Source organism: Rhinolophus sinicus, linkage group LG16, assembly GCF_036562045.2.
Source record: "Rhinolophus sinicus isolate RSC01 linkage group LG16, ASM3656204v1, whole genome shotgun sequence".
NCBI classification, from domain to species: domain Eukaryota; kingdom Metazoa; phylum Chordata; class Mammalia; order Chiroptera; family Rhinolophidae; genus Rhinolophus; species Rhinolophus sinicus.
In genome coordinates, this window is record NC_133765.1 from 18,722,008 (window position 1) to 18,866,186 (window position 144,179).

Below are 144,179 nucleotides of genomic sequence, written 5' to 3' on the forward strand. Positions count from 1 at the left end.
CTGAATTCTAGACAACGGGGGTGTTGGCTAAAGGATGCCCCTCTCACTACAAAGGGACCACTGAGAGCTCGTCTTTCAGCTGCACAGCATAAAACTGACAGAATTTTACCAGATCATCTGTTACAACTCCAAAACTGGGGACTGCTTTCTATTCAGTATTTCAGGAACTCAGTGGCCCCCAGACTCTATACACATTTTTCTTAATGCTCTCATCACCAGTACTGAAGATCCATGTGAGGCCTGAAGCTGCTGTGTCCACTCAGCTGCAATTTCTGTCGTTCTTGTTTCTGACATGGTTGCAATCTGCTGTCCGCTGTCCTCACCTGTCTTTCTGGAGAGATCCTGTGCTGTGGAAAAGGAGGTCCTGCCTGTGTGGACATCCAGGCACAACGTGTGTCATGGGGAATGGCTCAGTCTACAGCCCGGATGGGATCAGAGGAGGGGGCTTTCTCAGAGCCACAGACCCATAGAAAGGTCTCAGACCCACACGTACTGGTGACACATGTGACAGCATTTACAGGGAAGTCAGGGGCTTGTCAGGGTCCCAGAAGGCAGTTTAATCTCACTTCCTCATGGGCACCCAGCACGGTATGTACGTTGATCTTTCTGTCATCTATGTGACAGTTATAATTACCTCAACCTCAGGTTGGAGCCTAGAGATGGTCATGGGACCATGTTTCCTGACTTATATACAGGGAATCATCTGGAAAGACAGAGGAACTGGTCCTTCCAAGAGTTAATATTTGGGGACAACACTACTAAGAGTGGGGACCCAAACACATTATAAAACTCAATGTTGCAGCTGTACCCAGAGCAGGACGTGTGACCTGTTCCAGACGCACCTACAACAAGGATGACTGGGTCAACAATGACGGGGTCCAAGACCCTGAAATGAGCGACATAGTCACAGAGATGGAGTCAGGGTCCCTGCCCACAACCGAGGGTTAGGATCAAGGAGAAAGAAAAGCCCATGTGTCCTCCTAGTGACCCTCCCCTCACCCAAGAACCAAATCACCTGTGCAGTGAGTGAGGCTGGGGAGAACGAGAGGGGCCTGAACGTGGAGGAGACTCCCCAGAGCTCTCTCCCTGTCTGCCTGCTGAGAGATGTGTCCAAATCTCTCTTCTCACTTCCCTCACTCTGATGGGAGCAGGAGCCTTCAGCCAAATTATTCCCCAATCCTGACTGTCTTGTCCCTGCCTGTCTAGGAACCAGGATTCCAATCCCACTGCCTTGGAGTTTTTTGTTCGGAGGGTGTGGAGCTGGTGAATGTCTGATGTGGGCTCATCTGGGACCCTGGGAGGAAGGAGCTGCTGGGCCCCAGGGAGCATTGAGCACAGGGCACCAGCTATGTTGCCAGGTGCTGAGGTCACATCTGTGGTCTCACAAGAGGCTGAGACACGTGCCCACAGCGCCCTCTGCTGGCCATGCTGCCCTTAGCGCCATGTCTGAAATTCAGTGTCATCATCCTGCCTGAGGGAGGAGCAAGCCCTACCTAAGCATTACCCTTTCCACTGCCCCCTCCTCACAAAGGGAAGAGTCCCTCATTCAGGGCCCCCTACTCACCTGCACTGTCCTTACTCACCCCTCAGTTCCACAGTGTGACCTCCTCAGAGGGTGGCCTCACTGATGCTCCTTCAGGTGTTCACACAGTGGAGGTGGGAACCCTGAGAACTGGTCCCTGAGGACAACGTGTCCTGCTTTCAGCTCAGCAAAGCACAAAGGCCCTGAGACCTGCTATACCTCATAGGGAAGGGGCAGGACCTTCACCTCACTCTGACCCCCCTTCCAATGAAGTATGTCCAAGCACTGGACCCGCCTCCATTATCCCTCTTCCATCAACCTCTGGGGAGGGATGCAGTGGGTCCATCAACAAGAAACCCAGGAGGGACGTATTGAGAAGAGGTTGTCCTTTATTATCAAAAAGACAGATCAGCTGCTCGGGAACCCATCCTCTCACCACAACTGTCCCAGGATGATTCTGGATCTGGAGCCCTGGGACCTAAGGGGAAGGGTCTCCATGAAGAGGGCAGGAGTGTCAGGATGGAGCTGAGACCCTGGTTGGGGGATAAACTGAAGAGGAAGGGACAGAAATCAGTCTTTCAGGAGAAAACAAAAGTAAGATCCGAGTGACTGAGCCATTGCTGAGTGACAACTGAAGAGAGGTTTCCAGACCATCCTCTGGCCCTTTGTGGTACATTTACACAGATGATGACAATGGATCACACATTACAGTGATAAATCTCTTTCATGAGCTGTTTCAAAGATGGGCCATGTTTGCGGTCTGGGAGACTTGCCAGAAATCTGTAGATCCTCAGATAACACTTCAAGAAAAACATTCAGCAAAGTGTCTGCTCCCTCCCTCTCTCTCCATATCTATTTATTTGTCTGCCTTCTATCTATTCATTTCAGATGTGAGGAGAAATTTAGAGTGAATCAGCTATGATGGACATTTGTACTGTAACTCTTAATAACTCTTAAACCATGTCCTGTTTTAAACTTTCAACTCTCTCATTTTTGTCCTCAATGTTTCACTCTTCCATGAATTTGGTATAAGGCCACTTCTATTTTAAATGGTGTTTTTCATGAACAGAGCACAAGGAAGTGTGTGACTGGGTGTTAGTTTAACAATGAGAAGACACATTTACACTTCATTTGGTTATCTGAAATAACGCACATAGAAAAGTTATAGATATAGATGTATTTATATTGATATATAAAAAATGCCCTGGGAACCACACTCAGCATCTCAGCATCAAGCCGCCCTAGCTTTGACCTGTGCTGTGAGCATCTGTGCTTTATCTCCATCAATTCTGTGCATCCGATAGCAAGGTGTATTCAAAGGCAATTGCTTCTTTGCTTTACATCATCAACTTAGGGTCTGTTCCCTAGGGACGCTCGAAGTTCAGAGAGTGGGGACACCTGTATATGTAGATGAGGAGAGGACTTCTTAAAAACGAAAAACAACAAAAGAACAAGACAAACAAATGAGAAACAAAAACTCGTAGATACAGACAATAGTTTAGTGGTTACCAGAGGGTAAGGGGGTGGGGGGGTGGGAGATGAGGGTAAAGGGGATCAAATATATGGTGATGGAAGGAGAACTGACTCTGGGTGGTGAACACACAATGGGATTTATAGATAATATAATACAGAATTATACACCCGAAATCTATGTAATTTCACTAACAATTGTCACCCCAATAAATTTAAAAAAATGGTTTCTTAAAACTGAAATTGTGTTCATGCTCTTTATTTTAATACATCCACTACAGAATGCATTTGACTTTATTGGTCCATGAAACATTCGTTGGTTCAGAAATAGCAGGAATGTGTGATGATGGTACTTCAAGTCAATAATGAAAGTTCAGTTTTTCTCAATGTGTCTACTTTGGTTCCTTCACCTTGACATTCTCACTATTAATTTTATTAAAGGTAGGTTGTTTCACCTTATAGATTCTGTATTCAAAGACCTAAACTGATAATGTGTAGATCTGACATTCAGTGCTTGAAACAAATCATTGGCTCTGAAAAGCAGCAGCTAGAACTCAGAGTGTGGATTATGCAGTCACACTGATTGTGCTGTAATGCTCTGTCACAATGGCTCTGTGCTGATAAGAATCTTGTCTCTGGTGTGAACTGCCACTCTCTGTGCTGAGACTAAAAGCACACTGTAGATTTGTGACTGAAATGGGAAACAAACTTTTCACCAATAGAGGTAAGTTCATGTAGGCCCACTGAATACTGTCCTTCAAATGGGCTAGCTAATATTTCTCAAACTACGTTCTCATCATGTTCATTTTCTTCTTAGCATTTGTCATGTAGATTAGAGATATATCATTTCGTGTTATAGTCAGCTTTCCTCCTGTCCCCCATAAATATCCACTGGGAAAATATGGAATGTACATTCAGTGCCATTTTTACTTGTCAAAACATATTAAAATTATTAATTTCAGAAATCTGAAGTAAATCCAGAATTGTGGAGACATGTAGGGAGGCCTTTCACACAATGAAGGGAACCTAGCATTGCTTTGAATGTATCTTCTCTCTCTTTCATCCTGATATATTTATTGAACTCAGCATATTTCTGAGGCCTGTTGCTTTCACTTATATAGCAAACTTTCATAATCTTATCGTTAGAATATGTGTCTAAGTGTCAGTTTGTGAAGTGAAACACATAACCTGTACACCTTCCGAATTGTCAAAAAATTTCATTTTACAGAGCCATCCTTTTTCTGTTATCACACAACCCATTCACATTGCCAGAGGCGAGAATGGTGAAAACGTAGTGCCTTTTTTTTTTTTTTTCTTAAGTACCATATGAATAGCCAGTCTTAAAACATTCAATGATAGATGGATAAATAGGCTAATGAACTGATGGGGACAGAAAGAAACTCAAGTACATTGACAGTTACATATAGAGAAAAATAGGTAGTGTACACAGGTGAGGAGAGAAATAAAAATGAATAGAGAACTATCTACTTTTTCATATAGAGTTGTAGCTTTAGAAAAGATAGGGTCTCAATTAATGATGTTTTAGTGTAATGCACGAGGGATTCAGTTCTGAACTTCATCTAGATCTCTTTTCACGACTAGGCACCTGTCTCATTTTTGAGGCGATTATATTTATGAGGAAGAAATAATGTGACATGATATTGATTCACCAGTCTGAGAACACAAGACTTCTCAATAGATAATTCTCCCTCTCCAGAAAGCTAGTGTTCATCTTATGTGCACACCTAGCTGTTGACCATGAGTTAGGCAACTGGGTCTTACTGGAGAACAACCCTACATTTATCTGAGGAGTGGCCTGTGAGTTTGGACTCAGGAAGGCCACAACAGCATTTGGACACCTTTATCTGATCCCTTAAAACTGGGTTGAGGGTCAGTAAGGTGCCGGTGTACGAGCAAAGCAGATGTATGTCATAGACAGAACAATGGACTGGGAATTTGGCATCTTGGTTGGAGTGCATGTCTGAGGTTTTCTAAGTTGTGAGATCAAAGTCCATACATATCACCAATAACTAACTTTCCTTAGTGTTTACAACACATATTCTACGGCCACTGTATACTTCGATGCTTACAAAAGGACATATGTCTTGTTTTGATTACTATCTACATTTCCTGGGAGTAGAAATAGAGGCACAGAGAAGACTATGCCCAAGCTCTTAAGTAGAACAGCTGAGATAGTCCCCAGGCGTGAGGTCACAAAGCCGATGCTCTGGAGAATTGACCCACCCTTATCTGTCAGCCATGGCCTCCTTAGTCTCCAGGGAAGGGGTTTCCAGCGTCCACATATATGCCTGGGATCACTTGAGTCGTAAGAAATCCTAAACACTGTCCACATTAGAGGGCAGCCTCAGTGGCCATATAGCCCAGGAACGTATCAGTGCACAACATCGCACATTTTGTCATAGACACTGGTAAGAAAAGCACATAGGAAGCTCAAGTGCTTTGGGCCGATTCACAAATCCTAAGGTTTGGTGACCGTCGCTTGGGACAAATGAACAAATTCAGTCAGTTCTCTGTCACCCCTTAGCATGTATTCCCAATCTGATAAAGATGGGGTAGATTCTTTAGTGGTCTTATATGGCATTCTAAGTATGCTCCCTGGACATAGTGAAGTCCCATGAGGTACACACCCAAGGGACAATGACAAAAAAGAACTCAAGGCACCACTTAATTCCTAGCTTCATGTGTCACCACTTTGCCACACTCTGTACAGATGGGCTCAGAAGAAGAGCCTCAGGGCTCGGCAGAGACGGGCTCATCATGTCCTATCACTCTGTGGGTATCTGCTTTAAACATAGACACCACCCCAAAAATTAATACCAATGCATGGAAGGAAAAGGAAGACTAAGGAAAATTACCTAATGATTTATACTGCTTTTTTTATAAAGGTACGAATATTTTCTACAAGGGATGAATTTTATAGCAAAGGATTAATGAATTAGCACAGTGAAATGATATGCATGATATTGAATCTATTTCCCTAGTAAAAGTTTGCACGTACTAAGAGTTCACCTAAGGACTGAAGAGGTCAAATAGATCCCAAATATTGTGGTGACATTTGTGGATGAAATTGGTCATATTTCTGTCAGATTTCACATAGTGTGTCTGTTATGATTTTCTACTTAGCATTGCTATTTTTCGTAGATTGCTCTTGTAAGATCTCTGTTGAAAGGGGGAAAATATACCACATATCAGTGAAATCACATGGTTCTCTGCTTTTTCTGTCTGACTTATTTCGCTCAGCATTACACTCTCAAGATCCATCCATGTTGTCACAAATGTTCCTATATCATCTTTTCTTACCGCCAAATAGTATTCCATTGTGTATATGTACCACAACTTCTTTATCCATTCATCTATCGAAGGACATTTTGGTTGTTTCCATGTCTTGGCCACAAAAACAACAAAAGAACAAGACAAACAAATGAGAAACAGAAACTCATAGACACAGACAATAGTTTAGTGGTCACCAGAGGGTAAGGGGGGCGGGGGGTGGGAGATGAGGGTAAGGGGGATCAAATATATGGTGATGGAAGGAGAACTGACTCTGGGTGGTGAACACACAATGGGATTTATAGATGATGTAATACAGAATTGTAGACCTGAAATCTATGTAATTTTGCTAACAATTGTCACCCCAATAAATTTAAAAAATAAATTTAAAAAAAAGAAAAGAAAGGGGGAAAATACTTGGATACCTAATACGATATTAAGAGATTGTGATAGGTCTATGATTATAAAATAATGAAGGCTTTGGTGGAGACCTGAACGACCTAATTATTGAAGAATGTTTGGGGTGCTGTGAAGGGTGTTAGTGTTTCTGACAATAGGGAAGTAACTCTGCCCCCGAATAATATTGGGACACCTTTAAAGCAGGACTAGTGTTCTCTCTAAGTCACATGGGGGACTCTGAGACATGGATCTCCCAGCAAAGGATGTGGTTTGTCTCTGCAGGATTGTGGTCTCTCTGAGAGCAGGCTGGGCTTCACAGAAAGATGTAGGTTTCTGACAGAGATAATCCACCAGTTTCCCACATAGCAAATCCTAAATCACAGACACCCCAGCAAGTTCAGCAGGGCAAGCATATGGAAATAAACTCAGAGTGACTAGTGATCAGGAAAATGCACATTGAACTACATCTCACTCCAAGACCCACCAGAACCGTCACATTTTCAGGGCGGTCCATACACAGGGCAGGTGAGGATGTGGAGGAATGGGAAACACACATGCTGCTGTGGGAATGGACGTTGCTTCGGACACTTTGCTAATCAGCTCTCCACTGTGCATCACAGCTCTCTGTACCTAGGTCCCCGCAATCCCACTCCTGCCACATAGGTCCAAGTCACACGAATGGAATGAGACAGGATGTTGATGTCCTCCTGGAAGCCTGTATAGAATCACTCCTGGCATCATCACCCTGAGTAACCAGCACGGGAAACGCCCAAGTGTGTGTAAATATAGAGGGAGTGAACTTACTGTCATACACTAACAATGAGATAACCTGACACCGCTATGCAACTAACAGTCTTAGGTTCACAAAGTCACACAGGGAACATTTACATGAGATTCAGTATTCGTATCCACTGAAACACAAGAGTTTACTCTGGATATTTGCATGTATGTGACATGGAGATATGGAGAACAGAGATATCTTCAACGTGGTGGTCACGGTCAGAACAGTGGGTCCTTACTGGGGCTCTGGACTGGGAAGTAGGAAAGGAGAGGCTGCCAGGCTGCTGCAGACAGTCTGGGAATTGATGTGGATGTTGGCAACGCATGTGTTTATGTTTATAAGGAGCCCCCAAGCTGTGCACTTTAAAAAGAATAAAGTGACCGTTACAAAGAATAATCAAAACACAAGAAATGCCCCAAATAATACATTATTTCACAAAGGAAATGTTGGGCTGAGTCGCCCTCCTCTCATTGCTATTACACATTTAAAATGGAAATGAGACCCCTTGTGCATACACGTCCAGATAACAGACAGAAAGTGAGCACACCCTGAATTGCCCATCACATCAAGAGAGTCTTGATACCAGCCAAGCAATGGTTATTTAAAACAGTGATAACATGGGCCAAACTCTACTGAGCCTAGATGCACAATCTGAAACCAAACACCAGCAATCAGGATCCAGGCCCTTTAGGGGAGGATGTGGGGTTTCATGGTGGGGTTTCCATAGTGTTCACGCAGAGAGGACCACTGGCTGGTTGAGTGTTTCCTGGAAGAAGGTCATAACAGATGCTCCCATCTGGCTAGTGGGATGGACGTTTGTGGAGAGGTGTGGAGGCCTTGTGGGGGATTCCTCAGGGGGGGACTTGGGGTAGCAGTCATTGTTTGTAGCTATTGAGAGGTCCTTCCAAGTGGAGATGGGACTCTGTCCCCTGACCCTCCAGAGTTCATAAAATATGTAGTATCCGTAGAACAGAAATTCAACTTTGATGAGGGTGGCATTAGCAGGCAGGTGCACACATGCAGATGGCATTCAGCCACTGCCCACTCACTGCCAGGCCTCCCTCCAGGCAGAGCAGTTATTGGCTCAGATCACTATTCAGGGTGACAGGAGAGGTGGCAGCTTTAATTCATTTAACTCCCAAAGCATCAGCCCGGAGGGTTACTCTCTCAGTTGTTTTATATTACTTGCTTATTCTGTCAGTTACATGATAGCAGGTTGTGTCAGTTACAGGGGAATTGGTTCTTGCACAACCATCATGTGACAGTAGGTTTTGAATATTTTGGCTCTGAAGCACCTGAAAAATGAGATCTGTGGTCATTTGGTGTTGTCCCCTCATTTTCATAAATACCAGCAGGCAGGTGAGTTTGCAGAGATACTGGGTAAGAGAAGTCATCATGTTTACTCCCCAAGGACCCTCACAGAGGCTTCTGCGGTAGGAGATGCTTTCATCTAAGGCATCTCCTTTAGGGCATCAACGGTGTCCTCCTATAACCTTGGGGGAGGAGAATTTGAGGAAGAGAGTGAGGCGACATGCTCTATAGGTCACAGTAGTTCAGAAATCTCTGTCCGCAGAAGAAAAAAAAATATTTTCTTTTTTTATGAAAATTTACAATTTTGTTTTATTTATTTATTTATTTATTTATTTATTTATTTATTTATTTATTTATTTTTAAGGAGCAAGTAGATCACAGTGGCCCATGTGGAGATCGAACTGGCAATCTTAGTGTTATTACCACCACACTCTAACCAACTGAGCTAACTAGTTACCCCCAAAACATAAAAAATGAAAACATCTTCTATCACGGATAAACCTCAAAACAATGTTATGACCCTGGGAAGTCACTAAACCTGCCCAAAGGTCAATACATTCAACATAATGATGGGCGACAGCCCCTGCTCCGCCCACCCCACGGGACTGATGTGGGATCACAGGAGGTGGTACCAGGTCATCTCCATGGGCTGCGTGTAGCGCATCACACTCGTGTGAGGGAGGAAGGAAAGTGTCCATCCTCCACAGCCCTGGAGCATCCCAGCACGTCTCTGTGTTCACCCATCACCAAGTCTCCAGCTTGTTCTTCCAGATATTATGTAATTAAACACTTATAGATCACAGATAAAGCACTACTCCTCCATGGCATTTATTATATCTGATCATTTTAGCCTCAGAACAAAACATAATAAATTGGCTTTATTAAAATTTGAATGCCAATGTAGAGAACTGAGGACAAGGGCCAACATGACTTCCCCACTTTCTTGTGTCTTCTGTGTGGAATTTGAACCCAGGTAGTCAGACCCCAGCATCCGTGGGCTCACTCACTGTGCTCTGCTGCCTTTATAGAGTCCCATCTAAATAAAGGTATTTATCACATAATCAATCTGATAGGGGTTTTAAGTGCACGCTCAACTCTGAGGTCTTTGTGAAGCCCAACTGTGACTCAGCGGGCACTTTTAAGAAACCAGTGAGTAACGAGATCAAAACATTGAATTGAGAATAAATAATTCCTAGTTTTCTCCTGGTCTGTTACCAGCAAGATGCAAATCGTTCTCTCTGTTGTGAATGCATTTCTCACGATCTTTCTTGATGGGTTTTCATATAGTAACACCACTAGGCCATGAGAAGAAGGGTCGCTGGAGGGGAGCCTTCAGCAGGAAAAACAGGGTCCATCCGGAAGATGACCCCGCTGAAGGTAATGTGGACATTCTCTCATTCATTTGATTCAAGTTTAATAACTGTAGCTTGTTCAGTGTCCCACACGTAAGAGAAAAGTATAAAGCCCATTTGTGTCATCCCCTCCTGCTGTGCTCCTTTGCCATCTTTTATCCTCCCAGTAGGATGGCTCATCCGTACCTGTGAACCCTCCACCCTCAGACACTCTAGCCCCTTGTCCACATCGAGCAAAGCTTCCTGAAAAATCCAGGGTCACAACAAGCAATGTACTGACAGTTGTTCTGTGTCTTCCTAGTTCCACCTGAGACCCCGTTGGAGGAACCTACTCAAGTCATAAGACCTGTTGGTCAAGTAAGACCCCCTTTATTTACGTTATAGAGAAATGTTGCTTTTATGGTTTCTTTCTTTACAATCAAGTGAGATATGAGAATCTGACATTGTACAATATGCATGACATACACAGTGCCCTTGAGGCTGTGGGTTAATGTTGTTTGGAAGTCTTTCACCAGTTGGTACCTGACAGAAGAGGACGTTTTGAAATGACAGCATCTGGGGTGTAAAGTACAGCATAGGGAATATACTCGATAATGTTGTAAAACTATGTATGGTGTCAGTTGGGGGCTAGACTTACCTGGGCAATCATTTCATAAAGTATATTAATATCTAATAATTGTGTCGTACACCTGAAACTAATATAATATTCTATGTCAACTGTAGTTGAAGTTTTTAAACACATTGTTTTTAAGTATAAAGTTTGGCTAATGGGCAAGGAGTATGGGGGATATAACCCAGGACCTTCAGTTCTGTGTTAGGATTTCCATTGGTTATTTCATTCACATGAGCAGAGTGTAAGCTCATGAGCTTCATTTGAACCAACCCACTTGTCACATGACAAGCAGAGGCTCAGAAATGATAAGATTTGGATAATGGCACAAATATATGCATACACAGTGTCAGTTTGGAATGATGAGAAGTTCTGGAGATGAATGGTGGTGACGCTCACACAAGCATTTGAATATCCTTAGTTCCACTGAAGTGTACACTCCCAAGGAGTTAAAATGAAACTCCACACCCAGTCAACATCGTCTGTTTGGGGACATAGAGTTTCAGTTGTGCAGGATGAAAAAGTTCTGGAGATCTGCTTTCACAACATGAATGTACTTCGTAACACTGAGGTACAACTGAAAACAGTAATGATAGCAAATTCCATATATGTGTTTTGTTGTTTTTTTCATAGCTTTTTAAAATCTGCCTATTATTATAATTATTAGTTTCAGGTGTACAAAACAATGTAATAGTTAGACATTTCAACCACTCACAAAGTGATAACCCTCCTCCCCTAATCTAGTACCCCTCTGACATCGCACACAGCCATTACATTTCCACTGTCTGTTCCTAATGCTGTACTCCACTTCCTGTGAGTAATGGGCAGTGACCGCCAGTGGGTACTGGGTTTACTTTGGGGGTGATGAAAAGTTCTCTACTGGATTGTGGTGATGGTTGAGCAACTCTGTGAATATGCTAAACACCATTAAATCATGCACTTTAAATGGGTAAATTTTAACATATGTAAGTGATATATGAAGAAAGTTGTTCATTTTTCTTTTTGTTTTTGTTGTTGTTTTTCCCAAGAAACAAATGAAAAGATATGACAGCACCCATTATAAACTGGGTGGTGGGGTGTTCACTCAGGACCGGTTTCCATCCTTGGATTAAGAAATTGGTAATTGACAACCCAATGTACCCGAGAGGCACATACTCCTGGGAAACCTGTCTATCGACAGATGTCCTTTGCCCTCGCTTTTGGGGTCATTGACCTTCGCTCAGCTCCTATTCCCCATCTGTTATCTTAAATTCATCAAGCGAAAAACAAGCCTGTGTGAAATTTCACAGCTTGATCTGACCCTCATAATTTTTGTTGTCTAAAATTACAGATTCCACCAAGCACTAGGGATAGTGATATATATTTTGGAATGACTTCTTTGCTGGATTAAAGAACGAGAAAATGTGTTGGCTTTCGATTGTAGAGCCACCCTTATTCTGGGTCCTGACACGCGCATGGCAGTGTGGTGACAGAAAACGTTCTGCCTCATGTAGACCTATGGCCAGTGAGTCTTAGGAAAGGACTATGAATCTAGAGGCAAGAGCAGGGTAATCTCCTGAGAGCCATCACGACCTCACTGGTTTTGGGAGGAGTGGGTGGGCGCCTCTCTCCCTAACTTTCTTCCTGATGTGCATGTTTGTACAGAGTGGATTTTGGAGCACATTAGTGTTAGTGATGATGAAATCTGAGATGGCAGGTGGAAGATTCCAGGTATGACCAATGCATACTAATGCAAGCAACCTGGAATAAAATATATGATTGAAGACTGATTTCCTTATGAGACCAATCATTATATATTAATAGAAATAGTGTGACATTTATTTCTAATTGATATATTATGTATATTACACAGATAGGTAATAAACTGCTTCCATTCAATGACCTTTGTAATGGGATGTTCGATCACAAAAATAAAATGTTGCAGTTTATTAAGACAAGCATTTGATTTATTGGCATTTTATTAACTGAGATGCATGACCCATGGCATGGGTTCATCTAAGGCCAACAAGACTGATTTTGTTTGAGAACATCAAAAAATGGCCTTGGGAATGAGTAAAATAATTAAACTACAATAGAGATGCTAATTTTTAAACTATTTAAATCATTTTGTTTTCCTCACAGGTCATTTCTCATCCTCACGTGGGAGAGAATTCTGAAAATTGTGGAGAGAATTCTGAAAATTATGTAGAGAATTCTGAAAATTGTGGAGAGAATTCTGAAAATTTTGGAGAGAATTCTGAAAATTGTGGAGAGAATTCTGAAAATTATGGAGAGAATTCTGAAAATTGTGGAGAGAATTCTGAAAATTTTGGAGAGAATTCTGAAAATTGTGGCAAGAATTCTGAAAGTTGTGTAGAGAATTCTGAAAAATGTCCAAACTTCCTTTACATGGCAATTGCTTGTGGCTGCAGTTTCGAGGGCTATGGTTGCTTCGCTGTGGGCCGTTTTAGGACTAAGGGGGAATGAACAGGTAAATGGAAATGGGAAAATATTGTCCTGGCTAAGTGAGAAATAGGAATGTTTATCTCACTAGGGTAGCAAATGCTTCTTTTTCCCCCCATACAACAACAGATCCATCTCAGTTTTCATTACGGTCAGCCATAGTTTTGATTCCATTTAAAGTGTATAAATATGGAGTGCCCCCTCATATGACCCTCATATTTTCATAAAATATTACGTTTGCACCTGGCACAATGCTGAGAAATACAGATTTTGGAGTCAGACTACCAAGGTCCGATTCCATCTCTGCCACTTAATAGCATCATAGCCATAAGCTTATTACTTGCCTGACAATAAAATGAGAACAATACGGGTATCTACCTTATGGGTCCATGGTAAGGACTAAATCAGATAAAAGAAGTGAAATACTTTGAAGATGGTCTAGTACACTAGTAAGTATTCAAAGTATGCTCATTGCTACGGTGATATATGCATATCACAATGATTATAGTGGGCCACATGTATTTAATCCTTAATTGCTCCTAGGTGGTAGCCTGTTGTGATGATTTCCGATGAGGAATATGTGTGGTGAGTTTATTATCTCTGTTCCTTTTGCATGTTACTTACTATTAGTAAAGAGGTAATTAGGATTCAGACTTTTCCCCCACTCAAAGCCCATTCTTGATGTCTACACAATATTGTTTTATTTAAACAGACTCTCTTGATGAGGAAACACAGGGTACAAGATTCCACTTCCACCAATTTCTCAGAAAAATAAGTGTTTGAACATTTTCTCAGAAGCTTAATGAAATACTCAAAATTATGTCATATGAGATCTGTCTGTTGTGTACCGGAAATAACAGTCCGTTTATCCCACATGGTTAGGTAGCATGTTTAGAAATCTACATATCAAATAAAATTCGTGGAAAACTTCAACCATCGTGAAAGTAGATAGAAGAGTCCTAAATGGAGAATCAGTAGTGAAATGCTATTTCAGCACCATGGAGAGAAAGCCTTACCCCGCCCCTCACCCCCACCCCTTTCTTGAATAGACAGGTATTTGCAACTCTCCCCGCTTTGGTAATGCTGACCTCAAGGTTAGGCATTTGTTTTTGTCTTTATCAACAATGCAGGAAGAATGATAATGAAGTCTTAGTGGAGTGAATTTTTCATCCCTTCTGAAACTCTGCTTTCATTTTCTCTTTTGCAGGGGGCCTTCTGTGATCTAACACTGGGCTGTGGTTGGCTTTATGCACATGATCTCAGAGTTCATCTGTGAGATAGGAAGTTGCCTGGCTACCAGTGCCTGTCCTGAGATCGTCTGTGGAGGGCACTATCTGCGCTTGACACATTCCATTTTGGTGTCTCTCCTGGCTGTCCTGGGAAGTTCCCTGGCCACTAAACCCTTTCCTGTTTTACATGTGAGTAGTGAGTATGGGTGTTTTGTTTTGTTTTGTTCTGTTTTGTTTTGTTTTGAAATAAGGATTCTTTCCCTGATGATATATAACTAGTGTGCAAATCCAGGGATAATTGGTTTCTTGCACAACTAGAGCTACAAGAAACCAAAGTATTTCAAGTGAACAACAATTGGCACCTACTATGTGCAAAGTGCCCATGAATTAAGAGATATGGAATTAGGAAATGGGCTTCCTACTCAGATAACCCGGCAATGCATTTTGGAGGTAAATCTACACCTTCTTTATGTGACAGCAGGAAGAGAATGATTACTTTTTCCAAAGATGCTGAGGAAGGCGTCCCAAGAGAGCTACCATCAGGCTTGGAACTCGTTCGGGGCCAGTAGGATTTCATCTACCGCATGAATACTGGCACAGAGACAGTAACAGAGAGACACTTTTAACAATGATGTGATGTGTATGCCTTTCAGGTTGGCAAAATGTTTCACATGGTTGTATTCACGGCTGATGAGAATGTAAGGAAATGAGCACGCTCCAAAGCTGTTGGTTGGCGTGTTAAAGACATCACAGCCAATGAGTCAAATATTCCACTTCTACGTGCCTACCATGTAAAAGTACTTCTACAAGTTAGAAAATATACATTTACAGATTTATAGAAATATATACTATATTAATACATTTATATAGAAGTATATATATACTATAAGAAAAATATGTGTCTATAAATATATTTTATATATTTATATAAATATATAGAGATAGAACTATAATTTGTGCATATATATGTATAGTTTATTTCTATATTGTCTTCTAATAAAACAATGAGATAAACAAAAATTTCCATCACTAGAGAAATCAAGAAATAGATATTAGTACATTGAGTATTACATAGTTGTGGGAAAATATGAGTGAATTGTATTCTTAGCCTTGAAAAATGCTCATGAAACATTTATGGGGAAAATAGCCAGCAGAATAATGTAGTATGCTTAATATCACTTTTGGAAAATAAAATAAAATACATGTAGACATATTATAATATTCTCTAAGCAAAGATCAAAGTCTCAAAATACATACACCTGAATCTTTCCAGTTTAGCTACATCTGGGGAAAGCACTCTAGCAGATTAGCTAATACTAATTGGTTTTTTCAGAATTAAATACAGTTTATTCACTACTATTTTGGATTCACCAGAACATATATAGCTTTATAGGTTTTCTTATATTCCACTTGCCGCTGAACATTTGAAGCAAGGCTTATGCACATATTTCTTGGAAGAGCTAGCAGAAGATTATGTGTGGATGGAGAGACTGAAGAGGAGCGTGGTTCAAATTACTTTTACCCAAATGCATGTCACTAGAATTCATAGCTATTAATACTGCATATTAGGTGTTGAATGAAGTAAAACTACAACATAATATGATATGATTCTCAAAAAATGAATTTACATATATTAAACTCTTATACCTACAGATACCCACATTTGTTTTCCTTTTCCAATTTTACATGAAAAAAAAACAATCTGTAAAGTACAAGTGAGACAAATTACCTAATTTGTGTTAATGTGTCATTAATACACTGTGAAATATAAACTTTCAAAATGGAGTGTAAGTAAATTATTTTAGAGAAAGTCGTGAATAGGTTTATGGACCTATCGCAGCAGTGCAATAAAGAGAAGTACCAGGATGATTGGACACCTCTTCTTAGATGTAGGAGAAAGGCTCTGGGTGAAATGTGCCTGGACAACGGACTTACACACTGGGTGATGTGGTGATTTCATTTCCTGAGATCTATGTCCCTGGGACAATTGACTTCCTTGCTGTTTTCTGGAGAGTGAGATCAGCTCCCTCTCTTGGCTCTAATGCTCCAGCTGGGTCACATCTTTAGGCAGAGCCCTGCCACACAGGTCAGCGCCAGGGGAGATACACAGGGGAGATATCAGGTATGACGCACCTGTGGGTGCGTGTTTTTAGCAAAGGTGACCGATTCTTGGTACAAACAGTCTACACTGATTATCAAGGTTGAGTCTCAAAGAGGCGGACAAATGCTTTTGTTTCCTATAAACGTGCCACTAGTGTTTGTGCCCAGTGATTGCATGTTAAGCTTGTTTTGCTCTGATCACTGAACCCTTTGCCTGAATCCCTCCTCAGAGAAAGTGGCCTGTGTCGTACGTTATGAAGGAGTGTCCACTATGGCGTGGAGTCGGCCATACTATGCCTACACCATGATGGAGGTGGAACTGATACCTGACGGTAAGAAAACTTTGATGCTGACACAGCCTTGGAGGCCTGTCTTTAGATGGTCCATGAGAAAGGGTAATGGCATAAACACCCTTACCAGTGCTCACACCTCTTCTGGACCCAGGACTACGCGGTCTAAAGCTGTTGCTCATGTTGGCCTCTCTCATGTGTTCGCTGACCTCCATCTTCAACAGCACCAGCACCTCATCACCATGGCACCTGTGCTCCGAGGTCTGTAAGCGGCATCACTGAGGAGAGAGCGCTCCTTATAGCTGGTGGGGAAAGTATCCTGGCTTCTACCTGGAACTCCTCTAGACATATGCGGGTGAAGTTGTGACGCAGAGCCCCTTTTCAGTTGGATACAATGATAGTTGACAATTTTATCTGAGATGACTATACACCAGAAATTTTGCTTTCATTATTCCTCTGTGTAAATAAAGTGTTGATGATTTTTAAAGGCAATCAAATGACACTATATGTATATGTAAACTCACAGCATTAAGTCTAATTTTTTTTTCATTGTTAGCTCTTCAGGAAGATCATCTTGCCTTAAACTTGCTTTCAATATTTTCAGGAAATTTCCATTTGAAAGGAATCCCTCTCCCAACTCTGCCTCATCTAGGGACCTCCTCACCTATAAAACAGTGATTGATTTATTTATTTATTTTTAGTCACAATTTCTCTTTACAGATTTCAAGCTTCAGAATATAAAATACTTTTTAATAGGAATGGGAAGGAGGGTAATGGAAATCCCTGTTTTAATAATTTTTAATGAATCTAATGAATAATTTTGCTTATGTTTAAAATGAAGACACTGGTTACTTAATACTGGAATAACAAAATATTCATGTTTTAGGCAGATCATTGAGATGCAATTCTTATACCACAACATTCTCTAATAAACAGTGTATTTTATTCACTGTTTTCTAATATAGTCATAGAGTTTTACCTCATTATCACAATTTAATTTTAGATGTCCACATTATTTATTGGTGTGCATATATTTAATGTTAATAAATTAAACAAGGAACACATGTCTCCTTTGTTGTTTTCAAAATTAAAATAATGTTTTGGTCTATAAAATTAAATATAGTAGCCACTGACAACACACTTCTTTCACCCACATGCACTAACGTCTTAAAGCAATAATATATATACAAATATATAGTGTTCAAAAGCCTACATCTATGTCAAACAACTGATACTTTTTTAATAACATGATGCCACCTTGCTTTGTGTGATGCTCCATGACAGCTCTTCCAGATAAAACACAATGAGTGATCTTTCATGTTCCAGAGACTGTTTTAGGTCCTGGAGAAACAGAAGGCCAGGTGCACTGCCTGGGAGCATTGAGACAATTGCCATGGCAACTCCCAATTTGTCTGTTTCTCCCTGCACAGAAGACAAACTCAGGTCTGGGCTGATGGAGAGCTTCACTGGAGGAGTGACACAGGCCCATGAGGGGGACTTACTGCTCCTGTTGTTCCACAGTTCACCGCACATCCTGGGTTGTTGGAGAGCTCCAGTGGGGTCTGAGAGGAGAGGAGGAAACAGTCAGTGTCTGTGGGCTCAGGAAAACCCACTCACAGGAGTCCCCTCGGTCCTGAGTGGTGTCAGCTCTAAGAGCGTTTCATCCATGGACACACTTCACCCCCTTCCCTGGAGCAGGCTCAGCATTTCCCAGAAACTGTGGAGTGTCCCCCACCCTGTTCTGTCCCATAAAGAGGGTTGTTGGCCCCAGGCCCCAAATTTCCCCTTTGAATAACCCCCACCCCGATTTTATACCAGAAATCACTGTGCGGGCCCCTGTCTGGGAGCTGGTGGTGCCAGGACCCCTTCACACCCAGGCCTGCTGCTCCTTCCGGGGCAAGAGGAGCTGACATTACTACCAGATGAGGGGACAACTGAGTCAGTACAGATCGTGCACAGTACCCTGGAAGGGGACATGTGACACGTCACTGCTGCAGAGCCCCACACTGACAGACACAGTGACCCTGTGTGTTGTCAGTAACTGGCATTTTCCACTTCTGATCCCTCCTTCTGACAATGAGGGATCTGTACTGTCACCTCTGCTTACACCCACCCACACTCCTTCTCAAAGGAAAACATGTATAAAAAAGTAATAACAGAAATAATAGTACTGCTTACATAACGTATCTAATCAGTGCTGAAATGTGTACTCAGTGTTTTCACGTAAGAAAGTATTTCACCACTTGTTCAAATTTTGTTTTCTATTACTTCTTGAATTTTGTCTCATTTTCATGCAGATAATATCAAAGTTTACAATTTGTTTATACTGGGAGCAGAATAACATACATTTTGAAGTGCTTTTAAAGTTATATTCTAATTTTACTAATTGTGAACTTGATAATTTTGTATTCATTCTAAAGAATATTCATGTCAAACTCCAGTCTTGTAGATGAATAATGGTAGTTTCCATAATTTAAAAATTAAATTGATTTTTCATTTAAAATATTTTCTTTTTTTTTTCACTTTTATTATTGATTTTACATAAATCCCAGGTTATAATATTTCGTAGTAGCTGTGACAGCAGCCATCATGCATGGTCCAGGATAAAAACGGTAACAATTCTAAAATTTCACATTTAGGAACAATGCTGCTCTCTAGTTATAGACACACAATCATAAAGACATCACAGGAGTATCCTTTATTTCCTCATTTTTACATTTATTTTTATAAAACCAGGAAACAAGATGGTATGTAATTGGCAGCTTCTTAACCATTTCTGCAAATGCCATGTGTTTTTCTATTTAAATCTTTTCTAATGAGAAACAGCCAAACAAGACAGTTTTTCAACAGATTCACCTGTTCCGCCCTCAGGACTGAGCCCCGCTTTTATGCCTCTGCTTCATCATAAAGATTTGCTTTCACTTATTCTCAAGTTTGATTCCCAATGCTTACTGTCGAGACTTCACCTTCCATTTCCAGAGTATTCCAGGGAACTGACAGACCTAAGGCAGGTGCCTTACCTGAGGGATAAAATGATGAGGACATTGGTCCTCTTTTTGCTCCCATGAACTGTCACAGACGTCCCCTGCTCTGAATAAAGAACCAGGCGTTACAATCCTGACGTGGCAGTGAGATCAGGGACACAGACAGCCCTAAGGACATGGGTCCACAGGCATCAAGGTCCCTCCTTTCCCATCAGCACAGTGACTCTCAGGGCAGCCTCCATGTTTCCTGTTCCTGCAGGAAGGTCACACTTTACAAGGGGGCCTGGTGTCTGAGGACAGGGAGCTGACAGGCAACTCGTTTGCCCAGAGCTGAGGGTCATGCCCAGGAGACCCTGAGGGAGGTGACCGCTCATGGATCCAGGAGGACAGGAAGAGGGCCACCAGGCAGGGCTTGGGTACAGACCAGGAAAGGTAGTCATAGCTGTTTGTTCCTCCCAAAGAGCTGAGATCAACTTACATGGATCCCTGTGGTCAGATTCTGGTAGGTCCTTAACTCCTGGGCTGGGCACTTTGGCATCCGCTTCCTGTTGACCCTCTGTTAATTACCATAAAGGAGTCTGTTTCCTGAGGAGAAAGTTTCTGCCTGTGGAGAGGTGACCAGCCGAGAACATGAAATTATAAGTATTTCAGCCGTTCTCACAGCCCCAGAATCTTGGGAAGTCTTCAGAGGGGATCCATTTTGTGAGAAGGGTCTTCAGATTGTCTTCCCAGGAATTCTAGATACAGGTTCCATTTCTAAGCCCTGGAAATAGAGTGACGGCGAGAGTCCCTGAAATCACGTGCTGCTCTCTTCAATATAGAGACTTTAGGGTCCTCATTCTCCTCCACCTGGGGACAGGTCACTGGGGCCTTCACTGGGATGAGGTGACAATCATAAACATGTCACCCCAGATGCACATTTCAGGTACAGCACAGGCTCAGCGCCCAGTGACACCCAGCCCAGGCCTGCTGCACCCACACTCTGCCCGTCAGCCCTCAGGGCAGCGTCACCCCACCTAGTCTGTGCCTCTTCCGGGGCTAACGCTGCTGTCCCTGCTTCACCTTGATTGGGTTCCTGTGACTTCACATCTACTTCCTTCCCCTCCCCTCCCCCAGGTACAAGCAGGTCTCGAGGAACTAGAGAAGGATCCTTCATAGGCTATTGTTTCATTTAGGTGTTTCCTTCCAGCTTCCATTTCTTTGCTGAAATTGCCCTCCAAATCTTTCATTGCAAGGACATTTTACCCAAATACATTGCAGTGAGTTTGTCACTCAGTCTGGGAAAAATCATTATCTTAACCTCACTGGGTTTTTCAACCCACAAACTAGTTTTATCCATGTAAGTTTCATTTAATTCCCTCATAATGTTTTGTACATTTTAGTGTACAAGTCTTTCATTTTTCTCAGATTTATACTGAAATATTTCATGCTGATGTTCTTAAAAAGATATAGCTTTTTTATATGGTGTATTTTTGTTTGTTGTTTGTTTGTTTGCTGTTTTTTTGGGGTCACAGCTCACAGTGGAGCATGTGTGGATCGAACTGGCAATCTTGGTGTTATTAGCACCACGTCCTAACCAACTGAGCTAACCAGTCACCCCATAAACGATGTTGTTTCTATTTTTTACATTTGGATACTTCATTGCTGGTATATAGAATACACTTCATTTCAGCATGTTGGTTTGTATCACAGAATTCAGATTGCAACGCTCAGACCTGAAGCTTATCTGACTCACTCCTCCACCCTGAGATGAACAGGGCCTGAATCAACCTGATTTGACCTCGTCAAATGTCGACATTGGGAGATTTTTTTCATCTCTGACCAGGGAAGATCGTCTGTGAAAACATCAGCAAAGTGAGACTATGTGAGCAATAAATCAATCTAACAGTTGAACTGCAGAGAAGGATGTGACATGGTAACAAGTACCGGCCCAGGAAAAGCAGGTTCTGGATGAAGATCTGACCACACAAGTCACAGCTGAGCCTGACTTGGTCAGACTCACCAGCAGGGTGACTGCACCAGGCCTGGAGGGCGGAGAGGAGGTTTCTGTCTCACTTCCTTGTGGGTCTGGAACACTGTGTCAGTCTTAGAGTTGTCATCCCATATTTTACAGTAATAGTCAGCCTCGTCCTCAGGCTGCAGCCCAGCGATGAGCAGAAGCCCTGCATTGGCCGAGGTGTCTTTGGATCCAGAGAAGCGGCTGGGGACCCCGGAGCCCTGGTGTTTCTCTGAGTCTGAGTAGTAGTACAGGAGAAACCTGGGAGGGCTCCCTGGCTTCTGCTGGTACCAGTATATGGTATAGCTGCCAACATTGAAGCCACTGCTCAGGGTGCAGGTGAGTCTGGCTGATGCTCCCGGAGATGCAGAGAGGGAGGGCGGCTGAGTCAGCACAGGCTGGGAGAGGGAACCTGCAAACACAGACATAATGGGAGATGGGGCAGGGACCAGGGTAAAGTTTCATGCACAAGAAGAGACAAAACAAGGGTAGTGACTCCCCTATGCATGTCCCCACCTGTGCAGTGAGAGAGGAGCACGAGGAGGACAGGAGTCCAGGCCATGGTGCACACAGCCCTGAGCCCACAGTGGGGCTGGGCTGCCCCAGGCCTCCTTTTCTTCTCCACCCTCTGCCAGAGGAGGGGCTGTCCATGCAAATGTGTGTCCATCCACTGACTGCCCAGCCCCTCCCTGAGCCCTTGGTGCTGGAGCTCAGCTCACAGCCCACACTGAGGAGGATGGAGGTTGGTATCACCCATGGGAGAGCCCTGGGGGGAAGCACCTGCTGAGACCACAGGAAGGTCTGTGCTCAGGGGACTCTGCCACGAGAGAGAGGACACAGCTGCTGAGTCCTCATCAGGGAGCTCAGGGCCCAGCCCCCAGGCCCAGGCTTGTGAGTGAATGGTCCTCACTGAGCAACTGTGTAGTGGCCACAGGACAGTTCCCACAGCGCCCCCTGCTGGTCACAGGGCACACACCTCTCCATGGCCCAAAGACAGGGAGCCCAGCTGGTTTCTGCAGCTCACTAGGTCACTGTGTATCCACACATCCATGGTCTGATTTCTAAAAATAAACCCACCGTATACCTGAGCAATTCCACTTTGGGGCATTTAAGTAAAGAAAGGAAAATACCAACTGAAAAAGATATACATAGCCACAGATTTATGACAACATTATTTACTATAGCAAAGATACTGAAACAACCTAAGTGGTCATCAGTGGTTGAATGGATAAAGAAGGTGTCATATATATATACACATATACATAATTCAGCCATAGAAAAATGAATAGATTTTGAGGTCAATCTGTTAAGTGAAATAAGTCAGACAGAGGAAGGCAAATAATGTGTGATCTCACTTATAAGTGGCATTAAAATAAAACCAACTAAACAAAACAAAAATGTGCAAAAATCAAACAAAAAAACCAGCACATAGATACAGAGAAGAGATTGCTGTTCCCCAGAGGTGGGGTGTGGGGGGTGGGAAAAATGGATGAAGGGCGTCAAAAGATACAGACTTTCATTATGAAAGAAATAACTCATGGTTATGTGATATACAGCACGATGCCTACAGTTAATAATATACTGTATTGCATTATTGAAATTTGCCGCGGTGTAAATCTGAAAAGTTGTCATTACAAAAGAAAAATAAATATACCTATGTAAGGTGACAGATATTAAGTAGACTCATTGTTATCATTTCTCAATGTATACAAATATCACGTCATTATGTTGTACATCTAAAATAACATAATGGTATATATTAATTGTACATCAATCAAAAACTATACTTCAATAGAACTGGAAAATTATTTGAGTTACATTTGTGTGTTGGATTGCTTAGAAAGACATATTATATTTTTTAGAAATGTATAATCTACTATATATGCATGGGAGTGGAATAAAAAATCAAGATTGCTCATATATTTATAATTCTTATAATTAGATAATGGATACAGTTGTTCACTTCTATTCTCTAATGTTTGTATGTTTCTGAGTTTTTCCTTATTATAAACATTTATTTATAAATTACATAAGTAGCAGCTTACAAAACCTAAATTGAGTTAAAAAGAAGCATTTCAGAAGGGAGCATTCTGGTCTTTCACAAATTGAAGGTAAACAGTAAAAATAATAAGAATATATTAATTATGATGATGATAATATACATGCATCGCTGAGTTGAATTAATTCTGGAGCAGAGTCTTTGCTTCTCTGTACTCTGACCCCCTCTTCCCGTGGAGTGTCTGCTCTCACTTGCCAAATCTCTGCCACCTCACTTCACACCTCTCGGGTGGCCGTGGGGAGTGTTTCCCTTAATAAAATATGGACACAACATAGTCTTGGCACTCAGAACACTTCCACTCAATAGCTGCTTTTAGGCGCTGCCACATTTCATGTCCAATTTAGAACAAACTGTGTAACTCTCTGCCTCCCTCTTCCTGCTCACCTGCTCCCACTTTCTCCATCAACCTCGCTTTGCCTCAACTGCGTCAGATTCTTCCAGCTCCAGAATGGAAACTCTGCACATGCTGTTCCCTAGCCTGCAATGCTGTTCCCTTGGCACCCATATGGCACCTTCAACACTCACATTGATTTTCCATGGGCAAAAATCAGTATCCTTCCAATGAATGTCCTTTTTACTTAAGTTTGTTTGGGTACTTTTGTTTCCAAAGAGATAGTAATAATAACTCACGATATAATCTCTTCCAGGAGGCTCCTGTCTCTTTTTCATTGATTCCTGTATTCTCAGTGCAAACACTAAGTCACTTTAGGAAAGTCTTTAAAAGTAAGAAAATTCACCACAATTTGAATAGTTTCTTCAAAATTATGCTTCAAAATCTAATGATCTTCAAAAAGGTATGGAATAAAAATATTGAGTCTAACCAGGTTTCATGTCCTTTGATTTGATTGAATGTATGCGTATGTGTGTATGTATATGTTTTGTGTATTGTATGCATGTGTATATGTGTGAATGTTTGCATGTGTATGCATGCATGCATGTGTTGTCTTTGTGTATGTATGTACTGCATGCATGTGATTATATGCGTATGTATGTGTGTTTGCATGTGTGTATGTATGCACTGCTTGCACGTGATTATATGCATATGTATGTGTGTTTGCATGTGTGTATATATGTACTGCATGCATGTGATTATATGCGTATATGTGTGTGTGTATGTACTGCATGCATGTGATTACATGCATATGTATGTGTGTTTGCTGTGTGTATGTATGTACTGCATGCATATGTTTAGGTTTGTTTGTTGAATCCATCCCTGGTTTTCTCGTACATAAGCCAACACTATAATATATTTTGTATACTTTTTATTTTACAAAAACTGCAGCTTCTGTACCCAATTTTGTGTATGATACTTTTCTCATAACCATATATTTAGAGATCTTTCCATAAATGACTTCCACACGTTGTTTTTAATACTGTAAAATATTGCATTGGTTAGGTGTGCCATCCCCAAATGAAGGACACTGAGATCTGAGATATAAGCTATTTGGCACCATTTCAGATGTCAGATAGTTTTCTTCACATGAGCTTGTTAATCCTGGTATTTATAACATATTATTTTCTTCAATAATGGTCTAAAATATGTAATGTTTTTATTTTCATATAAAAATGAGGTTCAAAGACTATTAAGAATAAAGTCTAAAACAAAGAAAATTAGTTGAAACCCACAAAGAAAACAGAGTTGGTTAAAAACCATGTAAAATACTAAACTTTAATAGCAGACAATGAAAGACCATTTTAGTTATGCTGAGTTTGGGAGATTAGCCCCTAAATTAGGCAATTCAGCTTGGATACAGTGGGCTGACGGGAGCGTTCCTATGCATAGGTGTCGGGAATGGGAAATGGAATGAACCATATGAGTCACGTTCAACTACAACAGGGTGAATCACTCGTCCTGTTTACGCTGGATGCTCCTGATTTCAGCGCTGAAAGTCCCATATTCCAGGGCACCCTCGTCCTGAGCACTGCAGGGTACATGGTCCCACCATGTTGAACTTACAGTTGTTGAATTTAATACAAGTTTATTAGCTTTAAAAAGATTTTATGTATATAAGGTGATAATCGAACTTTACTCATACAAATTATATTTTGTTAAATGCTATACAACTGCAGTAGTACTTATATTCAAAACTAAGATTACGTGTTCATTCCAGTATAGATATAAATTTTAAGAAACATTAAATAGCATATAATTGTTTTTAAAATTATACAATTACACAATTGTACATAATTATAATAAGCATGTATCACAATGAGATTTCCAGAGACAATAGAGAAAAAGGTGGAACCCAGACCAGGTCCACACTTGAGCTACATCAGGAGACCCCTTTCCATGTCTGTTTTTGGGCTTGGTGCTCAATGGGAAGCCGCTGCAACTCAGGCACCTAAGTCAACACGCAGGGAAAGGAGAAAGGTTTGGTGCACAAATGCTCTCAGTCCAGCCAGACACCAAGCTGGAAGGTTGTGCGGGCTGCAGCTGAAAGATCAAGAACTGGTACCTGCTAAAGGCACTGGACAAATGCTGTCATGAAGACTTACTGAAGGGTACCCTGATGTGACTGTCATTTGGGAGAGGTCACCTTTCTGTCATTGGGACTCCCTGGAGAGCTGAGGATTCTGATCATATGACCTTCCGCCCGTGAGATGATGATTCATAGACCAGGCTGGGCCAAGGGCAGGTTCATGTCCTGGTTTCCTATCAGAACCTGCCTCTATACTGAGCACCACTGCACACCAGCCAGCACTAGTACTCAGCCTCGTCCTCAGGCTGGGACCCCAAGTGGTTCAGGGCATTTTTCCTCCCTAGGATGGAGCCTGAGAACCGGGCAGGGTTCCATACGTTTCTCCTGTGTATGTCAGACACCAATGTTGTGGGGACTTGTCCGGACTTCTGCTGGAACCAGGATGGGCAGTGATCATTGGTGACCGCTCCAGTGCTGGAGCCACAGGGGAGAGTGACTGTCCCTCTTGGGGACACGGTCAGTGAGGGCTCCTGAGTCACCACAGCCTGAAGTGAGAAGAGACACATGTCGGGAATGAGGAAGGAAGACCTCCAAAGGCTGGTTTCTGAAATGTCCATGAAGCTGGGCAATGAGTGAGGAGGGGGAGGAGGAGAGGCATCCAAGGTTGGTGCAGACGTTTCAAGGACACTGGGCCCACAGCTGACACTGGACTCTCTGATGGCTTTTCTCTCCAGCAGCTCCTTGGGGAAGGGTTTGTGTTTGAGTCAGTGACACTTCATGTAAATCTGAGCCCTTTAGGTCCCACCCCTGCCCCCAATTACTGTGTGTCCTCAGCCCAGGACTAACTTCAATGTCAAGAGCCTGTGAGCTCTGAGCCTGTCCCTTGGGAGGAAGCACCTGCTGCAAACTCTAACTCAAGCCAGTGGGCACCATTCAGAGCCCATTGAATTGGAACTTGCTGCCGGCCTTGCTCACCTCAAGCGGATCCACAGCGCCCCCTGGTGACATCCTCAAGAGGGTAGTTACAGTGGTGGGAATTAACTCAGAGCACAGGGTCCCTTTTCTTTCAAATGTATTTTAATCTTTTTAAAGTTCCACTTTATTATGCAGGTAACGCCAGACTCATTGCTTTTCTGTCTTTGCTAATCTTTGTTTGTAGTTTTTTTCTACAGGTGCAATAATTTTCTCTCAATACCTGAAATTCCATCGAAGTGTCACCCTGTTCCTCAGTTCATCTAGCGATGTGCATAGTCCATCTACTGCCATTCTCGTTTCTATAATTCCTCTTCAGTTTGTATAATTTATATATTGCATAATTTATATATCACTTTTATAATTTATATTTCATTTCTGAGTTTTTCTCCTACTCATTTGTTTCAAGAGTGCCCATGCTTGCTCGTCAAGGTTACTTTATGATTTCTGCTTTAAAATTGGTGACATACACAACTGTCTTACCAAACAGGAACAAGGTTACATGTTAATCTGCGCAGGCAAAGATACAAACAAACAAACAAACAACACATGCAGCACAGTAGCTGAAATTGGAATCACCACCGGGTTCGCTTCTGACGACACCCACTGTCATTTTCCTCCAAGGACATCTGTGTCCCGCATAACCCAGACAGGCAAGTGAACCGGGGACGTGTGGGGTCACTGGTCTCACATCCTCCAAGTTCTTGATGGTGCCACTACCTCTGCAGTCCCTCCAGAAATGAGGTGTTGCTTTTTTGTTTATTATTTTCATCGATAGGGGCAGTTCTCGTGGTTTTCTATTGGTTTTTTCTTCTTAACTCTCCCCATTGCAGAGGTCAGGAAACCTGCATTCTGCTAGTAACTGAGCGTGTCTACTCCAGTTATGTAACTAGGAACCAGGAAGAAAACACAGGACGGCTTCAGAGATGACGGGAGACTCCGTGAGACCGACCTGAGCCCAACCCCACTGATCCCCTGACCTCCCTAAGCCCCGATGACTCCAGAGGCCTGTCTCTGAAATCTCCGTGAACCTGGGCAGGGACACAGCGGGGGAGGACACGAGTCCAAACCATGGTTGAGACATTCCAAGGGCTCCCTGGTCCACTGCTTCTGGATTCTATATTGTTTTTTTCTTCCCTGACTGATGGGTGTGTGTTTGTGTGGTGTATTAGGCAAAATGAACCCATTTACACTCCACACCTTCAAAATATTTCTGTGTCCTCAGCACTGGACTCAGCTCCACTGTCAGGGGAAGGATGGCGATGTGTGGGAGCCCTGGGTCTGCCCTGTGGGAGGAAGCAGCTGCTGTACCGTCAGCTCAAGGTCTGTGTGGAAGCGCGGAGGCCATGAGAACCTCACCCCTGAGGGCTTCACCCCGACTCACCTCTGAGAGCTCCCACGTTAGTCCCTCGGGGATGGGAACAGTGGTTTATGGGCCCCATTTATGTCCACAGGTTATAAATGTAGGAATATTAACATGATCACGTGTGGTTGGTGTCTCCACACTCCGTTCATTTTCAAGGCTCTCTGTTTCCTGTCTTAAGGTGACAATATAGCACAATTGACTTTGGAAAGTCATCACTATATTAAAATCACCTTCTTGAGAGGTTATCCCAACACCCCAAAAAAGTAAAGAACTACATTTTAAATGTAGTAATTCACACTTTGAAATTTATTATGCAACCTAATCAATTGCCTGACATTTGACCCATATTGTAGCTAAATATCAACTAAGTAATTTCTCATAAGTAGCATTGAAGCAATACCTATCACTTCTCAAAAATAACAGAATTAAAAAAAATCTGTACAAAAATTCTGTAAAAACACTATTTGTGAATTTACAGAATCAATCTATGTATAGCACTATGAATCCAACGTCCATCCTACATTTTTCTAATATAAATTAATAAATTGCTAATATCTTTTGAATAACTAGCATTTTTATTTTGAACTAACTCTTGCTCAACACTGTTGGTGAGCTTAATATGACGTTATGTGTTAATGACTCTTGTGAACAGAAATGAAAGGGTAATAATATCACATACAGAAACTTCTAACATAAAACACCAAGCTTACTTATAGCTCATTCTATGACACCACATCTAGAGATTTAAGAGCTAAGTTCTATACTGATATGAGGTATTTGTGATTGCTTATGGATTCGACATTCTATAAAAATGAAAAAAAAATTCCTGACTTTTTTACACTCTATAAACCATTCAAAGAACTAATTCCTTATTCGTGTCCACGGAACACCCAGAAGCATTCTGGATTAAGATTCAAGACAACCCTGATACAAACGCTTTGTCAAGACACCTGGTAGCATTCCTGATGTTGTCAGTATTTATAGCAAAATTAGTAATAATCTCATCTTGTTTCTGGATAAAGACTTCAAAGAAATAAAACCAACTATTCTCTAAAGAGAGGAAAGCGTTGATTCTCCGAAAGCTCCCGTAGCTGCTTCCTGTAAACGTCTCATTGTCTGCACACATGTGTTGTACTCATCTGGGATGTGGACGGAGACGTTTCATGTAATAACATTGAGAGGGAAGGTGAACATGCCTGTTCTGGAATATTTATGACAAAACACATTGTTGGAGCAAGATCACAAGCCTTGTTCAAGGCCCATTTAAACACTTTCAAATGAAGTTTATTGGTTCACAAATCTCAAAGATTTGACTATGTTTTAATTATAGTTATTATTTGTTTCTCATTAATATGGAGTCTTTTCTTCCTGAAACACTATTGATCGAAATGACCTTCCTCAAAGCAGCTGAATCATCCTTCTATTTAAGTTTTACACAGACGTATAAAAATCTGATCTACAACTCCTATTTCTATAAACTCTCACTTTATGCAATTATTACAAAAACACCCATGGAACTCCAATCTTGTCACTTACTTTAAAAAGTTAAGGTCATGCACACACACATGTGGTAACTAGTGACATTAAACGTGCAAAGGAGAATCCCTGTGTACGTGTGTTTATGAAACAGCCCAAAAAAGAAGTTAGTGGCAAGTGAGATAAATTGCAAAAAGGGGAGAGCGAGCAAGTGCGGGATCCCCAGAATCTGAATATGAACTGAGAAGACAGCCCTGACTGTCACTGTGTGAGGGGTGGGTGGGAAGACGCTAAGGAGATGAGCTACAAGCTGATTTCTCATGTCCTCACCTAATCATATGAGGAAACACTCTGAGAAGAAAGAACAAATAATCCATCTGAAGTATCATTGCTGCACGGCTGACCTTGGCTCTGGGCGCTCACGGAGGGGGAATCCCATCTCCTGGGCCTGGGGCTCGGGAGGAGACAGGAACCTCGGCGGTGCTGGTCAGTGATGTTCAGCTTCATCCTCAAGTGGAAACAAGAGCTTCTGCTGCCGGTGACATGGTGACAACACAGAGGACCCATTTCTGAGAGGATGTGGTCGTTCAGTGGGTCCAGAGTGTTGATGAGACAGGCCTGGTGCTGATGGGTCAGACTCACCCCATTCCAGCCCCTGTTTTTGCTTCTCCCAGGACAGTCGGTGTTGCTGTCTGTCCGAGGTCCCAGTGCCGGGAGAGGCTGGATCAGCAGGGAGAGATGCAGGGCCTGGGAGCACAGGGCAGGGTCCACACAGCAGGCAGAGGGGCAGAGTCCAGGAGGGATGAACACGAGTGTCAGGATCCTTTCCCGGCTTCATGTCAGGGGCGGTGAGGAAGACGGGAATCCAGGACGTGATGCGGACAATCCACACCCGTTCCTGAGGCCCAGAGCTAAGGCCCAGCCGCCTGCCTGCTCGTGCTCTCCTCCATGCCCTCATCATCCTCTTCGTCTTCTGGTACCTTCCGGGGTCCTGTTCTGCGGAACAACTTATGATAAGTACTGGAGGGTGGGAATTCTGTGCCCTGAGTGCTACAAAGGCCCTGAGAGTCTGTCTTTCAAGGACGTATAGGTCACGGGGACGAGACTCCCCCAGTAGGAATGACTTCCCACTACAGCCACACCCACAGGACCAGACAACCGACACCACATGTGTGGCTGGGACACACCCACGCTTTCTGTGACAGAGTGAGGCAGGTTTGGAGGGGATCCATTTTGTGAGAAGGGTCTTCAGATAGTCTTCCCAGGAATTACAGATACAGGTTTCATTTCTAAGCTCTGGAAATAGAGTCAGAGTCCCTTAAATGACATGCTGCCTTCTTCAATATAGAGCCTTTAGGGTCCTGATTCTCCTCTACCTGGGGACAGGATACAGGGATGTACAGGACCAGACAACCGACACCACATGTGTGGCTGGGACACACCCACGCTTTCTGTGACAGAGTGAGGCAGGTTTGGAGGGGATCCATTTTGTGAGAAGGGTCTTCAGATAGTCTTCCCAGGAATTACAGATACAGGTTTCATTTCTAAGCTCTGGAAATAGAGTCAGAGTCCCTTAAATGACATGCTGCCTTCTTCAATACAAAGCCTTTAGGGTCCTGATTCTCCTCTACCTGGGGACAGGATACAGGGATGTGTATTGGGATGTGGTGACAATCACAAACATGTCACGTCAGATGTACATTTCAGGTACAGCACAGGCTCAGCGCCCAGAGTCACCCAGCCAGGCCTGCTGCACCCACACTCTGCCCGTCAGCCCTCAGGGCAGCATCTCCCCACCTGGTCTGTGCCTCTTCCGGGGCTAACGCTGCTGTCCCTGCCTCACCATTATTTGGTTCCTGTGACTTCACATCTACTCCGTCCCCCTCTCCTCCCCCAGGTGCAAACAGATCTCATGTAACTAGAGAAGGGTCGTTCATAGGCTATTGTTTCATTTAGGTGTTTCCTTCCAGTTTCCATTTCTTTGCTGAAATTGTCTACCTCATCCTTTATTGCAAGGACATTTTACCCGAAGACGTTGTTGTGAGTTTGTCATTTAATTGGGAAAAATTGTTATCTTAAACTCACTTAGTTTTTCTACCCACAAACTAGTTATATCCATGTAAGTTTCATTTAATTACCTCACAATGTTTTGTAATTTTTAGTGTACAAGACTTTCATTTTTCTCAGATTTAGCCTTAAATATTTCATGCTGATATTGCTATAAATGGTATTGTTTTTATTTTGTATTATTTGATACTTCATTGCTAGTATATAGAATACACTTCATTTCAGCGTGTTGGTTTGTATCACAGAATTCAGATTGTAACGCTCAGACCAGAAGCTTTTCTGACTCGCTCCTCCACCCTGAGCAGGACAGGGCCTGAGTCAACCTGATTTGACCTCGTCAAGTGTCGACATTGGGAGACTTTTTATCTCTGAGCAGGGAATACCTGCCTGTGAAAACATGAGCAGAGTGAGAATATATGAGCAATAAATCAAACAGTTGAACTGAAGAGAAGAATGTGACATGGTAACAAGTACCGGCCCAGGAAAAGCAGGTGCTGGATGAAGATCTGACCACACAAGTCACAGCTGAGCCTGACTTGGTCAGACTCACCAGCAGGGTGACTGCACCAGGCTCGAAGGGCAGAGAGGAGATTTCTGTCTCACTTCCTTGTGGGTCTGGAACACTGTGTGAGTGTTAGAGTTGCCATCCCACATATTACAGTAATAGTCAGCCTGGTCCTCAGGCTGCAGCCCAGAGATGAGCAGAAGCCCTGCATTAGCCGAGGCGTCTTTGGATCCAGAGAAGCGGCTGGGGACCCCGGAGCCCTGGTGCTTAATGGAGTCTGAGTAGAAACTCAGGAGATACCGGGGAGGGCTCCCTGGCTTCTGCTGGTACCAGTATATCCGGTAGCCCCCAACACTGAAGCCACTGCTCAGGGTGCAGGTGAGTCTGGCTGATGCTCCTGGAGATGCAGAGAGGGAGGGCGGCTGAGTCAGCACAGGCTGGGAGAGGGAACCTGCAAACACAGACACAAATGGGTGATGGGGCAGGGACCAGGGTAAAGTTTCATGAGCGAGAAGAGACAAAACAAGGGTAGTGACTCCCCTACGCCTGTCCCCACCTGCGCAGTGACAGAGGAGCACGAGGAGGACAGGAGTCCAGGCCATGGTGCACACAGCCCTGAGCCCACAGTGGGGCTGGGCTGCCCCAGGCCTCCTTTTCTTCTCCACCCTCTGCCAGAGGAGGGGCTGTCCATGCAAATGTGTGTCCATCCACTGACTGCCCAGCCCCTCCCTGAGCCCTGGTCTGGAGCTGAATTCACACCCCAGACAGCGAAGGATGGAGGTTTACTCTCCTCCGTCCCCACTGGGAGTTGGCACCTGTTGAGACCACACAAAGGTCCCTGCTCAGGGGACTCTGCCAGGCATGAGAGGACACAGCTGCTGGGTCTACTTCAGGGAATATAGGGCCCAGGTTACAGGCCCTGACTCCTTTGAGTGAATGGTCCTCACTGAACAGCTCTGTAAGGACCACTGGGCAGTCCCACAGCGCCCCCTGCTGGTCACAGGACTCACCTCTCTCTGTGGCCCAAAGCCCTGAGAGCCCAGCTGGTGAGCTCAGCTCACCAGGTCACTGTCTCTATTCACACAGCCATGTTTGGTTGCTAGCGCTGTGATCTCATAGTGCTAGACTTGTCTACTATGGTTTCTCTTTGCTACAAGAGTTTTTATCTATGGAAGGTAGAAAAATGTACAGAAATAACCACTTAGGGTGTTAGCGCCGCAGAGCATGACAGGTGAGACCGCCCCATTCCATGTCCCACATGAAGCACCACAGAGCCCAGCACTGCTCTCCATGTGGTGCAGACCCCGTGACTTCATTTAACCTTAAAGACCTCCTTCATCTCTATCTCCAAATACAGTCACATAGGAGTCTGCTCTTCAACATATGAACCGTGGAGGGCACACAATTCAGTCAACAACTACCAGCAATTATTATACACTTTTACTGATGAGGGTGAGTTTGAATAGGATAAAATATATAAGCATGGGAAAGACAGTTTTATGAGTATCACCTTTTACATGGTGCCCCCCATAGCTAGTGTAACAATGTGTCCTGTGCAGGATGCCCCTCAATTCCATCTTTCTCTCCAAAGTGTGTCGGGAACCATAGCCAATAGCCCAAGACTCTCATAGGAGCATTTGCTATGAGTCCTACCTGCATTCTCTGACTAATTAATTTTTTAGCTTTCTTCCAGGGAACGTGCAAATGCCCTGTATTCAGCCCTGTTGCTCTGTGGTGGTCAGTGCAAATATTATGAAATGACAATGGATTCTTCTGGCTAATCTGCTGAAGAAACTTTGCAACTACGTAAAAAATGTCTTATATATTTTATATCTAATACTGTTCATGCTTGGGTGTGTGCCATGGATTTTCTAGCATCAGATATGAGTTTGAGTATCATGCTCTTTATTTAAATAAAGTCTTGGGGAAATTTTCTTGCTTGTTTGTTAGCACTGCCTTTGTGATGCCATCTGGCTTGGTCCCTGTGTGAGTGAAGATGTTTGATTACTTACGAAGGACCGAGCCACGTTAGAGCTGCCTCCAGAATCTAAGGATGCTAAGTATAGGATTTAGTGCACAGAGCTATTGTTACCAGATATATTAATGTCACCTGACATTTGAGTTTGCTTATGCCAGGTGTCTGGTCTCATTACCAGTGTCCCATCTACACCAAGTTCACGGTCTACAGCTTCCCAGTGTACATGTGGGTTCAACCCTCATAAAAATCTATATGAATTATCCTTAGTTTGATTAATTTTGTGGTTGTTTTTGTTTATGCTGCTGTTATGAGGGTCTCCTGTTATATTCCATCACCTTCATTGTACAGGCCCTGGCATTTGACGTCTATATTAGTCACAAGAATAAAATGCTTTCAGCAAAAATATCCACTCTTTATGCTTCTCACTCTCGGTTTTTATTAATGCTTTATATTTAGCCTACAAATTTGTTATTTCTTCTTGTATCAGTGTGACATATTTATAATCACTTTTCCTTTTTATTAGTCTAGTTTTATACTTGTTTCCAGTATGGGGGTTGATAGAAATAAACCATTACTAGACAGGGACCTCCCTGTACTTAGAATTTCTTCTTCTACTCCTAAGATAAGGCGTTCACAGGACATGGTATCTCACCCCCATTGGTTCTCTATTACTTATATTTTGTAAATGCCTGAGTTGATGCAGAAGAAACAACAGAACTTTCTAGAAATTGTTCTGTGATATTGGAATTCTCTCTGGTAATGAGAGTTGGGTTTATAGGCTCTGTTTAAAGTACTGAGATGAACTTCAATATCACCTCAACCCGAGTCAGAGGACAAAGAATTATAAGACATGACATTAAATTTTACTGGCCTCATCTTAATTCATTACATCTGCAAAAAACCATGTTCAAATAACGTCATGTCCTAAGGTATTGGGGTTTTAGGACTTCATCACATAAATTGTTAGAGACACAGTTAAAACCATAGCAATCAATTACCAAAGTTTATTCAGATTTCCTTAGCTTTTACATAATGTTTTTGGTTTTTTTTTCTGTTCTGAGATCACATCTAGGATGGTTTGTTAAATTTACTCATCCTGTCTCCTGAGGCTTCTCTCCACTGACAGTTTCTCAGAGTCTCCTGGTTTTTGATGGCTTTGTCCACACTTAGTGAATGGGAATTATTCCCGACATCCTTCAGCGGAAGGCTTTGCATATATGACTTGAAATTCTACTGCATAGGAAGTAAGTTCTTCTCTCTCCATTTATTTATTTATTCAACTATTTAACAGCATGAATCATGAGCATCTATTTTATATCTTGAATTATAACCCAGTATAATTCTGTTTATTTGTAGAAATCATTCTAGCTTCACCCAAATGGGGAGCCTTTTAATTTGGGTCATTTTGTTTTAGACAAACCCTGTCATTGTGTGTGTGTGTATTGTCCACACAACCATATACGCTGATGTGTTTGTGTTTGTTTTGAATGATCTTCTACATTGTGGCACTGCAAGATGCTCTGTGCTCATCTTATGTATTCCCTGTTCTGAGAACTCAACAAGAATATTGCATCTTTGTGTTGGGGGATGCTATTAGAAACCAATATCTTGCTAAAGGCGTACTCTTTACTATGGGGTGTCATTGTTTTAAGTTCTCCTCAGCTGACAGAATAATAAAATACATATGAGTAAACTATCCCAGAAATGTACACTATATGTAAATATTTCTATATGCAATTTTCTGTCTCCATTAAACTAAACATGAATTCATTCTGCGATCTCCAACTCTGAAGCATGAGCATGTGGACGACTCAAGCCTCCTCCCCTTGGCTGTATAAGTACATAAATTTCTATTCCTAAAGAAGGACACGTGCCTCCTACCATGTCCCTCCATTTACTTGATTGTTCATTTCCAGTCCAAGCACAGATACCTCAATATGGTTGATCACCACGCTCACGAGATTCAACTATATCACTGACAGCAGAGTGTTTATCTTCAGTTTCTTTTGCTTTTAGTCATAAAGGCTCAACTGATTTTCAAATTGGGTTAAGTCAGCAGCTTTCTTCCTCCTTGATTGTGCCATTCAGAGACATTGGGTCACCCTTTTGTAACGCAGGTAGATGGGTTTTGTCACATTGTCTTTTCCATCATGGAACCTCCATGTTCCTTAATTATTTTTATGTGTATAAACATAAATTTTATTAAGTTGTAAGTTTCCAATGAATTTGGACAATGCCACAGTGTCATTTAAATGCTATTACAATATCATATAAAATAGTTGTTGCTCAAAAAATAATTTAATTGAAAGACAACCTATGCTGTTTTTAATATTGCATTGACAAGTGTACAGGCTTTGACATATTATTTATTGTAAGACTTATTCTTTTTTTAAGAAAACTTTGATTAAATCACACAAGAGTCATTTGATGAAATTATATCCATTATCTGGCAGAAACTGATTTTTACAAACATATTCAAACCCTGAGTTTCCTCATTACTTTTCTTCATTTTTGATGATGCGAATTTTCACTGAATTTACTTCCCCTTTTCCTCCCGCATTAATAAGCAGAGATTTGTTAGTCTGCATAGACTCTCATGCAGAGGACGAGGCCTCCTGTGTCCCCAGTTCACAGGGTGCTGTCTCCCTGGCAGGTGCCCCCTCAGCTCTCAGGCTGAGGGCAGAGAGAGGAGCGTGTGCACAGCTGACTCTCCCAGGTCAGGCCCCATCCTGCCCCGGGTCCACGTGTCCTGGGGTACGAGGGGCATGTCTCCATGGTAACTATTTACTGAGCACCCACCTGGTGTTGGGCACAGTGGCTGGCAGGGGCATGCAGGCTGAGCTAGACACCCTCATCCCTGCCTCATGGAGCTGACCCTGCAGAAGCAGCACAGGGGTGGGAGGCGTACAGGGGCCTCCCTTCCTCCCCTTCCACACTGGATGCAGGGAGACCAGAGAGGCCGCTGCTGCCCTCAGGGGTCTGCGAGGGGATGATGTTGGTGGGATCATAGGGGGACAGGAGTGAGGGACAACATGACAGCTGAGGGGACGTGGGCATGACATGAAGATTGCTAGTGTTTAGGTGATGATGTGGAGAAGTCCACAAAGTGACATAAACAGAGGAAGACAAAGATGAATCACATGACCCAGGAGAGGTGGCTGACCAGGAACAACGGGATTAGAATTCAGAGAAAGGAGACTCTGCCCGGACAGGTGCTTCGGGGTCCAAGAAGATGCGCTTTTGTTACTCAGGTCACTAAGCTCGCTGACTCACTGAGTGTGATCCACTGAGGCTCTTGGAAAGGAAGACAGGGAGGAGCCGTGTGTCAGAGGGTGAGAAGTGACAGAGGGAGGACAGAGTCCCCCTTAGAAAAGATTGGACGGGAAGTGTGAGATGGAGAAAGTCCAAAGTCTAGATGTTTGGGTGTTTCAGATCTTTGGGTGTTTCCATAAATGGAATCATGTTATTTTGTAGATTTTGGTCCCAAGAGAAGGTAAACCCAAAGCTTACAGTTCTCTTACACTGTAAAACATGAACCAGTTTATCTCCAACAGAGACACTTTCCTTCATTTACTAAAACAAAACGCTATGCTTTAAAAACACATTCTTTGAAATTTCTTGCCATCTCAATGTTCTCCTCAGTAAAAGATGAATTGAATGTAATCTGGGACATAAGTTCATGCTCTATTTGTACGAGACTCACGTGTGTTACTTTTTGAAAACTATTCTCTGACAGTTTGGGAGCTTATTCCCTGGGATGTATCAGCAGATTCCTCTACCCAATTTATTTACACCGTTTTGACGGAGGATAGATCTTTACACTCAGGATTCCATTTCTGGGTCCTGGAGTGATTCCCAGGAGTTACTATAACTTTCTTTGATTAACGTGTGTTTTTTCAGAAATACCCACACAGATACACAGACACACACACACACACACACACACACACACACACATTTTTTGTGACAATGGGCTGGAGATGATTGTTTGGGGTCATCAGCTGATTGGTGGAAAGGGCATGAGAACATAAGGGAGACAGTAGAATGTGGGAAAATCAATGACCCTAGACCTGAGGACATAACATGACATTATAGACAAAATATTCCAGTAGGACACTGACAAGGAGAGTCTAAGGTGGGGAAAAAGCAGGAGAGTTCAAATGGAGCTCACATCATTGACTTGTGTCATGAAGTGGCAGAGTCACAGCAGAATCAGAGTCAGGGTGACTGTCACCTCCTTCCCTGTGACTGGGACACTGTGAGTGAGAGGTTCTCAGCAGTGACACAGAGGTGACCAAGGGAAGAGTTGCCTTAGTTTGGGAGCAGAAGGAGCCCCATATGGCGTGTGTGGGCAGAGGTTGTAATTTGCATGCTGGGCCCCGAGTCTCGCCCTCACCAGACAGTCAGTGACAGGTGGAGGAGAGGGTTCCAGGGATGGTATGAAAGTGGATGATATTTAGTTCTGGAACCTCCTTTATATCCTTACTACCTTTGGGAAGTCAGGCCATTCTCCCACCTCTCCTGAGACTACCTGAGTTCAGATCAATACCCGTGAACGGGAGTGAGAGTGTCTTGGCCTGTAACTGATTTATTGCAGGAATATGCACGTGGTCAGGGAACGAGCTGCAGTTTATGAAATGGGAGCAGCCTGGCCTGTGTGCCCTGTGCAGATGTCAGAGACCACAGTCCACGTCCCAACATAACTAACAGTGAGTTTGGAGGGAACAGTGAGGTACCCAATGGGCAACTACTTGGTGAAACTGCCATCATCTCTTCTCCTGTTCAGACCCAACTCTCCCAGCCCTGTGGCTCATCTGTGTCTGACCCCAGTTCCAAGTGGATAAGCCCTGTGGTGCGTAAACCAATCTGATGTCACTTCCCAGGTCACCATGACGGTGTCAGGAGACGCTGTGAGTGATCTGGTCCAGTCCTCATAAGGCTGGGGTTCCTGATCGTGGGTCAGGGAGGGCAGCCTCTCTCTTTCTGGACGGTTTGTTGTGTGAATGCGATGCCCGAGGCTGCACAGCCACTGTGTCCCCACATAGGAAATAAGCTTGGGAAACAATATTTTGGTGCATTTGACCGATTTCATCTCTCAGACAGTCAGCTCCCTGTGCATGGGGACCCTTCCAGGCTTTTCTGCACTGTACCCTGACCGCGACACCCAAGTCAGGCACACAGTAGGTGTTCAATAAATGGTGTAGACGCACATCGTCTGGACAGTCGACTATCCCGAGTCAGACACAGCGGGAATCTGTCTCCCTGGGTCTGTCCTGACCCTTGATATGGACTGAACTGTGTTCCCTCCAAATTCTGCTGAAACCCCAAACCCCCATGTGACTATCTCTGGAGATAAGACCTGGTGGGTGGTAATTACAGTCACCAAGGTCATGAGGGTGGTGCCCTAATCAAGTAGGGCTGGTGTCTTTATAAGAAGAGGAAGAGAAACCAGGGGTAGCGCACACAGAGAACAGGCCATGTGGGGACCCAGGGAGAATAAAGCCGTCTGTAAGCCAAGGAGAGAGACCTCAGGTGAAGCCAACCTGCCAAGATCTTGATCTTGGGCTTCTAGAATTTACATCCATGAAAAAATACAATTCAGTTGGTTAAGCTGCCCAATCGGTGTACTGTGTTGTGGCAGCCCTGGCACTAACACACACCTCATGGTCTCTGTCCCCAAGGCAGCCTGTCCCAGCAAGCAGGAATTTCTGGTAAATTTCAGGAAATCAGACAATGTGCGGCCACCAAGGACAGGTGTTGGGAGCAGAACTTGTGAGGAGAAGGGCACACTGTCTAAAGTTTACTGGGGTGGGTTTGAGACCTCACTTTTAAACCAAATAAAAGAAGGAGCTGATGTCAGAGGAGTGAGGTTTACTCAGAAAAGCCCCATTGCAGGGGGACTGCAGGTTTTGGTCTCGCTTCCCCACAGGCCTGGAGCACTGTGAGCCCCCAACTGTTATCAACAGACTGGCAGTAATAATCGGCCTCGTCCTCAGCCTGGAGCCCACTGATGGTCAGGGTGCCTGAGTTGCCAGACTTGGAGCCAGAGAATCTGTCGGGGACCCCCGAGGGTCTTTTGTTATCATAATAGATGAGGAGTTTGGGGGCCTTTCCTGGGAGCTGCTGGTACCAGCTCACATAGTAACCACCCCCGATGTTGGAGCTGCTTCCAGTGCAGGAGATGGTGACACTCTGTCCCAGGGCCCCAGACACTGAGGGCGGCTGAGTCAGCACAGACTGGGCCCAGGATCCTAGAAGAAGGAGAGACACAGAGATGGTGATTCTGGGTCTAGAGACAAGAGGAGGAGGCAGGGCCCCATGTGTCTTCCCAGGGTCCCTTCCCCTGTCCCCGTATCCAGTCACCTGTGCAGTGAGCGATGAGGGTGAGGAGGAGAGGGGACCAGGCCATGGTGGAGATGGTCACCGAGTCCTGCCTTCTGTGGCCCCACAGCTGAAGCAGAGCTTCCCCCAAATGTCTCCCTTCCCCTCTTCATACTCTGAGACAGGGAGGGTCCACTCATGCAAATGAGACCCCCAGCTTTCTGATCCCTCACTGGGTCCTGGGTCAGGCCTCTCTGCCTGAGGATGTCAGGTGTGTGGGCAGGGGAGGGGCTGTGTGGGGTACAGGCTGTGGGGAGGTCACAGCTGTGAGCACTGAGCAGAGGGCACCAGGCAGTGCCAGGTGGCTGGTCTCAACTCTGACCACCCCCAGACATTCAGAAATGGACCCTTTGCACCCCCTGGTGCCCAGACACAAAAATATCTTTGTGATACGGTGACCAGAGCCCATCAGAGACAGCTCCTGCCTCCCCACTGATCGGTCCCCTGGTCACCTGCCTTAAGGTGAGGACACGTGACCCCTGTGGTAGCGGCCCCTTCATCTCAGGACATCTTCATGCTTCACTCAGATTATAGGGGTGTCTGTCTCCATCTCCCTTCCCTGTGAAGGTCATTTTTTTCCCTCGTTTCTTCATTTGAATCATATTCCTCTGTCTTCTCATTTTGTTTGACTCTCTGTGTTTGTTACTATGAATTAGATGAAATAGTTACCTCTCCTTAATAGAAAACATGGACTTGTGTGAAAGTGACCTCTGTGTATACTGTGCTCTGTACTGTGACAGGCTGGTTGGGGTCAGGGCAGACACTGCATCACCTGGGGTGCCAGCTGGCCTGCAGGTGTGGGCTCAGGGCAGGTGGCCTGGTGCAGGAGTGTGTGCAGTGGGGCCCCGTTGTTCTTGCGGGAGTGAGTTTCCAGCGGGGTGTCCAGGAGCCCTCCACTGAGGCCTTACACAGTGTCCAGAGCACCTGGGTCGAGCTCCCAGCTGAGCTCTCCAGGTGGAGAGGAAATGGAAACAATGGCGCTCACCTGCTCCTCCAATCCCGGATGGTCCCCTCAGATCCCACAGCTTTCCCAGTCCCCAGCCTTCTCTATGAAGTCTCTCTCTCTCCTTTGTTGTGCAGAAGCTGTTCAATTCTCCTTCAGTTGTCTCTCAGGAAAAACTGTCCTCAATGTAGGTGTACATTCATTGTGTTCCTGGGAGAGGTGAGCTCAGAGTCTTCCAATGCCACCATCTCAGACCTGCCCTTGCTAATACATTGTTTGATAACATTTGCATGATTCTTTAATTTCTCATCATCTGTGCTTGAGAGGCTCAATGCATGTTAGAACGATTCTTGTTAACTTCTGCTATTCTTAATAACCAAATGTGCCTTGATAAGTTAGATACAAAATATTGTCTGTTTAAAGTGTGGACACCAATTTCAATGTGTGAAGTTCGAGGGGGGAGGTGACCTCACACCAGAAGCAGTTCTGCAACACCAGCTGGGCTCCCTCTGATTTGACTCAGTTCTGTCACTATCTACCTGGAGGCAGCGTCAGATTCCACAGGTTACAGGTTCAGTCCCACAAGACTGGCCCCCATTCTCCCAACCCCACCTGTAGGAGCCTGACTCAAAGAAACCATGCTATCCGGCAGCACATGACCTAATTCCTGGAACCGTCAGTTTGCCCTTAAAAGGTCACGTCTCTGATAAGTAAAGCTCCTTCCTCATTCCGCTCTCTCCTTCCTCACTCACTCCCCGCCCAGTTTACCCTAACCCATATAAGCTTGTAGCTGCAATAAAAAATTTTGAGGCTTGATCAGAACTTTGTCTTGCCTCCATTTCTTTGCGCCTCCTATTTTCTCTTTTCAGGGTGTCTCCCTTCGGTCCGTGTTGAATGCCCCACTGGTCGGGGCACCCACCCCAACTTCAGAAGCCACTCACACAAATCCAGGTTATCTATCACCTTTACTTCTGATACTTTACTATTGCTTATAGGTGGAAGGTTCCAACGGTTCCTCCCCACACTCCTTGGGTAAGATTAATATGTTACAGGGGCCCACAGAACTCAGAGGAACATTTTCCTTACAGATCAGTGGCTGGTTATGACAGGATATCACTCAGAAATACCCAGATGGAAGAGACGCAGAGGGTAAACCAGGGGCAAAGTGTGCGGGGCTTCCATGCCCTCTCCATGGAGCTAGTCTCCAGCACCTCCAGTGCTCACCTGCCCTGAAGCTTTCAGTGCCCAGGTTATTTGGGTTTTCATGGAGGCTTCATTACACAGGCACAATTGATTGAAACATTGGCCACTGACAAGCCATTTTACCTCCAGCCTCGCTCCACATCCCAGAGGTCAGGAGCCCATGACTGAAAGTTCCAACCCTATAATCACATGGTTGGTTCTCCTGGCAAATATCTCCCAACCTGAGGTGAGGCCCTAAGGCATCTCATTAACAAACAAAAGACTCTTTCATAGCTCTCATCACTTAGGAAACTCCAAGAGGTTTAGGAGCTCAGTGACAGAAATGGAATAAAAACTAAGTATGGATTTCTTATCATAAGTCACAATATCAGATGTGTGTATATATTAGACACACTTGTATGTGTGTGAGGTGTGGTCAAAAAGCACAGTGACTGTTTCAATTAAAAAATATGTTACAGTACAAGACACATTGCCATTAACCCCCCTGAAAATAAGCCCCCGCTTTGAGCACTTATCCCATCGTTCTTGCCCCTTTCTGAAGCAGTTCTGAAGTCCTCTTTCATGAGTGTGTTTAGTTGTGCTGTCGTGGCTGCCTCGATGTCCTGAATCAGTTGAAAACATTTACCTTTCGTGGTCATTTGACTTTGGGAAAGAGACAGAAGTCCCACGGTGCCAGATTCAGTGAATGAGGTGGATGAGGACACACCGTAATGTTTTCATTAGACAGAAATTGCCATAGGCCAGATGTTATGTGTGACACGGAGCCTTGTCATGATGGAGGATGATCTACAGCACACTTTAAAACACACCTTCTCTCAACCGTAGCTCACACCTCACTGACGAGACCAAACAAGATGAAACTGGTCACACACTGTTACGAAGGTTCCGCGTGCTCCTTCCCACGTTGCAGAACCCTGCCTTTCTGTTGGACGGCACTCGGCAGCTGCGTTCACCATATTTGTTGATCACACCACATATGTGTATTCATACACACATAATGCACCTATATACACACTTATGTAAATTTTTGAAAAGAATGAGAGGATCTTAAATTTAGTACAAAAGGAAAAATGACAAAGGATAATTAAAATATCTGAAAACACAAAAATATTAGCTTCCATGGAAACTATAAGCTAAAACAAAATGACAACATTCTTGTTAGAAATACATTCTAAAATATGACCAAGGACATAGCATTTATTACACATGTCACCATGCATAAGCTGGGAGGTCACAGTCACTAGCAGGGCCCTGATGTGTGTCATCCCTACACACTGTCTCCCCTGTCACAAGGCACCAAGGCTCACGATACTCTCTCTCATAGAGAAGGACCAGGTGGCGATTAGGAGCCAGTGGTGAAGGGATGATGGGAAGGAAGCTGCACATGGCAGAAGGACCAGGGCCCAAGAGTTCCCCCTGCAGGAGGAGCAGAGTGCAGCTTCCCTCTGTTTTGTGGGTGACTGCTTGTCCCAGATAAGAGCTACTTCGGGCTGTGCTTTTATCCCTGAAGGCCCATGCTGATGCCTGCTGCCCACTATGGGCAGGGGATGGATGTCCCATTGCAGTAACTGCATCGTTTCCTCCCGCAGTGTGTCAGGACCACATGCTGAGAGCTCAGAGATTCCTGTCATGATGGTGGCATCTGACCTATGGCTCAGGACCTGTTCATATCTTCCCTCATCCAAATCCATGTTCACCAACCGCACAGGCCTCCCAAAGATCCTGTTCTCAGCCCAAACACTCCCTGGTGTTGAAAGCAAGTCTTTCAAACAAGAGTTCTATTTGCTAACATGCAGAGTAGTCCTGACATCTATGTCCAAAGTGGGGAAAACAAGGAGAGCTCAGCTGGGGCTTTACTACACGACTTTGCATCCCAGAGGGGCAGAGTCACAGCGGAATCAGGATAGGCTGACGCTCAGCTCACTCCCTGTGACCAGGATCCTGTGAAGTTGTCAGCAATGACACAGAGGTGACAGAAGGGAGGGGCAGTGTCTTTGGTTTGGGAGCAGAAGCCCTCACATGGAGACTGTAGGCAGAAGATTTGTGTTTTGACCCCAGAAACTTGTCCTCATCCAACAGGGTGACAAGTGAAGGAGCAGGACCCTGGAGTAGTGGGCAAGTGGCCAACACTGGGGGTTCTTTTTTTTTAATTAAGTCTTTATTGGGGTGACAATTCTTAGTAAAGTTACATAGATTTCAGGTGTACAATTCTGTATTACATCATCTATAAATCCCATTGTGTGTTCACCACCCAGAGTCAGTTCTCCTTCCATCACCACGCATTTGATCACCTTTACCCTCACCTACCAGCCCCCTCCCCCCTTACCCTCTGGTAACCACTAACTATTGTCTGTGTCTATGAGTTTTTGTTTCTCATTTGTTTGTCTTGTTCTATTGTTGTTTTTAGTTTATATACCACATATCAGTGAAATCATATGGTTCTCTCATTTTTCTGTCTGTCTTATCCACCTCACCCCAGTCAGAATGGCTATCATCAACAAGACAAATAGTAACAAGTGTTGGAGAGGCTGTGGAGAAAAAGGAACCCTCATACACTGTTGGTGGGAACGCAGACTGGTGCAGCCGTTATGGAAGGCAGTGTGGAGGTTCCTCAAAAAATTACAAATAGAATTACCATATGACCCAGCAATCCCTCTGCTGGGTATCTACCCAAAAAATCTGAAAACATTTATCCATAAAGACATGTGTACTCCAATGTTCATTGCAGCTTTATTTACGGTGGCCAAGACAGGGAAACAAATAAAATGTCCTTTGATAGATGAATGGATAAAGAAGTTGTGTTATATATACACAATGGAATACTATGCGGCGGTAAGAAAAGATGATATAGGAACATTTGTGACAACATGGATGGATCTTGAGAGTGTAATGCTAAGCGAAATAAGTCAGAGCTGGTGTTTTTTAATGGAGTTTGTCTACCGGGTTTGTTCTGTAGCCCCTCCTAAAGGGATTAGCAAAATAACCTATTCCTATCTATCAGATCTGTTCTGTTTGTTTGGCCAAAAGGAATTTTATGATTAACTTCAACACACTGTTTCATTTCATCCTGGAGTGAAGGAGTGATTTCAAAACCTGGAGTTTTAGGATATGGCTGTCTTTGTTTATTCCACCAGGGACCTCCCTGTCTACCTAATGATACGCTAACTAACCTGTCTCAACGTGCTCCAGTATCCTGAATACCAGGATTCCTGATCAATGGGTCAGGGAGGGCAAGTCTTTCTCCTTCTGATTGTTGGGTGGGGGAGGGGTGTTGTGTGGATGTGATACCTGTGACTGTAGAGACATTTTGTCCCCATGTGGGACATAAACCCTGGACACAATATTGTGGCTTGATTGTCCTCTTTCCTCCCAGACAATGTCTGTTCTCTGAAAACATAGGAAACATCCCTATGTTTTCTAAAAAGTATCCTTAGTACCTAGAACCAAGTCAAGCACATAGTAAGTGTTCAGTAAATGGTGTGGACACACATTGTCTGGACAGTCGACTATACTGAGTCAGACACAGCTGGATCTTGTGTCCCTTGTGCTGTCCTGACCCTTGATATGGACTGAACTGTGTCTCCTCCAAATCCTATGTCCAAACCCCAACCCCCAACGTGACTGTCTTTGGAGATCAGGCCTCGTAGGTGGTAATTAAGGTCACCAAGGTCATGAGGGTCGTGCCCTAATCAAGTAGGGATGTTCTTTTTATAAGACAAGGAAGAGAAACCAGGGGTGAGCGCACACAGAGAACAGGTCCTGTGGGGACTCAGGGAGAATGCAGCCGCTTGTAAGCCAAGGAGAGAGGCCTCAGGAGAAGCCAATCCGCCAATTGTACTTCCAGCCTTCAGAACCGTGAGAACATATGTTTCTGTAGGTTAAGCCGCCCAGTCTGTGTATTATGTTGTGTTGCCCTGGCACTAACACACCCCTCATGGCCTCTGTCCCCAGGGCAGCCTGTCCCAGCAACCAGGAATTTCTGTTCAGTTTGAGAAAATCTGACAATGTGCGGCCACCAAAGGCAGTCTTTGGTGGCGGAACTTGTCAGGACAAGGACACACTGTCTAAAGTTTACTGGGGTGGGTTTGAGACCTAACTTTTAAACCAAACAAAAGAAGAAGGAGCTGATGTCAGAGGAGTGAGGTTTACTCAGAAAAGCCCCATTACAGGGGGAACAGCAGGTTTTTGTCTCACTTCCTCACAGGACTGGAGCACTGTGAGCACTGAGGCTGCTGTCATAAGACTGGCAGTAATAATCGGCCTCGTCCTCAGCCTGGAGCCCACTGATGGTCAGGGTGCCTGAGTTGCCAGACTTGGAGCCAGAGAATCGGTTGGGGACCCCCGAGGGTCTATTGCTATTACCATAGATGAGGAGTTTGGGGGCCTTTCCTGGGAGCTGCTGGTACCAGTGCACATAGTAACCATCCCCGATGTTGGAGCTGCTTCCAGTGCAGGAGATGGTGACACTCTGTCCCGGGGCCCCAGACACTGAGGGCGGCTGAGTCAGCACAGACTGGGCCCAGGATCCTGGAAGAGGGAGAGACACAGAGATGGTGATTCTGGGTCTAGAGACAAGAGGAGGAGGCAGGGCCCCATGTGTCTTCCCAGGGTCCCTTCCCCTGTCCCCGTATCCAGTCACCTGTGCAGTGAGCGATGAGGGTGAGGAGGAGAGGGGACCAGGCCATGGTGGAGATGGTCACCGAGTCCTGCCTTCTGTGGCCCCACAGCTGAAGCAGAGCTTCCCCCAAATGTCTCCCTTCCCCTCTTCATACTCTGAGACAGGGAGGGTCCACTCATGCAAATGAGACCCCCAGCTTTCTGATCCCTCACTGGGCCCTGGGTCAGGCCTCTCTTTCTGAGGATGTCAGGGGTGTGGGCAGGGGAGGGGCTGTGTGGGGCCCAGGGTGTGGGGAGGACACAGCTGTGAGCCCTGAGCGGAGGGCACCAGGCAGTGCCAGGTGGCTATTCTCAACTCTGATCACCCCCAGACACTCAGAAATGGGCCCTTTGCACCCCCTGGTGCCCAGACACAGACACATCATTGTGATATGGTGACCAGAGCCATCAGAGACAGCTCCCGCCTCCCCACTGATCCCTCCCCTGCTCACCTGCCTTAGGCGAGGACATGTAACCACTTAGGCAGCCTCCTCATCACCGCAGGGCTGTCTTTCTGCTCCACTCAGGTTACAGGGGTGTCTGTCCTCAGCTCCTTTGACTGTGGAGGTTATATCCTGTTTTTCCTGTTTCTTCATTTGAGGCATATTCCTCTGTCTTCTCATTTTGTTTGACTTACTGTATTTGTTACTATGAATTAGATGAAATAGTTATCCTTCCCAATTTGAACATGTGGACTTGTGCAGAAGTGACCTCTGTGTAGACTGTGCTATGTGATATGACAGGCTGGTTGGGGTCAGGGCAGACACTGTGGTGCCAGCTGACCTGTAGGTGTGGGCTCAGGGCAGGTGGCCTGGTGCAGGAGTGTGTGCACTGGGGCCCTGTTGTTCTTGCTGGAGTGAGTTCCCGGCGGGGCGTCCAGGAACCCTCCACTGAGGCCTTACACAGTGTCCAGAGCACCTGGGTCGAGCTCCCAGCTGAGCTCTCCAGGTGGAGAGGAAATGGAAACAATGGCGCTCACCTCCTCCTCCAATCCTGGAGAGTCCCCTCAGATCCCACAGCTTTCCCAGTCCCCAGCCTTCTCTATGAAGTCTCTCTCTCTCCTTTGTTGTGCAGAAGCTGCTCAATTCTCCCTCAGTTGTCTCTTAGGAAAAATTGCCCTAAATGTAGGTGTACATTCATTGTCTTCCTGGGAGAGGAGACCTCAGAGTCTTCCAATGCCACCATCTCAGACCTTTCCTTGCTAATTAATTGTTTGATAACATTTGCATGATTATTTAATTTCTCATCATCTGTGTTTGAGAGGCTCAATGCATGTTAGAATGATTCTTGTTAACTTCTGTTATTCTTAATAACCAAATGTGCCTCTGAGAGGTTAGATAAAAAGTATTGTATGTTTAAAGTGTGGACACCGATTTCAATGTGTGTAGTTGTGGCTGGAGGTGACCTCACACCAGAAGCAATTCTGCAACACCAGCTGGGCTCACTATGATTCAACTCAGTTCTGTCACTATCTACCTGGAGGCAGCGTCAGATTCCACACGTTAGGAGTTCAGTCCCACAAGACTGCCCCCTTTCCCTCAAACCCACCCCAACTTCAGAAGCCACTCGCACAAGTTCAGGTTGTCTATTACCTTTACTTCTGATCAGCTATAGTTGGAAAGTTCCAATGGTCCGTCCCCACACCCCTTGGGTTAGATTAATTTGTTACAGGGGCTCACAGAACTCAGAGGAACATTTTACTTACAAACTCAATGGCTGATTATGAAAAGATAATAACTCAGAAATAGCCAGATGGAAGAGACGCATAGGGTGAACTACTGGGAAAGTGTGAACTTACTTTCCAGTGTTGCTACACTCTAGCACTGCTGAGTGTTCACCTACCCTGAAGCTTTCAGTGTCCAGGTTATTTGAGTTTTCATGGAGACTTAATTACACAGGCACAATTGATTGAATCATTGGCCATTGACAAGTCATTTAACCCCCAGCCCCTCTTACCTCTCCAAATGTCAGGAGACTGTGACTGAAAATTCCAATCCTCTAATCACATGGTTGGTTCTCCTGGCAACTAGCTCCCAACCTAAGGGAAGTCCCAAAGTCATCTCATTAACAAACAAAAGACTCTTACAGCTCTCATCACTTCAGAAATTCATGGGTTTTAGGCGCTCAGTCCCAGAAATGGAATAAAGACTAAACTTATATTTCTGATCATAAATCACAAGATCACGTCTGTGTATATATTACACACACTTATATATATGTGAGGTGTGATCAATAAGTACACAAGATGCTTAAATTAAAAAAAAATTACAGTAAAATATACATTGCCATTAATCGCTCTGAAAATACTCCGCCTTGCTTTGATTCTTCCTCCAATACTGGTTATGAGGCCCCCAAATCCTGTTATCTCACATCCTAGGCCCTGATTCATTTCATTGGCAAATGCTAAACGTATTGACCTGAGCAAAAGCAGGACTTCACGGAAATGGTGGTATAAAATGGAGGTTATTTATTATAATAGTGGCTGGGACCATAAGGCTCTAGATTCAAAATAACTAAAATGTATTCAATGCCATCAATAAAAATGAATCAGAGAGGAAAATAACTGAAGAGAAAGACGTGAACCTATCCCCCCTGAAGATTCACAGCTCAGAGAATGACCAGCAAATCCAGGGCCAGGAGGAGGGGGATCCATGGGGTCTGGCAGAGATGGAACTGGATCCCCCAATGACACAAGCTGGACTTCTGCTCTCCTTCCATCCCGTCCTCATCCACACCCACCATGTGTGGGCAACTGTTTTTCCTTCTGAGATCAAACTGATTGTGTTTGTACGGGGAGACCAGCAAGAAAAGGACTTATTTTCACTGATCCCATCCTCTGCTATTAGTAGCAAGTGTCAGAGGAAGACCCATCCTGAGCAGGTGCAGGTCACAGGCAGCATAGAGGAGGGACGGGTCACACAGGCGTGGAGGGCAGGTCGTGACCTCACCTCACCAGGGAGCAATAGCTCTTGGTGACATGGAGGTTAAAGCCAGCTGTGTGACACTGAGCATCTGTCTCGTCCTCAGTCTGGAGCCCAGAGCTGGTCAAGGAGACCGAGCTGACAATCCCAGAGCTGAGAAAATCAGGCTGGGAACCCGAAGGTCAATCAGTGCTGTGCTAACTGCACACGTAGGGGTTCCCCCTGGGAGCCCTTGCTAGGGGAACCCCCAGTGTGTCTGCTGCTCCCTGTGCAGGAGAAGGTGCCGTCTGAGTCTGGGCCTTCTCCACAGCGTCAGGGGCTGAAGTCATTTTAATCAAATCCGGGTAGTTTCTGCTCCCTGTGAGTCCCCAGCCTACACCTACAGCCTGGACTGTTGACAAGTTCCATCATGTAGGAGAGGAGAGGAGGACACAGGCAGTCCCTGTGGACCCAGGAAAACCATCATCAGAGTCCCCATGGCACAGAGTGTTGTCAGCTGTAGGAAAGTCACATCCATGGGACCTTCTTCACCCACATTCCTTGGAGCAGGCTCAGGATTTACACTGTACTACAGGCCTTAACGCCCTCCATGCCCAAACCCCAATCATGACTTCACAACTGATGTCTATGAAACCAAGTGTGATTTCTAGTCTGGCTCTGTCCCTGGAATACTTGCCAGGCCTTTGTCCCCACCCATCACCTCACATCGTCCCTGGGACACAAGTGCGTCGTCCCTGGGACACAAGGCTCCATGGCCAGCCCTGAGCTCAGGAGCCTGGGAGGGATGGGAAGGTCTCTGCTCTGACCCCTGGGAGAGCAGAGTCCATGCTGTGGAGGACGGTCCACTAGATGGGATGGTCCTGAGCTCTGAACACAAAACCTAGGGGACGTTGGTTTGTCTTTTTAAAGAGAAAAAGTAACCAGCTTAAGAGGCTCTGATGTTGAAAGCTTGAACCACCAGGCAAAGTGTCTGTATCATCATAGGTTTTTTTGTTACTGTTTTTCTTTTATAGAGAGTTCAGATTATTAAATAAGAAACTGGGAGAAGGACATTGTGATCCAGAAGCTACATCCAAGTATAATTAGTATATATTCAAGTTATTTTAAATTAGAGGAGCGTCATAGCTAAGGGCCCTGAAAAGGCAGAGGTTTTTGTTCCAGTTCCCCATCTGCGTGTGTCAATGTGACAACTTTACCGGGCCAGATCATACAGTAATAGTCAGCCTCGTCCTCAGGCTGCAGCCCAGAGATGAGCAGAAGCCCTGCATTGGCCGAGGTGTCTTTGGATCCAGAGAAGCGGCTGGGGACTCCGGAGCCCTGGTGTTTATCTGAGTCTGATTTAAATTTCAGGAGATACCGGGGAGGGCTCCCTGGCTTCTGCTGGTACCAGGATATGGTATAGCTGCCAACACTGATGTCACTGCTCAGGGTGCAGGTGAGTCTGGCTGATGCTCCCGGAGATGCAGAGAGGGAGGGCGGCTGAGTCAGCACAGGCTGGGAGAGGGAACCTGCAAACACAGACATAATGGGAGATGGGGCAGGGACCAGGATAAAGTTTCATGCACAAAAAGAGGCAAAACAAGGGTAGTGACTCCCCTTTGCATGTCCCCACCTGCACAGTGAGAGAGGAGCACGAGGAGGACAGGAGTCCAGGCCATGGTGCACACAGCCCTGAGCCCACAGTGGGGCTGGGCTGCCCCAGGCCTCCTTTTCTTCTCCACCCTCTGCCAGAGGAGGGGCTGTCCATGCAAATGTGTGTCCATCCACCGACTGCCCAGCCCCTCCCTGAGCCCTGGTGCTGGAGCTCAGCTCACACCCCAGACTGAGGAGGATGGAGGTTGGCTTCACCCCTGGGAGAGCCCTGGGAGGAAGCACCTGCTGAAACCACACAAAGGTCCCTGCACAGGGACCGGGGAGAGAAGACAGAGCTCTCTGCCAGGAGAGAGATGACACAGCTGCTGAGTCCCCATCAGGGAGCTCAGGGCCCTGCCCCCAGGCCCAGACTTGTGAGTGAATGGTCCTCACGGAACAGCTGTGAAGTCGCCACAGGACAGTCCCACAGCGCCCCCTGCTGGTCACAGGCGTACACCTCTCCATGGCCCAAAGACGGAGCCCAGCTGGTTTCTGCAGCTCACTAGGTCACCGTGTCTCCACACATCCATGGTCTGATTTCTAAAAATAAACCCACCGTATGCCTCACCAATTCCACTTTTGGGCATTTAACTAAAGAAAGGAAAATACCAACTGAAAAAGATATACACCCACAGATTTATGACAAGGTTATTTACTATAGCGAAGATACTGAAACAACCGAAGTGTTCATCAGTGGTTGAATGGATAAAGAAGGTGTCATATATATATACACATATACATAATTCAGCCATTGACAAATGAATAGATTTTGAGGTCAGTCTGTTAAGTGAAATAAGTCAGACAGAGGAAGGCAAATAATGTGTGATCTCACTTATAAGTGGAATTAAAATAAAACCAACAAAACAAAACAAAAATGTGCAAAAATCAAACAAAAAAAACAGCACATAGCTACAGAGAAGAGATTGCTGTTCCCCAGAGGTGGGGTGTGGGTGGTGGGAAAAATGGATGAAGGGCGTCAAAAGATACAGACTTTCATTATGAAAGAAATAACTCATGGTTATGTGATATACAGCATGATGACTACAGTTAATAATATACTGTATTGCATTATTGAAATTTGCCGCGGTGTAAATCTGAAAAGTTGTCATTACAAAAGAAAAATAATTATACCTATGTAAGGTGACAGATGTTAAGTAGACTTGTTGTTATCATTTCTCAATGTATACAAATATCATGTCATTATGCTGTACATCTAAAATAATATAATGGTATATATTAATTGTACATCAATTAAAAACTATACTTCAATAGAACTGGAAAATTATTTGAGTTACGTTTGTGTGTTGGATTGCTTAGAAAGACATATTATATTTTTTAGAAATGTATAATCTACTATATATGCATGGGAGTGGAATAAAAAATCAAGATTGCTCATATATTTATAATTCTTATAATTAGATAATGGATACAGTTGTTCACTTCTATTCTCTAATATTTGTATGTTTTTGAATTTTTCCTTATTATAAACATTTATTTATAAATTACATAAGTAGCAGCTTTCAAAAACTAAATTGAGTTAAAAAGAAGAATTTCAAAAGGGAGCATTCTGGTCTTTCACAAATTGAAGTTAAACAGTAATAATAATAATAATAATATATTAATAATGATGATGATTATGATGATAATAATATACATGCATCGTTGAGTTGAATTAATTCTGGAGCAGAGTCTTTGCTTCTCTGTACTCTGACCCCCTCTTCCCGTGGAGTGTCTGCTCTCACTTGCCAAATCTCTGCCACCTTCACACCTCTCGGGTGGGCGTGGGGAGTGTTTCCCTTAATAAAATATGGACACAACATAGTCTTGGCACTCAGAACACCTCCAGTCAATAGCTGCTTTTTGGCGCTGCCACATTTCATGTCCAATTTAGAACAAACTGTGTAACTCTCTGCCTCGCTCTTCCTGCTCACCTGCTCCCACTTTCTCCATCAACCTCGCTTTGCCTCAATTGTGTCAGATTCTTCCAGCTCCAGAATGGAAACTCTGCACATGCTGTTCCCTAGCCTGCAATGCTGTTCCCTTGGCACCCATATGGCACCTTCAACACTCACATTGATTTTCTCTGGGCAAAAATCAGTATCCTTCCAATGAATGTCCTTTTTACTTAAGTTTGTTTGGGTACTTTTGTTTCCAAAGAGTAATAATAATTCACGATATAATCTCTTCCAGGAGGCTCCCGTCTCTTTTTCAATGATTATTCTCAGTGCAAACACTAACTAAGTCACTTTAGGAAAGTCTTTAAAAGTAAGAAAATTCACCACAATTTGAACAGTTTCTTCAAAATTATGCTTCAAAATCTAATGATTTTCAAAAAGATATGGAATAAAAATATTAAGTCTAACCAGGTTTCATGTCCTTTGATTTGATTGAATGTGTGGATGTATATGTTTTGTGTATGTGTGTGCATGTGTATGTGTGTGAATGTTTGCATGTGTATGCATGCATGCATGTGTGTGCATGCGTTGTCTCTGTGTATCTATGTACTGCATGCTTGTGATTATATGCATATGTATGCGTGTTTGCAACTGTGTATGTATGTACTGCATGCATGTGATTGTATGCATATGCATGTGTGTTTGCATGTGTGTATATATGTACTGCATGCATGTGATTCTATGCATATGCATGAGTGTTTGCATGTGTGTGTATATGTACTGCATGCATGTGTTTATATGCATATGTATGTGTGTTTGCTGTGTGTATGTATGTACTGCATGCATATGTTTAGGTTTGTTTGTTGAATCCATCCCTGGTTTTCTCGTACATAAGCCAACACGATAATATATTTTGTATACTTTTTACTTTACAATAACTGTAGCTTCTCTACCCAATTTTGTGTATGATACTTTTCTCATAACCATATATTTAGAGATCTTTCCATAAATGACTTCCACACGTTGTTTTTAATACTGTAAAATATTGCATTGGTTAGGTGTGCCATCCCCAAATAAAGGACATTGAGATCTGAGATATAAGCTATTTGGCACCATTTCAGATGTCAGGTAGTTTTCTTCACATGAGCTTGATAACCCTGGTATTTATAATATATTATTTTCTTCAATGATTATCTAAAATATGTAATATTTTTATTTTCATATAAAAATGAGGTTCAAAGACTATTAAAAATAAAGTCTAAAACAAAGAAAATTAGTTGAACACCCACAAAGAAAACAGAGTTGGTTAAAAACCATGTAAAATACTAAACTTTAATAGCAGACAATGAAAGACCATTTTAGTTATACTGAGTTTGGGAGATTAGTTGTTAAATTAGGTAATGCAGCCGGAAACAGTGGGCTGACGGGAGCGTTGCTATGCATAGGTGTCGGGAATGGAAAACGGAATGAACCATATGAGTCACGTTCAACTACAACAGGGTGAACCACTCGTCCTGTTTACGCTGGATGCTCCTGAATTCAGCGCTGAAAGTCCCATATTCGAGGGCACCCTCGGTCCTGAGAAATGCAGGGTACATGGTCCCACCATGTTGAACTTCCAGTTGTTGAATTTAATACAAGTTTATTAGCTTTAAAAAGATTTTATGTATGCAAGGTGATAATCAAACTTTACTCATACAAATTATATGTTTTAAATGCTATACAACTGCAGTAATACTTATATTCAAAACTAAGATTAAGTGTTCATTCCAGTATAGATATAAATTTTAAGAAACATTAAATAGCATATAATTGTTTTTAAAATTATACAATTACACAATTGTACATAATTATACTAAGCATGTGTCACAATGAGATTTCCAGAGACAATAGAGAAAAAGGTGGAATCCAGACCAGGTCCACACTTGAGCTACATCAGGAGACCCCTTTCCACGTCTGCCTTTGGGCTTGGTGCTCAATGAGAAGCCGCTGCAGCTCAGGCACCTAAGTCAACTCACGCAGGAAAAGGAGAAAAGTTGGTGCACAAACGATCTCAGTCCAGCCAGCCACCAAGCTGAACGGCTGTGCGGGCTGCAACTGAAAGATCAAGGACCAGTATCATCTAAAGGCACTGGACAAACGCTGGCATGAAGACTTACTGAAGGGTACCTGCTGTGACTGTCATTTGGGAGAGGTCACATTTCTGTCATTGGGACTCCCTGGAAAGCTGAGGATTCTGATCACGTGAGCTTCCGCCCATGAGATGATTCATAGACCAGGCTGGGCCAAGGGCAGGTTCATGTCCTGGTTTCCTATCAGAACCTGCCCCTATACCGAGCACCACTGCACACCAGCCAGCAGTAGTACTCAGCCTCGTCCTCGGGCTGGGCCCCCGGGGGGTTCAGGGCATTTTTGCTCCTGAGGATGGAGCCTGACAACCGGGCAGTGGTACATACATCTCTCCTGTGTATGTCAGACACCAACGTTGTGGGAACTTGTCCGGACTTCTGCTGGAACCAGGATGGGCAGTGATCATTGGTGACCACTCCAGTGCTGGAGCCACAGGGGAGAGTGACTGTCCCTCCTGGGGACACGGTCAGTGAGGGCTCCTGAGTCACCACAGCCTGAAGTGAGAAGAGACACATGTCAGGAATGAGGAAGGAAGGCATAGGGATCCCTCCAAAGGCTGGTCTCTGAAATGTCCATGAACCTGGGCACTGAGTGAGGAGGGGGAGCAGGAGGAGAGGCATCCAGCCATGGTGCAGACGTTTCAAGGACACTGGGCCCACAGCTGACACTGGATTCCCTGATGGCTTTTCTCTCCAGCAGCTCCTTGGGGAAGGGTTTGTGTTTGAGTCAGTGACACTTCATGTAAATCTGAGCCCTTTAGGTCCCAACCCTGCCCCCAATTACTGTGTGTCCTCAGCCCAGGACTAACTTCAATGTCAGGAGAAGGGATGGGAGCCTGTGAGTTCTGAGCCTGTCCCTTGGGAGGAAGCACCTGCTGTTAACTCTAACTCAAGCCAGTGGGCACCATTCAGAGCCCATTGAATCGGAACTTGCTGCCGGCCTTGCTCACCTCAAGCGGATCCACAGCGCCCCCTGGTGACATCCTCAAGAGGGTAGTTACAGTGGTGGGAATTAATTCAGAGCAGAAGGCCCCTTTTCTTTCAAATGTATTTTAATCTTTTCAAAGTTCCACTTTATTATGCAGGTAACGCCAGACTCATTGCTTTTCTGTCTTTGATAATCTTTGTTGGTAATTTATTTCTACAGGTGCATTAATTTTCTCTCAACACCTGAAATTCCATGGAAGTGTCACCCTGTTCCTCAGTTCATCTAGCGATGTGCATAGTCCATCTACTGCCATTCTCGTTTCTATAATTCCTCTTCAGTTTGTATAAATTACATATTGTATAATTTATATGCAATTTTTATAATTTATATTTAATTTCTGAGTTTTTCTCCTCCTCATTTGTTTCAAGAGTGCCCATGCTTGCTCGTCAAGGTTACTTTATGATTTCTGCTTTAAAATTGGTGACATACACAACTGTCTTACCAAACAGGAACAAGCTTACATGTTAATCTGCGCAGGCAAAGATACAAACAAACAAAGAAACAACACATGCAGCACAGTAGCTGAAATTGGAATCACCACCTGGTTCGCTTCAGGATGACCCGCTGTCATTTTCCTCCAAGGGCATCTGTGCCCTGCACAACCCAGACAGGCATGTGAACTGGGGACGTGTGGGGTCACTGCTCTCACATCCTCCAAGTTCTTGATGGTGGCACTAACCTCTGCAGTCCCTCCAGAATGCGGTGTTGCTTTTTTGTTTATTATTTTTATAGATGGGGCAGTTCTCGTGGTTTACTATTGGCTTTTTCTTCTTAACTCTCCCCATTGCAGAAGTCAGGAAAACTGTACATTCTGCTAGTGACTGAGTGTGTCTACTCCAATTATGTAACTAGGAACCAGGAAGAAAACACAGGATGGCTTCAGAGATGTCGGGAGCCACCGTGAGACCGACCTGAGCCCAACCCCACTGATCCCCTGACCTCCCTAAGCCCCGATGACTCCAGAGGCCTGTCTCTGAAATCTCCGTGAACCTGGGCAGGGACACAGTGGGGGAGGACACGAGTCCAAACCGTGGTTGAGACATTCCAAGGGCTCCCTGGTCCATTGCTACTGGATTCTATGTTGTTCTTTTCTTCCCTGACTGATGGGTGTGTGTTTGTGTGGTGTATTAGGCAAAATGAACCCATTTACACTCCACACCTTCAAAATATTTCTGTGTCCTCAGCACTGGACTCAGCTCCACTGTCAGGGGAAGGATGGCGATGTCTGGGAGCCCTGGGTCTGCCCTGTGGGAGGAAGCAGCTGCTGTACCGTCAGCTCAAGGTCTGTGTGGAAGCGCGGAGGCCATGAGAACCTCACCCCTGAGGGCTTCACCCCGACTCACCTCTGAGAGCTCCCACGTTAGTCCCTCGGGGATGGGAACAGTGGTTTATGGGCCCCATTTATGTCCACAGGTTATAAATGTAGGAATATTAACATGATCACGAGTGATTGGTGTCTCCACACTCCATTCATTTTCAAGGCTCTCTGTTTCCTGTCTTAAGGTGACAATATAGCACCATTGACTTTGGAAAGTCATCACTACATTAAAACCACCTTCTTGAGAGGGTATCCCAACACCCCAAAAAAGTAAAGAGCTACATTTTAAATGTAGTAATTCACACTTTGAAATTTATTATGCAACCGAGTCAATTGCCTGACATTTGACCCATATTATAGCTAAATATCAACTATGTAATCTTTCATAAGTAGCAATCAAGCAATACCTATCACTTCTCAAAAATAACAGAATTAAAAAAAAATCCATACAAAAATTCTGTAAAAACACTATTTGTGAATTTACAGAATCTATGTATAGCACTATGAATCCAACGTCCATCCTATATTTTTCTAATGTAAATAAATAAATTGCTAATATCTTTTGAATAACTAGCATTTTTATTTTGAACTAACTCTTGCTCAGCACTGTTGGTGAGCTTAATATGACGTTATGTGTTAATGACTCTTGTGAACAGTAATGCAAGGGTAATAATATCACACACAGAAACTTCTAACATAAAACACCAAGCTTACTTATAGCTCATTCCATGACATCACATCTAGAGATTTAAGAGCTAAGTTCTATATTGATATGAGGTATTTGTGATTGCTTATGGATTCGACATTCTATAAAAATGAAAAAAAAAATCCTGACTTTTTTACACTCTATAAACCATTCAAAGAACTAATTCCTTATTCGTGTCCATGGAACACCCAGAAGCATTCTGAATTAAGATTCAAGACAACCCTGATACAAATGCTTTGTCAAGACACCTGGTAGCATTCCTGATGTTGTCAGTGTTTATAGCAAAATTAGTAATAATCTCATCTTGTTTCTGGATAAAGACTTCAAAGAAATAAAACCAACTGTTCTCTAAAGAGGGGAAAGCGTTGATTCTCCGAAAGCTCCCGTAGCTGCTTCCTGTAAACACCTCGTTGTCTCCACACGTGAGTTGTACTCATCTGGGATGTGGACGGAGACGTTTCATGTAATAACATTGAGAGGGAAGGTGAACATGCCTGTTCTGGAGTATTTATGACAAAACACATTGTTGGAGCAAGATCACAAGCCTTGTTCAAGGCCCATTTAAACACTTTCAAATGAAGTTGATTGGTTCACAAATCTCAAAGATTTGACTATGTTTTAATTATAGTTATTATTTGTTTCTCATTAATATGGAGTCTTTTCTTCCTGAAACACTATTGATCGAAATGACCTTCCTCAAAGCAGCTGAATCATCCTTCTATTTAAGTTTTACACAGACGTATAAAAATCTGATCTACAACTCCTATTTCTATAAACTCTCACTTTATGCAATTATTACAAAAACACCCATGGAACTCCAATCTTGTCACTTACTTTAAAAAGTTAAGGTCACGCACACACACATATGGTAACTAGTGACATTAAACGTGCAAAGAAGAATCCCTGTGTACGTGTGTTTATGAAACAGCCCAAAAAAGAAGTTAGTTGTAAGTGAGATAAATTGCAAAAAGGGGAGAATGAGGAAGCGCGGGATCCCCAGAATCTGAATATGAACTGAGAAGACAGCCCTGACTGTCACTGTGTGAGGGGTGGGTGGGAAGACGCTAAGGAGATGAGCTACAAGCTGATTTCTCATGTCCTCACCTGATCATATGAGGAAACACTCTGAGAAGGAAAGATCAAATAATCCATCTGAAGTATCATTGCTGCAGGGATGACCTTGGCTCTGGGTGCTCACGGAGGGGGAATCCCATCTCCTGGGCCTGGGGCTCGGGAGGAGACAGGAACCTCGGCGGTGCTGGTCAGTGATGTTCAGCTTCATCCTCAAGTGGAAACAAGAGCTTCTGCTGCCGGTGACACGGTAACAACACAGAGGACCCATTTCTGAGAGGATGTGGTCGTTCAGTGGGTCCATAGTGTTGATGAGACAGGCCTGGTGCTGATGGGTCAGACTCACCCCATTCCAGCCCCTGTTTTTGCTTCTCCCAGGACAGTGGGTGTTGCTGTCTGTCCGAGGTCCCAGTGCCTGGAGAGGCTGGATCAGCAGGGAGAGATGCAGGGCCTGTGAGCACAGGGCAGGGTCCACACAGCAGGCAGAGGGGCAGAGTCCAGGAGGGATGAACACGAGTGTCAGGATCCTTTCCCGGCTTCATGTCAGGGGCGGTGAGGAAGACGGGAATCCAGGACGTGATGCGGACAATCCACACCCGTTCCTGAGGCCCAGAGCTGAGGCCCAGCCGCCCCCCTGCTCGTCCTCTCCTCCATGCCCACATCATCCTCTTCGTCTTCTGGTACCTTCCGGGGTCCTGTTCTGCGGAGCAACTTATGATAAGTACTGGAGGGTGGGAATTCTGTGTCCTGGGTGCTACAAAGGCCCTGAGAGTCTGTCTTTCAAGGACGTATAGGTCACGGGGACGAGACTCCCCCAGTAGGAATGACTTCCCACTACAGCCACACCCACAGGACCAGACAACCGACACCACATGTGTGGCTGGGACACACCCACGCTTTCTGTGACACAGTGAGGCAGGTTTGGAGGGGATCCATTTTGTGAGAAGGGTCTTCAGATTGTCTTCCCAGGAATTACAGATGCAGGTTTCATTTCTAAGCTCTGGAAATAGAGTCAGAGTCCCTTAAATGACATGCTGCCTTCTTCAATATAGAGCATTTAGGGTCCTGATTCTCCTCTACCTGGGGACAGGATACAGGGATGTGTATTGGGATGTGGTGACAATCACAAACATGTCACGTCAGATGTACATTTCAGGTACAGCACAGGCTCAGCGCCCAGTGACACCCAGCCAGGCCTGCTGCACCCACACTCTGCCCGTCAGCCCTCAGGGCAGCGTCTCCCCACCTGGTCTGTGCCTCTTCCAGGGCTAACGCTGCTGTCCCTGCCTCATCATTATTTGGTTCCTATGACTTCACATCTACTTCCTCTCCCTCTCCTCCCCCAGGTGCTGCAGATCTCATGTAACTAGAGAAGGATCGTTCATAGACTATTGTTTCATTTAGGTGTTTCCTTCCAGTTTCCATTTCTTTGCTGAAATTGTCTACCTCATCCTTTATTGCAAGGACATTTTACCCGAAGACGTTGTTGTGAGTTTGTCATTTAATTGGGAAAAATTGTTATCTTAAACTCACTTAGTTTTTCTACCAACAAACTAGTTATATCCATGTAAGTTTCATTTAATTACCTCACAATGTTTTGTACTTTTAGGTGTACAAGACTTTCATTTTTCTCAGATTTAGCCTTAAATATTTCATGCTGATATTGTTAGAAATGGTATTGTTTTTATTTTTTACAATTTGATACTTCATTGCTAGTATATAGAATACAGTTCATTTCAGCGTGTTGGTTTGTACCACAGAATTCAGATTGTAAAGCTCAGACCAGAAGCTTATCTGACTCACTCCTCCACCCTGAGCTGGACAGGGCCTGAATCAACCTGATTTGACCTCCTCAAGTGTCGACATTGGGAGACTTTTTATCTCTGAGCAGGGAATACCTGCCTGTGAAAACATGAGCAGGGTGAGAATACATGAGCAATAAATCAATCTAACAGTTGAACTGCAGAGAAGGATGTGACATGGTAACAAGTACCGGCCCAGGAAAAGCAGGTGCTGGATGAAGATCTGACCACACAAGTCACAGCTGAGACTGACTTGGTCAGACTCACCAGCAAGGTGACTGCACCAGGCCTGGAGGGCAGAGAGCAGGTTTCTGTCTCACTTCCTTGTGGGTCTGGAACACTGTGTGAGTGTTAGAGTTGCCATCCCACATATTACAGTAATAGTCAGCCTCGTCCTCAGGCTGCAGCCCAGAGATGAGCAGAAGCCCTGCATTGGCCGAGGCATCTTTGGATCCAGAGAAGAGGCTGGGGACCCCGGAGCCCTTGTGCTTAATGGAGTCTGAGTAGAAACTCAGGAGATACCGGGGAGGGCTCCCTGGCTTCTGTTGGTACCAGTATATCCGGTAGCCCCCAACATTGAAGCCACTGCTCAGGGTGCAGGTGAGTCTGGCTGATGCTCCCGGAGATGCAGAGAGGGAGGGCGGCTGAGTCAGCACAGGCTGGGAGAGGGAACCTGCAAACACAGACACAAATGGGTGATGGGGCAGAGAACAGGGTAAAGTTTCATGAGCGAGAAGAGACAAAACAAGGGTAGTGACTCCCCTACGCCTGTCCCCACCTGTGCAATGACAGAGGAGCACGAGGAGGACAGGAGTCCAGGCCATGGTGCACACAGCCCTGAGCCCACAGTGGGGCTGGGCTGACCCAGGCCTCCTTTTCTTCCCCACCCTCTGCCAGAGGAGGGGCTGTCCATGCAAATGTGTGTCCATCCACTGACAGCCCAGCCCCTCCTGAGCCCTGGTCTGGAGCTGAATTCACACCCTAGACAGCGAAGGATGGAGGTTTGCTCCCCTCTGTCCCCACTGGGAGTTGGCACCTGTTGAGACCACACAAAGGTCCCTGCTCAGGGGACTCTGCCAGGCATGAGAGGGCACAGCTGCTGAGTCTACATCAGGGAACATAGGGCCCAGGTTACAGGACCTGACTCCTTTGAGTGAATGGTCCTCACTGAACAGCTCTGTAAGGACCACTGGGAAGTCCCACAGCACCCCCTGCTCGTCACAGGACTCACCTCTCTCTGTGGCCCAAAGCCCTGAGAGCCCAGCTGGTGAGTGCAGCTCACCAGGTCACTGTCTCTATTCACACAGCCATGTTTGGCTGCTAGCGCTGTGGTCTCATACTGCTGGACTTGTCTACTATGGTTTCTCTTTGTTACAGGAGTTTTTATCTATGGAAGGTAGAAAAATGTACAGAAATAACCACTTAAGGAGTTAGCGCCGCAGAGCATGCCCGGTGAGACCGCCCCATGCCATGTCCCACATGAAGCACCACAGAGCCCAGCACTGCTGTCCATGCGGTGCAGACCCCGTGACTTCATTTAACCTTAAACACCTCCTTCATCTCTATCTCCAAATACAGTCACATAGGCGTCAGGTCTTCAACATATGAATCGTGGAGGGCACACAATTCAGTCAACAACAACCAGCAATTATTATACACTTTTACTGATGAGGGTGAGTTTGAATAGGATAAAATATATAAGCATGGGAAAGACAGTTTTATGAGTATCACCTTTTACATGGTGCCCCCCATAGGCTAGTGTAACAATGTGTCCTGTGCAGGATGCCCGTCAATTCCATCTTTCTCTCCAAAGTGTGTCGGGAACCATAGCCAATAGCCCAAGACTCTCATAGGAGCATTTGCTATGAGTCTTACCTCTTCCTATCTGCATTCTCTGACTAATTAATTTTTTAGCTTTCTTCCAGGGAATGTGCAAATGCCCTGTATTCAGCCCTGTTGCTCTGTGGTGGTCAGCGCAAATATTATGAAATGACAATGGATTTTTCTGGCTAATCTGCTGATGAAACTTTGCAACTACGTAAAAAATGTCTTATATATTTTATATCTAATACTGTTCATGCTTGGGTGTGTGCCATGGATTTTCTAGCATCAGATATGAGTTTGAGTATCATGCTCTTTATTTAAATAAAGTCTTGGGGAAATTTTCTTGCTTGTTTGTTAGCACTGCCTTTGTGATGCCATCTGGCTTGGTCCCTGTGTGAGTGAAGATGTTTGATTACTGACGAAGGACCGGGCCACGTTGGAGCTGCCTCCAGAATCTAAGGATGCTAAGTATAGGATTTAGTGCACAGAGCTATTGTTACCAGATATATTAATGTCACCTGACATTTGAGTTTGCTTATGCCAGGTGTCTGGTCTCATTACCAGTGTCACATCTACACCAAGTTCACGGTCTACAGCTACCCAGTGTACATGTGAGTTCAACCCTCATAAAAATCTACATGAATTATCCTTAGTTTGATCAATTTTGTGGTTGTTTTTGTTTATGCTGCTGTTATGAGGGTTTCCTGTTATATTCCATCACCTTCATTGTACAGGCCCTGGCATTTGACGTCTATATTAGTCACAAGAATAAAATGCTTTCAGCAAAAAGTGTCCACTCTTTATGCTTCTCACTCTCGGTTTTTATTAATGCTTCATATTTAGCCTACAAATTTGTTATTTCTTCTTGTATCAGTGTGACATATTTACAATCACTTTTCCTTTTTATTAGTCTAGTTTTATACTTGTTTCCAGTATGGGGGTTGATGGAAATAAACCATTACTAGACAGGGACCTCCCTGTACTTAGAATTTCTTCTTCTACTCCTAAGATATGGTGTTCACAGGACATGGTATCTCACCCCCACTGGTTCTCTGTTATGTATATTTTGTAATTGCCTGAATTGATGCTAAACAAACAACAGAACTTTCTAGAAAATGTTCTGTGATATTGGAATTCTCTCTGATAATGAAGGTTGGGTTTATAGGCTCTGTTTTAAGTACTGAGATGAACTTCAATATCACCTCAACCTGAGTCAGAGGGCAAAGAATTATAAGACATGACATTAAATTTTACTGGCCTCATCTTAATTCATTACATCTGCAAAAAACCATGTTCAAATAACGTCATGTCCTAAGGTATTGGGGTTTTAGGCCTTCATCACATAAATTGTTAGAGACACAGTTAAAACCATAGCAATCAATTACCAAAGTTTATTCAGATTTCCTTAGCTTTTGCATAATGTCTTTTTTTTTTTTCTGTTCTGAGATCCCATCTAGGATGGTTTGTTAAATTTACTCATCCTGTCTCCTGAGGCTTCTCTCCAATGACAGTTTCTCAGAGTCTCCTGGTTTTTGATGGCTTTGTCCACACTTAGTGAGTGGGAATTATTCCCAACATCCTCCAGGGGAAGGCTTTTTATATATGACTTGAAATTCTACTGCATAGGAAGTAAGTTCTTCCCTCTCCATTTATTTATTTATTCAACTATTTAACAGCATGAATCATGAGCATCTATTTTTTATCTTGAATTATAACCCAGTATAATTCTGTTTGTTTATTTGCAGAAATCATTCTAGCTTCACCCAATGGGGGGCCTTTTAATTTGGGTCATTTTGTTTTAGACAAACCCTGTCATTGTGTGTGTGTGTATTGTCCACACAACCATATACGCTGATGTGTTTGTGTTTGTTTTGAATGATCTTCTACATTGTGGCACTGCAAGATGCTCTGTGCTCATCTTATGTATTCCCTGTTCTGAGAATTCAACAAGAATATTGCATCTTTGTGTTGGGGGGGGTGATGCTATTAAAAACCAATATCTGGCTAAAGACGTACTCTTTACTATGGGGTGTCATTGTTTTAAGTTCTCCTCAGCTGACAGAATAATAAAATACATGTGAGTAAACTATCCCAGAAATGTACACTATATGTAAATATTTCTATATGCAATTTTCTATCTCCATTAAACTAAACATGAATTCATTCTGCGATCTCCAACTCTGAAGCATGAGCATGTGGATTACTGAAGCCTCCTCCCCTTGGCTGTATAAGACCCACAGGGGTCTGCAAGGGATGAGGTTGGTGGGATCATAGGGGGGCAGGAGTGAGGGACAACATGACAGCTGAGGGGACGTGGGCATGACATGAAGATTGCTAGTGTTTAGGTGATGATGTGGAGATGTCCACAAAGTGACATAAACAGAGGAGGACAGAGATGAGTCACATGACCCAGGAGAGGTGGCTGACGAGGAACAACGGGACTAGAATTCAGAGAAAGGAGACTCTGGCCAGGCAGGTGCCTCAGGGTGAAAGGGGATGCACTTTGGTTTGTCAGGTCACTGAGCTCGCTGGCTCACTGAGTGTGATCCACTGAGGCTCCTGGAAAGGAAGACAGGGAGGAGCCATGTGTCGGAGGGTGAGAAGTGACAGAGGGAGGACAGAGTCCCCCTTAGAAAAGATTGGACGGGAAGTGTGAGACAGAGAAAGTCCAAAATCTAGATGCCCTTCTCTGCATGTTTCAATAGAGGGAATCATGTTATTTTGTAGATTTTGGTCCCAAAAGCAGGTAAACCCAAAGCTTACAGTTCTCTTACACTGTAAAACATTAACCGGGTTATGTCCAACAGACACACTTTCCTTCATTTACAAAAACAAAAGAGGAAGCAGCTGTCTTGCCACAGGAGTGAGTTTTACTCAGAAAAGCCCCATTACAGGGGGGACAGCAGGTTTTTTGTCTCACTTCCCCACAGGCCTGGAGCACTGTGCGACCACTGAGACTGTCATCCCATGCTGAGCAGTAATAATCGGCCTCGTCCTCAGCCTGGAGCCCACTGATCGTCAGAGAGGCCGAGTTGCCAGACTTGGAGCCAGAAAATCAGTCAGGGACCCCCGAGGGTCTACCGCTACTACCATAGATGAGGAATTTGGGGGCCGATCCTGGGAGCTGTTGGTACCAGCTCACAGTATTACCACCCCCGATGTTGGAGCTGCTTCCAGCGCAGGAGATGGTGACACTCTGTCCCGGGGCCCCAGACACTGAGGGTGGCTGACGCAGAACAGACTGGGCCCACGATCCTGGAAGAGGGAGAGACACAGAGATGGTGATTCTGGGTCTAGAGACAAGAGGAGGAGGCAGGGCCTCATGTGTCTTCCCAGGGTCCCTTCCCCTGTCCCCGTATCCAGTCACCTGTGCAGTGAGCGATGAGAGTGAGGAAGAGAGGGGACCAGGCCATGGTGGAGATGATCACCAAGTCCTGCCTTCTGTGGCCCCACAGCTGAAGCAGAGCTTCCCCCAAATGTCTCCCTTCCCCTCTTCATACTCTGAGACAGGGAGGGTCCACTCATGCAAATGAGACCCCCAGCTTTCTGATCCCTCACTGGGCCCTGGGTCAGGCCTCTCTGCCCTAGGATGTCAGGGGTGTGGGCAGGGGAGGGGCTGTGTGGGGCCCAGGGTGTGGGGAGGTCACAGCTGTGAGCACTGAGCAGAGGGCACCAGGCAGTGCCAGGTGGCTATTCTCAACTCTGATCACCCCCAGACACTCAGAAATGGGCCCTTTGCACCCCCTGGTGCCCAGACACAGACACATCATTGTGATATGGTGACCAGAGCCCATCAGAGACAGCTCCCGCCTCCCCTCTGATCCGACCCCTGCTCACCTGCCTTAGGCGAGGACATGTGACCACTTAGGCAGCCTCCTCATCACCGCAGGGCATCTTTCTGCTCCACTCAGGTTACAGGGGTGTCTGTCCTCAGCTCCTTTGACTGTGGAGGTTATTTCCTGTTTTTCCTGTTTCTTACTTGGAGCATATTCCTCTGTCTTCTCATTTTGTTTGATTCTCTGTGTTTGTTACTATGAATGAGATGAAATAGTTATCTCTCCCAATTGGAAAACGTGGACTTGTGTAGAAGTGACCTCTGTGTAGACTGTGCTGTGTGCTGTGACAAGCTGCATGGGGTCAGGGTGACACTGGGGTTCCAGCTGACCTGCAGGTGTGGGCTCAGGGCAGGTGTCCTGGTGCAGGAGTGTGTGCGGTGGGGCCCCATTGTTCTTGCTGGAGTGAGTTCCCGGCAGGGTGTCCAGGAACCCTCCACTGAGGCCTTACACAGTGTCCAGAGCACCTGGGTCGAGCTCCCAGCTGAGCTCTCCAGGTGGAGAGGAAATGGAAACAATGGCGCTTACCTCCTCCTCCAATTCTGGAGTCTCCCCTCAGATCCCACAGCTTTCCCAGTCCCCAACCTTCTCTATGAAGTCCCTCTCTCTCCTTTGCTGTGCAGAAGCTATTCAAGCTGTCTCTCAGAAAAAAAAATGCCCTAAATCTAGGTGTACATTCATTGTGTTCCAGGGAGAGGTGAGCTCAGAGTCTTCCAATGCCACCGTGTCAGACCCGCCCTTGCTAATAAATTGTTTGATAACATTTGCATGATTATTTAATTTCTCATTATCTGTGTTTGAGAGGCTCAATGCATGTAAGAATAATTCTTGTTAACTTCTGCAATTCTTAATAACCAAATGTGCCTCTGAGAGGTTAGATAAAAAAGATTGTATGTTTAAAGTGTGGACACCAATTTCAATGTATTAAGTGTGGGGAGAGGTGACCTCACACCAGAAGCAGTTCTGCAACAGCAGCTGGGCTCCCTCTGCTTCAACTCAGTTCTGTCACTATCTACCTGGAGGCAGCATCAGATTCCATAGGTTACGGGTTCAGTCCCACTAGACTGCTCCCCACCCCCAGCCCCAGCCCCAACTTCAGAAGCCAGTTGCACAAATCCAGGTTATCTATCACCTTTACTTCTGATCAGTTATAGATGGAAGGTTCCAACGGTTCCTCCCCACCCCCCTTGGGTAAGATTAGTTTGTTACAGGGGCCCACAGAACTCAGAGGAACATTTTACTTACAGATCAGTGGCTGGTTATGAAAGGATATCACTGAGAAATACCCATATGGAAGAGATGCAGAGGGTAAACTAGGGGCAAAGTGTGCGGAGCTTCCATGCCCCTTCCAGTGGAGCTAGTCTCCAGCACCTCCAGGGCTCACCTGCCCTGAAGCTTTCAGTGCCCAGGTTATTTGGGTTTTCATGGAGGCTTCATTACATAGGCACAATTGATTGACTCATTGGCCATTGACAAGCCATTTCACCTCCAGCCTCGCTCCCCATCCCAGAGGTCAGGAGCCCATGACTGAAAGTTCCAACCCTGTAATCACATGGTTGGTTCTCCTGGCAAATATCTCCCAACCTGAGGTGAGGCCCTAAGGCATCTCATTAAAAAACAGAAGACTCTTTCATAGCTCTCATCACTTAGGAAACTCCAAGGGGTTTAGGAGCTCAGTGACAGAAATGGAATAAAAACTAAGTATGGATTTCTTATCGTAAATCACAATATCAAATATGTGTATATATTAGACACACATGTATGTATGTGAGGTGTAGTCAAAAAGCACAGTGAATGTTTCAATTAATAAATATGTTACAGTAAAAGACACATTGCCATTAACCCCCCTTAAAATAAGCCCCCTGCTTTGAGCACTTATCCCATCATTCTTGCCACTTTCTGAAGCAGTTCTGAAGTCCTCTTTCATGAGTGTCTCTAGTTGTGCTGTCGTGGCTGCCTCGATGTCCTGAATCAGTTGAAAACATTTACCTTTCGTGGTCATTTTGACTTTGGGGAAGAGACAGAAGTCCCACGGTGCCAGATCCAGTTAATGAGGTGGATGAGAACACACCGTAATGTTTTCATTGGACAGAAATTGCCATAGGCCAGAAGTGATGTGTGACACGGAGACTTGTCATGATGGAGGATGATTTACAGCACACTTTAAAACACACCTTCTCTCAACCGTAGCTCACACCTCACTGACGAGACCAAACAAGATGAAACTGGTCACACACTGTTACTAAGGTTCCACGTGCTCCTTCCCACGTTGCAGAACCCTGCCTTTCTGTTGGACGGCACTCGGCAGCTGCGTTCACCATATTTGTTGATCACACCACGTATGTGTATTCATACACACATAATGCACCGATATACACACTTATGTAAATTTTTGAAAAGAATGAGAGGATCTCAAATTTAATACAAAAGGAAAAATGACAAAGGATAATTAAAATATCTGAAAACACAAAAATATTAGCTTCCATGGAAACTATAAGCTAAAACAAAATGACAACATACTTGTTAGAAATACAATCTAAAATATGACCAAGGACATAGTATTTATTACACACGTCACCATGCATAAGCTGGGAGGTCACAGTCACTAGCAGGGCCCTGATGTGTGTCATCCCTACACACTGGCTCCCCATTCACAAGGCACCAAGGCTCACGTACTCTCTCTCATAGAGAAGGTCCAGGTGGCGATTAGGGGCCAGTGGTGAAGTGATGATGGGAAGGAAGCTGCACATGGCAGAAGGACCAGGGCCCAAGAGCTCCCCCTGCAGGAGGAGCAGAGAGCAGCTCCCTCTGCTCTGTGGGTGACTGCATGTCCCAGATAAGAGCTGCTTCGGGCTGTGCTTTTATCCCTGAAGGCCCATGCTGATGCCTGCTGCCCACCATGGGCTGGGGATGGATGTCCCATTGCAGTGACTGCATCATTTCCTCCCTCAGTGTGTCAGGACCACATGCTGAGAGCTCAGAGATTCCTGTCATGATGGTGGCATCTGACCTATGGCTCAGAAGCTGTTCATATCATATCAGAACCTGTTCCCTCCTCCAAGTTCATCGTCACCAACTGCACAGGCCTCCCAAAGATCCTGTTCTCAGCCCTAAATTCCCTGGAGGTGAAAGCAAATGTTTCAAACAAGAGCTCTAGTTGCTAACAAGCAGAGTACTCCTTACATCTATGTTCATAGATGATATTGTCCTCATATTTTCAGATCTGATTCTGTTCCTGTTGGACTTGGTGTCACGATTTCACTAAAATAAGAACTTGAGTTTGAGATAAATGATCTCTATTTTAAGTTCATAGAATGTTTCTTGAACGTTTGATGGAATTCGCTCATGATACCTCTGGCTTCGACTTCGTTTGAGGGAAGATGCTCATTGATCCGGTGCACATACGTCTGTATGTGGATAAGCATTACTTTTTTTTCTCTTATTAAACACAGAACCTCAGAAACTATGGAGACGGTCAAGTGAGGAGTCAGCACAGTCACTGGAAGTAGTGAGAGAAGGTGGTAGAAGCAAGGGGATGACTGATACCTGGGCTCAGATGCCAGGAGGAAAGGACAGACACGTGTGCCCCGAATGGAATCTCCTTGTCCAACGACTGAGGAAGGTGAGAAGAGGAGGCTGGGCCATTTGGAAGAAGCCCCACAACTCTGATGGTTGGAACTGAGACCCCTGCCCTATTCCCCAAGTAGCTCGTACTCTCAGTTTTCTTGGTTAGGTTTCCTCATGAAAATGAGTTCCTGAGGTGTGACTGTCTGTGCATCTTTCCTGGACGTCAGGCCTGGACAGCAACTCCATGCAGGGTAAATAGTGACATGTGGTGCAAGGGTGTGAGTCAGAGCTGAGATAGGTCCTGAGGCACCAGATGCAGGAAAGTCACATGTTGTGAGGACACGACTTGACCGAGTGTGGGAGGGCCATGAGAGTATTGTCCCACCTGGCCAGGCCCACGACCCTGCCCTCTGAGGACTGTTTACCTGAACCTCTGCTGGGCTCAGATCCTCCATTTGAGTCCCTGAGACTCCGCCCAGCACCCTGCACAGGCTCCCTGATTTTGTAAATGGGTCTCCGGTGACACCACTCAGGACAGTAGAATGAGTAGGTGCCCTCCATTGGGTTTGTGCTAAGACATTAGTTGTCTCTGGGTCACTATTGTCAACAAGGCTGCTAAATACAGCGTGTCCTGCACATTCCTTAAATGACCATATGTGTCAGCACAACCTAGCCTGTGAGTTTGCTTCTCCAGGTGTCTGGGTGATTGTCCAATAGGACCCTCTACAACCAACTTTAAAGCTTACACTCCCCCAAAGTACCTCATACGTGGAAACACCTCTGCATGGTTTCCCTTAGAAGTGATCTTCTTAGTGTCTGTGCTGTGTTTGTTGCTGTCGCTGTGTGAGGGTCTCCTGATAGGTGTCCCTCCCCCAGGTGCAAGCAGGCCTCATGGAACTAGAGAAGGATCATTCATCGGCCGTTGTTTCATTTAGGTGTTTCCTTCCAGTTTCCATTTCTTTGCTGAAATTGCCTACCTCGTCCTTCATTGCAAGGAAATTTTACCCAAATACCTTGCGGTGAGTTTGTTATTCAGTTTGGGAAAAATCATTATCTTAACCTCACTGGGTTTTAAACCCACAAACTAGTTATATCCATGTCAGTTTCATTTAATTCCCTCATAATGTTTTGTACTTTTTAGTGTACAAGACTTTCATTTTTCTCAGATTTATACTTAAATGTTTCATGTTGATGTTCTTAAAAAATGATATAGCTTTTCATGTGGTGTTTTTTGTTTCTTTGTTTGTTTGTTGTTGTTGTTTTCTGGAGGCTGCAGCTCACAGTGGAGCATGTGTGGATCGAACTGGCAATCTTGGTGTTATTAGCACCACGCTCTAATCAACTGAGCTAATCGGTTACCCTGTAAACGATGTCCTTTTTATTTTTTGTATTTCGATACTTCATTGCTGGTATATAGAGTACACTTCATTTCAGCATGTTGGTTTGTACCACAGAATTCAGATTGTAATGCTCAGACCTGAAGCTTATCTGACTCACTCCTCCACCCTGAGATGAACAGGGCCTGAATCAACCTGATTTGACCTCGTCAAGTGTCAACATTGGGAGATTTTTTTCATCTCTGAGCAGGGAAGATTGGCTGTGAAAACATCAGCAAAGTGAGACTATGTGAGCAATAAATCAATCTAACAGTTGAACTGAAGAGAAGGATGTGACATGGTCAGAAGTACTGGCCCAGGAAAAGCAGGTGCTGGATGAAGATCTGACCACACAAGTCACAGCTGAGCCTGACTTGGTCAGACTCACCAGCAGGGTGACTGCACCAGGCCTGGAGGGCAGAGAGGAGGTTTCTGTCTCACTTCCTTGTGGGTCTGGAATACTGTGTCAGTCTTAGAGTTGCTATCCCATATTTTACAGTAATAGTCAGCCTCGTCCTCAGGCTGCAGCCCAGCGATGAGCAGAAGCCCTGCATTGGCCGAGGTGTCTTTGGATCCAGAGAAGCGGCTGGGGACCCCGGAGCCCTGGTGTTTATCTGAGTCTGATTTAAACCTCAGGAGATACCGGGGAGGGCTCCCTGGCTTCTGCTGGTACCAGTATATGTGGTAGTCCCCAACATTGAAGCCACTGCTCAGGGTGCAGGTGAGTCTGGCTGATGCTCCCGGAGATGCAGAGAGGGAGGGCGGCTGAGTCAGCACAGGCTGGGAGAGGGAACCTGCAAACACAGACACAAATGGGTGATGGGGCAGAGAACAGGGTAAAGTTTCATGAGCAAGAAGAGACAAAACAAGGGTAGTGACTCCCCTACGCCTGTCCCCACCTGCGCAGTGACAGAGGAGCACAAGGAGGACAGGAGTCCAGGCCATGGTGCACACAGCCCTGAGCCCACAGTGGGGCTGGGCTGCCCCAGGCCTCCTTTTCTTCTCCACCCTCTGCCAGAGGAGGGGCTGTCCATGCAAATGTGTGTCCATCCAGTGACTGCCCAGCCCCTCCCTGAGCCCTGGTCTGGAGCTGAATTCACACCCCAGACAGTGAAGGATGAAGGTTTGCTCCCCTCCGTCCCCACTGGGAGTTGGCACCTGTTGAGACCACACAAAGGTCCCTGCTCAGGGGACTCTGCCAGGCATGAGAGAGCCCAGCTGCTGAGTCTACATCAGGGAACATATGGCCCAGGTTACAGGCCCTGACACCTTTGAGTGAATGGTCCTCACTGAACAGCTCTGTAAGGACCACTGGGCAGTCCCACAGCGCCCCCTGCTGGTCACAGGACTCACCTCTCTCTGTGGCCCAAAGCCCTGAGAGCCCAGCTGGTGAGCTCAGGTCACCAGGTCACAGTCTCTATTCACACAGCCATGTTTGGTTGCTAGCGCTGTGATCTCATAGTGCTAGACTTGTCTACTATGGTTTCTCTTTGCTACAGGAGTTTTTATCTATGGTAGGTAGAAAAATGTACAGAAATAACCACTTAAGGTGTTAGCGCTGCAGAGCATGCCGGGTGAGACCGCCCCATGCCGTGTCCCACATGAAGCACCACAGAGCCCAGCACTGCTCCATGCGGTGCAGACCCCGTGACTTCATTTAACCTTAAAGACCTCCTTCATCTCTATCTCCAAATACAGTCACATAGGAGTCAGGTCTTCAACATATGAACCGTGGAGGGCACACAATTCAGTCAACAACAACCAGCAATTATTATACACTTTTACTGATGAGGGTGAGTTTGAATAGGATAAAATATATAAGCATGGGAAAGACAGTTTTATGAGTATCACCTTTTACATGGTGCCCCCCATAGGCTAGTGTAACAATGTGTCCTGTGCAGGATGCCCGTCAATTCCATCTTTCTCTCCAAAGTGTGTCGGGAACCATAGCCAATAGCCCAAGACTCTCATAGGAGCATTTGCTATGAGTCTTACCTCTTCCTATCTGTGTTCTCTGACTAATTAATTTTTTAGCTTTCTTCCAGGGAACGTGCAAATACCCTGTATTCAGCCCAGTTGCTCTCTGGTGATCAGCGCAAATATTATGAAATGACAATGGATTCTTCTGGCTAATCTGCTGAAGAACCTTTGCAACTATGTAAAAAATGTCTTATATATTTTATATCTAATACTGTTCATGCTTGGGTGTGTGCCATGGATTTTCTAGCATCAGATATGAGTTTGAGTATCATGCTCTTTATTTAAATAAAGTCTTGGGGAAATTTCCTTGCATGTTTGTTAGCACTTCCTTTGTGATGCCATCTGGCTTGGTCCCTGTGTGAGTGAAGATGTTTGATTACTGACGAAGGACTGGGCCACGTTGGAGCTGCCTCCAGAATCTAAGGATGCTAAGTATAGGATTTAGTGCACAGAGCTATTGTTACCAGATATATTAATGTCACCTGACATTTGAGTTTGCTTATGCCAGGTGTCTGGTCTCATTACCAGTGTCCCATCTACACCAAGTTCACGGTCTACAGCTACCCAGTGTACATGTGGGTTCAACCCTCATAAAAATCTATATGAATTATCCTTAGTTTGATTAATTTTGTGGTTGTTTTTGTTTATGCTGCTGTTATGAGGGTCTCCTGTTATATTCCATCACCCTCATTGTACAGGCCCTGGCATTTGACGTCTATATTAGTCACAAGAATAAAATGCTTTCAGCAAAAAGTGTCCACTCTTTATGCTTCTCACTCTCGGTTTTTATTAATGCTTTATATTTAGCCTACAAATTTGTTATTTCTTCTTGTATCAGTGTGACTTATTTACAATCACTTTTCCTTTTTATTAGTCTAGTTTTATACTTGTTTCCAGTATGGGGGTTGATAGAAATAAACCATTACTAGACAGGGACCTCCCTGTACTTAGAATTTCGTCCTCTACTCCTAAGATAAGGTGTTCACAGGACATGGTATCTCACCCCCATTGGTTCTCTATCACGTATATTTTGTAAATGCCTGAGTTGATGCTGAACAAACAACAGAACTTTCTAGAAATTGTTCTGTGATATTGGAATTCTCTCTGGTAATGAGAGTTGGGTTTATAGGCTCTGTTTAAAGTACTGAGATGAACTTCAATATCACCTCAACCCGAGTCAGAGGACAAAGAATTATAAGACATGACATTAAATTTTACTGGTCTCATCATAATCATTACATCTGCAAAAAACCATGTTCAAATAACGTCATGTCCTAAGGTATTGGGGTTTTAGGACTTCATCACATAAATTGTTAGAGACACAGTTAAAACCATAGCAATCAATTACCAAAGTTTATTCAGATTTCCTTAGCTTTTGCATAATGTCTTTTTTTTTTTTTTTCTGTTCTGAGATCCCATCTAGGATGGTTTGTTAAATTTAATTATCCTGTCTCCTGAGGCTTCTCTCCACTGACAGTTTCTCAGAGTCTCCTGGTTTTTGATGGCTTTGTCCACACTTAGTGAGTCGGAATTATTCCCAACATCCTCCAGGGGAAGGCTTTTTATATATGACTTGAAATTCTACTGCATAGGAAGTAAGTTCTTCCCTCTCCATTTATTTATTTATTCAACTATTTAACAGCATGAATCATGAGCATCTATTTTATATCTTGAATTATAACCCAGTATAATTCTGTTTGTTTATTTGCAGAAATCATTCTAGCTTCACCCAATGGGGGGCCTTTTAATTTGGGTCATTTTGTTTTAGACAAACCCTGTCATTGTGCGTGTGTATTGTCCACTCAACGATATACGCTGATGTGTTTGTGTTTGTTTTGAATGATCTTCTACATTCTGGCACTGCAAGATGCTCTGTGCTCATCTTATGTATTCCCTGTTCTGAGAACTCAACAAGAATATTGCATCTTTGTGTTAGGGGGATGCTATTAGAAACCAATATCTGGCTAAAGACGTACTCTTTACTATGGGGTGTCATTGTTTTAAGTTCTACTCAGCTGACAGAATAATAAAATACATGTGAGTAAACTATCCCAGAAATGTACACTATATGTAAATATTTCTATATGCAATTTTCTATCTCCATTAAACTAAACATGAATTCATTCTGCGATCTCCAACTCTGAAGCATGAGCATGTGGATTACTGAAGCCTCCTCCCCTTGGCTGTATAAGACCCACAGGGGTCTGCAAGGGATGAGGTTGGTGGGATCATAGGGGGGCAGGAGTGAGGGACAACATGACAGCTGAGGGGACGTGGGCATGACATGAAGATTGCTAGTGTTTAGGTGATGATGTGGAGAAGTCCACAAAGTGACATAAACAGAGGAGGACAGAGATGAATCACATGACCCAGGAGAGGTGGCTGACCAGGAACAACGGGACTACACTTCAGAGAAAGGAGACTCTGGCCGGGCAGGTGCCTCAGGATGAAAGATGAGCTTTGGTTTGTCAGGTCACTGAGCTCGCTGACTCACTGAGTGTGATCTACTGAGGCTCCTGGAAAGGAAGACAGGGAGGAGCCGTGTGTCGGAGGGTGAGAAGTGACAGAGGGAGGACAGAGTCCTCCTTAGAAACGATTGGACGGGAAGTGTGAGATGGAGAAAGTCCAAAATCTAGATGCTCTTCTTTGCATGTTTCAATAGAGGGAATCATGTTATTTTGTAGATTTTGGTCCCAAAAGCAGGTAAACCCAAAGCTTACAGTTCCCTTACACTGTAAAACATTAACCGGGTTATGTCCAACAGACACACTTTCCTTCATTTACAAAAACAAAAGAGGAAGCAGCTGTCTTGCCAGAGGAGTGAGTTTTACTCAGAAAAGCCCCATTACAGGGGGGACAGCAGGTTTTTGTCTCACTTCCCCACATTCCTGGAGCACTGTGCGACCACTGAGACTGTCATCCCATGCTGAGCAGTAATAATCGGCCTCGTCCTCAGCCTGGAGCCCACTGATCGTCAGAGAGGCCGAGTTGCCAGACTTGGAGCCAGAAAATCAGTCAGGGACCCCCGAGGGTCTACCGCTACTACCATAGATGAGGAATTTGGGGGCCGATCCTGGGAGCTGTTGGTACCAGCTCACAGTATTACCACCCCCGATGTTGGAGCTGCGTCCAGTGCAGGAGATGGTGACACTCTGTCCCAGGGCCCCAGACACTGAGGGTGGCTGACGCAGAACAGACTGGGCCCACGATCCTGGAAGAGGGAGAGACACAGAGATGGTGACTCTGGGTCTAGAGACAAGAGGAGGAGGCAGGGCCTCATGTGTCTTCCCAGGGTCCCTTCCCCTGTCCCCGTATCCAGTCACCTGTGCAGTGAGCGATGAGGGTGAGGAGGAGAGGGGACCAGGCCATGGTGGAGATGGTCACCGAGTCCTGCCTTCTGTGGCCCCACAGCTGAAGCAGAGCTTCCCCCAAATGTCTCCCTTCCCCTCTTCATACTCTGAGACAGGGAGGGTCCTCTCATGCAAATGATACCCGCAGCTTTCTGATCCCTCACTGGGCCCTGGGTCAGGCCTCTCTGCCCTAGGATGTCAGGGGTGTGGTCAGGGGATGGCTGTGTGGGGCCCAGGGTGTGGGAGGTCACAGCTGTGAGCACTGAGCAGAGGGCACCAGGCAGTGCCAGGTGGCTGGTCCCAGCTCTGATCACCCCAGATGCTCAGAAATGGGCCCTTTGCGCCCCCTGGTGCCCAGACACAGACACATCGTTGTAATATGGTGACTAGAGCCCATCAGAGACAGCTCCCGCTTCCCCACCGATGTGTCCCCTGCTCACCTGCCTTAAGGCGAGGACATGTGACCACTTAGGCAGCCTCCTCATCACCGCAGGGCATCTTTCTGCTCCACTCAGGTTACAGGGGTGTCTGTCCTCAGCTCCTTTGACTGTGGAGGTTATTTCCTGTTTTTCCTGTTTCTTACTTGGAGCATATTCCTCTGTCTTCTCATTTTGTTTGATTCTCTGTGTTTGTTACTATGAATGAGATGAAATAGTTATCTCTCCCAATTGGAAAACGTGGACTTGTGTAGAAGTGACCTCTGTGTAGACTGCGCTGTGTGCTGTGACAAGCTGCATGGGGTCAGGGTGACACTGGGGTTCCAGCTGACCTGCAGGTGTGGGCTCAGGGCAGGTGTCCTGGTGCAGGAGTGTGTGCGGTGGGGCCCCATTGTTCTTGCTGGAGTGAGTTCCTGGCAGGGTGTCCAGGAACCCTCCACTGAGGCCTTACACAGTGTCCAGAGCACCTCGGTCGAGCTCCCAGCTGAGCTCTCCAGGTGGAGAGGAAATGGAAACAATGGCGCTTACCTCCTCCTCCAATTCTGGAGTCTCCCCTCAGATCCCACAGCTTTCCCAGTCCCCAACCTTCTCTATGAAGTCCCTCTCTCTCCTTTGCTGTGCAGAAGCTATTCAAGCTGTCTCTCAGAAAAAAAAAAATGCCCTAAATCTAGGTGTACATTCATTGTGTTCCAGGGAGAGGTGAGCTCAGAGTCTTCCAATGCCACCGTGTCAGACCCGCCCTTGCTAATAAATTGTTTGATAACATTTGCATGATTATTTAATTTCTCATTATCTGTGTTTGAGAGGCTCAATGCATGTAAGAATAATTCTTGTTAACTTCTGCAATTCTTAATAACCAAATGTGCCTCTGAGAGGTTAGATAAAAAAGATTGTATGTTTAAAGTGTGGACACCAATTTCAATGTATTAAGTGTGGGGAGAGGTGACCTCACACCAGCAAGCAATTCTGCAACACCAGCTGGGCTCCCTCTGCTTCAACGCAGTTCTGTCACTATCTACCTGGAGGCAGCGTCAGATTCCACAGGTTACGGGTTCAGTCCCACAAGACTGCCCCCCATTCTCCCAACCCCACCCCAACTTCAGAAGCCACTCACACAAATCCAGGTTATCTATCGCCTTTACTTCTGATCAGCTATAGGTGGAAGGTTCCAACGGTTCCTCCCCACACTCCTTGGGTAAGATTAATTAGTTACAGGGGCCCACAGAACTCAGAGGAACATTTTACTTACAGATCAGTGGCTGATTATGAAAGGATATCACTGAGAAATACCCATATGGAAGACATGCACAGGGGAAGCTGCGGGCAAAGTGTGCGGAGCTTCCATGCCCCTTCCAGTGGAGCTAGTCTCCAGCACCTCCAGTGCTCACCTACCCTGAAGCTTTCAGTGCCCAGGTTATTTGGGTTTTCATGGAGGCTTCATTACATAGGCACAATTGATTGACTCATTGGCCATTGACAAGCCATTTCACCTCCAGCCTCGCTCCCCATCCCAGAGGTCAGGAGCCCATGACTGAAAGTTCCAACCCTGTAATCACATGGTTGGTTCTCCTGGCAAATATCTCCCAACCTGAGGTGAGGCCCTAAGGCATCTCATTAACAAACAAAAGACTCTTTTATAGCTCTCATCACTTAGGAAACTCCAAGGGGTTTAGGAGCTCAGTGACAGAAATGGAATAAAAACTAAGTATGGATTTCTTATCATAAATCACAATATCATATATGTGTATATATTAGACACACTTGTATGTGTGTGAGGTGTGGTCAAAAAGCACAGTGAATGTTTCAATTAAAAAATATGTTACAGTAAAAGACACATTGCCATTAACCCCCCTCAAAATAAGCCCCCTGCTTTGAGCACTTATCCCATCATTCTTTCCACTTTCTGAAGCAGTTCTGAAGTCCTCTTTCATGAGTGTCTCTAGTTGTGCTGTTGTGGCTGCCTCGATGTCCTGAATCAGTTGAAAACATTTACCTTTCATGGTCATTTTGACTTTGGGGAAGAGACAGAAGTCCTACGGTGCCAGATCCAGTTAATGAGGTGGATGAGAACACACCGTAATGTTTTCATTGGACAGAAATTGCCATAGGCCAGAAGTGATGTGTGACACGGAGACTTGTCATGATGGAGGATGATTTACAGCACACTTTAAAACACACCTTCTCTCAACCGTAGCTCACACCTCACTGACGAGACCAAACAAGATGAAACTGGTCACACACTGTTACTAAGGTTCCACGTGCTCCTTCCCACGTTGCAGAACCCTGCCTTTCTTTTGGACGGCACTCAGCAGCTGCGTTCACCATAGTTGTTGATCACACCACGTATGTGTATTCATACACACATAATGCACCTATATACACACTTATGTAAATTTTTGAAAAGAATGAGAGGATCTCAAATTTAGTACAAAAGGAAAAATGACAAAGGATAATTAAAATATCTGAAAACACAAAAATATTAGCTTCCATGGAAACTATAAGCTAAAATACAATGACAACATACTTGTTAGAAATACAATCTAAAATATGACCAAGAACATAGTATTTATTACACACATCACCATGCATAAGCTGGGAGGTCATAGTTACTAGCAGGGCCCTGATGTGTGTCATCCCTACACACTGTCTCCCCTGTCACAAGGCACCAAGGCTCACGATACCCTCTCTCATCGAGAAGGTCCAGGTGGCGATTAGGAGCCAGTGGTGAAGTGATGATGGGAAGGGAGCTGCACATGGCAGAAGGACCAGGGCCCAAGAGCTCCCCCTGCAGGAGGAGCAGAGAGCAGCTCCCTCTGCTTTGTGGGTGACTGCTTGTCCCAGATAAGAGCTGCTTCGGGCTGTGCTTTTATCCCTGAAGGCCCGTGCTGATGCCTGCTGCCCATCATGGGCTGGGGGATGGATGTCCCATTGCAGTAACTGCATCGTTTCCTCCCGCAGTGTGTCAGGACCACATGCTGAGAGCTCAGAGGTTCCTGTCATGATGGTAGCATCTGACCTATGGCTCAGAAGCTGTTCATATCATATCAGAACCTGTTCCCTCCTCCAAGTTCATCGTCACCAACTGCACAGGCCTCCCAAAGATCCTGTTCTCAGCCCTAAATTCCCTGGAGGTGAAAGCAAATGTTTCAAACAAGAGCTCTAGTTGCTAACAAGCAGAGTACTCCTTACATCTATGTTCATAGATGATATTGTCCTCATATTTTCAGATCTGATTCTGTTCCTGTTGGACTTGGTGTCACGATTTCACTAAAATAAGAACTTGAGTTTGAGATAAACGATCTCTATTTTAAGTTCATAGAATGTTTCTTGAACGTTTGATGGAATTCGCTCATGATACCTCTGGCTTCGACTTCGTTTGAGGGAAGATGCTCATTGATCCGGTGCACATACGTCTGTATGTGGATAAGCATTACTTTTTTTTTCTCTTATTAAACACAGAACCTCGGAAACTATGGAGATGGTCAAGTGAGGAGTCAGCACAGTCACTGGAAGCAGTGAGAGAAGGTGGTAGAAGCAAGGGGATGACTGACACCTGGGCTCAGATGCCAGGAGCAAAGGACAGACACGTGTGCCCCGAATGGAATCTCCTTGTCCAACGACTGAGGAAGGTGAGAAGAGGAGGCTGGGCCGTTTGGAAGAAGCCCCACAACTCTGATGGTTGGAACTGAGACCCCTGCCCTCTTCCCCAAGTCGCTCGTACTCTCAGTTTTCTTGGTTAGGTTTCCTCATGAAAATGAGTTCCTGAGGTGTGACTGTCTGTGCATCTTTCCTGGACGTCAGGCCTGGACAGCAACTCCATGCAGGGTAAATAGTGACATGTGGTGCAAGGGTGTGAGTCAGAGCTGAGATAGGTCCTGAGGCACCAGATGCAGGAAAGTCACATGTTGTGAGGACACGACTTGACCGAGTGTGGGAGGGCCATGAGAGTATTGTCCCACCTGGCCAGGCCCACGACCCTGCCCTCTGAGGACTGTTTACCTGAACCTCTGCTGGGCTCAGATCCTCCATTTGAGTCCCTGAGACTCCGCCCAGCACCCTGCACAGGCTCCCTGATTTTGTAGATGGGTCTCCGGTGACACCACTCAGGACAGTAGAATGAGTAGGTGCCCTCCATTGGGTTTGTGCTAAGACATTAGTTGTCTCCGGGTCACTATTGTCAACAAGGCTGCTAAATACAGCGTGTCCTGCGCATTCCTTAAATGACCATATGTGTCAGCACAACCTGGCCTGTGAGTTTGCTTCTCCAGGTGTCTGGGTGATTGTCCAATAGGACCCTCTACAACCAACTTTAAAGCTTACACTCCCCCAAAATGCCTCATACGTGGAAACACCTCTGCATGGTTTCCCTTAGAAGTGATCTTCTTAGTGTCTGTGCTGTGTTTGTCGCTGTCGCTGTGTGAGGGTCTCCTGATAGGTGCCCCTCCCCCAGGTGCAAGCAAACCTCATGGAACTAGAGAAGGATCATTCATCGGCCGTTGTTTCATTTAGGTGTTTCCTTCCAGTTTCCATTTCTTTGCTGAAATTGCCTACCTCGTCCTTCATTGCAAGGAAATTTTACCCAAATACCTTGCGGTGAGTTTGTCATTCAGTTTGGGAGAAATCATTATCTTAATCTCACTACGTATTTCAACCCACAAACTAGTTATAGCCATGTCAGTTTCATTTAATTCCCTCATAATGTTTTGTACTTTTTAGTGTACAAGACTTTCATTTTTCTCAGATTTATACTTAAATGTTTCATGTTGATGTTCTTAAAAAATGATATAGCTTTTCATGTGGTGTTTTTTGTTTCTTTGTTTGTTGTTGTTGTTTTCTGGAGGCTGCAGCTCACAGTGGAGCATGTGTGGATCGAACTGGCAACCTTGGTGTTATTAGCACCACGCTCTAACCAACTGAGCTAATCGGTTACCCTGTAAACGATGTCGTTTTTATTTTTCATATTTCAATACTTCATTGCTGGTATACAGAATACACTTCATTTCAGCGTGTTGGTTTGTATCACAGAACTCAGATTGTAATGCTCAGACCTGAATCTTATCTGACTCACTCCTCCACCCTGAGCGGGACAGGGCCTGAATCAACCTGATTTGACCTCGTCAAGTGTCAACATTGGGAAATTTTTTTCATCTCTGAGCAGGGAAGATCGGCTGTGAAAACATCAGCACAGTGAGAATCTGTGAGCAATAAATCAATCTAACAGTTGAACTGCAGAGAAGGATGTGACATGGTAACAAGTACTGGCCCAGGAAAAGCAGGTGCTGGATGAAGATCTGACCACACAAGTCACAGCTGAGCCTGACTTGGTCAGACTCACCAGCAGGGTGACTGCACCAGGCCCGGAGGGCAGAGAGGAGGTTTCTGTCTCACTTCCTTGTGGGTCTGAAACACTGTGTCAGTCTTAGAGTTGCTATCCCATGTATTACAGTAATAGTCAGCCTCGTCCTCAGGCTGCAGCCCAGCGATGAGCAGAAGCCCTGCATTGGCCGAGGTGTCTTTGGATCCAGAGAAGCGGCTGGGGACCCCGGAGCCCTGGTGTTTATCTGAGTCTGATTTAAATCTCAGGAGATACCGGGGAGGGCTCCCTGGCTTCTGCTGGTACCAGTATATCCGGTAGCCCCCAACATTGAAGCCGCTGCTCAAGGTGCAGGTGAGTCTGGCTGATGCTCCCGGAGATGCAGAGAGGGAGGGCGGCTGAGTCAGCACAGGCTGGGAGAGGGAACCTGCAAACACAGACACAAATGGGAGATGGAGCAGGGACGGTACAGTTTTCTGAACAAGAAGAGACAAAACAAGGGTAGTGACTCCCCTTTGCATGTCCCCACCTGCGCAGTGACAGAGGAGCACGAGGAGGACAGGAGTCCAGGCCATGGTGCACACAGCCCTGAGCCCACAGTGGGGCTGGGCTGCCCCAGGCCTCTTTTCTTCTCCACCCTCTGCCAGAGGAGGGGCTGTCCATGCAAATGTGTGTCCATCCACTGACTGCCCAGCCCCTCCCTGAGCCCTGGTGCTGGAGCTCAGCTCACACCCCAGACTGAGGAGGTTGGAGGCTGGCTTCACTCCTGGGAAAGCCCTGGGAGGTGGCACCTGTTGAGACCACACAAACATCTGTGCTCAGGGGACAATGCCAGGCCTGAGAGAACAAAGCTGCTGAGTTCCCATCAGGGAGCACAGGGCCCAGCCCCAGGCTCAGGCTCATTTGATTGAATGCCCCTCACTGAACAGCTGCGCAGAGACCACAGGGCTGTCTCACAGCGCCCTCTTCTGGTCACAGGCCAAACACCTTCTCCAGGTCAAACCACTGAGAAACTAGCGGTTTGTGCAGCTCAGCAGGACACTGTCTCTACTCACACATCCATGGCGCGGTTCTCAGACACTGTGATTCTGTTACATGTAACTGTTACTGTAACATCTCAGTACCAGGACGAGACTCCATCTGTGGAAGGTGCCTTCACCACCAGTGAGTGAAGATATTGCAAAAGGAAATGCACAGTAAACGTCCTGTCCAACCTCTCAGATGAGAGTTGATTCGCTTTCAAGCATTTATAGGGTTTGGTCTGAGAAATGACATAAAAAGGGAGTTTTTCAGCAAAACACTCAGTGGCATATTCAGAGGAGAAACACTCAGCAAACATTTCAATCATGTGATTCATTTACAATTTTCATAGAGATCAAATTTGATTTGGTGATTAGTAAAAACAAAAAGGCTTTGGTAGCCTTCACATTTACCAGTGGAGAGTGTAGTGTGCTCCTTATTTTAGGAATTGACTTCATATTCTTATGTTTGCAGTGCTCTGCTGTTCTGTGTCACATGTTTCTTATCAGGATTTTGTCTTAGGCATCCTAAATTTATTTCTATTTTAAGGAAAATTGTTCGAACGTGTATTTTCTTACTAATTGTATTATTTTAGTAGCAAGCTAAATGTAAAATTGTGATGTGTTTGCAGATATGGTGAATGCTTGGGCAGTTGAATACAGAAACCATCTCTCCATCACTGTGTCCCATAACCAGCTCTGGTTTAACTGTGCAAATGGGGCGATGATCCCCAAAATAGATGCACAGAATATTCTAGTAAATTCCTGTTACCAGCATCACCCAGTTTCCTCAGGCTCTCTCTCCATAAGGTACCCAGAGAGATCTTTCTCATTCAGCCCAGGCAGGTCACTGCCTGCTTAAAACCCTTCAGTGAGTCTTCACTACAGTTTGCATAAAACCCCACCTCCTCAGCTCCCCTCAGAATCCTCCATGTTCTGGCTCTGCACTTTCCACACCCACCTTAAGCCCCTCCATTTGTGTTCAGACCTCCAGATTGACTCACATTCCTGTCACTTCAACTGCCTGGATTCCTGTCACTTCTTGGTCTCCCAGCCAACTGATCCTCTGTCTGTTGGGAGAAGATGGGCTTCAATTTGAGATCACAATGAAAACACACATTTGGGCAAATTTCAGTGGCTTTTAATAGGAGGAAATACACACGTCATGAGAGGAAATGAGAATTAAATATGATAATGTTGAAGTTACAGAAACTGTAGAGAATAGTTCACAGATCTGCAAGCCCCCATCATCCCACCACAACCATCTTCAATAGGGCTCCTATGATTTAATTCCCACCCTCTGTGTCCCGATCCTACTCCCTCGCTGACTATGGAAACACACCCACACACCATATCCCGTCATCGGTATGTGCTTTAGCATAAAGAGCATTTAATGTCCCCAAACTCTTGCACATAACAGTATGGATTTCAGCTGCTCTCACATAAATGTGTGTGTGTTGTAATCTCCAGAATCGTTAGATAATCTGTTGCTGTACTGATTAAAAGGGTAAAGGAGGAACAAGGCATCCTATGTTTGGAGCCGTGAGGTTCATGGATGACATATGAGTAGAAGCAAGTTCAGACCAGCACACACGTCCTCAGACAATCAGTTACTGGCTTCCATCACTCACGTCCCCAGTGCAGACTCCTGTCTTCTTCACACAGACATTTCCACCCCGTCATTCTTCCTTCATGAGTTTTCCCACCAGGTCCTCAGTGGGTCATTGGGTTGAGGATTTGAATATTAAATTTCATTGATCAAATGATGGATTTTGAGCCGGGCATTTAGTATCACGTGACTCCTTATGATCTTACAGTCTCCTAGTTACGTGAAAAGTGAGCAGGCACTCAAACAACTACCGTGCACTTGGCAGCTCATTTGCTCACAGGGGTCGTCTTCTGACCTCTGATTTTGCTTCACATGGACCCGTTGCTCCTGTCTTTCTCTCGGACCCACACGGAAACGCGGACTCCAAGAGTGCAGACCTTGCCATGTCTTTATTCATCTCTGTATCCCATGCTTGAAAAACACTCCTTCAGCCTCAATATTGGAGGTGAATTACCATATGACCCAGCAATCCCTCTCCTGGGTATATAACCCAAAACATCTGATAACATTTACTGTAAAGATATATGTGCTCTGATGTTCATTGCAGCTTTATTTACAGTGGCCAAGACAAGGAAACAACCAAAGTGTCTTTCAATAGATGATTGGATAAAGAAGAGGTGGTATATATACACAAGGGAATACTACTCTGCCATGAGAAAAGATGAAATAGTGCCATTTGCAACAACGTGGAAACATGGATGGATCTTGAGATAATTAAGGTAAGTGAAATAAGTCAGACAGAAAATGTCAAGAACCATGTGATTTCACTGATATGTGGCATATAAAACTGAAAGCACCAAAGAAACAAGACAGACAAACAAAGGCAAAAACCTCATAGACACTGACAATATAGTTTAGTGGTTACCAGAGGGTAATGGGGGAGGGAGGTGATAGATGAGAGTAAATGGGATCAAATATATGGTGATGGAAGGAAAACTGACTCTGGGTGGTGAACACACAATGTGATATATAGATGATGTATTACAGAATTGTACACTTGACACCTATGCAACTTTACTAACCATTGTCACCCCAATAAATTTTAACTAAAAAAAAAAAAAACCTCCCTCAGAGAATAAATGAAGACACACCTGCTATACATTCATGTGCATTGCATAAAATTACAAAATCTTAACTGTACACGTAATCTGGTTAAAAAATGTACCCTACACTCTGGTTGAGAAGAGATTCCATGTGATTTGGTCCAGGCACTCTGAGCTCATGTGAGTCTGTGTAACTGTTTTGTCCAACAGACGGGAACGCAGGAGCACAGAGAGATCACACATCTCGGCTCCGTCCAGCTGAATGGAATAAAAAGAACTCAAGCCAAAGTCCTCTTAGTAGCTGAGAACCTGACCTTTTCACTCAGTGGTTCTCAAACTGGGGTGATGTGAACCCCAGAGGCTATTTGGAAACATCTGAGGGTGTTTCTGTCTGTCCTGACGAGAGAGTAGGGGCAACTGTTGTGTGATGTATGGATTGCAGAGGGTGCTTCCAAATGTCCCACATGCACAGAACAGCCCCCTCCACAAGCAATGACCCCAACCCCATTGTCAGTACTTTTGAGGTTCAGAACCCTGTTCTGAATATATCACCTCCACGAAGTGATTGTGAAGAGAATAGGGGATCATCCATCAAGACGTAGGGGAGAGAGAAAATTTGGAAGGAAAATAGAGGGACTCATAAACCTACAATCTCAACACAAACATTCCAGCAGGAGACAGGACAGAGCACCCTCCCAGGGGGGGACAGGCTGAGGGCAGACCCAGGACAGGGAGGATCTGGGGAGTTTTGGTCTCACTTCCCCGGGGTCGGGAACAGTGTGTTTGTAGTTGCCTTATCTAGACTGACAGCAGTAGTCGGCCTCGTCCTCAGGCTGCAGCCCAGAGATGGTCAGGGAGGTGCTGTACGAGGAGATACTGATGGAGGCAGAGAATGATCCGGAAGCCCCAAAGGTCTTGTGTTGTCCTCATAGATCACGGTGGTGCGGACACTGCCTGGGTACTGCTGGTCCTAGTGCACATGTCTGTCCCCACATTCCTCGCTGCTCCGGGTGCAGGAGGTGGCAGCCCTCTGCCCTGGAGACCCCGACACAGAGTGGGTCTGAGTCAGCGCAACTTCGGCTCAGACTCAGCAACGACGGAGCGACACAGAGATCAGTGAGGGCAGGACAGGTGTGGTTCCCAGTGAGGAGCGAGAGGTCATCCTCCCAGGTGACATCCAGGTACCCTGCAGAATTCACTTCAGGCACCACCTATGCAGGGATTGAAAAAGGTGAGGAGGAGGGGAGCTCATGCCATGGGGGAGAGGTCCCCAAACTCTACTTCTTGAGCCCCACGGCCAGACCTAACCCCTCAACCTTCATATATGTCACACTGACCATGAGAGTGGGAATCTCTATGCAAATCTTCTACTTCCCAGAGGCTGTACAAGACCCTCTTTGGTCCCGGGCCAGGGCTCCAGCTGAAGAACAGAGAGCATAGGAGAGAGCACCCCAAGAAGACACCAGAAATCTGAAAGAGACAGCTCAGGAGTTGGGGAGCACTGGTGCCCTCTCGTGGATGCGGAGACATGGCAACACAAGGCTGGAGCTGGAGCTCAGCCTCCTGCCACCTCATCTGCACCCCTCACAGTTCCAGCCTTTTTACATCGGCTCCTGTCACTTAGAAATATCCGTGTGAGGTCCCTCCGTGTCCCTCTGTCACCTGATCACTCCGGTCTTCTTATTGCTGAATCACTTTGTATAGTGTTTACATCCATTCACCTAATGAAGGACATCTGTTGCTTTTAAGTTCAGACAATCATGAATAAGGAGCTACAAATTTGTGTGCATTATCTTGTGACGAAACAAGTAGCTGATTTAAGTAAATACCAATGAGTGCGGTTTCAATATTGTATCATATGTGTGTGTGTTTACCTGTGTAAGAAACTGCCAACGTGTCTCCAAAAGCAGCCATGGCGTTTGATTCCCAGCAGCATGAATGAGGGTCCCTGCTGCCCCCAGCCTGGGCATCATCTAATGTCATCAGTGTCCTGAGCTTTAGCCCTTCTAGTGGGAGCCTGGTGGTATCTCATTGCTTAAATCTGTAGTGCCCTGATGACCTACTATGTGAAACATCTTTTCTGATTTTTCTCTGCCATCTGGACATCTTCCTAGGTAATGAGTCTGTTCAGATCTGCTCAGTGAGGAGATCACAGCCCAGTACCTGGGAACTCAGGGGCTCCTGAAAGATCTGCAATCACGGATGGAAAGAAACTTAGCACCTTTAAGATATCAGAGCTCAGGAAACTATCAGTAAAGCCCAGGCAGGTACCAGGGGACATACAGGGGGCAGGGCACAGGGCCACGTGGTTCTCCGGGGTCACACACAGTGCACATCTGCACTTCCTGTCATTCAAAACTAGCAACTGTGGGGACATTTTGCTTCTGGAAACAAAGTCAATATTTCTGTATTGAGAGATCAATATCTCCAAAAGTAAATATGTTAATTGACCTCGTAAAGATAGACAGAGTTTAGAGCCCGAAGCCCTCTGGTTTTAGTAGCACAAGTGATATTAGAAGCCAAAACTTGAGCAAGTGTTGGTAACAGGTTGGGACCAAAACTGGGTTACAGGGAAGAAATAGGTCACACAGGAGTGGATGGGAAATGTTATCTGATTCTCCAATGAAAAGAAGCTCTTTGTGGCATTAGGGTTGTGTTCAGCTCTGTAACAGTGACCATCAGCCTCGTCTTCAGGCTGGAGCCCAGCAATGGTCAGAGAGGTTCTGGTAACAAACATGGATCAGGAGAATCATTCTCAAAACACTGGAAAGCTCCTTATTGCTGCCCTAGGTTAGAGGTGGGGACTCAAACTGAGAGCCCTTGGGACCATTGTCATGGTCACCTCCAATGTGTAGGCTGCTCCCAATGAAGAACAAGGTGACCTAGGATCTGAGTTCATCAAGAGCTTCACAGTGGGAGTGACACAGGGACTTATTGGGGAGTTCCTGCTCCTGACATCCCACAACCCACCCCACCCCCTGGATTGTTGGAAATTTCCAGTGGGGTCTGAGAGGAGAGGAGGACACAGTCAGTGCCTGTGGGCTCAGGAAACACACTCAGGAGTCCCCTCGGTCCTGAGTGGGGTCAGCTGTAAGATTGTCTCATCCACGGACACTTCACCCCCTTCCCTGGACCAGAGTCAGCATTTCCCCAGCAAGTGTGAAGAGACCCCCACCCTCTTGTGTCCCATATACAGAGTTCCTGGTTTCAGATCCCAAAATTCTCCTTGGATTACACCCCTGTCCCTGACTTCACAACTGAAGCTTAGGTACCCAGTGAGGGTTCCAGCTCTGTGCCTGGAATTCCCCCAGGTATGTGTCTTCACCCAGCATCTCACGTCTCCATGCCTCGTTCCTGGGACACACGGTTCCCTGCCCAGCCCTGAGCACAGGAGCCTGGGAGGGACGGGAAGGTCTCTGCTCTGACCCCTGGGAGAGCAGAGTCCATGCTGTGGAGGTCGGTCCACCTGCTGGGATGCTCCCTGTGCTCTGATGAAGATGAAAGCTAGGAAAGGCTAAGTTACCTCATTTCAAGAGGAAAAAGGCAGCTTCCCAGTCCTTGGTTTCATGACATGAAAACCAGGCAACATCAGTGTCACCATGGATTATATTGTTTTTCTTTTTCCTGAGGTTTCAGAAACACTGAATGTAAAATTAGTGGAGACACTAAGAACCAGAAGGTTCTTCCAAGGATAGTGTGTGAATATCAAGATACTTTCATAAATTTAAATTGTCATGGAACATGACTCTGAACAGGCTGAGGTTTTTGTGCCACTTCCCCATCCATGTGTGTCACTGTGTGAAGCATTATTGTACCAGATCATACAGTAATAGTCAGCCTCGTCCTCAGGCTGCAGCCCAGAGATGAGCAGAAGCCCTGCATTGGCCGAGGTGTCTTTGGATCCAGAGAAGCGGCTGGGGACCCCAAATCCCAAACTAGTACTGCTGGAGTAGTACAGGAGAAACCTGGGAGGGCTCCCTGGCTTCTGCTGGTACCAGTATATGCAATAGCTGCCAACACTGATGTCACTGCTCAGGGTGCAGGTGATTCTGGCTGATGCTCCCGGAGATGCAGAGAGGGAGGGCGGCTGAGTCAGCACAGGCTGGGAGAGGGAACCTGCAAACACAGACACAAATGGGAGATGGGCAGCGACCAGGGTAAAGTTTCATGAGTGAGAAGGGACAAAGCAAGACTAGGGACTCCCCTATGCATGTCCCCACCTGCGCAGTGACAGAGGAGCATGAGGAGGACCAGGCCATGGTGCACACAGCCCCTGAGCCCACAGTGGGGCTGGGCTGCCCCAGGCCTCCTTTTCTTCTCCACCCTCTGCCAGAGGAGGGGCTGTCCATGCAAATGTGTGTCCATCCACTGACTGCCCAGCCCCTCCCTGAGCCCTGGTGCTGGAGCTCAGCTCACACCCCACACTGAGGAGGGTGGAGTTTGGCTACTTTGTGTAAATTGTCCTCACTGAGCAGAGGGGTAGGGACCACAGGGCAGTCAGTCCCACAGCGCCCCCTGCTGGTCCCAGGGCATACACCTCCCCATGGCCTAAAGCCCTGAGAGCCCAGCTGGTTTCTGCAGCTCACAAGGTCACTGTCTGTTCACACAGCCATGGTCTGCTTCCAACAAATGGAACTACCTTATGACCCAGCAATTACACTTCTGGGTATTTATCTGAAGAAAATGAAAACACTAACACAAAAAGATAATCTGCAACCCCCACGTTCACAGCAGCATTATTTATAAAAGCCAACATATGGAAATCACGTAAGTAATCATCAATGGATGAAAGGATAAAGAAAATGTGATATATGTATAAAATATATATAATGTTATATAAATATTGTGTATTTAATAATGCATATAAATATTATATATGTCATTCAACTATTAAAAGCAATGGAATCTTGTCATTTGGACAACATGGATAGAGCTTGAGGACATTACGCTGAGTAAAGTAAGTCAGACAGGGAAAGACAAATACCATACGATCTCACTTATATATGGAATCTAAGGAAACAAAATGAAAAACAAACAAACAAATATACAAAAAGGTCATAGATACAGAGAATAGATTGTCGGTTGCTGGAGGCAGGACTAGGGAGTGGGAGACATGGGTGAAGGTCAAAGGTACAAACGTGCAGTTATAAAATAAATTAGTTATGGGGATATAATGTGCAGCATGTGGACTATAGTTAATACTGTATCGCATGTTTGGTAGTTGCTATACATTATAAATTACATAAGTAGCCACTTAACAAAAACTGAATTAGCTGAGTTAACAGGAGGATTTAAGCAGACTGAATACTCTTCTTTCATTGAAGTTAGATAGTAATGGTAAAATAATTATAATAATTAATAATAATAATAACAGCGTTTCCATGGTTGACTTGGCATTAACCCTGGAGGCAGAATCTTTGCTTCTCCGTGCTCTGACCTCCTGCCCATGGAACGTCGGCTCTCACCTGCCAAATCTCTCCACTTCACTTCACACTTCTGGGGTGGGGGTGCAGAGTGTTTCCCTTAATAAAATAGGGACATGATATAGACTTGGCACTCAGAACACCACAACTCAATAACTGCCTTTCAGAGCTGCTCCATTTCTTGTCAGTTTTGGAGAAAATTGTGGGACAATCTGCCTCCCTCTTCCAGCTCACCTGCTCCCACTTTCTCCACCCACCTCGCTTTACCTCAACTGCATCAGGTTTCTTCCAGCTTCAGAAACTCGCACATGCTGTTCCCTAGCCTGCAATGCTCTTCCCTTGGCACCCACACGACACTTTGAACACTCTCATTGACGTTCTGTGGACAAAAATCAGTAACCTTCCAATGAGTGTCCTTTTTATTTAAGTTTCTTTGGATACAGTTTGTTTGCAAACAAAGAAAACTGAATTCATGATATGATCTCTTGCAGGAGGTCCCTCTCTGTTTTTCACTCAGTTCTGTATTCTCAGTGCAAACACGAACTAAGTCACCTCTGAAAGTCTTTAAAATTAAGTAAATTTACTACAAATTTAAACAGTTTCTTGAAAATTATGTTTCAAAAAGCCAATAACCTTCAAAAAGACACACAGGAGGTAAAAATACTAGGTCGAACCAGGTTTCCTGTTCCTTTCAGCTCCAAACATTTACAGGGTAACCACACACACTCTTATCTATGTATGTGTGTATGACTGTGTGTGTGTGGGCAAGCATGTGTGTGTTTCTATGTGTATGTCTGTGTGCATGTATGTGTATATGTATATGTACGTAGTGCATGTATGTAGTTACATTTGTTTGTTGAATCCATCCCTGTGATTTTTTATATAAAAGCCAACACTGCAATATATTGTTATGTCCTTCCTTCTTCAGAAAAAACTGCAGCTACAACACAATTGTGAGCATGATTCTTTCCTCTTTACCTTATATTTGGAGACCTTTCCATGAAAATACCTTTCATTTTTATTTTTAAAACTGCAGAAAATTCCACTGGTTAGAGGTACCGTCCCCATTTGAAGGGCATTGAGAGCTGAGATATAAGCTGTGTCACTACATCAGATTTCAGATAGTTTTCTTCAGTAGTTGAAAAACATGACCATTTCATCTTGATATTTATAAATATATTCTTTTCACAGTAATTGTGTAAAATAATGCCTTTTAATTTTTACAGAAAAATTTGGTCCAAAGACCGTCAGCAATAAACTCTGAAACAAAGAAAATTAATTGAATAACACTCAGAAAACAAAGATGGTTAAAAATCACGTAAAGTACTAAACTTTAACAGCAGACAATAAAAGACAATTTTAGTTATGCCAAGTTTGGGAGTTTAGCCCCTAAATTAGGTAATTAACCTTGGAAACAGTGGGCTGACGGGAGCGTTCCTATGCGTAGGTGTCGGGGATGGGAAATGGAATGAACCATATGAATCACATTCAACTACAACAGGGTGAACCACTCGTCCTGTTTACGCTGGATGCTCCTGATTTCAGCGCTGAAAGTCCCATATTCCAGGGCACCCTCGTCCTGAGCAATGCAGGGTATATGGTCCACCCATATAGAACTTCCAGTTGTTGAATTTAACACAAGTTTATTATGTTTGAAAAGATTTTATGTATGCAAGGTGATAATCAAACTTTACTCATACAAATTATATTTTTAAGTACTATACAACTGTAGTAGTACTTATATTCAAAAGTAATATGGTATGGTCATTCCAGTATATGTTGATATAAATTTTAAGAAACATTAAACAGCATATAATTGTTTTTAAAACAATTGCATGGGACTAATGATACAATTATAAGCATGTGTCATAATGAGATTTCCAGAGACAATAGAGAAAAAGGTGGAATCCAGACCAGGTCCACACTTGAGCTACATCAAGGAGATCGCCTTCCAAGTCTGCCTTTGGGCTTGGTGCTCAATGGGAAGCCGCTGCAACTCAGGCACCTAAGTCAAATCATGCAGGAAAAGCAGAAAGGTTTGGTGTACAAACACTCTCAGTTCAGCCAGACACCAAGCTGAACAGTTGTGTGGGCTGCAACCTAAACATCAAGGACCGGTATCTTCTAAAGGCTCTGGACAAATGTTGCCAATGAAGACTGCCGGAAGTGGGCCTGCTGTGACGGTCCTTAGGGAGAGGCGGGCCCCACACTATACACGAAAGGTAGTCTCATCCTTGTCGCAGAGACTGTCTGAGGCTCTTCCATGTGACGGGAAACAGTGCTGCCTGTGCCAGCTCATCCCCACCTGTCAGATGGTGATGCCAAGGACCGTGTTTACCGCCTGCATTGCTTTACGTTAGTTTTGTAACCAGAGGTTTTGTGTTGGAGATAAATTTTTCCTAAAGAATAATGTGATGCTTTGCTAGATGGACTGCGAGGAGGGTTTAATGACAGGTTATGCACCCCATGTTCGCTGATCTATCAACATCACCCCGTTAAGAATACAAAGCACTACATTCTTTTATCAGTTTTTGCTCCCCAGGTATATGAAAATTAACACGGAAACCTGCTGAAAAGCGTAGATACATGAAAGTAGGATGGTTATAAGGGATGGAAGGAGGACTGCATCTGCATGTAGTGAAATTGCCCCAGTTGAGGGTTGACTGTTCGTTATGGAAGAAAAAATGTAATGTAAAAAAAATGAATCCACTCAAACTCTGAAATGTATACAAGTTGATAAGGAGTAAACTTTCTTAAAAAATGTGTAATATCCATGTTGCCTAGATTTTATTTAATGAACTTGCATTCATTAAAAATGCTATTTGAAGAAAATATAAACTTGAGTCTTATACACAATGAGGGTTACTTTTCTTTGTTCTTAGCTAGCAAAGTCCATCATTGGGACATCTCTTTCTGGAGGACAAATGTTTGACCTGAGAGTATTCAGCTGATCCAGCTTTCACAACTCCCTGTGGATTATAAAATTATTGGGCTCTGGTGTAACTGGAATATGTCTTCCAACCTCATTCACTGTGATCCCCTCCACCTTAGTGTTCAAAGGGGCTAATAATCTGTCTGGTCACCTTTCTGTCATTGGGATTAGCTGGAAAGCTGAGGATTCTGATCATGTGACCTTCCGCCCATGAGATGATTCATAGACCAGGCTGGGCCAAGGGCAGGTTCATGTTCTGATTTCCTATCAGAACCTGCCTCTATACCGAGCACCACTGCACACCAGCAGGCAGTAGTACTCAGCCTCGTCCTCAGGCTGGGCCCCCGAGAGGGTCAGGGCACTTTTGCTCCTGAGGATGGAGCCTGAGAACCGGGCAGGGGTCCATACGTTTCTCCTGTGTATGTCAGAAACCAATGTTGTCGGGACTTGTCCGGACTTCTGCTGGAACCAGGATGGGCAGTGATCATTGGTGACCGCTCCAGTGCTGGAGCCACAGGGGAGAGTGACTGTCCCTCCTGGGGACACGGTCAGTGAGGGCTCCTGAGTCACCACAGCCTGAAGTGAGAAGAGACACATGTCAGGAATGAGGAAGGAAGACATAGATATCCCTCCAAAAGCTGGTCTCTGAAATGTCCATGAAGCTGGGCACTGAGTGAGGAGGGGGAGGAGGAGAGGCATCCAAGCCATGGTGCAGACGTTTCAAGGACACTGGGCCCACAGCTGACACTGGACTCTCTGATGGCTCTTTGATGGCTACTCCCTGGAGAAGGGTTTGTGTTTGAGTCAGTGACACTTCATGTAAATCTGAGCACTTTAGGTCCCACCCCTGCCCCCAATTACTGTGTGTCCTCAGCCCAGGACTAGCTTCAATGTCAGGAGAAGGGATGGGGAGCCTGTGAGCTCTGAGCCTGTCCCTTGGGAGGAAGCACCTGCTGTAACTCTAACTCAAGCCAGTGGGCACCATTCAGAGCCCATTGAATCGGAACTTGCTGCCGGCCTTGCTCACCTCAAGCGGATCCACAGCGCCCCCTGGTGACATCCTCAAGAGGGTAGTTACAGTGGTGGGAATTAATTCAGAGCACAGGGCCCCTTTTCTTTCAAATGTATTTTAATCTTTTTAAAATTTCACTTTATTATGCAGGTAACACCAGACTCACTGCTGTGTGATGCATTATGGAAAATGAACCATTTATACTACACATCTCCAAAAAAAGTTTCTGTGTCCTCAGCACTGGGTTTAGCTCCACTGTCCGGGGAAGGATGGTAATGTCTGGGAGCCCTGGGTCTGCCCTGTGGGAGGAAGCAGCTGCTGTGTCATCAGCTCAAGGCCTGTGTGGAAGCGCGGAGGCCATGAGAACCTCACCCCTGAGGGCTTCTCCCCGACTCACCTCTGAGACTCATTCAGAAGGTGCTGAGGAGGGTGCACTGAGGTTTGGAGAGTAACACAGGGTGGGAGTGGAGGGAAAGACAACTAGCCTCTTCCATGATGAGGGTCATCAGGATGCCAGCAAGTGGCTTTTCCAGACACAGAGGAGACAGAGTTCCTTGCTGAGGAAACTGAGTCGCACAACAGGTGAAAGACTGAGCCAACCATTCTGATATTGGCATACCCCAGTGAGAATGTACTTCCAGCCCCAGCACCGCAAAGCTGCTCGGAGTGACTTTCAGGGTGACTCCCCATGATCCCCACTCTGTCCCATCTGTCTATACTTCCTGTCTCCCAGTATCTCCCATTTGCTGTCCTCCAGCCAGAATGCTGGGACTCTCCATACCCCACTCTCCTGCATTTTCCCTCCAAGATGTCTTTATCCTGGAGAACAGGGGAGAATAGAGTGAGAAGAGCAATGGGAAAGGCGGGTCCCTTACCCTCTGAGACCCAGACCTCCTCCTGTCAGAGAGGAGGTTCCTTCCTCAGGGGTGAGGGGCCTTGGGGTCTCCCCTGCTGCAGCTGCTGCTTCCAGGGGACACTTTCTCCTTGAGACAGACCTTGCTGGCTTCTCCTCCCGGAGCTCTCTCTGTCAGTATTCATAGTGTCCACATCCTGCTTTCAAGCTGTCCCCACTCCCAGAAGGGGGACGATGGAGAAAAGCATGACAAGCTCACTGCTGACTCAGTGAAGTTTCATCAAATGTGAGATGAGAGTAACCTAGAGACGTGCATTTCTAGAACTCCTGAAGAACAGCCCCGTATGTCAGGACCCAGTCCTATTTCCTGAAAATGTGAGGTTAAATAATTCTGCCCCACCCGGATGTGTCATCACGTTGTCTCAGTACATTGAGCTCACCCTCACCCACACGTGCCCAAGAGCCCAGCCTCGCGTCCTCTCTGCCAGTCGCATCCTCAGTCCCTCCTTCCTGCAGACAGGGGACCTGACCTTTCTTCTCCACCTCACCTGCTCCTCTCCTCGTCCGCGTCTCCCAGTCTGACACGTGCGTCACCCCCACCCCCAGCTGTTCCCCCTTCATTCTCTCACCCTGTTCCTGCTCCTTCTTCTTCGATGTAGCACGTAGACTTCAAACACTTCACCAGACTCCATATCTCCTTGTCAACCCCTGTAAGGCTCCTGTGCTCTCTCTGCAGCTTCCTTCTCCTCATTTTCCCATATAAATAGGAACATATCTCATTGCTATTTATATTTTTACTTTTATGTCCTCTCTCTTCCCCCAGACAATGTCTCTCCTGAGCATGGAACCATGTTCTGTTTTGTCCACATTGTATCCTGACCCCTAGACCCAAGTCAGGCACGTAGTAGGTGTTCAGTAAATGGTGTGGACACACATCACCTGGACAGTCGACTACCCCAGGTAGACAACAGCTGGACTCTGTGTCCCTGGATTTGTACTGACCCTTTCATATGGACTGAACTGTGTCCCCTCAAAATCCAATGTTGAACCCCAACCCCCATGTGACTGTCTCTGAAAATCAGGACTAGTAGGTGGTAATTAAGGTCACCAAGGTCATGAGGGTGGTGCCCTAATCAAGCAGGGCTGGTGTTTTTATAAGACGAGGAAGAGAAACCAGGGGTGAGCGCACACAGAGAACAGGCCATGTGAGGACTCAGGGAGAACGCAGCCGCCTGTAAGCCCAGGACAGAGGCCTCAGGGGAAGCCAATCGCCAATTGTACTTCCAGCCTTCAGAACAGTGAGAACATACATTCCTGTGGGTTATGCCGCCCAGTCTGTGTATTGTGTTGTGGCAGCCCTGGCACTAACACACCCCTCATGGCCTCTGTCCCCAGGGCAGCATGTCCCAGCAACCAGGAATTTCTGTTCCATTTGAGAAAATGTGACAATGTGCTGCCATTAAGGACAGACAGGCTATGAGGCAGAATTTGAGAAGATAAGGACACATTCTCCATAAAAACGTCCCGTGGTGGGTTCAGATCCCATTTTCAGACCAAACAAAGGAAGCAGATGTCTTGTCAGAGCAGTGAGGGCTGCTCAGTGAAGCCCCAATACGGGGCAGACAGCAGGTTTGTGTCTCACTTCCCCACAGGCCTGGAGCACTGTGCGACCGTTCAGACTATCATCCCACGCTGAGCAGTAATAATCGGCCTCGTCCTCAGCCTGGAGCCCACTGATGGTCAGGGAGGCCGAGCTGCCAGACTTGGAGCCAGTGAATCGGTCAGGGACCCCCGACGGTCTACCGCTATTACCATAGATGAGCAGTTTGGGGGCCGATCCTGGGAGCTGTTGGTACCAGCTCACACTATTACTACCAATGTTGGAGCTGCTTCCAGTACAGGAGATGGTGACACTCTGTCCCAGGGCCCCAGACTTGGAGGACGGCTGACGCAGAACAGACTGGGCCCACGATCCTGGAAGAGGGAGAGACACAGAGATGGTGATTTCGGGTCTAGAGACAAGAGGAGGATGCAGGGCCCCATGTGTCTTCCCAGGGTCCCTTCCCCTGTCCCCGTATCCAGTCACCTGTGCAGTGAGCGATGAGGGTGAGGAGGAGAGGGGACCAGGCCATGGTGGAGATGGTCACCGAGTCCTGCCTTCTGTGGCCCCACAGCTGAAGCAGAGCTTCCCCCAAATGTCTCCCTTCCCCTCTTCATACTCTGAGAGAGGGAGGGTCCACTCATGCAAATGAGACCCCCAGCTTTCTGATCCCTCACTGGGCCCTGGGTCAGGCCTCTCTTTCTGAGGATGTCAGGGGTGTGGGCAGGGGAGGGGCTGTGTGGGGCCCAGGGTGTGGGGAGGTCACAGCTGTGAGCACTGCTCAGAGGACACAGGTGGTGCCAGGTGGCTGGTCCCAGCTCTGATCACCCCAGACTCTGAGGAACAGACCTTTATTGCCCCCTGGTGCCCAGTCCCAGACACTCCACTGTGTGACAAGGTGACTAGGGCCCATCAGCAGCTTCCACATCCCCAAAGCTCTGTCCTCTCCCCTGCCTGAGGGCCAACCCCCGTGTCTCCTTATGTGGCCTCCCCATCACCTCAGGGCATCTTGATGCTCCACTCAGACTCCTCAGGGTGAGTCTGCACACGGCTCCCTTGGCTCTTCAGTGGTCAGGACTGAGGTGGTGTCTCTTATACAAACTCCTCTCAGGTCAGGATCAACTCCAGAGTTTGGACCGTCCCCATGGAGGGTTGTCCTCTTCTGTGCAGCACATGGCTTCTTTCCTCATAAGCGATTCCTCCCTGGTGCCCAGAGCTCTCTTCCCTGTGGATCCCCCAGAGCCCAGAGGACAAAGGGGGCTCTTCTCTCTAGGGATGGGGCGGTTGTGGGGAGGAAGCCCCGTGTGCATTGCTCATGGGTGATGCTGTGTAAATCTTTATCGTCTGTCTATATTCCCACCCATTCCAATGCTACCATCATCCACGTGTTCTTTTTTTCTTCCTACATGTGATTTACCTCTGGGTATCAATTCTCCATGAACAGGATATTAGTCTGCTGGGAATCATGCCACATAGTCTCTATGTAGCATTTTACTTAAGAGCATGAAGGGCAAACATGCTAAGTATTGTGGCTCTGACACTAGCTCATCACCTCTTGTGTCTGCTCTCCCTCCAAAGTCCACAGTCACATAGCCCAAGAGACTTCCCGGTACCCTGTTCTCAGCTGGGATCCTCCCTAGTGGTCAAGGGAAACCTTTCTCAATCTAGATGATTCCACTGGCTAACATGCTGAGGAATGTTGGCATCTATATCCCTTGATGAAACTGACTTACGACTTTCAAATCTGATCCTGATCTCCTTGGCTGGGATGGCATGATTTTTTTCAGAATAAGAAACTGAGTGTGAGATATACACCCTGTAACTCTTCAAAAAGTGTTTCGTATGTAGCATGAACTCTATCATGTGATGCTTCTGGATTGGATCGTAGTCAAGGAAGGCGTCCACTGATTGGGTATATATATTTGGTGTTTATATATATATATCCTGTTTCTCTTTTTATACACAGAGCCCCAGACACACTATGAATACCAGGGATTCCAGAGTCAACATAGTCCCTGGAAAGAATGAGATGACACCTGGGGCCACATGCCAGGAGGAAAAATAGCATATGTGTCCCCAGGTACCTTACACTGGCCCCCTAATGGAATGTCCTGTCCAATGACTGAGGAAGTTGAAGCAGAGGAATCCCGGCCATGCTGGACGTGCCTCCATAATTCTGTTTCTTTAGGCCACGTTGATGCAATTGTGACCCTCCTCCCCAGGTGTCCCTTATTCTAACCTACTAGGTCAGTTTCATTATACAAATCAGTTCCTGCTGTGTGACTGTCCATCTGTCACTTCCTGGACATCAGTGCTGGACCATGACTCCTTAAGGACGGAGAAGGAAATATGAAGCCAGGGTGTGAGTCAGAGCCAGTGCTCACGTGGCTCCTGGGAACCAGGTTCAAGGCTTCAAGTTCCCCAGAGCAGCATGTTTGTTCTTACCTGGTAATAATCATACCTGGGTCACTCTTACAAGTGGACTTACTGTGTTGTTGTAATCACTGTTGTAACTGCTGTTCCTGAGGGTCTCCTGTGGGTCCCCCGCCCCCACAGCACAGGGTTTGGCTTTTCACACCTGTCTTTCCAACAAGAACACAGTGTTGTCAGGGAAATTGTGTCTGCTCTTGCTCTGCTTTGCATTCTCATATACCCTTCATTGTCAGCCTGCTGAGTCCTAATTTTTTTCTTAATCTGAGAGTTTTAAGAAATTTTAGTCTATTAAATTTATACTTCTCAGTACAAATGAATGATAGGAAAGAGGAATGGATTCTATCTGGAGACGGTGCTTGTGTTTATAAAATCTACGAGGCTGCGAATAAGTCTGATTTATGCATCATCCTCCCAGCCAGGCTGGAGTCCTGGGCACTGGGGCCATGAGCACACGATGGCCTGAGAAACATGTGCTCACTGGGTGGTGTTGCCCAGTACCTGGGAATTCAGGAGCTCCCCAAACTTGTAATATCAGATGAGAGAAAGAAACCCAGATCTCTAAGGTTCCAGGGCTCAGGGCATTAGCAGTAAAGCCTGGGCGGGTACCAGGCTGTATGTGCTGGCTGGGCTCAGGGCTACCTGCTTCTCCGGGGTCACACACGCTGCACTTCTTCCCTTCTCATCCCCAACCAGTAACACTAGAGTCTATTTTGCTTTTGGAAACAAAGTCATTCTGTTTGCACTGAGAGATCAGTACCTCCAAAAGAGATACTTTCATCGGTCCCATAATGACAGACAGAGTTGACAGCATGAAGCCCTCCAGATTTAAAGCACAAGTGACAGCAGAAGGCAAAGCCTGAGCAGGTGTTGGTCATAGGCAGGGACCAGGGAGTAATGGGTCAGACTGGGGAGTAAAGGGCAGATTTTATCACATGTACCCATGAACAGGAGCTCTTTGTGGTGTTGGGGTTGTGTCCAGCTCTACAACAGTGATCGTCAGCCTCGTCCTCAGGCTGGAGCCCAGAGGTGGTCAAAGAAGTTCTGGTAACAAAACTGGAGTGAGTGAGTCAGGCTCGAACCCCTGGAAAATATTTTTGAAACATTTTCATTATAAGTGTTGTTCTTTTTTCAAGGCTGTCCTAGGTCACAAAGGTGGGGGCTATAGTGAGAGCCCTTGGTACATTATCATGGTAACCACCAGTGTGCCATTTGCTCCCTGTGCAGGAGAAGGTGACTTTGGATCTGGTTCATCTACAGCTTCACAGTGTGTGTGACATAGACAGATATTAGGGAGCTGCTGCTCCTGACATCACACATCCTACTTCCTACCCCCTGGGTTGTTGGAAAGCTCCAGTGAAGTCTGAGAGGAGAGGAGGACACAGTCAGTTCCTGTGGGCTCAGGAAAACCCACTCACAGGAGTCCCCATGGTCCTGAGAGGTGTCAGCTGTAAGAGTATTTCATCCATGGACCCCGCCCCCCCTTCTCTGGAGCAGGCTCAGCATTTTCCCAGCAACCTGTGGAGCGTTCCCCAGCCTCTTATGTCTCTCACAAAAGTATCCTGGCCTCAGGCCATATCTCCTCATCTCGTCTTGCCTAACTACCCTCTCCTGGGCATCACAACTTAAGAGACAGGTACCATTGAGGGTCCCAGGTCAGTTCTGTTCCTGGAATTCCTCCAGGGCCTGTGTCCCCACCCAGCATCTCACATCTCAGTGCTTCATCCCTGGGACACAGGGCTCCTTGGCCAGCCCTGAGCTCAGGAGCCTGGAAGGGAGTGGAAGGTCTCTGCTCTGACCCCTGGGAGAGCAGGATACATGCAGTGGAGGACGGTCCGCCTCTCGGATGGTCCCCTAGGCTTGATGAAGATGGAAAGCTAAGAGAGTCTTAATTTCCTTATCTCAAGAAAAACGAGGGCCTTTCCAAAGCTCTGGTTTTATTATATCTGAATAACTAGGTGATATTGCAGCTTCATTGTAAATACTTTCTTTTTGGTTTTCTTTCCATTTTTCTGAGACCTCAGACATATGGAATGAAAACATGACAGTAGACACATCATAAACAAGAAGGTAATTCCAAGTATACATTTCATATATGCAATTTATTTTAAAATGTTCAATTTTCATGAAACAAGATTTTGAGGAGCTTGAAGTTTTTGTCCCACTTCCGCTCTGTGTGTGTCACTGTGTAAGTACCACTGTGATATACAGCACAGTAATAGTCAGCCTCGTCCTCAGGCTGCAGCCCAGAGATGAGCAGAAGCCCTGCATTGGCCGAGGTGTCTTTGGATCCAGAGAAGTGGCTGGGGACCCTGGAGCTTTGGTGCTTATCTGAGTCTGAGAGAAGTTCAGGAGATACGATTAGGGGTCCATGACTTGTGCTGGTACCAGGATATCCGGTAGTTACCAACACTGCAGCCACTGCTCACAGTACAGGTGAGTCTGGCTGATGCTCCCGGAGATGCAGAGAGGGAGGGCAGCTGAGTCAGCACAGGCTGGGAGAGGGAACCTGCAAACACAGACACAAATGGGTGATGGCGCAGGGACCAGGGTAAAGGTTCTCAGGGACTGAAAGAGAGAAAGAGAAGGAGGCCAGAGGGCAGCCCTAGTCCCCAAGGCCCATCCCCACCTGCGCAGTGAGAGAGGAGCACGAGGAGGACAGGAGTCCAGGCCATGGTGCACACAGCCCTGAGCCCACAGTGGGGCTGGGCTGCCCCAGGCCTCCTTTTCTTCTCCACCCTCTGCCAGAGGAGGGGCTGTCCATGCAAATGTGTGTCCATCCAGTGACTGCCCAGCCCCTCCCTGAGCCCTGGTGCTGGAGCTCAGCTCACACCCCAGACTGAGGAGGATGGAGGCTGGCTTCATCCCTGGGGGAGCCCTGGGAGGAAGCACCTGCTGAGACCACACAAAGGTCCCTGCTCAGGGGACTCTTCTAGGCCAGAAAGGTCACAGTCCTTGAGTCCCCATCAGGTTTCAAAGGGCCCATCCCCCAGTCCCAGGCTCCTTTGAGTGAATGGTCCTCCCTGTGCAGCTGTGTTGAGACCACAGGCCATTGCACAGCGCCCCCTGCTGGTCACAGGGCACACACCTCCCATGGCCAAAGTCCTGAGAGCCCAGCTTCTTTGTGCAGCTCACCAGGTCACTGTCTCTATTCACACGCCCGGTGTCTGGTTCCCAAATACTGTGAACCCACAGTGCTGCCCATGACTGTTGTGTTGTTAACTCTCAGAAAGGATCTTGTTCTATGGGATTTGCAAACATGTGCAAAAATCACAAATTAGGGTGTTGGCACTGACAGAGAAGATACTGCAAACATCATATTCTTCCATTATATACATTATATACATTATATACAAACTCTTTTTAGTGTTTACACACTCATGTGCATTAAAGCAATGGCTTCAGACTACTCCCACCAAAATGGATTTGCTTTATTTTTCTTCTTCTTTTTGCTAATGTAGTTACCTCACTAATTGACAAGGTGAAGACAGAGCGATGCATCTTAATGCTTGCTGCTCTATGCCTTGCAGTAAGCCACATTACAGAAGAAAAACAACTGACAGGCACATGACATCACAGGGAATCATTTATTGGCTCCCATCACCCATTTCTCCTAGTGTAGAACCGTCTCCTTTGAGAACTCAGAGCTCAAAACCCATTATTCTCTCTTCACAAGTTTTCCCGGTAGGAAATATAAATAAACAAACTGAACTATTAATGAACAGCCTTCAGTAGCTCTAATTTCAGCAGCAGAAACACGCAGAGAACAGAGTCACAGTGAACAGAGTGACAGTTACACAGAAATGCCCTCTCTTGGCTGGCGACTCCAACCTGTTACTCACCTGGGGATCGGGAGACATTGACGGCTTAGATCCCTTCCCCTACCTCAGGACGTGGAGATTGGATGGACCCTGCTCTGCTCACAGCCTCCTCTCTGACTGCACCCCTCCCTGCCCCATTCCAGGTGCCTGGGGCAGGTGACCGTACCTGCTCACCTGTCCATGCAGAGTCCCTCGGTCTCTATTCCCTACCAGCTTGCCCTAACGTTACTCCACTCCTTACTCCATAATCAGAGAGATATTTCAGATACAGGGAGCTGATAAAGGCATCTCTCTTCTTTAAAATCTCCTTTAGACTCTGTGTCAAGAGTAAGTAAAACATTAACCACCCCATTCTCGGTCTTTCTGGGTGTTGCCATTGTTTCTTCCCAGCCTCCTGCCTCGTCTCTCTCCATGGAGACTGTACAAGAGCACAAGCACGTCCCACCTGTAAAAGGGACAGCAACCTGGACCACAATATCCCTTTTCCTTTGACCCTGCTGCTCCACACCGCTGACCATCTGCTGGCAGGTCCAAGCTCACACATCACCTGCTGGAGAAGTCTGACCATTGGGAGATAGTGGAACTTTCATTTTCTTTCATATAATTTACAAGAAAACCTTGAAACCAGCAACAGACCACTTGTGTGGTTATTTTCCTAAGGAAAATCTAACAGTAGCAAAGCTGATCAAAAGACAAAAATATTATTCGAATCGTATTTCCTTTCTGACTGTCTGTACTGATTTACAGTCTCATTACCAGTAATCGTAAATTGTGCTATTACTTTATCTTTAAACATTTCACTTTTCCACTCAGTTTGCCGAGAGCATGATCCTTGCGTGGAGACACAGACCCAGGATAGAGGCAGATACATGGATATTCCATAGCCTTTGAATTCCAGGTCTTCCTTAATTATGAAAACCTTGGAAACGTGACTCGCTACAGAGCCTGGATGACGTTCTAATAATCATTTCATTTGAAAATTAGGATTAATGAGAATGTAGTCTTCCCTCTGGTTACATGGTTTTAAATAAGGCCTTCAGCTTCATCTGATTAAGCCAGAGAATCAAACAGTCAGACTGGAATTGCCAGATGGTTCAAATCTCACTAAATATGTTATTGTCCAAATGCAATTGTAGTGACAGATTTCTATTAGACCCTGAATTCTTTGTCCAGAAGTGATGGATGGCCAATGTAGATATTAATTGTAACACACTCGTCTATGTCACAGGACAAACAACTAGTGGGTTTTCTGTAACATCTGGGCCTCCTCTGAGTGGTGAATGAGGCACCCAAGGTCGAGTCCTGCAGATGGCGGAGACTGCACTGGACCCTGACAAGCCCCACAGGCCTCTCCTGTCATCTCTCCATCATCAGTCCTCCTGGTGGCATTTCTCTGCCTGGGGCCATGACAATCACTCAGAGGGGAGTCACCTCCTTATGCACATGGAAGCACTGGAAGTGGGGAGGTCCAGGTGATCACGTGTGCACATGTGACCTTGTGCATCAGGGTTAAGGTCGTTTATCTTCAGAGACATATTCAGGGTCTTGGGTTGGTGGGCAGTTCACAAATATTGAATAAGGATGGAGGACAGAGAGGAGCTCATGCTGGTGAATGTGCCATGAGTGCCCCCATCAATGGCTCTACCCTGGAAACTAAACCCCATCAGGTGGTGACAACCAGTCATGTGCAAGAACAAACTCTCATTTTTAAGAAGTAGCTGAGCAAACATTATACACCCAGGAGAACACGCTCTGTGGACCAAGACCAGTAGGTCGTACAATAGCAGACCCTCCTCACACACAGGTGCTCGGTCACCAAACTATCGGGAAGGTGGGCATTCTCACGGCAGGGTGAGGAGAACACCTCTGAAGCATGAGCCAGGCCAATGGGAGGGCCGTGGGGGCCGGGCATGTCAGTGAAGGTTTTTGTCTCACTTCTCCTCTGCCTGTATCACTGTGGGTTACACATAGCTGCTCCCACTGCCATGGTTGGCTCCACAGTAGTAGTCAGCCTCGTCCTCTGCCTGGGTGTTCTGGATGGTCAGGTACCGATCCAGACCAGAGCCTGAGCCTGAGAAGCGATCGGGGACCCCGTCCCCCTTGGATCCAACAACACCACTGGTGCCCACTCGCATCAGGAACCGGAGGCTCTTCCCTGGGCCCTGCTGGTACCAGTCTACCTCATAGTTACTGTAGCCGCTGCTCAAGGTGCAGGTAAGCTTGGCCGAGGCTCCCAGGGAGGCAGATGCAGAGGGCGGCTGGGTCAGCACAGGCTGGGAGAGGGACCCTGAAACACAGACACTCATTATTTCCTGGAGGAAAGACAAGAGGGAAGGACATTTCCGGCATGCGGTGGGAGGGGGTCTCCGTGAGCTGGGGAGTCAGGATGCTGAGCACGCCCTGACCTGTGCAGTGAAGCAGGAGGGTGAGGAGGAAGCGTGGAGCCCAGGCCATGGTGCTGACACCCCAGAGCTCTGCTGAGGCTGACGTGCTGCAGGGCTCCCTTATCCCCCCAGACCAGGACTAAAGGTTCTTTATGCAAATTTGCTCCTTCTTCGGGCCAACCAAACCCCTCATAGACCCTGAATGGCGCTCCCCACCCCATTGTCACCTGTCATTTCTGTGAGGGGTGTTCCTGGGCTGGGTCTGGCCAGAGGATCCTGGTGTCCCAGAGAGGACCCAGTGCCAGGGCCGAGTGAGCACTGAGCAGAGACCAGGGCACAGCCTGGTGTCCCAGCTGACGGCCCCACAGATGCCTCATATACATACAATAGAACGTACAAGAGCTGAGAGCAGACACAGTTCAGCCATGAGCTCCCTCCCAGGGTCCCCAGGAAGCCAGGTTTTCTCTCCCTATGTGATTCCTCCTAATGGGTAGGAAGGAGGATCAGTAAGTGTTTGGAAGGATGGCTTAGCACGCAGAGCGGTCACTGGAGTCAGTAGAAATAGAACCGGACCAGAGGGGGAGGCGTTTGTGGGGGTAAAACAGGACAATGGGTCCACCTGAGGTTCTTAAAACTAAGGAGTTAGAGGGATTCACAGAGAGAAAGAGGAAGTGAGTGTCAGATCCACGGAAGGTCTGGGAACCTATCCATGACCTTTCTGATGGAAGGAACTTGATGGTGAACTAGGAGGTCACAGGGCATGAGGCTGCAGCAAGAAAGGGAGAGAAACTAGGATTTGGGAGGAAAAGTCATGAATCAGAGAGGTTGAGTGGGTGGGGAGGATGGTGTGCTCTTTGAAAAAGCCCTGGAGAGAAGCGAACAGCAGATGGGCAAGGGACCTAGTGGGCAGCAGCCTGGGGTGGGGGTGATTTGTTCTTTAGAGAAAGGAGAGTCCACTCCCACCTTTGCATCTCCCACCTTTGCAGAAACCATTTAGTTAACAAGACCCCACATGCCTCCTGCACACAACTGAGGTGAGACGTGCTGCTCCAACACAGGCTCTGAGACACTGGTGTATTTGCAGGTGAATTGTTCCCCGCATCTCAGTCTTCTCTGCTAAACATCAATGTACAGCAACTAACTTCTCATTTCCTTATCTGGGACATTTTACATCAGGAACAATGTATTCTAGGCTTCACATTTAGAAGGGTGGGTTTTGCCCAGACCTCAAAAGATCCACAGAAAGGACCAGAAGCGTGTTAATAACAAGATGACTGTAATGTCTTACTGACACTGATACAAGTAAACAATCAAAACTACTGGGAAGTATAATTTTGCACTAGTGCTTAACAATCATTATTATATTCATTAGTCACTGAAACATTTCTTCTACTTTTTACTGGAGTATCATATATCTTTCTTCAATAGCAGTGAATAAAACATAAAATGTCCATGAACCTGGGCAGTGAGTGAGGAGGGGGAGCAGGAGGAGAGGAGTCCAGATCATGGTGAAGACTTTCCAGTGTCCCCTGGTCTCATGCTGGTGCTGGTCTCTGGGGTGTCCCTTTATCTCCTCCTCAGCTCCCTGTATAAAGGGAGTGTTTGGGGGGCATTATGCAAATATGAGCCCACAGCACCATCGTATTCTGTGACCTCAGCCCAGTGTGTAGCTTCATTCTCAGGAGGAGGCTGTGGTGGTTGTGAGCTCTGAGTCTGTCCCTTGAGAGGAAGCACCTGCTGTCACCTCTAACTCAGGCCATGAGCTTGGGAATAGGGCTCATTGGAGTTGCGTCCAGGCCTTGCAGCTCTGAGAAGATCCACAGCGCCCCCTGGTGACATCCTCAAGAGAATGTTCATGGAGGTGGGAACTTTGCAGAAGGAATGGTAGACCTTGATGTATTTCAACACTGAATCAATCTATAAACCTATAAGAAACAAATAAATATAACAGTAACTGAGCATTATGTATTCTTGATCTTTCCAGTGAGGTTTATTTTAAAATTCTATTTATTATGTTTTCAGTTCTACATTTCCATTTGGTTTCTTTATATGACTTCTAATTCTATCCGGGTGCTGGTCGCTGGGATGTCCCGTTTTCTCCTCCTCAGCTCCCTAGGTAAAGGGTTTCTCTCTTTTTTCTTCAAGAGTGTCTTTAGTTGTTTCCAAATGGATTTTATGACTGTTGCCTACAAAATCTGTCACATATTTCGTCATCTGAGTCATCTCAGTATCGCTGTCAATACATTTTCTTTACATGTTTAGATTTTCCTGGTTCTTGATATGACAAGTGCCATATTGTCACAGAACTGGACGATTGGTGAATTACATTAGGGGACCCAGGGTCCCTTTTACCGTTTCCTTAACCAGGTCACTCTCCTGTTGAGCTGCAGCCATAGCTCGGGTGTATGTTCAGCCCCAGCAAAGGTTTAGCACTGACTCCCTCTGCTCTCTGTTGGTGACTCCTTCCTGGGGATGCTGGGGCACTGATTGTCAACAGCTGATTCCCATCTAGTGGGCTGTGAGGCTGGGCCCTGCGGATTTCAGGGAGGGAAGCACAGGACGCAGTAGAACTGCCTGACTGTAGTGGGGTGAGCGCTCACATCCCTCCTGGGCCCCTTTGGCCTCATTAATACCAGAGAGGGGTGGGTGCAACAGCAGTCCCTGCCTCCCCTTTCCTCCCACCCCTTACTCAATGCTGTTAATTCTAGGTGGAGGTCAAGGCTCAACTCTTACTGGTTCCCACAGTCACCAGCAGGGGGCGCAGGAGAGCAGACTATTAATAGATCAGCCTTGTACCACCTCATTCAGTCTTATTGCTGAGGGAAGGAGTTCAAGTTCAGCTCCTCACTGTGCTGCCTGCCCCATGGGCAGGAGGACTGAAGTACTAACCAGCTCCGGCCCTGCTGATTCAGGCTTGTTGAGTTTCTGATGGGATGGAGGCTCAGCTTTCCATTGAACCACTGACACTCCCCCAGGTGGTCCCGCTATGTCTCCCTTTTCTGCCAGGAGGACAAGGAAACCAGGTCGCTGATCAGCCTGAAACCCCTGAGTTAGGGTGCGGTTCTGGGGTTTTATTAGTGTGAGAAGGTGGTGGGTGGACCTTCCACAGTGACTTCCCGACCCTACTCTCAGCCCGGACCCTCCCTAGTGGTCAAGGGAAACCTCCTCCATCTAGATGATTCCACCCGCTAACATGCTGAGGAATGTTGGCATCTACGTCCATGGAGAAAACTGACCTATGACTTTCAAATCTCATCCTGTTCCTGTTGGCTTGGATGTCATGATTTTTAAGGAGAAGAAAATAAGTGTGGGCGGCACACCTTCTATTTTAAGTCTTTGAAAAGTGCCATGCATGTTTGTTTGAACTCTCTTATGATGCCTTCTGGATTGGATTGTGTTCAAGAAGGTAGATAGATAGATAGATAGATAGATAGATAGATAGATAGATAGATAGATAGATAGAGATAGATAGATATCTATAAAATTTGGAATATAATGTTATATACATATATGTATATTTATATGTGTGTGTGTGTGTGTGTGCGTGTATATATATATATATATATATATATATATATATATATATATATTCTTATTTCTCTTTTTATACACAGAGCCCCAGACACACTATGAATACCAGGGATTCCAGAGTCACCACAGTCCCTGGAAAGAATGGGATGACACCTGTGGCCAAATGCCAGGAGGAAAAATAGCAAATGTGTCCCCAGGAACCACTCGCTGGCCCCCTAATGGAATGTCCTGTCCAATGACTGAGGAAGTTGAAGCAGAGGAGTCCCGGCCATGCTGGACGTGCCCCCATAATTCTGCTTCTTTAGGCCACGTTGATGCAATTGTGACCCTCCTCCCAGGTGTCCCTTATTCTAACCTACTTGGTCAAGTCTCTATGCAAATCAGTTCCTGCTGTGTGACTGTCCATCTGTCACTTCCTGGACATCAGTGCTGGACCATGACTCCTTAAGGACGGAGAAGGAAATATGAAGCCAGGGTGTGAGTCAGAGCCAGTGCTCACGTGGCTCCTGGGAACCGAGTTCAAGGCTCCATGTTCCCCAGAGCAGCATGTTTGTTCTTACCTGGTAATAATCGTACCTGGCTCACTCTTACAACTTCTTATGTTGTAATCACTAATGTCACTGCTGTTGCTCAGTGTCTCCTGTGGTCCCCAGCCCCGATGGCTGTGGTTTTTGATGCCTGCCTTTCCAACAAGAACACAGCGTTTTCAGGTAAATTGTCTCCGCTCTTGCTCTGCTTAGCATTCTCATATACCCTTCATTGTCAGCCTGACGGGTCTTTATTTTCTTGTGAGTCTGATATTTTTCAGACATTTTAGTCTATTTAATTCATATTTGTCACTACAAATAGTGATATAAAACAGAGGTATTGGTTTCAGTCTAATGATGGACTTGATTTTATAGCATCTAGGTCCCAAATAACTCTGATTTATCCATCATCCTCCAAACCTAAGTGTGAGAGAAGGAAAAGCATTAGAAGCCATGGGTTAACTGCGGCCATGAGCACATGATCTTCTGAGAACCATCTACTGAGTGGGGAGTTATTGCTCAGTATCTGGGAATTCAGGAGCTCCCCAAATCTCTAATATCAGATGGAAGACAGAAACCCTGATCTCTAAGGTTTCAGAGCTCAGGGAATTACCAGTAAATTCAGGCTGATACCACTGGACATATAGGGGGCTGGACTGAGGGCCACTGGTTCTGCCGTGTCACACTATGCTCTTCCCGTCTCATCCCCAACCAGCAACACTGGAGACTATATTGCTTTTAGAAACAACAGAATTCTGTTTGCATTGAGAGATCAGTGTCTATAAAAGAAGATACTTTCATCAGTCCCATAAAGACAGAATAAACAGCATGAAGTCCTCTGGTTTTAGAAGCAGAAGTGACAACAAAAGGCAAAGCCCGAATAAGTGTTGGTCATAGACAGGGAGTGGACGGGACAGACCGTGAAGTGAAGGGCAGATTTATCACATGTCCCCATGAACAGTTCTTTGTGGTGTTGGGGTTGTGTTCAACCCAAAAGAGTGACCATCAGCCTCGTCCTCAGGCTGGAGCTCAGAGGTGGTCAAAGAGGTTCTGGTAACAAAACTGGAACGAGTGAGTCAGGTTCAAACCCCTGGATGGTCCCTCACTGTTGTTCTAAGTCACAAAGGTGGGGGCTCTGCCTGGGAGCCCTTGGTACCATTGCCATGGTAACCACCAGTGTGCCTGTTGCTCCCTGTGCAGGAGAAGGTGACTTTGGATCTGGGCTCATCAAGAGCTTCACACCGTGAGTGACACAGGCACATACTGGGGATTTCCTTCTCTTAATGTCCCCCAGTGTCCCGCCCTTCCCTGATTGTTGGAAAGACCAGTGGGGTCTGAGAGGAGACTGGACACAGTCAGTGCCTGTGGTCTCAGGAAAACCCACTCATGGTCCTGAGTGGGGTCAGCAGTAAGACTATCTCATCCATGGACCTACTTCATCCCCTTCCATTGAGTAGCATCAGCATTTTCCCAGCACCTGTGGAGCATCTCCCACCTTCTCATGTCGCTCACAGAAGTATCCTGGCCTCAGGCCACGAATCCTCACCTCCTCTTGCCTAACTACCCTCTTCAGGGCACCACAAGTGAGGAGCCAGGTACCAGTGAGGGCCCCAGGTCTGTGCCTGGAATTCCTCTGGGCCTATGTCCCCACTCTGTATCTCACATCACAGTGCCTCATCCCTGAGACATAGGGCTCTTTGGTCACCCTGAGCCCAGGAGCCTGGGAAGAACTGGAAGGTCTCTGCTCTGACCCCTGTGGAGGACGGTCCAGATCCTGGGTTTGTCCCCCAAGATCTTATGAACAAGGAAACCTAGGAGAGTCTCAATTTCCTTATCTCAAGTGAAAAGGGGCAGCTCCAAAGCTCTGATTTTATTACATCTGAATAACTAGGCAATGTTGCAGTGTCATCATGAATACTTTGTGTTTAGTGTTGTTTGAATTTCTCTGAGACCTCCGATACACAGAATGAAAAAAAATGACAGTAGACCGATTATAAATGAGAAGGTACTTCCAAGTTTACTTTTGCATATAAGCAATTTATTTTAAAATGTTCAATTTTCATGAAACAAGACTCTGAGGAGATTAAGGTTTTTGTCCCACTTCCCCATATGTGTGTGTCACTGTGTAAGTACCACTGTGCCATGTCTCACAGTAATAGTCAGCCTCGTCCTCAGGCTGCAGCCCAGAGATGAGCAGAAGCCCTGCATTGGCCGAGGTGTCTTTGGATCCAGAGAAGCGGCTGGGGACCCCGGAGCCCTGGTCTTTATCTGAGTCTGATTTAAAGGCCAGGAGATACCGGGGAGGGCTCCCTGGCTTCTGCTGGAACCAGTATATGTATTTACCACCAACACTGATGTCACTGCTCAGGGTGCAGGTGAGTCTGGCTGATGCTCCCGGAGATGCAGAGAGGGAGGGCGGCTGAGTCAGCACAGGCTGGGAGAGGGAACCTGCAAACACAGACACAAATGGGAGATGGGCAGGGACCAGGGTAAAGGTTCTCAGGTGCTGAGACAAGAAACATGCACAGGCCAGAGGGCTGCCCTAGTGCCCCAGGCCTGTCCCTACCTGCACAGTGAGAGAGGAGCACGAGGAGCACAGGAGTCCAGGCCATGGTGCACACAGCCCTGAGCCCACAGTGGGGCTGGGCTGCCCCAGGCCTCCTTTTCTTCTCCACCCTCTGCCAGAGGAGGGGCTGTCCATGCAAATGTGTGTCCATCCAGTGACTGCCCAGCCCCTCCCTGAGCCCTGGTGCTGGAGCTCAGCTCACACCCCAGACTGAGGAGGATGGAGGTTGGCTTCACCCCTGGGGGAGCCCTGGGAGGAAGCACCTGCTGAGACCACACAAAGGTCCCTGCTCAGGGGACTCTGCCAGGCATGAGAGGGCACAGCTACTGAGTCCCCATCAGGGAGCTCAGGGCCCATCCCCCAGGTCCAGGCTCCTTTGAGCAAATGATCCTCACTGAGCATCTGTGTGAGGACCACAGGGCAGTGCCACAGTGTCCCCTGCTGGTCACAGGCCACACATCTTCTCATGGTCCAAATCCCTCAGAACACAGAGGTTTGTGCAGCTCACCAGTTTACTGTCTCTATTCACACACCCATGGCCTGGATCTCAGACACTGATTGTGGTGCACTGTAGCTATTACTGTAGCATATTGTCACATTTGCTATACGAGGGACTCCATCTGCGGTTGGTGCAAAAATGTACATAAATTACAAGTTACTTAGCTTTCACCACCAGTGAGTGAGGATGTTGCAAAAGCAAACGCATAGTCAGCCTCTTGTCCAACTTGTCAGGTGAGAGGAGAGTTGATTCACTTTGAAAGGTTCATAGGGTTTGGTCAAGGAAATGATGTAAAAAGGTAGTTTTCCAGCACTACACTCAGTGGCATAGTCAAAGGAGGACCATTCAGCAAATGTTACATGTGATGCATTTACAGTTTTCATAGAGATCAGATTTGATTCAGTGATTCGTTATATATATATATTGTCTTTGGTAGACATCACATTCACCAGTGGAGAGTGTAACATGCTTTTTATTTTAGGAATTGACCTCATATTACGTTTGTAGTGTGCTGCTTATCGCTGTCACATGTTTCTTGTCAGGACTTTGTCTTAGATGTTCCTTCATATTTGAAAGAAAATTTTCCCTACATGTATTTTCTGACTTGTTGTATTATTTTTCATAACAAGCTAAATATGAGATTGTGATGTATTTGCATACGTGGTGAATGTTTGGGCAGTTGATGCAAAAACAATCACTCCTTTCCTGTGCCCGGTAACCAACTCTGTTTTCATTGAGCAAATGGTTCCCAAACTTCTAGACTCACAGAACATTCTAGTAAATTCCTCTTACAGCATCACCCACTTCCCTCAGGCACTTTCTTCTAAAGGCACTCAGAGGGACCTTTCCCATTTAGCTCAGGCAGGTTACCCCTGATTAAAACCCTTCAGTGAGTCTTCCTTACTGTTCCTGTAAAACTCCACCTCCTGGGCTCCCCTCAGAAGACTCCCTGGTCTGGCCCCGCCCCTTTCACACCCACCTCAAGCCCCTCCCCTTGTCCTCAGACCTCCAGCTTCTCCCACTTTACTGTTACCTCAACATCCTGGATTCCTGTCCCTTCTTACTCTCCCAGCCAACTCCTCCTCTGTCTGTTGGAAAAGACTGGCATAATCTGGAGATCACAGTGAAAACACACATTTGGGCAAATTTGAGTGGCTCTTAATTGCAGAACGTATAGCAGGACAACACACATCATGAGAGGAATAGAGAATTAAATATGACAGTGTCGAAGTTACAAAAACTGTAGAGAGTAGTCACAGATCTGCAAGCCCCCATCATCCCACCACAACCATCTTCAATAGGTCTCTCCTTGTTTAATTCCCACCCTCTGCGTCCCCGAACCAACTCCCTCGCTGACTATGGAAACACATCCACACACCATATCCCTTCATTGGTATGTGCTTTAACATGAATGTGCATTTAATGTCCTCAAACTCTTGCGCATAAAAGTATGGATTTCAGCTGCTCTCACGTAAGTGTATGTGTGTTGTAATCTCCAGAATCGTTAGCTAATCTGTTGCTGCATTGATTGAAGGAGTGAAGGAGGAACAAGTCATCCTATGCTCAGAGCCGTGAGGTTCGTGGATGACATGTGAGTAGAAGAAAGTCCAGACCAGCACACACGTCCTCAGACAATCAGTTACTGGCTTCCATCACTCACGTCCCCAGTGCAGACTCCTGTCTTCTTCACGCAGAGATTTCCACCCCGTCATTCTTCCTTCATGAGTTTTCCCACCAGGTCCTCTGTGGGATGTTGAGTTGAGAATTTGAATATTAAATTTCATTGATCACATGATGAATTTTGAGCTGGGTATTTAGTATCACATGATAAGTGATAATCTCACAGACTCCTATTTATGTGAAAAGTGAACAGACGTTCAAACAACTGCCTCGGACTCGGCAGCTCATTTGCTCACGGAGGTCGTCTCCTGTCCTCACAATTTGCTTCACACTCACCCATTGCTCCTGTCTGTTCTCTCCGACCCACACGGAAACGTGGACTCCAAGAGTATAGACCTTTTCCTGTGTTTACTCGTCTCTGTGTACCATGCTTGAAAAATACTCTGTCAGAGAATAAATGAAAATACACCTGATAAACACTCATATGCCTGCATAAAATTTAAAAATATTAACTGCACATATAGTCCGGCTAAAAATGTACCCCCCACTCTGGTTGAAAGGAGATTCCATGTGAATGAGTCACAGGTGCTCTGAGCTCATGTGAGTCTGTGTAACTGTTTTGTCCAACAGATGGGAACGCAGAAGCGCAGAGAGATCACACATCTCGGCTCCGTCCAGCTGAATGGCACAAAGAGGATTCAAGCTACAGGCCTCCTGGTAGCTGAGAACACGTCCTTTTCACCCAGTGGTTCTAAAACTGGGGGATCTGCCCTCCCCAGAGGATGTTTGGAAATATCTGGAGGTGTTTTTGTGTGACCTGATTTTAAGAGAAGGAGCTACTGCCCTGTGATGTGTGGATTGTAGAGGATGCTTCCAAATGTCCCACATGCACAGAACAGCCCCCTCCATGAGCAATGACCCCAACCCCATGGTCAGTAGTGTTGAGGTTCTGAACTATATCACCTCCACGAAGTGATAGTGAAGGGAAAAGGCCATCATCCATCAGACTTGGGCTGTGGAGGGAGGATTTGGAAAGACAATAGAGGGACTTATAAACTTACAATCTCAGCACAAATGTTCCAGCAGGAGACAGAATAGAGCACCCTCCCAGGTGGGGACAGACCCAGGGGGGAGGCTCTGGGGAGTTTTGGTCTCACTTCCCCGGGGTCGGGAACAGTGTGTTTGTGGTTGTCTTATCTAGACTGACAGCAGTAGTCGGCCTCGTCCTCAGGCTGCAGCCCAGAGATGGTCAGGGAGGTGCTGCTGGAGGAGCTGGTGATGGAGCCAGAGGATGAATCGGGAAGCTAGGAGGGTCTTTTGTTGTCCTCATGCGCGTAGATCACGGTGGTGGCTGTCACTGCCCAGGCACTGCTGGTACAAGTGCATATATCTGGCCCCACAGTCCCCGCTGTTGTAGGTACAGGTGATGGTGGCCTTCTGCCCTGGAGACCCGACACAGGATGGGGCTGAGTCAGCACAACCTCGGCCAAGACCCTGAAAGGAGGGAGCGACACAGAGATCAGTGAGGGCAGCACAGTTCCGGTTCCCAGTGAGGAGGGAGAGGTCATCCTCCCAGGTGACATCCAGGTGCCCTACAGAATTCCCTTCAGCACCACCTGTACAGGAGTGAAAAAGGTGAGGAGGAGGGGAGCCCATGCCATGACAGAGATGCTCTCAAACTCCACTTCCTGAGCCCCACAGCTGGGCCTGACCCCTCAAACTTCTTATATGTCACTCTCTCCGTGAAAAGTGGACATCTCTGTGCAAATCTTTCACTTTCTGGAGGCCGTCCAAGACCCTCCTTGGACCCGGGCCAGGACTATAGGTGAGAAAGAGAAATCATAGGAGGCAGGAGGCTTCACCCCAAGGATGACACAGCAAAGTGCAAGAGGCAGGGAGAGGGTTCACACAGCTCAGCGACTGGGGAGCACTGGCGCCCTCTCGTGGATGCAGGAGACATGGGGCCTGGGCTGCCGCTGGTGCTCAGGGTTTCCGGCGCCACCCCCCACTTGCCGCCTTCCCGCCCCATCCTGCACCCCTCAAAGCTCCAGATCCCCCATCCTTCACACCTCAGGGCTCCTGCCCACCCATCCTGCACCCCTCACAGTCCAGCCTTTTCACACTGGCTTCTTGCCCTTAGAAATCTGCGTATCAGGTATTTTCGTGTCCTCCTGTGGTCTGACACTCATTTCTTTTTATTGTTAATAACATTCTATTGTGTAGACGAAGGAGAGTTTGTTTATCCATTCACCTGCTGAAGGCCCTGTATTTTACTTTTCAGGTTTGACAATCAGGAGTTAAGGAGCTATAAGCTTTATGTGCACAGTCATGTGAGGACACAGTGACTGATTCAGGTAAATGCCTATGAGTGCGGTTTCACTATTGGATCAGATGCGAGCATTTACCTTTGTAAGAAACTGCCAAAGTGTCTTTAACGGTGACCAAGGCATTTGATTCCCAGCAGCATGGATGAGGGTCCCTGCTGCCTCCCAGCCTGGGCATCATCTAATGTCATAAGTGTCCTGAGCTTTAGCCCTTCTAGTGGGAGCCTAATGGTATCTCATTGTTGAAATCCGTAGAGCCCCGATGACACGCTATGTGACACACCTTTTCTCATGTTTCTCTGCCATCTGGACATCTTCCTTGGTAATGAGTCTGCTCAGATCTGCTCAGTGAGGAGATCACAGCCCAGTACCTGGGAACTCAGGGCTCCTGAAAGCTCTACAACAAGGTGCATGAGAGAATCTCTGTGTTTTTAAGGTTTCAGATCAGGGTGCTATCAGTAAAAGCCCAGGCTGGTACCAGGGGCCATATAAGGGGCTGGGCACAGGGCCACCTGGTTCCCCCAGGACACACGCACTGCTCTTCTGCCTCCTTGTCATTCACAATCAGCAACTGTGGGGGTATTTTGCTTCTGGAAAAAAAAGTCATTCTGTTTGCATTGGGAGACCCATATCTCCAAAAGACGTATTTTCATTGACCCCATAGAGATACAGTTAAGAACACGAAGCCCTCTATATTTCGTGGCACACATGACAGTGAAGCCAAAACCTGAGCAGGTGTTGGTCATAGGCAGTGACAAGGGAGTGATGGGTCAGACTGAGGAGTGGAAGGCAGATTTTATCACGTCCCCATGAACAGGAGCCCCTTGTGGTGTTGGGGTTGTGTCCAGCTCTACAACAGTGATCGTCAGCCTCGTCCTCAGGCTGGAGCCCAGAGGCGGTCAAAGAGGTTCTGGTAACAAACCTAGAATCAGGTAACAAGCCTGCGAGTCAGGTCAGACCTTCGCAGAGACCCCACCTTTGTGACCTCACTGCTGTCCTAGGTCACAAAAGTGGGGGCTCTGCCTGGGAGTCCTTGGGACCATCGTAACTTCTAATGTGCTGGCTGCTCCCTGAGCGGGAGACGGTGTCCTCAGACCTGGGTCCATCCACAGCTTCACAAAGGAGTGACACAGACACATACCGGGAGTTCCTGCCCCTGATGTCCCACATTCCACCCCACCCCCTGGATTGTTGGAAAGCTCCAGTGGGGTCTGAGAGGAGAGGGGGACACAGTCAGTGCCTGTGGGCTCAGGAAACCCAATCAGGAGTCCCCTCGGTCCTGAGTGGTGTCAGCTGTAAGAGCCTCTCATCCATGGACACACTTCACCCCCTTCCCTGGACCAGAGTCAGCATTTTCCCAGCAAGTGTGAAGCGACCCCAACCCTCTTGTGTCCCATATAGAGAGTTCCTGGCTTCAGATCCCAAAATTCCCCTTGGATTACAGCCCTGTCCCTGACTTCACAACTGAAGGCTTAGGTACCAGTGAGGGTCCCAGGCCAGTTCTGTGCCTGGAATTCCTCCCAGGTCTGTGTTCCCACCCAGCATCTCATGTCTCCGTGCCTCGTCCCTGGGACACATGGTTCCCTGCCCAGCCCTGAGCACAGGAGCCTGGGAGGGATGGGAACGTCTCTGCTCTGACCCCTGGGAGAGCAGAGTCCATGCTGTGGAGGTCGGTCCACCTGCTGGGATGCTCCCTGTGCTCTGATGAAGAGGAAAGCTAGGAAAGGCTAAGTTACCTCATTTCAAGAGGAGAATGGCAGCTTCCCAGGCCTTGGTTTCATGACATGAAAACCAGGCAACATCAGTGTCACCATGGATTATATTGTTTTTATTTCTCCTGAGGTTTCAGAAACACTGATTGAAAAATTACTGGAGACACTAAGAACCAGAAGGTACTTCCAAGGATAGTGTGTGAATATCAAGGTATTTTCATAAATTTAAATTGTCATGGAACATGACTCTGAACAGGCTGAGGTTTTTGTGCCACTTCCCCATCCATGTGTGTCACTGTGTGAAGCATTATTGTACCCGGTCATACAGTAATAGTCAGCCTCGTCCTCAGGCTGCAGCCCAGAGATGAGCAGAAGCCCTGCATTGGCCGAGGTGTCTTTGGATCCAGAGAAGCGGCTGGGGACCCCCGAGCCCTGGTGTTTCTCTGAGTCTGACTTGTAATACAGGAGATACCGGGGAGGGCTCCCTGGCTTCTGCTGGTACCAGTATATCCAGTAGCCCCCAACATTGAAGCCACTGCTCAGGGTGCAGGTGAGTCTGGCTGATGCTCCCGGAGATGCAGAGAGGGAGGGCGGCTGAGTCAGCACAGGCTGGGAGAGGGAACCTGCAAACACAGATATAATGAGCGATGGGTCAGGGACCAGGGTAAAGTTTTCTGAACAAGAAGAGACAAAACAAGAGTAGGGACTCTGCTGTGACCTAGATACCTGACCCCACCTGCGCAGTGAGAGAGGAGCACGAGGAGGACAGGAGTCCAGGCCATGGTGCACACAGCCCTGAGCCCACAGTGGGGCTGGGCTGCCCCAGGCCTCCTTTTCTTCTCCACCCTCTGCCAGAGGAGGGGCTGTCCATGCAAATGTGTGTCCATCCAGTAACTGCCCAGCCCCTCCCTGAGCCCTGGTGCTGGAGCTCAGCTCACAGCCCACACTGAGGAGGATGGAGGTTGGCTTCACCCCTGGGAGAGCCCTGGGAGGAAGCACCTGCTGAGACCACACAAAGGTCCCTGACAGGGGACTGCCAGGCATGAGAGGACACAGCTGCTGAGTCCCCATCAGGGAGCACAGGGCCCAGCCCTCAGGCCCAGGCTCTTTGAGTGAATGTTCTTCACGGAGCAGCTGTGCAGGGAACACAGGGCAGTGCCACAGCGCCCCTGTTGGTCACAGGGCGCACACCTTCTCCTGGTGCAAACCCCTGAGAACTTAGTGGTTTGTGCAGCTCAGCAGTTCGCTGTCTCTAGTCACACATCCAGGGCCTGGATCTCAGACAGTGATTGTGGTGCACTGTAGCTATTACTGTAGCATATTGTCGTACTTGCTACATGAGAAGACTCCATCGGAGAGAGGAGCAAAAATGTACACAAATTACAAGTTATTTTGCTTTCACCACCAGTGAATAAAGATGTTGCAAAAGTAATGTGGAGGTTCCTCAAAAAATTACGAATAGAATTGCCATATGACCCAGCAATCCCTCTCCTGGGTATCTACCCCAAAAATCTGAAAACATTTAGAGATAAAGACACGTGTGCTCCAATGTTCATTGCAGTTTTGTTTACGGTGGCCAAGACATGGAAACAACCAAAATGTCCTTCGATAGATGAATGGATAAAGAAGTTGTGGTATATATACACAATGGAATACTATTCGGCGGTAAGAAAAGATGATATAGGAACATTTGTGACAACATGGATGGATCTTGAGAGAGTAATGCTGAGCGAAACAAGTCAGACAGAAAAAGCAGAGAACCATGTGATTTCACTGATATGTGGTATATAAACCAAAAGCAACAAAAGAACAAGACAAACAAATGAGGAACAGAAACTCATAGACACAGACAATGGTTTGGTGGTTGCCAGAGGGTAAGGGGAGTGGGGGGTGGGGGGTGGGAGATGAGGGTAAAGGGGATCGAATATATGGTGATGGAAGGAGAACTGACTCTGGGTGATGAACACACAATGGGATTTATAGATGATGTAATACAGAATTCTACACCTGAAATCTATGTAATTTTACTAATAATTGTCACCCCAATAAATTTAATAAAATAAAATAAAAAATAAAAAAAGTAAACCCATAGTCAGCTTTTGTCCAACTTCTCAGATGTGAGGAGAGTTGTTTACTTTAAAGGGTTCATAGGGTTTCATCAGAGAAATGACGTAAAGGGGGAGTTTTCCAGGACTACACTCAGTGGCATATTGAAAGGAGGACCATTCAGCAAACATTACAAGTCATGTGATACATTTACAGTTTTCATAGAGATCAGATTTGATTTAGTGAGTCATTAAAAAAATATATATTGGCTTTGGTAGACGTCACATTCACCAGTGGAGAGTGGAACATGCTTTTTATTTTAGGAATTGACCTCATATTCTTACGTTTGTAGTGTGCTGCTTCTCGGTGTCACATGTTACTTGTTAGGATTCTGTCTTAGATGTTCTAAAATGTGTTCATATTTGAAAGAAAATTTTCCCTACTGTATTTTCTTACTTGTATTATTTTTAGTAACAAGCTAAATGTGAGATTGTGATGTATTTGCAGACGTGGTGAATGTTGGTTACTGTGCCCGGTAACCAACTCTGTTTTCACTGAGCAAATGGTTCCCAACCTCTAGATGCACAGCGCATTCTAGTAAATTCCTGTGACCAGCATCACCAACTTCCCTCAGGCACTCTCTTCTCAAGACAGAGGGACTTTTCCCATTTAGCTCAGGCAAGTCACACCCTGATTTTTCTTTCTTAATTTTATTTTATTAAATTTATTGGGGTGACAATTGTTAGTAAAATTACATAGATTTCAGGTGTAGAATTCTGTATTACATCACCTATAAATCCCATTGTGTGTTCATCACCCAGAGTCAGTTCTCCTTCCATCACCATATATTCGATCCCCTTTACCCTCATCTCCCACCCCCACCGCTCACCCCCCTTACCCTCTGGCAACCACCAAACCATTGTCTGTGTCTATGAGTTTCTGTTCCTCATTTGTTTGTCTTGTTCTTTTGTTGCTTTTGGTTTATATACCACATATCAGTGAAATCACATGGTTCTCTGCTTTTTCTGTCTGACTTGTTTCGCTCAGCATTACTCTCTCAAGATCCATCCATGTTGTCACAAATGTTCCTATATCATCTTTTCTTACCGAATAGTATTCCATTGTGTATATATACCACAACTTCTTTATCCATTCATCTATCGAAGGACATTTTGGTTGTTTCCATGTCTTGGCCACCGTAAACAAAACTGCAATGAACATTGGAGCACACGTGTCTTTATCTCTAAATGTTTTCAGATTTTTGGGGTAGATACCCAGGAGAGGGATTGCTGGGTCATATGGCAATTCTATTCGTAATTTTTTGAGGAACCTCCACACTGCCTTCCATAACGGCTGTACCAGTCTGCATTCCCACCAACAGTGTATGAGGGTTCCTTTTTCTCCACAGCCTCTCCAACATTTGTTACTATTTGTCTTGTTGATGATAGCCATTCTGACTGGGGAGTCACCCCCTGATTAAAACCCTTCAGTGAGTCTTCACTGTTTGTGTAAAACTCCACCTCCTGGGCTCCCCTCAGAAGACTCCCTGGTCTGGCCCCGCCCCTTTCACACCCACCTCAAGCCCCTCCCCTTGTCCTCAGACCGCCAGCTTCTCCCACTTTACTGTTACCTCAACATCCTGGATTCCTGTCCCTTCTTACTCTCCCAGCCAACTCCTCCTCTGTCTGTTGGAAAAGACTGGCATCATCCGGAGATCACAGTGAAAACACACATTTGGGCAAATTTGAGTGGCTCTTAATTGCAGAACGTATAGCAGGACATACACACATCATGACAGGACTAGAGAATTAACTATGACAGTGTCGAAGTTACAGAAACTGTAGAGAGTAGTTCACAGATCTGCAAGCCCCCATCATCCCACCACAACCATCTTCACTAGGTCTCTCCTTGTTTAATTCCCACCCTCTGCGTCCCCGATCCTACTCCCTCGCTGACTATGGAAACACATCCACACACCATATCCCTTCATTGGCATGTGCTTTAACATGAATGTGCATTTAATGTCCTCAAACTCTTGCGCATAAAAGTATGGATTTCAGCTGCTCTCACGTAAGTGTATGTGTGTTGTAATCTCCGGAATCGTTAGCTAATCTGTTGCTGCATTGATTGAAGGAGTGAAGGAGGAACAAGTCATCCTATGCTCAGAGCCGTGAGGTTCGTGGATGACATGTGAGTAGAAGAAAGTCCAGACCAGCACACGTCCTCAGACAATCAGTTACTGGCTTCCATCACTCACGTCCCCAGTGCAGACTCCTGTCTTCTTCACGCAGAGATTTCCACCCAGTCATTCTTCCTTCATGAGTTTTCCCACCAGGTCCTCTGTGGGATGTTGAGTTGAGAATTTGAATATTAAATTTCATTGATCACATGATGAATTTGGAGCTGGGTATTTAGTATCACATGATAAGTGATAATCTCACAGACTCCTATTTATGTGAAAAGTGAACAGACGTTCAAACAACTGCCTCGGACTCGGCAGCTCATTTGCTCACGGAGGTCGTCTCCTGTCCTCAGAATTTGCTTCACACACATTGCTCCTGTCTGTTCTCTCCGACCCACACGGAAACGTGGACTCCAAGAGTATAGACCTTTTCCTGTGTTTACTCGTCTCTGTGTACCATGCTTGAAAAATACTCCCTCAGAGAATAAATGAAAATAAACCTGATAAACACTCACATGCCTGCATAAAATTTAAAAATATTAACTGCACATATAGTCCGGCTAAAAATGTACCCCCCACTCTGGTTGAAAGGAGATTCCATGTGAATGAGTCACAGGTGCTCTGAGCTCATGTGAGTCTGCGTAACTGTTTTGTCCAACAGATGGGAACGCAGAAGCGCAGAGAGACCACACATCTCGGCTCCGTCCAGCTGAATGGCACAAAGAGGATTCAAGCTACAGGCCTCCTGGTAGCTGAGAACACGTCCTTTTCACCCAGTGGTTCTAAAACTGGGGGATCTGCCCTCCCCAGAGGATGTTTGGAAACATCTGCAGGTGTTTTTGTGTGTCCTGATTTTAAGAGAAGGAGCTACTGCCCTGTGATGTGTGCAGGGGATGCTTCCAAATGTCCCACATGCACAGAACAGCCCCCTCCACGAGCAATGACCCCAACCCCATGGTCAGTAGTGTTGAGGTTCAGAACCCTGTTCTGAAATATATCACCTCCACGAAGTGACAGTGAGGGGAAAAGGCCATCATCCATCAGACTTGGGCTGTGGAGGGAGGATTTGGAAAGACAATAGAGGGACTTATAAACTTACAATCTCAGCACAAATGTTCCAGCAGGAGACAGAATAGAGCACCCTCCCAGGTGGGGACAGACCCAGGGGGGAGGCTCTGGGGAGTTTTGGTCTCACTTCCCCGGGGGTCGGGACCAGTGTGTTTGTACTTGTCTTATCTAGACTGACAGCAGTAGTCGGCCTCGTCCTCAGGCTGCAGCCCAGAGATGGTCAGGGAGGTGCTGCTGGAGGAGCTGGTGATGGAGCCAGAGGATGAATCGGGAAGCTAGGAGGGTCCTTTGCTGTCATGATACGCGTAGATCACGGTGGTGGCTGTCACTGCCCAGGTACTGCTGGTACAAGTGCATATATCTGGCCCCACAGTCCCCGCTGTTGTAGGTACAGGTGATGGTGGCCTTCTGCCCTGGAGACCCGACACAGGATGGGGCTGAGTCAGCACAACCTCGGCCAAGACCCTGAAAGGAGGGAGCGACACAGAGATCAGTGAGGGCAGCACAGTTCCGGTTCCCAGTGAGGAGGGAGAGGTCATCCTCCCAGGTGACATCCAGGTGCCCTACAGAATTCCCTTCAGCACCACCTGTACAGGAGTGAAAAAGGTGAGGAGGAGGGGAGCCCATGCCGTGACAGAGATGCTCTCAAACTCCACCTCCTGAGCCCCACAGCCGTGCCTAACCCCTCAAACTTCTTATATGTCACTCTCTCCGTGAAAAGTGGACATCTCTGTGCAAATCTTTCACTTTCTGGAGGCCGTCCAAGACCCTCCTTGGACCCGGGCCAGGACTACAGGTGAGAGAGAGAAATCATAGGAGGCAGGAGGCTTCACCCCAAGGATGACACAGGAAACTGCAAGAGGCAGCGAGAGGGTTCTCACAGCTCAGCGACTGGGGAGCACTGGCGCCCTCTGGTGGATGCAGGAGACATCCTGCACCCCTCAAAGCTCCAGATCCCCCATCCTTCACACCTCAGGGCTCCTGCCTACCCATCCTGCACCCCTCAAAGCTCCAGATCCCCCATCCTTCACACCTCAGGGCTCCTGCCCACCCATCCTGCACCCCTCACAGTCCAGCCTTTTCACACTGGCTTCTTGCCCTTAGAAATCTGCGTATCAGGTACTTCCGTGTCCTCCTGTGGTCTGACACTCATCTCTTTTTATTGTTAATAACATTCTATTGTGTAGACGAAGGAGAGTTTGTTTATCCATTCACCTGCTGAAGGCCCTGTATTTTACTTTTCAGGTTTGACAATCAGGAGTTAAGGAGCTATAAGCTTTATGTGCACAGTCATGTGAGGACACAGTGACTGATTCAGGTAAATGCCTATGAGTGCGGTTTCACTATTGGATCAGATGCGAGCATTTACCTTTGTAAGAAACTGCCAAAGTGTCTTTAACGGTGACCTTAAGGCATTTGATTCCCAGCAGCATGGATGAGGGTCCCTGCTGCCTCCCAGCCTGGGCATCATCTAATGTCATCAGTGTCCTGAGCTTTAGCCCTTCTAGTGGGAGTCTAATGGTATCTCATTGTTGAAATCTGTAGAGCCCCGATGATACGCTATGTGACACACCTTTTCTCATGTTTATCTGCCATTTGGACATCTTCCTTGGTAATGAGTCTGTTCAGATCTGCTCAGTGAGGAGATCACAGCCCAGTACCTGGGAACTCAGGGCTCCTGAAAGCTCTACAACAAGGTGCATGAGAGAATCTCTGTGTTTTTAAGGTTTCAGATCAGGGTGCTATCAGTAAAAGCCCAGGCTGGTACCAGGGGCCATATAAGGGGCTGGGCACAGGGCCACCTGGTTCCCCCAGGACACACGCACTGCTCTTCTGCCTCCTTGTCATTCACAATCAGCAACTGTGGGGGTATTTTGCTTCTGGAAAAAAAAGTCATTCTGTTTGCATTGGGAGACCCATATCTCCAAAAGACGTATTTTCATTGACCCCATAGAGATACAGTTAAGAACACGAAGCCCTCTATATTTCGTGGCACACATGACAGTGAAGCCAAAACCTGAGCAGGTGTTGGTCATAGGCAGTGACAAGGGAGTGATGGGTCAGACTGAGGAGTGGAAGGCAGATTTTATCACGTCCCCATGAACAGGAGCCCCTTGTGGTGTTGGGGTTGTGTCCAGCTCTACAACAGTGATCGTCAGCCTCGTCCTCAGGCTGGAGCCCAGAGGCGGTCAAAGAGGTTCTGGTAACAAACCTAGAATCAGGTAACAAGCCTGCGAGTCAGGTCAGACCTTCGCAGAGACCCCACCTTTGTGACCTCACTGCTGTCCTAGGTCACAAAAGTGGGGGCTCTGCCTGGGAGTCCTTGGGACCATCGTAACTTCTAATGTGCTGGCTGCTCCCTGAGCGGGAGACGGTGTCCTCAGACCTGGGTCCATCCACAGCTTCACAAAGGAGTGACACAGACACATACCGGGAGTTCCTGCCCCTGATGTCCCACATTCCACCCCACCCCCTGGATTGTTGGAAAGCTCCAGTGGGGTCTGAGAGGAGAGGGGGACACAGTCAGTGCCTGTGGGCTCAGGAAACCCAATCAGGAGTCCTCTCGGTCCTGAGTGGTGTCAGCTGTAAGAGCCTCTCATCCATGGACACACTTCACCCCCTTCCCTGGACCAGAGTCAGCATTTTCCCAGCAAGTGTGAAGCGACCCCAACCCTCTTGTGTCCCATATAGAGAGTTCCTGGCTTCAGATCCCAAAATTCCCCTTGGATTACAGCCCTGTCCCTGACTTCACAACTGAAGGCTTAGGTACCAGTGAGGGTCCCAGGCCAGTTCTGTGCCTGGAATTCCTCCCAGGTCTGTGTTCCCACCCAGCATCTCATGTCTCCGTGCCTCGTCCCTGGGACACATGGTTCCCTGCCCAGCCCTGAGCACAGGAGCCTGGGAGGGATGGGAACGTCTCTGCTCTGACCCCTGGGAGAGCAGAGTCCATGCTGTGGAGGTCGGTCCACCTGCTGGGATGCTCCCTGTGCTCTGATGAAGAGGAAAGCTAGGAAAGGCTAAGTTACCTCATTTCAAGAGGAGAATGGCAGCTTCCCAGGCCTTGGTTTCATGACATGAAAACCAGGCAACATCAGTGTCACCATGGATTATATTGTTTTTATTTCTCCTGAGGTTTCAGAAACACTGATTGAAAAATTACTGGAGACACTAAGAACCAGAAGGTACTTCCAAGGATAGTGTGTGAATGTCAAGGTATTTTCATAAATTTAAATTGTCATGGAACATGACTCTGAACAGGCTGAGGTTTTTGTGCCACTTCCCCATCCGTGTGTGTCACTGTGTGAAGCATTATTGTGCCCGATCATACAGTAATAGTCAGCCTCGTCCTCAGGCTGCAGCCCAGAGATGAGCAGAAGCCCTGCATTGGCCGAGGCGTCTTTGGATCCAGAGAAGCGGCTGGGGACCCCGGAGCCCTGGTGTTTATCTGAGTCTGACTTGTAATACAGGAGATATCGGGGAGGGCTCCCTGGCTTCTGCTGGTACCAGTATATCCAGTAGCTCCCAACATTGAAACCACTGCTCAGGGTGCAGGTGAGTCTGGCTGATGCTCCCGGAGATGCAGAGAGGGAGGGCGGCTGAGTCAGCACAGGCTGGGAGAGGGAACCTGCAAACACAGATATAATGAGCGATGGGTCAGGGACCAGGGTAAAGTTTTCTGAACAAGAAGAGACAAAACAAGAGTAGGGACTCTGCTGTGACCTAGATACCTGACCCCACCTGCGCAGTGAGAGAGGAGCACGAGGAGGACAGGAGTCCAGGCCATGGTGCACACAGCCCTGAGCCCACAGTGGGGCTGGGCTGCCCCAGGCCTCCTTTTCTTCTCCACCCTCTGCCAGAGGAGGGGCTGTCCATGCAAATGTGTGTCCATCCAGTAACTGCCCAGCCCCTCCCTGAGCCCTGGTGCTGGAGCTCAGCTCACAGCCCACACTGAGGAGGATGGAGGTTGGCTTCACCCCTGGGAGAGCCCTGGGAGGAAGCACCTGCTGAGACCACACAAAGGTCCCTGACAGGGGACTGCCAGGCATGAGAGGACACAGCTGCTGAGTCCCCATCAGGGAGCACAGGGCCCAGCCCTCAGGCCCAGGCTCTTTGAGTGAATGTTCTTCACGGAGCAGCTGTGCAGGGAACACAGGGCAGTGCCACAGCGCCCCTGTTGGTCACAGGGCGCACACCTTCTCCTGGTGCAAACCCCTGAGAACTTAGTGGTTTGTGCAGCTCAGCAGTTCGCTGTCTCTAGTCACACATCCAGGGCCTGGATCTCAGACAGTGATTGTGGTGCACTGTAGCTATTACTGTAGCATATTGTCGTACTTGCTACATGAGAAGACTCCATCGGAGAGAGGAGCAAAAATGTACACAAATTACAAGTTATTTTGCTTTCACCACCAGTGAATAAAGATGTTGCAAAAGTAATGTGGAGGTTCCTCAAAAAATTACGAATAGAATTGCCATATGACCCAGCAATCCCTCTCCTGGGTATCTACCCCAAAAATCTGAAAACATTTAGAGATAAAGACACGTGTGCTCCAATGTTCATTGCAGTTTTGTTTACGGTGGCCAAGACATGGAAACAACCAAAATGTCCTTCGATAGATGAATGGATAAAGAAGTTGTGGTATATATACACAATGGAATACTATTCGTAAGAAAAGATGATAGGAACATTTGTGACAACATGGATGGATCTTGAGAGAGTAATGCTGAGCGAAACAAGTCAGACAGAAAAAGCAGAGAACCATGTGATTTCACTGATATGTGGTATATAAACCAAAAGCAACAAAAGAACAAGACAAACAAATGAGGAACAGAAACTCATAGACACAGACAATGGTTTGGTGGTTGCCAGAGGGTAAGGGGAGTGGGGGGTGGGGGGTGGGAGATGAGGGTAAAGGGGATCGAATATATGGTGATGGAAGGAGAACTGACTCTGGGTGATGAACACACAATGGGATTTATAGATGATGTAATACAGAATTCTACACCTGAAATCTATGTAATTTTACTAATAATTGTCACCCCAATAAATTTAATAAAATAAAATAAAAAATAAAAAAAGTAAACCCATAGTCAGCTTTTGTCCAACTTCTCAGATGTGAGGAGAGTTGTTTACTTTAAAGGGTTCATAGGGTTTCATCAGAGAAATGACGTAAAGGGGGAGTTTTCCAGGACTACACTCAGTGGCATATTGAAAGGAGGACCATTCAGCAAACATTACAAGTCATGTGATACATTTACAGTTTTCATAGAGATCAGATTTGATTTAGTGAGTCATTAAAAAAATATATATTGGCTTTGGTAGACGTCACATTCACCAGTGGAGAGTGGAACATGCTTTTTATTTTAGGAATTGACCTCATATTCTTACGTTTGTAGTGTGCTGCTTCTCGGTGTCACATGTTACTTGTTAGGATTCTGTCTTAGATGTTCTAAAATGTGTTCATATTTGAAAGAAAATTTTCCCTACTGTATTTTCTTACTTGTATTATTTTTAGTAACAAGCTAAATGTGAGATTGTGATGTATTTGCAGACGTGGTGAATGTTGGTTACTGTGCCCGGTAACCAACTCTGTTTTCACTGAGCAAATGGTTCCCAACCTCTAGATGCACAGCGCATTCTAGTAAATTCCTGTGACCAGCATCACCAACTTCCCTCAGGCACTCTCTTCTCAAGACAGAGGGACTTTTCCCATTTAGCTCAGGCAAGTCACACCCTGATTTTTCTTTCTTAATTTTATTTTATTAAATTTATTGGGGTGACAATTGTTAGTAAAATTACATAGATTTCAGGTGTAGAATTCTGTATTACATCACCTATAAATCCCATTGTGTGTTCATCACCCAGAGTCAGTTCTCCTTCCATCACCATATATTCGATCCCCTTTACCCTCATCTCCCACCCCCCACCCCCCACTCCCCTTACCCTCTGGCAACCACCAAACCATTGTCTGTGTCTATGAGTTTCTGTTCCTCATTTGTTTGTCTTGTTCTTTTGTTGCTTTTGGTTTATATACCACATATCAGTGAAATCACATGGTTCTCTGCTTTTTCTGTCTGACTTGTTTCGCTCAGCATTACTCTCTCAAGATCCATCCATGTTGTCACAAATGTTCCTATATCATCTTTTCTTACCGCCGAATAGTATTCCATTGTGTATATATACCACAACTTCTTTATCCATTCATCTATCGAAGGACATTTTGGTTGTTTCCATGTCTTGGCCACCGTAAACAAAACTGCAATGAACATTGGAGCACACGTGTCTTTATCTCTAAATGTTTTCAGATTTTTGGGGTAGATACCCAGGAGAGGGATTGCTGGGTCATATGGCAATTCTATTCGTAATTTTTTGAGGAACCTCCACACTGCCTTCCATAACGGCTGTACCAGTCTGCATTCCCACCAACAGTGTATGAGGGTTCCTTTTTCTCCACAGCCTCTCCAACATTTGTTACTATTTGTCTTGTTGATGATAGCCATTCTGACTGGGGAGTCACCCCCTGATTAAAACCCTTCAGTGAGTCTTCACTGTTTGTGTAAAACTCCACCTCCTGGGCTCCCCTCAGAAGACTCCCTGGTCTGGCCCCGCCCCTTTCACACCCACCTCAAGCCCCTCCCCTTGTCCTCAGACCTCCAGCTTCTCCCACTTTACTGTTACCTCAACATCCTGGATTCCTGTCCCTTCTTACTCTCCCAGCCAACTCCTCCTCTGTCTGTTGGAAAAGACTGGCATCATCCGGAGATCACAGTGAAAACACACATTTGGGCAAATTTGAGTGGCTCTTAATTGCAGAACGTATAGCAGGACATACACACATCATGACAGGACTAGAGAATTAACTATGACAGTGTCGAAGTTACAGAAACTGTAGAGAGTAGTTCACAGATCTGCAAGCCCCCATCATCCCACCACAACCATCTTTACTAGGTCTCTCCTTGTTTAATTCCCACCCTCTGCGTCCCCGATCCTACTCCCTCGCTGACTATGGAAACACATCCACACACCATATCCCTTCATTGGCATGTGCTTTAACATGAATGTGCATTTAATGTCCTCAAACTCTTGCGCATAAAAGTATGGATTTCAGCTGCTCTCACGTAAGTGTATGTGTGTTGTAATCTCCGGAATCGTTAGCTAATCTGTTGCTGCATTGATTGAAGGAGTGAAGGAGGAACAAGTCATCCTATGCTCAGAGCCGTGAGGTTCGTGGATGACATGTGAGTAGAAGAAAGTCCAGACCAGCACACACGTCCTCAGACAATCAGTTACTGGCTTCCATCACTCACGTCCCCAGTGCAGACTCCTGTCTTCTTCACGCAGAGATTTCCACCCAGTCATTCTTCCTTCATGAGTTTTCCCACCAGGTCCTCTGTGGGATGTTGAGTTGAGAATTTGAATATTAAATTTCATTGATCACATGATGAATTTGGAGCTGGGTATTTAGTATCACATGATAAGTGATAATCTCACAGACTCCTATTTATGTGAAAAGTGAACAGACGTTCAAACAACTGCCTCGGACTCGGCAGCTCATTTGCTCACGGAGGTCGTCTCCTGTCCTCAGAATTTGCTTCACACACATTGCTCCTGTCTGTTCTCTCCGACCCACACGGAAACGTGGACTCCAAGAGTATAGACCTTTTCCTGTGTTTACTCGTCTCTGTGTACCATGCTTGAAAAATACTCCCTCAGAGAATAAATGAAAATAAACCTGATAAACACTCACATGCCTGCATAAAATTTAAAAATATTAACTGCACATATAGTCCGGCTAAAAATGTACCCCCCACTCTGGTTGAAAGGAGATTCCATGTGAATGAGTCACAGGTGCTCTGAGCTCATGTGAGTCTGTGTAACTGTTTTGTCCAACAGATGGGAACGCAGAAGCGCAGAGAGACCACACATCTCGGCTCCGTCCAGCTGAATGGCACAAAGAGGATTCAAGCTACAGGCCTCCTGGTAGCTGAGAACACGTCCTTTTCACCCAGTGGTTCTAAAACTGGGGGATCTGCCCTCCCCAGAGGATGTTTGGAAATATCTGGAGGTGTTTTTGTGTGTCCTGATTTTAAGAGAAGGAGCTACTGCCCTGTGATGTGTGCAGGGGATGCTTCCAAATGTCCCACATGCACAGAACAGCCCCCTCCATGAGCAATGACCCCAACCCCATGGTCAGTAGTGTTGAGGTTCAGAACCCTGTTCTGAAATATATCACCTCCATGAAGTGATTGTGAAGGGAAAAGGCCATCATCCATCAGACTTGGGCTGTGGAGGGAGGATTTGGAAAGACAATAGAGAGACTTATAAACTTACAATCTCAACACAAATGTTCCAGCAGGAGACAGAATAGAGCACCCTCCCAGGTGGGGACAGACCCACGGGGGAGGCTCTGGGGAGTTTTGGTCTCACTTCCCCGGGGTCGGGAACAGTGTGTTTGTGGTTGTCTTATCTAGACTGACAGCAGTAGTCGGCCTCGTCCTCAGGCTGCAGCCCAGAGATGGTCAGGGAGGTGCTGCTGGAGGAGCTGGTGATGGAGCCAGAGGATGAATCGGGAAGCTAGGAGGGTCTTTTGTTGTCCTCATGTGCGTAGATCACGGTGGTGGCTGTCACTGCCCAGGCACTGCTGGTGCAAGTGCATATATCTGGCCCCACAGTCCCCGCTGTTGTAGGTACAGGTGATGGTGGCCTTCTGCCCTGGAGACCCGACACAGGATGGGGCTGAGTCAGCACAACCTCGGCCAAGACCCTGAAAGGAGGGAGCGACACAGAGATCAGTGAGGGCAGCACAGTTCCGGTTCCCAGTGAGGAGGGAGAGGTCATCCTCCCAGGTGACATCCAGGTGCCCTACAGAATTCCCTTCAGCACCACCTGTACAGGAGTGAAAAAGGTGAGGAGGAGGGGAGCCCATGCCGTGACAGACATGCTCTCAAACTCCACTTCCTGAGCCCCACAGCCAGGCCTGACCCCTCAAACTTCTTATACGTCACTCTGTCCATGAAAAGTGGACATCTCTGTGCAAATCTTTCACTTTCTGGAGGCCGTCCAAGACCCTCCTTGGACCCGGGCCAGGACTACAGGTGAGAAAAAGAAATCATAGGAAGCAGAAGGCTTCACCCCAAGGATGACACAGGAAACTGCAAGAGGCAGCGAGAGGGTTCTCACAGCTCAGCGACTGGGGAGCACTGGCGCCCTCTGGTGGATGCAGGAGACATGGGCACTGGGCTGCCGCTGGTGCTCAGGGTTTCCGGCGCCACCCCCCACTTGCTACCTTCCCGCCCCATCCTGCACCCCTCAAAGCTCCAGATCCCCCATCCTTCACACCTCAGGGCTCCTGCCCACCCATCCTGCACCCCTCACAGTCCAGCCTTTTCACACTGGCTTCTTGCCCTTAGAAATCTGCGTATCAGGTACCTCCGTGTCCTCCTGTGGTCTGACACTCATCTCTTTTTATTGTTAATAACATTCTATTGTATAAACGAAGGAGAGTTTGTTTATCCATTGACCTGCTGAAGGCCCTGTATTTTACTTTTCAGGTTTGACAATCAGGAGTTAAGGAGCTATAAGCTTTATGTGCACAGTCATGTGAGGACACAGTGACTGATTCAGGTAAATGCCTATGAGTGCGGTTTCACTATTGGATCAGATGCGAGCATTTACCTTTGTAAGAAACTGCCAAAGTGTCTTTAACGGTGACCTTAAGGCATTTGATTCCCAGCAGCATGGATGAGGGTCCCTGCTGCCCTCAGCCTGGGCATCATCTAATGTCATAAGTGTCCTGAGCTTTAGCCCTTCTAGTGGGAGCCTAATGGTATCTCATTGTTGAAATCCGTAGAGCCCCGATGACACGCTATGTGACACACCTTTTCTCATGTTTATCTGCCATTTGGTCATCTTCCTTGGTAATGAGTCTGCTCAGATCTGCTCAGTGAGGAGATCACAGCCCAGTACCTGGGAACTCAGGGCTCCTGAAAGCTCTACAACAAGGTGCATGAGAGAATCTCTGTGTTTTTAAGGTTTCAGATCAGGGAACTATCAGTAAAAGCCCAGGCTGGTACCAGGGGCCATATAAGGGTTGGGCACAGGGCCACCTAGTTCCCCCAGGACACACGCACTGCTCTTCTGCCTCCTTGTCATTCACAATCAGCAACTGTGGGGGTATTTTGCTTCTGGAAAAAAAAGTCATTCTGTTTGCATTGGGAGACCCATATCTCCAAAAGACGTATTTTGATTGACCCATCGAGATAGAGTTAAGAACATGAAGCCATCTATATTTCATAGCACGTGACAGTGAAGCCAAAACCTGAGCAGGTGTTGGTCATAGGCAGTGACAAGGGAGTGATGGGTCAGACTGGGGAGTGGAAGGCAGATTTTATCACGTCCCTATGAACAGGAGCCCCTTGTGGTGTTGGATTGTGTCCAGCTCTACAACAGTGATCGTCAGCCTCGTCCTCAGGCTGGAGCCCAGAGGCGGTCAAAGAGGTTCTGGTAACAAACCTGGAATCAGGTAACAAGCCTGCGAGTCAGGTCAGACCTTCGCAGAGACCCCACCTTTGCGACCTCACTGCTGTCCTAGGTCACAAAAGTGGGGGCTCTGACTGGGAGTCCTTGGGACCATCGTAACTTCTAATGTGCTGGCTGCTCCCCGAGCGGCAGATGGTGACCTCAGACCTGGGTCCATCCAGATCTTCACAAAGGAGTGACACAGGCACATACTGGGAGTTCCTGCCCCTCGTGTCCCACATTCCACCCCACCCCCTGGATCGTTGGAAAGCTCCAGTGGGGTCTGAGAGGAGAGGGGGACACAGTCAGTGCCTGTGGGCTCAGGAAACCCAATCAGGAGTCCCCTCGGTCCTGAGTGGTGTCACCTGTAAGAGCCTCTCATCCACGGACACACTTCACCCCCTTCCCTGGACCAGAGTCAGCATTTTCGCAGCAAGTGTGAAGCGACCCCCAACCTCTTGTGTCCCATATAGAGAGTTCCTGTTTTCAGATCCCAAAGTTCTCCTTGGATTACACCCCTGTCCCTGACTTCACAACTGAAGCTTAGGTACCCAGGGAGGGTTCCACCTCTGTGCCTGGAATTACCCCAGGTATGTGTCCTCACCCAGCATCTCACGTCTCCGTGCCTCGTCCCTGGGACACATGGTTCCCTGCCCAGCCCTGAGCACAGGAGCCTGAGAGGGACGGGAAGGTCTCTGCTCTGACCCCTGGGAGAGCAGAGTCCATGCTGTGGAGGTCGGTCCACCTGCTGGGATGTTCCCTGTGCTCTGATGAAGATGAAAGTTGGGAAAGGCTAAGTTACCTCATTTCAAGAGAAAAATGGCAGCTTCCAGGCCTTGGTTTCATGACATGAAAACCAGGCAACATCAGTGTCACCATGGATTATATTGTTTTTATTTTTCCTGAAGTTTCAGAAACACTGATTGGAAAATTACTGGAGACACTAAGAACCAGAAGCTACTTCCAAGGATAGTGTGTGAATATCAAGTTATTTTCATAAATTTAAATTGTCATGCAACATGACTCTGAACAGACTGAGGTTTTTGTGCCACTTCCCCTCTGTGTGTGTCACTGTGTGAAGCACTGTTGTACCAGATCACACAGTAATAGTCAGCCTCGTCCTCAGGCTGCAGCCCAGAGATGAGCAGAAGCCCTGCATTGGCCGAGGTGTCTTTGGATCCAGAGAAGCGGCTGGGGACCCCGGAGCCCTGGTGTTTATCTGAGTCTGATTTATAGCTCAGGAGATACCGGGGAGGGCTCCCTGGCTTCTGCTGGTACCAGCGTATGACATAGCTGCCAACACTGATGTCACTGCTCAGGGTGCAGGTGAGTCTGGCTGATGCTCCCGGAGATGCAGAGAGGGAGGGCGGCTGAGTCAGCACAGGCTGGGAGAGGGAACCTGCAAACACAGACATAATGGGAGATGGGGCAGGGACCAGGGTAAAGTTTCATGAGCGAGAAGAGACAAAACAAGGGTAGTGACTCCCCTATGCATGTCCCCACCTGCGCAGTGAGAGAGGAGCACGAGGAGGACAGGAGTCCAGGCCATGGTGCACACAGCCCTGAGCCCACAGTGGGGCTGGGCTGCCCCAGGCCTCCTTTTCTTCTCCACCCTCTGCCAGAGGAGGGGCTGTCCATGCAAATGTGTGTCCATCCACTGACTGCCCAGCCCCTCCCTGAGCCCTGGTGCTGGAGCTGAATTCACACCCCAGACGGCGAAGGATGGAGGTTGGCTTCACCCCTGGGAGAGCCCTGGGAGGAAGCACCTGCTGAGACCACACAAAGGGCGCTGCTCAGGGGACTCTGCCAGGCTTGAGAGGACACAGCTGCTGAGTCCCCATGAGTGAGCCCTCAGGCCTGGGCTCCTTTGAGTGAATGGTCCTCACTGAGTAGCTCTTTAGGGGCCACAGTTCACTCCCACAGCGCCTCCTGCTGGTCACACAGCACACACCACCCCACGTCCCAAGTCCCTGAGAACACAGATGGTTTCTGCAGGTCACTGTCTCTTTTCATACATCCATAGTCTGGTTCTTAGATGCTGTAATTCTGATACACTGTACACGATGCATTTAGTGTCTCACTCTCAGCAGAAGTCTCCTTATACGGATGGTCCAAAAACATACAGAAATGACAAATTCAGGTCTTAGTGCCCCCACTGATGATGATACTTCATTTCATATGAGGTAGAATATGCATACGTCTTAGTGCCCCAACTCTTGTGCGTTGAAACAGGTTCTTAACATTCTCACACAAACTTATTTGTGCTTTAATTTCCCCCTTTTTAGATAGCTTATTTGTTGCACTAAAGACGGGTGAAAGGAAGCACAATGGATCCTGAGATTTGCAGCTCTGTAGCTCACATTTATGCCATATTGTGTTACAATAAAGTTCAGATGGCAGATAATTTAGTAGCCCTTCATGTACTTGCTTCCTTCATCATTTCCTCCTTTTTAGTATCATATCTCTATGAACAGAGAGCTTGCAAACCCCATCATCTTTCTTCAAAAGTTGTTCCACAAGAATCCCTTTCTGATTTGGGGGTGGATAAACTGAGTGTTGAAAATTCATTGATCACATAATCTACTATGTGCTGTATATTTAACGTGTTGTTGACAAATGACGATATTCTATGTTCTTAAAGGTTTGGGCCTGGTGTTTGGGTAGGCAAGGACTGGCCTGGTGCCGAACAGGCTGAGAACCTGAGTTCTCAGGAGCTGGTCTGGAGGATAGGTCCATGGAGGCAATCTGGTGCTGGGACGGATTGGGAGTCTATATTGAGTGAGCACAGTAGACGGCGGGATCCTCGATTCCAGCCTTGGACCAGGACAGGCCAGGAACCTGTGTCTAACAGAGCCAGTCTGGAGGCTGAGTCCACACGGGTCAGTCTGTTGCTGGGATGGGCTGTTAGATTGGGTCCATGGAAGGCCTCCTGGAGCCAAGGGCCACAACACTCAGCTTAGTTCTGGGGCAGGTGGGATTCTGGGTCAAGAGAGCTCTCCTGGCACCGGGGTCCATGCAGCCACCTGACACTGGGGCCAGCTACGGACAGCGGTCTGGAGTCCAGGACCTGGGCGCCTGGCTCCACGTTAGGCAGCCTGGTTGTGGGGCTGGCCATGTGCACGGGTCACGAGGGGCCTTCTGAGGTCAAGGTATACAGGGCTAGGCAGGACCCTGGCATCATGTCAGCTGCTGCGGAACAGGAGCCTGGACTGCTGGAGTCGCCCTGGGACTGGAACGGGCCTGGTCCTGGGGTCCACAGTGACGTCGGTGCTCAGGCTCCCCAGTGGGAGTCGTCTCTCTCAGTGCTGGGCTGCCTGGGTTTGGGGAGGGTGGGGGGTGCATGTGAAACTGTCCTTCCTGCACCCTTCAACGTGCCTTGTCTTATTTCTGTGCTCCACCCAGGCGCTGGTCACTCACCTGGAATCCTTAGTTACTACAAAGGCATTTTCCTGTTTGGATAGTTGTTCAGATTGCTGTTTCTATGGGCAGACAATGGCTAAAGAGTCTTCCTCTGCCATCTTTAAATAATCCCAGTGCAGCAGGATATGTGGGAACCTTACCTTCACTGCTGACCTGATGGCCCGGGGCACAGTGATGTGTGAACCTCCTGCCTCTACCACCCATTGTGGATTCTCCAACCTCAGGCAGCAGGTCAGTCGAGCCTGGATGCCCATCTGCCTGTGGGGCCTGGACTTCCCTTCCTGAGGGTTCTAATCTCTATCTCTTTTCCTGTTCAAGGCCCTTTGGCCGCGACTGCACGCTCACCATAGGATTTGGGCCGAGAGGCCCAGACACACCCCATTTCAGTGTGGGGGGGCCTTGGTCTCTGTGATCTCAGCCTTCCTCAGTGATGTTTCCTCTGCTGCCCTGAGGTCCCTCCTCTGTGTGGTGTCGTCTAATATTTTTGTGATAATTAGTGATGAGGCAGAGAATAAATTAATAAAAGTAGCCCAAAGCGGGGCTGCCCAGGCCTGCGTCCCCTCCCCAGGGGCCGCCCAGACTCAGCCCCTAGAGATAAATCTTCCTGTCAAAAACGTCCTTAGAAAAAGGACATAAGACCCAACCAGAAAAATCTAGTTTTAGTGCCTGTGCAAACTGTTGGAGCCTAGCCGCTATCTCAACTCCAGCCTCATTATAATGAAATTAGAACAAAGTTAACATTATGGTTTGTCCCCACCCTTGTGGGTTGCCTGTATGCATTCTGGGTAAGAACAGGTACAGAAAGAAGTTAGTTATATAACCAACATATGTCAATCAAATTACTTTAGTCTTTGTCACATCCTCTGCTATAAGGAACATTTACCTACCCTTTCCTACATAAGAAAAAGCCAACCTAAAGTTGGGTGCAGTTGTCTACTCTGAGACCCTTCCACCGGAAACCCCCTCCCTCCCCGGTGTTTCTCTCCTTACTATCCAGGCAACTGTCTTCTTTAAACACTGCCACATGCATTGTCTCTGCATGACCTTTAATAAAAGTTTCCTTGCTCTCCTACTTTTCTGAGTCTTGTGAATATTTTCACATCTGCGAATGACCAGGGGAATCCAAAGAAAAAACAATTAGGAGTATGTGCATTGTAGTATATTCTGATACATTTGCTAGTGGTGACAATATTGTAATGTAGGTACAGATTTGAAAATCGAATTTGAAATTGCACAACTGAGTATTTTCCAAATGTTGTAAGGTAAAATCTTATTTGGTTTATGTGCATTATTTAGTTGTTCAATATTTATGAGTCATTCTGTGATACTGTCATTACACTATCAGTTATCATGTCAGGATTTAGAATGATCTTGTGTAAGACTATTTAAGTAGTTAAAAAAAACTAATATTACACATAAATTGAGTTAAAAATTTAAAGGCGTTTAATTATATCCAAGACCCTTAACATCGATGTCAAAATTGGGTAGGCTCCTACATGGGATAAAATATATATGCAAGTTGAACTTTAAAGACACAGAAAGAATTAGTGTTGAATCTGTAGCATCTTGGTGTAGATGAGAATATCCCTTGAATGAAGAACTACACACACACACACACACACACACACACACGTACACACCTACAAATACAAAGAAAATTATCTTTATTCATATCTTGGATTTATTCTCAGGTTTGGTGACTATAGAAGAGTTGTTCAATATTATTTTTAATACGGTCCCTCGTTGTTAATGGAACAGTTCTAGTGGGACAGACACACAGACAATGTTGTAAACAGAGTTACATGTGACAATGGCTCCGGCATGTGGGTGGTTGCAGAGCACCGTGTAGCAAAAACCAACAAATCTTGCTACTTGAGGCTACGGTGACCTTGTAGATGACCTTTACCCTGGTGGGTGAGTACGACGGCTCTAAGTGCAAACCCAGGACGGAAGAAGAGAATTAGAAAACCCATATGGCCGTTGAAGAGATAGGACCATAGAGGAGGCGTCTGGTGTGAGGGGTACAGGGGGGCAGCCTGAAGAGGGGGTGCTGGTGTGATGCTGGGGCTCACTCTGCCGTTGCAGGAGTCAGACCCTGGAGACATGGGAATTCATGGAGATTTTATGCATAACAGCTTGTCTTGAGGCAGAAATCTTCTGATTAATCAATGACAAGACCAGACAAGAAGGCACATGAGGGTCTAAGGGAAACTCATGGGCATAAAATAAACAGGGAAAATACAGAGGGTCATGTATCTAACACACTGAGGAGGGGGCTGCATAAATCTGATGCCCACCTCGATGTGTCAGGAGGGAAAGAGGGAATAAATACAACCCTGAGCTGTCAGGTTTGGAGACTGTGGAGAAGTTGGTGGTTCCAATGACTGAAGAGGAAACAACAGAGAAGGAGCAGGGAGCAGGTCAAGGGTGATGGTTGATGAAGTGCGTGTGTGTGTGTGTGTGTGTGTGTGTGAGAGAGAGAGAGAGAGAGAGAGAGAGAGAAGACAGGCAGCCTGGAAGTGAAACCCCAAAGTTCACAAGCAGAGGGTTCAGCTCCTCAAGGCGACGAGGCTGAAACAAATCAGGGTCCTTAGGAGGGATTGTCCCCAAATATCTCCGAAAGCCTAGTTTGTGCCAGAAGCCAGTGTGACTAGATCGTGTCCAGCAGGGGAGGTGAGAAGAAGGAGAGGTCACCCAAGGTACTCTGGGCCCGGTAGATAAAAGCACATCTTTAACAAAGGTGATCTCATTAATTCTCCGTCATGAGGATTCCAGGAACTGAGAAGTAGAGTGTTCACACTCAGCCTCCCTCCTTCCCCTTTCTTCTCCCTGGGCGCTGAGGTCCCTCAGTGGCAGCCAAGGCCAGCCTAGGTGTCCTGAGACACAGAAGCAGGGACTGTACATCAATTTGGGGGAAAACAGAGGAAATAGAATGACAGGACAGGACAGTCCAGGTCAGGAAACATTACTTCAGAACAAAAGACTCTGGAAGGATAGTCAATGTTCGTGTGAATCATTCACTAGAAAAATCCTTCCTCCCTCCCTCCCTTCCTTTCTCCCTTCCTTTCCTCCTTCCTTTCTTCTTCCTTCCTTCCTTCTTCCCTCCCTCCCTCCCTACGTTCCTTCTCCTATGAGATAAGAATTTTCAATATATATCCTCTTGTGGATTTCCTTATTTTTACTGAGGATTTTATTCTCCACTTTCACTGAGAGTTCTCTTAGCTCTAATGTATGATAATTTCCCAATAATACTTTCTAGACATCAAGCTTGTATTACGCTTCAAGTAAAAAAAGAACAGAGCAAGTGTGTCTTTCTACCAACTGCAGTTTGGGAAACTTGGGTCTCTTCTCCTGCATGGCTGAGTTCAGATCCACCGTCAGATACAAGGACTATCTTTTATTATTCCCTTTTACCACTTAATCTCAAAATATGTACCCAGAATATAAAAAAAAAAACACTTAAAATTCAACAATAAAGAAATAATTTATTTTTAAAAACTTAGCGAGTTCACCAAGAGGATATATGGATGGTAAATAAGTGCATGAAAAGATATTCACTATCGTTAGTTATTATAGGATGAACTATTCCTATATATGTATTAGAAGGGCTAAAAAAAAAAAAACAAAAAAACTGACCCCGACATTGAAAACCTAACTATTAATTTCCCATGATGGTGTTGATGCAGAAGAAAACACTGAATCTATTTTTGTCACCAGGAGTCCATAAAAATGGTGACTTGTCATAAACACAAGGACTAAAAAGTTGAAGTAATGAAGATTCTAAATATATGCTCAGCTAGAATCATTGCAACATTGGCAAGGCCCGAGCTGTAGATTACTGTACTGTTACGTCGTCTATGGATGTTGAAGGAGGAACTCCTTAGATGAGAATTTCAGCACACCATTGCAAACTCTTTGCTCTGAATTCAACACAAATGAAACACACACGGTTCTAGTAGTAATGACCTGCAAAACATTTAAAAGGAGAAGAATCTTTCAAGCAGATTTCATATTACCACAGAATTAAAATGAACCATATCTATTGTTCTATCTTCTAAGTCTCTGGCATATTTTACTTTGATATTAATAACATGTT

General features: G+C 46.2%; 1 protein-coding gene, 1 pseudogene and 2 gene segments (V, D, J or C); 1 reads left to right on the top strand and 3 right to left on the bottom strand.

Moving 5' to 3' along the window:
- Positions 1–21,448: 21,448 nt before the first annotated feature.
- LOC109439691 (putative non-functional immunoglobulin lambda variable 5-48) lies at positions 21,449–22,339 on the bottom strand. The gene is made up of 2 exons (XM_019719964.2): positions 22,294–22,339; positions 21,449–22,189 (listed from the first exon to the last, which is right to left on the bottom strand). The coding sequence occupies exons 1-2, from the start codon at positions 22,337–22,339 to the stop codon at positions 21,780–21,782; spliced, it is 456 nt and encodes a 151-aa protein (XP_019575523.2). The 3' UTR covers positions 21,449–21,779.
- A 25,006-nt stretch (positions 22,340–47,345) lies between these two features.
- Positions 47,346–47,944, bottom strand: LOC141569258 (immunoglobulin lambda variable 1-40-like). The segment is given in 2 exon segments: positions 47,346–47,674; positions 47,787–47,944. Coding segments are annotated over 2 exon segments (375 nt in total).
- Positions 47,945–55,778: 7,834 nt separating this feature from the next.
- Positions 55,779–98,169, top strand: LOC141569259 (LIM domain only protein 3 pseudogene; annotated as a pseudogene).
- Positions 98,170–107,649: 9,480 nt separating this feature from the next.
- Positions 107,650–114,742, bottom strand: LOC109439670 (immunoglobulin lambda variable 9-49). The segment is given in 3 exon segments: positions 107,650–107,975; positions 114,282–114,404; positions 114,697–114,742. Coding segments are annotated over 3 exon segments (495 nt in total).
- Positions 114,743–144,179: the final 29,437 nt, after the last annotated feature.

Bases quoted from the DNA above. Each gene is read 5' to 3' on its own strand.
- LOC109439691 (XM_019719964.2), bottom strand. From the start codon at position 22,339: ATGGCCTGGACTCCTGTCCTCCTCGTGCTCCTCTCTCACTGCACAG. The intron at 22,190-22,293 runs GTGGGGACATGC...CTGTGTTTGCAG, and splicing joins GCTCCTCTCTCACTGCACAG to GTTCCCTCTCCCAGCCTGTG.